The sequence below is a fragment of the Hemiscyllium ocellatum genome, chromosome 22 (assembly GCF_020745735.1).
Source record: "Hemiscyllium ocellatum isolate sHemOce1 chromosome 22, sHemOce1.pat.X.cur, whole genome shotgun sequence".
Classification (NCBI taxonomy): Eukaryota; Metazoa; Chordata; class Chondrichthyes; order Orectolobiformes; family Hemiscylliidae; genus Hemiscyllium; species Hemiscyllium ocellatum.
In genome coordinates this window covers 56,231,356-56,375,534 of record NC_083422.1, presented here as the reverse complement: position 1 = coordinate 56,375,534, position 144,179 = coordinate 56,231,356, and the positions used below count along the sequence as shown (strand labels likewise).

General features: G+C 40.6%; 1 protein-coding gene across 3 annotated transcripts; it reads left to right on the top strand.

The window, feature by feature from the left end:
• The first annotated feature begins 38,436 nt into the window (after positions 1-38,436).
• On the top strand, positions 38,437-129,066 carry trim8b (tripartite motif containing 8b). Of its 3 annotated transcripts, none has more exons than XM_060842250.1 (7): positions 38,437-38,585; positions 40,419-41,066; positions 107,683-107,778; positions 112,224-112,457; positions 117,708-117,739; positions 119,956-120,071; positions 126,649-129,066. In XM_060842250.1, the coding sequence occupies exons 2-7, from the start codon at positions 40,419-40,421 to the stop codon at positions 127,317-127,319; spliced, it is 1,797 nt and encodes a 598-aa protein (XP_060698233.1). In that variant the 5' UTR covers positions 38,437-38,585; the 3' UTR covers positions 127,320-129,066. The 3 variants fall into 3 exon arrangements, with proteins under 3 accessions (XP_060698233.1, XP_060698231.1, XP_060698230.1); XM_060842248.1 differs by lacking the exon at positions 38,437-38,585 and adding an exon at positions 39,521-39,881; XM_060842247.1 differs by lacking the exon at positions 38,437-38,585 and having other exon boundaries at positions 39,906-41,066.
• Positions 129,067-144,179: the final 15,113 nt, after the last annotated feature.

Here is a 144,179-nt window from a genome sequence, read left to right as displayed (position 1 = left end):
ACACAATACTCCAAGTGCTATTGCACCAGAACTTTGTAGAGCCGCCGCATGACCTTGTGGCTCTGAAACTCAGTCCCTCTACCAATAATATCCAACACATTGTATGCTTTCTTAACAACCTTATCAACCTGGGAGGCAACTTCAGGGATCTATGTACATGGACACTGAGATCTCTCTATTCATCCACACTACCAAGAATCTAACTCTGTATTCCTGTTGCTCCTTCCAAAGTGAATCACCTCACTCTTTTTGGCATTAAACTCCATTTGCCACCTCTCAGCCCAGCTCTGCAGTTTATCTATGTACCTCTGTAACCTGCAACATCCTTCCACACTATCCACAACTCCACCAACCTTAGTGTCATCTGCAAATTTACTAACCCATCCTTCTACACCCTCATCCAGGTCAATTATAAAAATGACAAACTGCAATGGCCCCAAAACAGATCCTTGCGGTACACCATTATTAACTGAACTCCAGGATGAACATTTCCCATCAACCACCACCCTCCGTCTTCTTTCAGCTGGCCAATTTCTGATTCAAACCACTAAATCACCCTCAATCCCATGCCTCCATATTTTGTGCAATAGCCTACTGTAGGGAACCTTATCAAACGCCTGACTGAAATCCATATACACCACATCAACCACTTTACCCTCATCCACCTGTTTGGTCACCAGCTCAAAGAACTCACTAGGGTTTGTGAAGCACAATCTACCCTTCACAAAACCGTGTTGACTATTCCTAATCAGCTTATTCCTCTCCTGATGATTATACATCCTATCTCTTATAACCCTTTCCAACACTTTACCCACAACTGTCGGTATCTTAGTAACAAGAATAGGCCATTTGGCACTTGAACATGTTCCGTGATTCAATAATGTCATAACTGACAGAACCCCTGATAACCTTTCAGCCTCCTTGCTTATCAAGAATCTATCCACCTTTGCTTTAAAAATATTCAAAGACTCCAGGGCCCTATTCTCTCCCTAGTTACCCTTTTGTCCTTAATATATTTGTAAAAACCCTTTGGATTCTTCTTAATTCTATTTGCCAAAGCTATCTCATGTCCCCTTTTTGCTCTCCTGATTTCCCTCTTAAGTATACTCCTACTTCCTTTATACTCTTCTAAGGATTCACTCGATCTATCCTGTCTATACCCGACATATGCTTCCTTCTTTTTCTTAACCAAACCCTCAATTTCTTTAATCATCCAGCATTCCCTATACCTACCAGCCTTTCCTTTCACCCTGACAGGAATATACTTTCTCTGGATTCTTGTTATCTCATTTCTGAAGGCTTTCCATTTTCCAGCCGTCCCTTTACCTACGAACATCTGCCTCCAGTCAGCTTTCAAAAGTTTAGATTAGATTACTTAGTGTGGAAACAGGCCCTTCAGCCCAACAAGTCCACACCGACCCGCCGAAGCGCAACCCACCCATACCCCTACATTTACCCCTTACCTAACACTACGGGCAATTTAGCATGGCCAATTCACCTGACCCGCACATCTTTGGACTGTGGGAGGAAGCCGGAGCACCCAGAGGAAACCCACGCAGACATGGGGAGAACGTGCAAACTCCACACAGTCAGTCGCCTGAGTCGGGAATTGAACCCGGGTCTCAGGCGCTGTGAGGCAGGAGTGCTAACCACTGTGCCACCGTGCCGCCCACTTTCTTGCCTAATACCGTCAAAATTGGCCTTTCTCCAATTTAGAACTTTAACTTTTAGATCTGGTCTATCCGTTTCCATCACTATTTTAAACGAATAGAATTATGGTCACTGGCCCCAAAGTGCTCCCCCAATGACACCTCAGTCACCTGCCCTGCCTTATTTTCCAAGAGTAGGTCAAGTTTTGCACCTTCTCCAGTAGGTACGTCCACATACTGAATCAGAAAATTGTCTTGTGCGCATTTAAAGCTTCAACACTATGGCAGTCCCAGTTGATGTTTGGAAAGTAAAAATCCCCTACCATAACCACCCTATTATTCTTACAGATAGCTGAGATCTCCTTACAAGTTTGTTTCTCAATTTTCCTCTGACTATTAGGGGGTCTATAATACAATCCCAGTAAGGTGATCATCCCTTTCTTATTTCTCAGTTCCACCCAAATAACTTCCCTGGATGTATTTAAGGATATATCCACCCTCAGCCGAAAAGGCTCCCCATGGGAGACTGATTAGCAAGGTTAGATATCATAGAATACAGGGAGAACTAGCCATTTGGATACAGAAATGGCTCAAAGGTAAAAGACGGAGGGTGGTGGTGGAGGTTGTTTTTCAGACTGGAGGCCTGTGACCAGTGGATCGGTGCTGGGTTCTCTACTTTTTGTCATTTACATAAATGGTCTGGATGCGAAAATAAGAGGTACAGTTAGTAAATTTGCAGATGACACTAAAATTGGAGGTGTAGTGGACAGCGAAGAGAGTTACTTCACATTACAACAAGATCTGGACCAGATGGGCCAATGGGCTGAGAAGTGGCAGATGGAGTTTAATTCAGATAAATGCGAGGTACTGCATTTTGGGAAAGCAAATCCTAGTAGGACCTATACACTTAATGGTAAGGTCCTAGGGAGTGTTTCTGAAAAAACGAGACCTGGGAGTGCTCCTTGAAAGTGGAGTCACAGGTAGATAGGATAGTGAAGAAGGCGTTTGGTATGCTTACCTTATTGGTCAGAATATTGAGTACAGGAGTTGGGAGGTCATGTTGCGGCTGTACAGGACATTGGTTAGGCCACTGTTGGAATATTGCATGCAATTCTGGTCTCCTTCCTATGGGAAAGATGTTGTGAAACTTGAAAGGATTCAGAAAAGATTTACAAGGATGTTGCCAGGGTTGGAGGATTTGGGCTATAGGGAGAGGCTGAACAGGCTGGGGCTGTTTTCCCTGGAGCATCGGAGGCTGAGGAGTGACCTTATAGAGGTTTACAAAATTATGAGGGGCATGGATAGGAAAAATAGACAAAGTCTTTTGCCTGGGGTCGGGGAGTCCAGAACTAGAGGGCATACATTTAGGGTGAGAGGGGAAAGATATAAAAGAGACCTAAGGGGCAACTTTTTCATGCAGAGAGTGGTATGTGTATGGAATGAGCTGCCAGAGGATGTGGTGGAGACTGGTACAATTACAACATTTAAGAGGCATTATTGGGTATATGAATAGGAAGGGTTTGGAGGGATATGGCCGGGTGCTGGTAAGTGGGACTAGATTGGGTTGGGATATCTGGTCGGCGTGGACAGGTTGGACTGAACCGTCTGTTTCCATGCTGCAAATGTGTTGCTGGTCACAGCACAGCAGGCCAGGCAGCATCTCAGGAATAGAGAATTCGACGTTTCGAGCATAAGCCCTTCATCAGGAATAAGAGAGAGAGAGCCAAGCAGGCTAAGATAAAAGGTAGGGAGGAGGGACTAGGGGGAGGGGCGATGGAGGTGGGATAGGTGGAAGGAGGTCAAGGTGAGGGTGATAGGCCGGAGTGGGGTGGGGGCGGAGAGGTCAGGAAGAGGATTGCAGGTTAGGAGGGCGGTGCTGAGTTGAGGGAACCGACTGAGACAAGGTGGGGGGAGGGGAGATGAGGAAACTGGAGAAATCTGAATTCATACCTTGTGGTTGGAGGGTTCCCAGGCGGAAGATGAGGCGCTCCTCCTCCAGCCGTCGTGTAGTTGTGTTCTGCCGGTGGAGGAGTCCAAGGACCTGCATGTCCTCAGTGGAGTGGGAGGGAGAGTTAAAGTGTTGAGCCAGGTCCTTGGACTCCTCCACCGGCAGACCCCGTGGCTCAACACTTTAACTCTCCCTCCCACTCCACCGAGGACATGCAGGTCCTTGGACTCCTCCACCGGCAGAACACAACTACACGACGGCTGGAGGAGGAGCGCCTCATCTTCCGCCTGGGAACCCTCCAACCACAAGGTATGAATTCAGATTTCTCCAGTTTCCTCATCTCCCCTCCCCCCACCTTGTCTCAGTCGGTTTCCTCTAACTCAGCACCGCCCTCCTAAACTGCAATCCTCTTCCTGACCTCTCCGCCCCCACCCCACTCCGGCCTATCACCCTCACCTTGACCTCCTTCCACCTATCCCACCTCCATCGCCCCTCCCCCTAGTCCCTCCTCCCTACCTTTTATCTTAGCCTGCTTGGCTCTCTCTCTCTTATTCCTGATGAAGGGCTTATGCTCGAAACGTCGAATTCTCTATTCCTGAGATGCTGCCTGGCCTGCTGTGCTTTGACCAGCAACACATTTGCAGCTGTGATCTCCAGCATCTGCAGACCTCATTTTTTACTCGTCTGTTTCCATGCTCTACATCTCTATGACTCAATGACTCTGCTTCCAGTTTGACTAATTGAAAACTCTTTCAAAGAGTCAGCACAGACCCCATTGAGACTCCTGTGACTGTAACTAAAGGTGCCTTTAGCACTCACTCATTCAATATTGGTATTAAGTATTGGGTGGCAAAGTGGCTCAGTAGTTAGCATTGCTGCCTCACAGCACCAGAGACCTGGGTTCAATTCCCGCCTCAGGCAGCTGTCTGTGTGGAGTTTGCACATTTTCCATGGGTTTCCTCCGGGTGCTCCAGTTTCATCCCACAGTCCAAAAATGTGCAGGTTAGGTGAATTGGCCATGTTAAATTGCCCGTAGTGTTAGGTGGAGGGGTAAATGTGGGGGAATGGATCTGGGTGGGTTGCTCTTCATCAGGTCGGTGTGGACTTGTTGGGGTGAAGGGCCTGTTTCCACACTGTCAGTAATCTAATCTAAACTCATCCTCTCAGTGCATTTTAACCAGGAAATTTTATTTTCCCCACCATTCCTCCCAGCATCTCAGATCAACAAATTGCCTTAGTCATTGTTTTCTTTCGACAATCTACAAACTTCTGAGGTACACATCAGTCTCATTTGATCCCTGCCTCTTGATTCACTTTGTGTTTCCTCCTTAAAGGCCTTAGCTTCGCAGATTTCTCAATAAGGTAAGCACAAATTTAAAATGTATCAAAAGTTATTTTAATCTGTACTTTTAATGTTATCAGTGTTCTGCGATAGAATATAGTTTGATTTTGTGTTTATGGTAGGAATAAGGAGGACAGTGATGTTTTTAAATCATTTTTCTGCAGTGATGAGACTTGAGCCAGTGTTGCTTGGTAGACAGAGTCTAGGGGGCATTGACAGGACAGTTTGATTTATCATGAGAATCTATCACCTCTATGTGCAGAAGCACTCCCTTCTCTTCACCACTGATGCAGCTGAGATTATGAACACACCATTTTATTTTCCTTTACTGTATGCACTATTTTTATCCATCCATTAACATAAATCCTCTCTGTACTACTTTAATATTGTTAACCCATTTAAATGTTATAAGAATACCTGTGTACACATGAACAGGCTCAGTAGGAGCACAGAGATAGAAATTGGCCACTTACCTTCTTGAGCTTTACTGCTTATTAGAGTTCACCAAGCCTTTTATCTTTAGTGTAAAGACAATGTGCTAAAGGTGCTCTTAGTCCCAATTTTTCACACAAGGTAGTAAAAAGAGTTACGTTCTATAGAATATTCAGCAGAGAAACAGGCTATTAAACCTGAATAGTCCATTCCAGTGTTTATGCTTCACTCAAGCCTCATCCTTCAACAACAACTTCTATTTATAAATTATATTAGCATCATTAACGTTAGAAATCACCCCCAGCATTTCACAAGAGCATTGTAAAGAGATTAGCAGCTGGACCTCAAAGAATATGAGTTCCCTGATTTAGGTTGTTAAGCTAGTCCAATAAGGGAGCCCTGGTTGGCATATAAAAAGGGGAGTGTAAGACAGACTGACACTCTGGTGTCTGGTTCTGTCTGAGGCAATACTAAAGTCACAAACTATTCTTGTGTAAATAAAGGATGACGATGATAGATAATGAGCCTCTGTGGAGCTATTTCACACTCATCCAGACAAGTGGGGACTTTTCCATCACACTACTGGCTTGTGCCTTGTATACAGTGGACAGGCTTTGGGGAGTCAGGAGTTGATTATTCAGCCTGGCCTCTGGCCTGGACTTGTAGCCATAGTACTCATATAACTTATTGGAGGTAGTCATTGATTAATATTTGTATGGTACAAATGTAACTTGCTGCTGTTCAGCTTCAGGTTCTTCCTACTGTGTGTGTGTGTGTGTGTGTGTGTGTGTGTGTGTGTGTGTATTTGCTTGTGTGGGCATGTAGTGTTTGTGTGTTCAGTTGTCAGCCACGCCTATTTGGGATCCCAAATGATTTTCTACCTGTCCTATTGATACATCGTAGTATTAGTTAAAGTAAAATAAAGCTCTCATAAATTTAATGGGCATTAGGCCTTTGCCTGAAGTCAATGTTCCACTATCTTTGCACATATTTGGGTCGAAGTTGACTTTCTCAGCCTTGATTTTTAGCATTGTGCTTTTTTTTTGGATTTCTTGATGGTGTTATTTCGAGAATGTACAAAAGTCTGCAGCAAATTCAGGGAGGGTGGAACTGACTTTTGATTGAAGAAATGTCTCAATATATCTGTGCAAAAAGTCATCCTGGAGCCTGAGGCAGAGATTTCAAAGTACCATTCATTTCAATAGAATTTGACTGTGTTTTGCCAAATCCAATTGGAATAGTTGCAGCTTGACGTGAAGCCCACAGGAAAACGTCAAAGACATTAAGCAAACCTGACTCATTTCCTGTACACAACCTGTCTTAGTTTCTGAATTTGAACTGTCACAGAACTGGAAATGAAGCAAAGCAGAAGAAAAGACACAAATAATCCTTTGTCCTCCTTAGATATAAAATAGCCCAAAATTCATTTAAACAAAAGTGATCAGATCAACTGATACAAAGAGATACTTGAATAAACTGGGGACTTCAGCTCAGAAAGGTCATAAAAGATTTCGCTAAGATCCTCCTGATACATGACAATAGTTTTTCAACCACAAAGGCGTGAGACTCATCATTCCAAGGGACAGGCAGTAGCTCAGTTGGATTATCCAGTTTATGTTGAATTCTCATGGATAAACAATGGGGTACAGCATACAGGCAGGCCATTCACCTCAATGTGTCTGTATTGCCAGTTAATCTTGTTCACTCTTTCTTTCCATGTAACCCTGTTGCTTTTTTCTATTCCAAATATAATTCAATTCCTTGTCAAAAGCTATAATTGAGTCTGTTTCTGCCACCCCATCAGGCAGTGCATTCCAAATTCTAACCACTTTATGTGCAATAAAAATTGACCTCATGTTCCCTCAGGTTAATTTTTCAAGTACCTTTAATCTGTGGCCTCTGATGCTTGACTCTTCAACCATCGTAAATAATTTCTTGTTATTTACTCTGTCCAAATCCATCATGACTTTAAACCTCTTTAATCCTCTTTGTCCTTTCTGCACTAAATACACCAACTCCCATATTCTTCGGTCAATTTCTGGGCTCTCAGAATATATCGTACAAACTGAGACGATTTCTGCTTAATTTCTAGATGAGCACTTAGTTAACTCAATACCAAAGGCGACAGGAGAATCCAGTTAGGGACTGGGATGAGGGGAGAAAAATCACTGTTCTCACTAAGGTTTTTTAAGAAATCATTCATGAGATGTGGGCATTGCTGGGTGGACCATCATGTATTGTTAATCCCTAGTTGAGGAGGTGGAACTGAGTTGCCTTCTTGAACAGCTGAAGTCCAGGGGGTTTAGGGACACCCATAATACTGACAAGGAGCAAGTTCCAAGATTTTGACTCAGTGACAGTAAAAAAAAGTAATGTATGCCCAGGTCAGGGTGGTGCATGGCTTGGAGAGGAACTTGCAATTGCTCAGCCTGATTGGCTGGTTTGCAATACAGAATGATGCTAACAGTGTGGGTTCAATTCCTGCACCGGCTAAGGTTAGCATGAAGGAATCTCCTTCCCAACCTCTCCCCTTACCTGACATATGGCAACCTATTGCTTAAGGTCAGCATAGACAGGCTGGACGGAAGGGTCTGTTTTCGTGCTGTATGATTTGGAGATGCCGGTGTTGGACTGGGCTGTACAAAGTTAAATATCACACAACACCAGGTTATAGTCCAACAGGTTTAATTGGACACACACTAGCTTTCGGAGCGACGCTCCTTCATCAGGTGATTGTGGAGGACTTGATCGTAACACAGAATTTATAGCAAAAATTTGCAGTGTGATGTAACTGAAGTTATACATTGAAAAATTATAATTCCAGCAGATTCTAACAGATGAAAGGCTTAACAGCCAATCAATTTTCCAATAGCAAAGTTTAATGATGAATTATCTTCCCTCACAATTAAACCTTACATACTGGGCCTGAAGCATTGCAGCTGGTCGTGGCAGGTAAGATCTGTTGAACACGTATAAAATTATGGTAAAATTGTTTTGTTTTTCAGAGCACTCAATAGATGATAGTAAATCCACAGCGTCTTTTACATTCTGCTTGATTTTCGAAAGGAAACTGGCTCTATGGTGAAGAAATTATGCATATCAAGAATTATTGATAAACATCAAAACTTGCAAGGAGTCAAAAAAGACAGAATAGTCAACCAATATAAATTATGCTTTTTACTTATTTTGCATGCCAAACAACTGAATTAGCCATTGTTTGAAGTCAGGAATTTATGTTAAGAGACATGTCCCTGAGTTAGTACAATAAATACATGTAACATTTGAGCCCAGAGGTTGCACCAGACAATTCAATATAGAGGCCACTATTTTTTATTCATTCATGGGATAATGGCAGAGAAGGCTAGGCCAGCATTTACTGCCCATCCCTAATTTCTCCATGATCTGAGTGGCTTTCTAAGACCATTTCAGAGGGCAATTAAGTCAACAACATTTCCTGTTAATCTGGAATAACAGACATTCGTGAACCAAATGGATTTTTATGACAACTAACCGAGCTTTTGTACTATTAGGCTTGCTTTCAATTCCAAATTTTTATTGAATTCACATTTCACCATTTGCTGTGATATGATTCGAACTCACGTCCTCGGAGCATTAGCCTGGGGTTTTGGATTACTGGTCTAGTGGCAATACCACTGTGCCACTGGCACACATGACTACTGCTCTATCTGACAATATCTAATCCAGAACAAGCTTTCAGTAGGACATGTGACTTTTCTGTACAGGTTTGTGGACTACAATGACTCATTAAGTTGAATGGAGGGAGTTTAGCTGCATAACAACCTGCTAACTCTACATCTTGAGTCGTAAGCAAGGTGACCAGAGTAGGTAGCTTCTCTCATTTAAGGAAATAGCAAGCCATGTTCTGCAGTCAGGGTCAAAAGGGGAATTGCTCTTAGATGATTCATCTGCACTGGTCATCTTACAGCTCATAATCGCTCATACAGTATTTTCAGGAATCATGTTTTTCCCATCCTGTCTTTCAGGAAGGGAAAAAATAACACGAGTCAGTTCATGCATGTCCATGTCCAATAGTTTAACAAGTCATGACTTACCCGACAAGTTCACTGGATAATTGTGGCGGCTTCCACAAACTTTAAATTCAAATTCATTTCAATTAGCATTGTATAAGAATGAATCAGGCCAGCAGTATGAAGTAAACCTTCCATAAGATATCTGAGCAGAATAAGGACATTCAGCCTATCAAGTCTGCTACGCTTCACGATCATGGCTGATATATTTCTCAATACCATTTTCCCGCCTTCTCCCTGTAACCAATGATCCCTTTACCAATCAGAAACCTATCTATCTATCTCTTTCTTACAGATACTCGGTGATTTGGCTTTGATTGTTCTCTGCAACAATGCGTTCCAAAGATTCACCACATTTTGGCTATGGAAATTCCTTCTCATTTCAGTTCTAAAGGGTTGTTGCTTCACTCTGAGGGGTGTGCTATTAGCAGAAACATCTTCTCCACAAGCACTCTGTCCAGGCCTCTCAATATTCTGTAAACGTCAATCAGGTTCCCTTACATCCCTCTAAACTCTGATTACAGACCCAGAGTCCTCAATCACTCCTCAAATGACAAGCCCTTCATCCTCTACATAATTTTTTCAACCTCCTCTGGACTCAGTCCAATGCCAACACATCCTTTCTTAGGTACGGGGCCCAAAACTACTCTCAACGTTCCAACTGCGGTCTGACCAGAGATTTATACATACTCAGCAGTTCATCTCTGCTTTTGTATTCCAGCCCTTTCAAATGAATGCTAACATTACATTAGCCTTCCTAACTGCCAACTGAACCTGCATGTTAACCTGATGAGAATGCTTAATGAAGATTCCTAACTCCTGTTGAGCTTCAGATTTTCAAAGCCTTTCCCATTTAGAAAATTGTCTAAGCCTCCTATTCTTCTAACCTCATACGTTCCCACTTTGTTCCATCTGCTGCGCTTTCTCTGAGCATGTCCAAATCCTTCTGCAGCCTCCCCACATCCTCAATACTATCTGTCTTCCATCTAATTTTGTGTCATCTGCAAACTTAGCAACAAAGCCCTCAGTTCTTTTGTCCAGATGGTTAATATGAATAGTTGTGGTGCCACCACTGACACCTGAAAACTGCACTAATCACTGCCCTGTGCCAGCCAGACAATTTTCTACCCATGCCTAGTACCTTTCCTCTACCACCATGGGCTGTTATCTTATTTAGCAGCCTCCTGTACAGCAACTTATCAAAAGTTTTCTGGAAATCCAAATAAATGACATTCACCTCCTCAAAGAATTCAAAAAGATTTGTCTGATAAGACCTCCCCTTGATAAAGCCATGGTGACTCAGCCTTATTTTACCATGCACTTCCAAATACTCTGCAATTTCATTCTTAATAATGAACCTTAAATCTTACCAATGACCTAGGTCAGGCTAACTCGCCTATAGCTTCCTGTCTTTTGCTTCCCTCCATTCTTAAATAACCATTTTCCAGTTCTCTAAGACCCTCCCTGACTCCAATGATTCCTAAAAGACCACCATCATTGCTTCCACTATTTCTTCAGCTGTCTCTTTCGGTGTAGTCCATCTGGTCCAGGTGAATTGTTCACCTCCTCCTTAGTGATAGTCACTACACTCACCTCTGTCCTCTGACTCTTGAAGTTCAGGGAGAGGTGATGGCCAATTATCACTGCACTGTTAATTCAGAGACCCAGTTAATGTTCTGGGGACTTGGGTTTGACTCCTGCCACAGCAGATGGCGGAATTTGAGTTCAGCAAAAACTGGAATTAAGGGTCTAATGATGACGATGAATCCATTGTCGATTGTTGGAAAAACTCATCTGGTTCACTAATGTTCTTTAGGGAAGGAAACTGCCATCCTTACCTGGTCTGGCCTACATGTAACTCCAGTCCCACAGCAATGCGGTTGATTCATAACTGCCCTCTGGCCTAGCCAGCGACATCCTCATCCCATGAATGAATTTTTTAAAATGTTGCTGGTGTACCCGTTGATGCAAAGTACCTGTTCAGTTCCTCTACCGTTTATTTATTCCCATTACTACTTCTCCAGCCTCATTTTCCAAAGGTCTAAGCTCTTGCCTCTCTCTACCTTTTATTTATCTAAAAAAACTTTTAAATTTTTAAAAATATTTCTTGATAGCTTACACTCATATTTCATCTTCTCCCTCCTAATTGCTTTTTGAGTTGTCCTCTGCTGGTTTTTAAACCCTTACCAATCTTCTGACTTCCCAATAATGTTCATTCACATTGTATGTCCTTTCTTTTGCTTTTATGCTGTCCCTGACCTCCCTTGTCACCCATAGTTTCCTCATCCTCCCCTTAATATGTTTCTTCTGCCCTGGGATGAATTTCTATTCTGCCTCCCAAATTAGCCCGAGAAGCTTCTGCCATCGCTGCTCCACCATCTTCCCTGCTAGGCTACCCTTCCAATCAACTCTGACCAGCTCCTCCCTCACATCTTTGTAGTTAGCTTTACTCAATTGTATTACCATTACATCTGATTCCAGCTTGTCCCTCTCAAACTAAGGGGCGAATTCTATTATATTGTGGTTACTGACTCCGAGGGGTTCCTTTAACTTAAGCTCTTTCACAAAATCTGCTTCATTACACATCACCAAATCTAGAAATGCCCTTGCCAAGTGGGCTCTACCATAAGCTATCTCAAAAAGCAACCTTGTAGACGTTCCACAAATTCCTTTTCTTGAGATCCTCTACCAACCTGACTTTCCTAGGCCAGTCTGCATATTGTAATAGTACCTTTCCGACGTGCGTTTTCTACCTCCTGATTTATTTTCTGCTCCCCATCCCGGTTATTACTAACTGAACTTTACATAATTCCCATCAGGATCTTTTTCTCCTTTGTGCTTCCCCAACTCCACCCACACAGATTGTACACTGATTCTATTTCACTTCTTGCTATAATTTAATTTCACTACTTACTAACAGGAAACTCTGCCTGCATGGTCCATCTGCCCGTTTTTTTGATAGGATGTGAGTTCTTTGATATTTATGGGGCGGCACAGTGGTTATCACTGCTGCCTCATAGTGCCAGGGACCTGGGTTCAATTCCCACCTTGGGTGACTGTCTGTGTGGAGTTTGCACATTCTCCCAGTGTCTGCATGGGTTTCCTCCAAGTGCTCCAGTTTCCTCCCACAGTCCAAAGATGTGCAGGTCAGGTGAATTGCCATGCTAAATTGTCCATAGTGTTAGGTGCATTAGTCAGAAGGAGATGGATCTGGGTGGGTTACTCTTCAGAGGGTCGGTGTGGACTTGTTGGGCTGAAGGGCCTGTTTCCACACTGTAGGGAATCTAATCTAATTTAGTTCTCAACATTGATCCTCTTGCACAAAAAAATGCAAAGATACTAGCATAGATAGAAGCTGGGCTGTCTGGCAGAAAGCAGAAAGTGGGGACAAAAGGGTCCTTCTCAGGATGCTGTGTCCAACACCGCCCATGTCCACCTCCATCCAACACCGCTGTCCCCCCGCCCCCATCCAACACCACCCTCCCGCCCCCTGCCCCATCCAACACCACCCCCCCCACCCGCACCCCCAAACCTGTTCAACACCACCTGCCCTATCCAACACTGCCCCCCCCACCCACCCTTCCAAACCCATACAACACCGCCTGCTCCCCCACTCCATCCAACACCAATCCTGCCTGCACCCTGCCACTGTCCAACACTGAACCCCCATCCTGCCTCTGCCCAACACTGCTCCCCCACCCCCATCCAACACCGCCGGCCAACTCCGCTCCCCACCCGCCCTCCCCCCCCGGCCCCATCCAACAGTGACCCCCCCCCTCCTGTGCACACCCCTGTCCACCCCCGCCCCTTCGCCAGGGCAGCTGGACTGGACAACAATAAGTCTGCTGCTGCTACAGCAGCTGCCTTTGTGGGGTAAGTCCTCGCGTGCGCGCACACACACACACACACAATCAACTTTTTACTGTAACTTTTTGACAGGTTCCACGTTTGCCCTGTACAGGACCATATTGGAGAGATTATCTGGGGTGGGGGGGTGGTTTAGGGTACACCCCTCTGTAGAACTCCAGGGAAAGTGTGGGGAGAGAGAAAGGGTGGGAGGTCAGTGATTTGTAGACAATTCCTGTTTAATCACTCTAAGCAACAGACACGATCACTGTTGGAAACAGTGTTTGATGCAATGTTTCTATCGGGACTTCAAGATCTCCTTCGGATAATCCAATTTTTGGATAATTGATATTCGGATAATAAAGTTCCTCTGTATTGGCCCTGGAGTAAGTCCAGAGGAGTTGAGAAGAATAATCCCAGGAATTAAAGGCTTAAAATATGAGGAATGTTTGAGGATTCTGGAACAATACTCGATGGAGTTTAGAAGGATGAGGTGGTATCTTATAAAACTTTCAGGAAACTGAATGGCCTGGACATAGTGGATGTTGGGAAGATGTTTCCAATGACAGGAGAGATGAAGACCTGAGGTCTAACGGAGTAAAGAGAGATAAGGAGAAACGTCTTTAGCCAGAGACTAATGGATCTGTGGAATTCAGAAGGCTGTGGAGGCCAGGTCATTGAGCATATTTAAACCAGAGATAGATAAGTTCTTGATTGCCAAGGGGATAAAGGATTATGGGGAGAAAGTGGAAAAATGGGTTTGGAAAATCTATTAGCTATGATTAAATAGCGGAGCAGACGTAAAGGGCTGAATGGCCTAATTTCTGCTCCTATGTCTTATGGTCTTAAAGACTTGATGGGCTGAAAGGCCTCTATCTGCACCATAGGAGTTCTGTGATAAGCCCAGCAATTGCAGACCAGTCAATTTAACTTCAATGTGAGGAAGATTCTATAGTCAATTATTTGAGGTAGAATTAGTAATTACATTGAAAAGGGTGCGTCGATTAGGAAGACTCAGCATGCATTTCTGAAGGGGAAATTGTGTGTGTCTAACCTGCTGTAATTTTTCAAGAGGTAACAAAAGCTTGATGAAGCTAACACTGTCGATGCGGTGTATATGGACATTCAGAAGGTGTTAAGATACAGTGCCACTCAACAGACGTCTGAGGAAGGTTTCAGCTCACGGAATAAAAGGATAAGTTGCAAACTTGATTGAGTGATAGTAAGGAGAAAATGAGGACTGCAGATGCTGGAGATCAGAGTCATAAAGTGTAGTGCTGGAAAAGCACAACCAGTCAGGCAGCACCCGAGAAGGAGAGTTGACGTTTCGCGCATAAGATCTTCATCAGGAATGTGGGGGAGGCCCAAGGGAGCTGGGAAATAAAAGGTGAGTGGGGTGGGGGGAGGATTTGGCTGGAAATGCAATAGGTAGATGGACGTGGGGCATGATGGTGATAGGTCAAAGCAGAGGGTGGAGCAGATAGGTGAGAAAGAAGATGGACAGGTAGGACAGATCAAGAGGTCGATACCAAGTTGGAGGGTTGGATCTGGGATAAGGTGGGGGAAGGGGAGATGAGGAAACTGGTGAAATTAACATTGACCCCATGTTGGAGGATCCTAAGGCAGAAGATGAGGTGTTTTGGTGGATAATAAACAGACATTAATGGTGAATGGATATTTTCAAACTGGAGGAAGAATTGTAGCAGAGTTCTCCAAGGGTCAGCACTGAGACCTTGCTTTTTCTGACACTTATTAATGATCTGGATCTTGGCGTTTAGGATGCAATTTCAAAGTGTGCAAATGACAAGAAATTTAGAATTGTAAACGGAGTATAGTGTAGCACTGTAGAAGGACAGACGGGTTAGTGGAGGGAACAGACAGGTGGCAGATGAGTTACAATACAGACAAATGTTGGGTGATGAATTTTGACAAGAAGAACATTGAAAGACAATATAAAATAGAGGCTACAATTCTGGGGGTGGGGGGGGTGCTGAAGGCAATGTTGACAACAGTGAAATAATAAAATTAGGGATGCTCAAGAAACAACAATCAGAAATGCACATATAATTCAAAAGACTGAGGGGCTTTAAGAGATTAGAGAGCTTGGAAGAGGCCAAGGTCAGTGAGAAATTCAAACACAAGAAAAAAAATTTTACAACTGGGGAATTGCTTAACCAGGAGCCAAATTGACCCCCCGTACAGAGTGATGGATGAACAGGAATTAAGACAAGTTAGGACATGGGCAGCACGGTTTTGGATAAATTGAAGTCTATGGAATTAGATTAGATTAGATTACTTACAGTGTGGAAACAGGCCCTTCGGCCCAACAAGTCCACACCGACCCGCCGAAACGCAACCCACCCATACCCCTACATATACCCCTTACCTAATACTACGGGCAATTTAGCATGGCCAATTCACCTGACCCGCACATCTTTGGACTGTGGGAGGAAACCGGAGCACCCGGAGGAAACCCACGCAGACACGGGGAGAACGTGCAAACTCCACACAGTCAGTCGCCTGAGGCGGGAATTGAACCCAGGTCCCTGGCGCTGTGAGGCAGCAGTGCTAACCACTGTGCCACCGTGCCGCCCACCAATGTAGAATGTTGGAGGCCACACAGGATTGCAGTGAAAATAGTCGAATCTTGAGGTAACAAATGAGGGTTTCAGCAGATGAGTTAGGCAGCATGCTAATTTGTACTAGGCCAAATGACCGACATTGTGGTTCTTAGACAGGAACATATGCTGGCTGCTCCAAAGGTCAAAAGCATCTTTGCTATAAATATTATTGGAGGGTAGAAGGAACATTCCATAAAAGTATTGTGTCCTGCCTTTGTTCAGTTCTCATTGCCTGACGTAACACTTGGTTTGTTGCTGAGGGAATATGGCCAAGCCAAAATCTGCCAATCAGCTCAGCCTGAAAGTGGGCTAACTTTTCCAGTCTCCCAGCGAGTTACAGTAGAGCCAACTACATTCAATTGATGCCTGTGAATGGTTTTGGACCTCCAGACACTGCTTTTGGTTGGGAATCATGACTGTTCTGCAATTTCAGCCTCTTTTATGGGTTGAAGTCAAGAACGTGCTCTGACCAGTTTTATAACACATCTCTAAATAGTCGATAGCCTAAACTCCACCTGCACAATCCATAATTACTGATTTTTTTTTAAATGTGAGGCTTTTCCAAAATCTGTAACTCAAAGATTTTTAAATTATGTGTTGATTTGTTCCAAGGTACAATATAGAAACAGTTTCTAAAAAGATTCACTTTGCTTACATTAATAGATGAATCTCCTCGTCAGCTAATAGGAAGGAAACTTTATATTTCTGCCCACAAGCACCATTAGGTAGGTAGTATTAAATCATTCTACTTACAGAAGCAGGAAGTTTAAATCATGCAAAAATGAACTGTGCCCTTTTAAGGTTTCCTCTGGCAGATGCTGGTTTCATTTCCCCTTACGACTGACTATTAAAAGGCTTCCATTACCCAGGAATTGATAGTACTCTGCTACATCATGCAGAGTAAAGGTATTTATCAAGTTAAATCTAACCTGCCAACCCATAGTAGAAGTGTAAGCATTGACATGAGCAATGGCCCAACCTAATCATAGCCAGGAATTTTTAAAACTCATGCAGCTGTATCGGAATCACTAGCAAGGCCAGTAATTATTGCACCTCCCTATTTACCCATGCGTTGGTGATACTGAGTTGCCTTCTTGAATACAACTGAACAGTTTGCAATGCCATTTCAGAGGAGAGTAGACCAGACTGGGTAAGGCTGGTCTTTCTTTCCCTAAACAACATTAGTAAATGTTGCTTCATGGACACCAGCATTGATGTTAGCATTTTATTCCAGATAATATGGGACCTTTTGCGCTATATGATCCGGCTATACATTGACTCAACATTTCATGAGGAGCCTTGCATTAATGAATCATGAGCTGTTTAGATTAGAGTGGTGCTGGAAAAGCACAGCGGGTCAGGCAGTATCCGTGGAGCAGGAAAATCGACATTTCAGGCAAAAGCCCTTCATCGGAGCTGTGTCTGTCAATATCCGATATCCACTAGAATTTTGAAGGCTCCTTGATCGTAAATCTATGGGAGGGTCGATTGGTTTTTCAAAAGAAAAGAAGCAAAGATTTGAGGTGCCCCAAGATCAGAGTGCATTTTTTTAAGAAGCTAACTCTGACTCAAAATTGCAGCAACTGTAAGAAGGACCACATGGAACGTCCCAGTTTCAAGTTCTGGCCTGTGCTGAGTCAGCTACTCCTGACTTGAATAAAGATAACTGCTACAGTTGGCCCAAATTGGCACAACTAGGTTAGGAAGAAAAACAAAACTGCCAGAGTTTCTGCTCTTATTTGTTTTGCAGTGAGTCCTGCAGAAGAGGAGGTATGTAGGAATGGTGGTGAATATGGATCAACATGTACTATTCTAGGTTTATGCATGGCGTGGCCTCATTAGTGCCACAGTGGATCATGTGTGGTTACAATGCATCCCAACATCCCAGAAACAAGGGCACTATATTTGAGAGAAAGCATTTTTTACATATTAATTGGGTTTGGTGCAGTGACAGGATAGTTATGTTATTGCGCTCGTAATCTAAAGGCATAGTCAATAGAGTCAGTCCATGAGTTCAATTACAACCACAGCAGCTGGGAATTTTAACTTTGGATCTCAAATTTCACTGTCAGCTCACTTCTCTAAGGCAGAATTGTCTAAAAACGAGAGCCAGAACTTTGAATGAAATTGTGAAACGTCCACAAGCAAAAAAGAATGGTAGATGTTTAGAATTCTCTTCTGCAAACAACAATTGATACTACATCAGTTATTAGAGTTAAAGCACATCAGTAGATTGCCACATATCCTTTAACACATTTGGGTAGCAATGTTGGGTAAATGGAGTTCAGTTGCAGATCAGTTATGATCTCATGAATGGCACAACGTGCTTAAGTGGATAAATAAGCCACTCCCCTTCCTATGCATTGGATTATATGCTTTGGTACAATTAACAAGAATGCCTATTCAGTACAAAAGGTATTGTTTGAACTCTTGCATCAATAAAGATGGGATTTTTAAACTTATCACTGGATCCAGAGTGGTTACAATTGCACATGTTGCCTGGCCCTATCACTGCTTCAGGGAAAATCTGAGATAGACAAACACGAAAAGGACCAGATAGCACCTGTCAGTTTACTGTGCCTAACTTTTAAACCCTCTCTTGAGGAGACATAGCACAAGACACCAGAGAAAGATTTGAGTCCTGCTTTGGAGGAAAGCTCAAAAGAAATGATCTGCCTCATGGAAGGAAATGTCAATTGTGTGGAATACCAACTGTTTCATTCCCCACAGATCAAATGCCACAAGAAATTGAATGACCTGACAATGCCCTCTGGGGTACATCTACCCCATTAATACACTGGAGCATCTTCACAGCGAATGAAGTGCAGCAACATTAGCTGGAAATTTGTGTCTAGTTTCAGCAAATTTATTTTGCCACCCTGAGCATACTGGAGACAAGTAAACTATTCACCCCTTTAGAACTAACACAGAGGAAGGTTGGTAATCAGAGATCACAGATTTAAGGTAATTGGCAAAGTAACCAGAGGGGAAATTGGGATTGCTTTTACATGTAGTGCACTATGAGACAGTAGTGGATGCTATATCAGAGGTAAGTGTCAAAAGAAATTGGATATATACTTGAAAGGGGAAAAGAAATACAGAGCTATGCAGAAAAAGGTGATAGCTCTTTTCCAGAACTGCCATAGGCACGATAGGCTGGATGGCATCCTTTTGTATTTTAAAGTTCTATGTTTTTTATTATTCCTGAAAGGGTTATTTACCATGGTTACACATGCTGTCACTTCCAACTCACCCTCAATTTCTCTAGTTCATCAGATAAATCTATTATTTAGGTTGCTGATATGGTTGAAGAAAAAAAAGTGCTTGTATTTGTATGGAATGGTTTCATGTTTCCAGAAACATCTAAAAGTGTTCCACATACAATGAAGTGCAGTTATTGTTGAGTACTGCTTGCTAATGTTAAATATATTTCATACACATTAGTCATATCTTGCTTTCAAAAATGAAGTTGCAGTAGGCCTCTGCTCACCATTAGTAAGGGTCTGGCTTCCATCCATTTTTTTTAAAGCTTCCTGTATATCATTGCCTGTATTGTCAGTCTTGGCTCAGTGACAGAATCGTTTGCCTGAGTCAAAAATTTGTATGTTCAAGCCTCATACCAGAAAATGGAGTAGATCACTTAGGCCAGGGATGTCAGTTTATGTGGTTAGCTTGCTCCAACATCCTGATATTTGATCTCTAGGGGCCATGTCAAGCAAGTCTTATTTAGACACAATGGGGGTGGTATTAGTATGCAATTCGCTCATTTTCCTTGGCTGTAGCAGTCACAGTCTGTACCAGTTTGTGTGTCTAATCTATGCTAGCTGGTGGCAAGACTGTTGCTATTTTAGTCTTCATGTTTATAATGGTCCCTCATCCTTGCAATCAGCTTGGAATCAAATTGATCATGTAAGGAGGGTCCTGTTTTTATTTCTATATCCTTCTACTAATTGCATGAAATTCTAAGACATAGCATTTGCTTGTAAGCTCCAACTAGTTATTCCAGTTCTACAGCTTAAGGATGCTGAAAAAAATGATAGGGGAAGTTTTTAAAACAAAAAATCCCCTTCCTACTTTCCAAACTGCTAGTAAGCCTATTTTCTAACTCCTGGAAGTCCCTTGTAATAATTTCCCAGAAACAGGAGAAATAATTCATCAATGTTTTCATTCACCTAGCACTGTCACGCTGGCTTGAGAGAAAACACAAGTTATTTAGGTCGAGGAGGCTTATGGAGAGGGAATGTTGGACACTGATGGCCTCCATTTGTACTTGGTCCACCCTGAAAAACTGTTTATTCTGCTGGTCTCCACTAGCATCGAGAATGACTGCTCCTGACTTGGTGTTTGCTCTACCTTCTGGAAAATGTTTTTTTACTTCAGTTGATGTGTAATGTATCAGTAGAATTTAAAGTGGTTATAATTGTGCACAACATAGATACTTTTAAATCATCTTATTCAGACACATTTTTACACAACTTTGAAGCAGGTGGGACAACAGCCCTCACACTACATGCTGCGAAAAGTCTATTATTTTGCTATGATCTCTCTGTTTTGTCTCCTCTCTTATGATGCTTCTTGAAGCTTCCTTCTTCAAATAAAATTGGTGGTCATCTATCCTATTAACTCTCAAATGTGACTCATTGTCAGCATTCATTTGAAAATTGTCCTGTTAAAAATATTGGAACGCTTTACTTCAATAAAAGTGCCAAATAAATGCATGTGTTTATATGAATGATTCTCTCCAAAAATAAAGATCAAACCAGTACTGCACAGCTTTCAAAAAATATGTGGGTTGGATTCTGACTTTACATAATCATTTAAAGTGAGTAATAGCACAATCAACATCTCGAATATTATTTATATGGACCTCCAAAACGTCAAGATCAAGAGATATATGAAAATGGCCTCTATTTCTGTTTTGTTTGTCAGAATCAGGGACTATCATCGCTATTATGTAATTTATTGATCTGCAATCACCTATTTCATACTATCACACAATGTCAGAATCTACCAAAATGAACATACCCCCAAGGCTTTTTTTTCTATCAACTCTCAATGATCTACAATTTCTTTTATCTAATTTCTGCAAATCAGAGTTGTTTTATGGACTTGCTCATTACACAAAAATCACAAGCTAATTTCAAATGAGGCAGACCATTTGATTCGTATTATTTCAACTATCTGCGAAAGATCTTAATGTTCTCCTTCCTACTTTTTAAGCTATTACTTGCTTCTTAAAATGAGTCCAGTACTTTGTCTGGATGTCAACTCCACAAATTGATATTTTTTTCTCATTATTCACAGAATATGGGCATTGTTGTCAAGGCCACCATTTACTACCCATTACTAACTGTCCTTGAGAAGATGATGGTTTACCGTTTTCTTGACGACTGAGTGACTTGCTAGGTATTTCAAAGAGTAGTCAAAGGCAATTTTAAAACAAATCCATCTCTAGATGCAGCCTTCATTTCCTGCAAGGAATGAATCAAAACATTGTATTCATTTGGGTAAAAAATGTTTGCAAGATTCAGTTTTTCTCTTGAATTGACATGGTGTCTGGAATTACAGTCAGATGGCAGGTTTTGGTTTTTAAAAAAGGACATTAGTAAATCAGATGCGGTTTTACAAAACGTCAACTGGTCAGCATTACTGATACTGTTTTTTTTGTGAATGCAAGATTCATTTAAATTCGCTGCTACCCATGTTGGATTTGAATTAATACTTCCAGTTGATTTGTTCAAGCCTCCAGAATGACAGTCCAGGAAGTAAAGGCCTGGAATTCTGAGGTAAAAGAGTCAGCAGTATGCACATGTGGAAATTGTGAAGTTGCTGTCACTTGTTCTTCAAGCAGTTACCCAAGTGTGTGGTACTGAGCCTCCCAGAAAACAATAAATTAGAATTTTTGAAGAACTCACTAATTTCCTTAGGGGCCCTGTTAAATCCCTTAAAAATGCTACGCTTTATTGAATAAGATATAATTGGGTTTAACAGCATACGAAGTTCGTACTTCTAAGAAGGAACACTGGCTTTGAAAGAATAAATTTCATATATGTTGTCCATGATTTAAAATTCCACATATTTTAAAATTTGATTCAATTTCTGATATTTTGCTTTTGCCTTAATCCTATGTATATTCCCCTAGAATTTATTTGGTGTTTGTAAAATTCAAAACTAATCAAATAGCTCCAGTGAATTTTATGTTTTGATTTGCTGTCTGGGTGAATGTGATTAGTTGTTTACCTGTTTGAAGACATTGCACTTACTGGGCACCTAGAGGTACCCTCAAATGGCACCAGAATCAAGCGGACATTAGAAGAAGGAAATTTACACCACTGAGATCAGGAGACCACTCTAGGTAGTTTCAAAGTCAGTGGTGACTTGTACCATTGCTGAATTGCAAAATTACTCTGCCAGTGAATACAGAATCTAGCCCAGTCCTATACTAGCATTCTCAACAGTGCTCAACATATCTCTATTCCAATCCTACTTGACATTCTCTAATAAGTCCTTATTTATCTGCATTCAGATGTATATCTAGATCCACCATAACTTGGAGACAAATGTGTCGTACAAGAAAAATCAATTAATATTTATATTTCTCTCCAAACCATTTGCAGTAGGTTATTTTCAAACCTACATTATTTTTTGGATCCCAAATTCATATGAAAAGGTCTGCTTCTGTTCTCAGCTGTCTGCAATGTTCCCTCCTTTAGAATAAATAGATAGAAAACTATGGGATGGCATGTTCAGAAGCAGAAATGTTTATCTTATCTATTAAGTGTATATTTGAAAATGGAAGTTCTTTACATTGTTCCCCAATGCACCAATAACATAAAGTGGTTCTCTAATAGTCACATTGTGAAACTCTTCTGCTCAATTTTCTCTTTCATTCCCATCTCATGATGTCAATTGAAAATGGCAAAAATTTTAACCAATACTTTGAGGCAAGAACCTTATCAACTACAAGATGTTCTGTATCATAATGTAGCAATTCTTTCCCACACTCTCCCATAACTCAGCCATAACTCCACATAGCTCAGCCACTACATTCTGCACAGGTTTCTTTTTCCCTCCATCCTCCACTGCCTCCAGCACACCCAAATGCATTGTTTTCACCCCTCTTCTGAAACCACTGATTAATTTTGGGTATAGTTTTGTGAACAGCAATTTATATAGTTTTGTCAACAACAATTACTTCAGCACGTGATGCCATATCTTTGGGCAAGTTTATATCTATTCAGGTCTTGGTATATGTGTTTACCTTGTACCATTCAGACATGAAATGCTGTATTTGGGGCCAAACAAATCCTGATCCTTTGCTTTTGATAGAATCCTGGAGAGGTACAGGTCTTTGTGGTTTATATTTAAATATCTTGTCACTTGGAACTTTTCTTAAAGTGTGTGTTGTGGGAGCTCCTTTTACACAAACGTTTACAGCTCTTCAGTTCTATGGAAATTTTGCAATATTTCAATTACTGGTCACTTCTGAGAAGTAGAAGATAATACGTGTTGAACTATTCTAGATTCCACATACACGATCAACTGTTTGAAGTCAAAAATCATCCATGTGCTTATCTAAGGATTGTTTAACTCTCCCTAATGTGGCGGAGTTGACTACGTTGGCAGCTAGAGCATTCCACACCTTTACCACAGAGTAAAGAGCCTGCCTCTGATATCTGTCTTAAATCTATCACCCCTGGTTCCACTAATCCCTGCTCAGAATAGACATTTTAATAAAAAGGAGGTTTTGCCTAGTTATGGATATGGTCAATTATATATGATTATCTAACAATTTCCCAAGAAATAAATCTGACAATCAAGCTCTTTGCACTATTTATTGATTATTCAATAAAGATTCAAAGTTCAGTAAGAGTTTGGGATAAGACAGTATAAATGCATACTCTTCTAAATAACCTAAGGTGCACACACACACACACACTAAACTCCCCTCTGCAGAGATTAGCAATAAATAATTGGGTGGCACGGTGACACAGTGGTTAGCACTGCTGCCTCACAGCGCCTGAGACCCGGGTTCAATTCCCGACTCAGGCGACTGTGTGGAGTTTGCACGTTCTCCCCGTGTCTGCGTGGGTTTCCTCCCACAGTCCAAAGATGTGTGGGTCAGGTGAATTGGCCATGATAAATTGCCCGTAGTGTTAGGTAAGGGGTAAATGTAGGGGTATGGGTGGGTTGCGCTTCGGCGGGTCGGTGTGGACTTGTTGGGCCGAAGGGCCTGTTTCCACACTGTAAGTAATCTAATCTAATTTCAGTCTGGGCGTTTGGCACACAGACCAGTGCTATTAAACACATGCAGTTGTCTCTAGGATCTGAACAAACTGAAAAGAAGTTGAGAGGTGGTGCTGTTGAAGCTCCTCAGGAGGTAACTGTATAGTTTTCAGCTTGTGCATTGGAACCTCAAGATTCATCAAGGCAGTTGGAAGAGATGAGTTACATAATTTCTCTCAGCAGTCAGCCATAAACTCAGACATGTGATTTAGAGAGGTGGATAGAGCAGATGAACGCATGGCTGAGGAACTGGCACATGGGAGAAAGATTCACATTTTTGGATCATTGGAATCTCTTTTGGGGTAGATGTGACCTGTACAAGGAGGACAGATTGCATCTGAATTGGAAGGGGATTAATGTACTGGCAGGGAGATTTGCTAGAGCTTGTAGGGTGCGTGAGTGGGACCAAGGAAGATAGTGAGGAAAGAGATCAATCTGAAACTGGTACAATTAAGAAAAGTAGTGAGTGAAACAGTCAGGGCAGGCAGGTACAACACGGAGAGCAAAGTGGGACTGATAAACTATTTATTTCAATGCAAGAGGCCTAACAGGGAAGGCAGATGAACTCAGGGAGTGGTTAGGAACATGGGATGGGATATCATAGCAATTATAGAAACGTGGCTCAGGGATGGATAGGACTGGCAGCTTAATGTTCCAGGATACAAATGCTACAGGAAGGACAGAAAGGGAGGCAAGGAGGGAGAGTGGCATTTTTGATAAGGGATAGCATTCCAGCTGTACTGAGAGAGGTTATTCCTAGAAATATATCCAGGGAAGTTATTTGGGTAGAACAGAGAAATAAGAAAGGGATGGTCACCTTATTGGGATTGTATTATAGACTCCCCAATAGTCAGAGGGAAATTGAGAAATAAACTTGTAAGAAGATCGCAGATCTGTAAGAATAATTGGGTAGTTATGGTATGGGATTTTAACTTTCCAAACATAGACTTGAGACTGCCATAGTGTTAAAGGTTTAGACAGGAGAGGAACTTGTGTGTACAAGAAACTTTTCTGATTCAGTATGTGGATGTACCTACTCGAGGAGGTGCAAAACTTGACCTACTCTTGGGAAATAAGGCAAGATAGGTGACAGAGGTGTCAGCAGGGGAGCACTTTGGGGCCAGCAATCATAATTCTATTAGTTTTAAAATAGTGATGGAAATGGATAGACCAGATATAAAAGCTGAAGTTCAAAATTGGAGGAAGGCTAATTTTGATGGTATTAGGCAAGAACTTTCAAAACCAGTTTAGGGGCAGATGTTCACAGGTAAAAGGACACTGGAAAATGGGAAGCCTTCAGAAATGAGATAACGAGAGTCCAGAGCCAATATATTCTTGTCAGGGTGAAAGAGAAGGCTGGAAGGTGTAGAGAATGCCGGATGCCTAGAGAAATTGAGGATTTAGTTAAGAAAAAGAAGGAAGCATATGTCAGGTATAGACAGGATAGACTGGATCATCTCTGACACCTCCCCTCCCCTTCCTGAACCTCTCCATCTCCATCAACGATGACTGACTCAATATTGACATTTTTTACAAACCCATGGACTTCCACAGTTACCTAGATTACACCTCCTCTCACCCTACCTCCTGTATTCCCAATTCCTCCGCCTCCACCAGGAGGACCAGTACCACCACAGATAGCCTCCTTCTTTAAAGACCGTAACTTCCCCTTCCATGTGGTTGAAGATGCCCTCCAATACATCTAATCCACGTCCTGCACCTCCACCCTCGAACCCCACCCCTCCAACGGCAACAAGGACAGAACCCTCCTGGTCCTCACCTTCCACCCCACCAACCTCTGCATAAATCACATCATCCGCTGACATTTCTGCCATCTCCAAAAGGACCCTACCACTAGGGATATATTTCCCTCCCCACTGCATCCACTTTTTCAAAGACCGGTCCCTCCATGACTACCTAGTCGAGGACATGTGCCACAACAATCCACCCTCCCTCCCCTCTTAGCACCTTCTGCTGCCACCACAAGAATTACAAAAACTGCGCCCATACCTCCCCCCCCTCACCTCTGTCCAAGGCCCCAAAAGAGCCTTCCACACCCTTCAAGGTTTCACCTGCACTTCCACGTCATTTATTGTATCCATTGCTGCCGATACAGTTTCCTCTACATTGGAGAGACCGGATGCCTTCTCATAGAGTACTTCAGAGAACATCTCTGGGACACCTGCACCAATCAAACCCACCGCTCCGTGGCTGAACATTTCAATTCCTCTTCCCACTCTGCCAAGGACATGCAGGTCCTAGGCCGCCTCCACCACCACCCGACGCCTGGAGGAAGAATGCCTCATCTTCCGCCTCAGGACCCTTCAACCCCAGGGCATCAATGTGGATTTCAGCAGTTTCCTCATTTCCCCTCCCCCCACCTTACCCCTGTTCCAACCTACCAGCTCAGCACCATCCTCCTGACCTGACCCACCTGTCAATCTTCAATTCCTGAAGAAAGGCTTATGCCCGAAACGTCGAATCTCCTGCTCCCTGGATGCTGCCTGACCTGCTGCGCTTTTTCAGCAACACATTTTCACCACTTATCAATCTTCCTTCCCACCTACCCACTCCACCCTCCTCTCCGACCTATCACCTTCACCCCCAAATCCATTCACCTATTCCACTCTCAGCAACTTTCTCCCCAGCTCCCCCCTCCCATTTATCTCTCCACCTCTGAGGCTTCCAGCCTCATTCCCGATGGGCTTTTGCCCAATATGTCAAATTTTCCTGTTCCTCGGATGCTGCCTGACCTGCTGTGCTTTTCCAGCACCACTCTAATCTTGACTCTGAACTCCAGCATCTGCAGTACCCACTTCCATCTATAGACAGGATAGATAAAGTGAATCTTTAGAAGAGTATAAAAGTTTGCAGCAGAGAGCGGTGGGAGCTGGGCAGAAATGAAGTCGGAGTGCAAAGCCGGTCAGGAAGGTAAGTGATTGTTATTCGAGTGGGGGTGTTCTAGACCCCAGGTCCTACAAAGTAGGGCCTCCCTCCCACCCTCCTCCTCTAAACTAAATTAAAAGTCCACAGACTTGCCCCAAAAAAGAGCATCCAAGGAAGTTCCTGTGGATTGAAGAGTAAGGCTTTAGCTCAGAAGTCTTTGACAAGGACAGTTGAAGAGGGTGAAGACATGACTGCCAAGCTGGTTCAGTGTGCTACGTGCTTGATGTGGGAGGTCAACGACTCAGGTGTATCTGGCTCGTATAAGTGTGGAAAGTGTGTGCACGTTCAGCTACTGACAGAGCATATTGCAGCACTGCTGAAAGAACTCGAGGACGTTAGGCTCATCCGAGAGCATGAGATCTTTCTACGAGGTAATTACATCAACCATACCAGAAAAGAGCAAACGATGAGAAAGGCAGAGAGGAGACGGGTGCAAGAGACCCCGAGGGAAGTACCTGTCAGGAACAAGTTGAATCTTTTGAAACAGTAGAGACAGATGACACTGCCCGTCTGCGAGGCGGCCAGGCCTGTCAAAGATTGGCGTGGCGGCAGAGCGGAAGAGTCGGACATCGCACAGAGCCATGGTAATAGGGGACTCCATAGTGAGAGGAACTGACCGGGGTTTTTGTGGCAGCAGGCGGGACTTAAGGATGGTGTGTTGCCTTCCTGGTGCCAGGGTGAAAGACATCACAGACAGAATGCAGGACATCCTCGAGGACGAAGGTGAAGAGCTAGAGGTGGTGGTACACGTCGGCACAAATGATGTCGGGAAGAAGGAGGAGGAACATACTACAGCGGGACTTCGGAGAACTAGGAAGAAGGCTGAAAAGTAGGACATCCAGGGTGGTCATCTCCAGTTTGCTTCCAGTTCCTCAGGCTGTTGAGGCCAGAAACAGGGAGATAGTGGACTTGAACGTGTTGCTGGGGAACTGGTGCAGGAAGCAAGGATTTAAATTCTTGGATCACTGGGGTATGTTTTATGGTCAGCATAAATTATACAAGAGAGACGTTTTGCACCTTAATAGGTTAGGGACCAGCATTCTGGCAGGCAGGTTTGCTACTGCTACACAGTTACATTTAAACTAAGTAGCGGGGGAGGGGGGGGGGGGGCGTGGAAAAGAGGGGGGGACAAACTGGATGTTTAAGAAGGAGATTGAAGGGAAAAAGTTAGAACAAGGGAAGTCAAGAAAGACAACTGTATCAGTGAGGCAGAAAACTCAGATAGGGATCATGCTGGAAGGTTGAGTGAAATAGGAGTTGATGGGAAGGGTGAGGGCAGTAATAAATTAGAAATACTATACATGAATGCACAAAGCATTAGAAATAAGATGGATAAGCTTGAGGCTCTTTTGGAAATTGGCAGATACAATATTGTGGGGATAACTGAGACGTGGCTTCAAGTGGACAGGGCCTGGGAAATGAATATTCAAGGCTACATGTGCTATCGTAAGGACGGACTGATGGGCAGAGGGGGTGGGGTGGCCATGTAAGGAAGGGATGATATTCAGTCCCTTGCGCGGGGGGCGGGACCTAGAATCAGGGGATGTAGAGTCAGTGTGGATAGAGCTGAGAAATTCTCAGGGTAAAAAGACCCTCTTGGGAGTTATCTACAGGCCATCAAACAGTAGTCTGGATGTCGGATGTAAGTTGAATCAGGAGCTGAAATTGGCCTGTCGCAAAGATGTTACTACAGTTGTTATGGGGGAATTTCAACATGCAGGTAAACTGGGAGAATCAGGATGGTATTGGATCCTTAGAAAGACACTTTGTGGAGTGCCTCAGAGATGGATTCTTAGAACAGCTGGTGCTGGAGCCGAACAGGGAGAAGGCAATTCTGGATCTGGTATTGTGCAACGAACCAGAATTGATCAGGGACCTCGAAGTGAAGGAGCCATTGGGAAGTAGTGACCATAATACAATAAGCTTCAATCTGCAATTTGAGACGGAGAGGGTACAATCTGAAGTGACAATATTTCTGTTGAATAAAAAGGGAACTAGGGAGCTATGAGGGAGGAGCTGGCCAAAGTTCAATGGTGCATTACCTTAGCAGGGATGACAGTGGAGGAACAATGGCGGATATTTCTGTGGATAATGCAGAAGATGCAGGATCAGTTCATTCCAAAAAAGGAAGAAAGATCCTAGGAGGAGGCATGGGATGTCATGGCTGACGAGGGAAGTTAAGAAAAATATAAAGTTAAAAGAGAAAAAAGTATAACATAGCAAAGATAAGTGGGAAAACGAATGACTGGGAAGCTTTTAAAGAACAGAGGATTACTAAGAAGGAAATACGCAGAGAAAAAATGAGGTACAAAGGTAAACTGGCCAAAAATATAAAGGAGGATAGTAAAAGCTTTTTTAGGTATGTGAAAGGCAAAAAAAATGGTTAGGACTAAAATTGGGCCCTTGAAGACAGAAACAGGGGAATATATTACAGGGAACAAAGAAATGGCAGAAGAATTGAATTGTTACTTTAGATCGGTGTTCACTGGGGAAGACACGAGCAATCTCCCTGAGGTAACAGTGGCTGAAGGACCTAAATGTAAGGGAATTTATATTTGCCAGGAATTAGTGTTGGAGAGACTGTTAGGTATGAAGGTTAATAAGTCCCCGGGGCCTGATAGTCTACATCCCAGGGTACTGAAGGAGGTGGCTTGAAAAATCGTGGATGCGTTGGTGATTATTTTCCAGAGTTCGATAGATTCTGGATCAATTCCTGTGGATTGGAGGGTGGCTAGTGTTGTACCACTTTTTAAGAAAGGTGGGAGAGAGAAAGCAGGAAATTATAGACCAGTTAGTCTGACCTCAGTGGTGGGAAAGATGCTGGACTCTATAAAGGATGAAATTACAACACATCTGGATAGTAGTAACAGGCTAGGTCAGAGTCAGCATGGATTTATGAAGGGGAAATTATGCTTGACTAATCTGGAATTTTTTGAGGATGTAACTCTGAAGATGGACGAAGGAGATCCAGTAGATGTAGTGTACCTGGACTTTCAGAAAGCTTTTGATAAAGTCCCACATAGGAGATTAGTGTACATGGTATTGGGGGCAAAGTACTAACTTGGATTGAAAATTGGTTGGCTGATAGGAAACAAAGGGTAGTGATAAACGGCTCCATTTCAGAATGGCAGGCAGTGACCAGTGGGGTTCCGCAGAGATCAGTGCTGGGACCACAGCTTTTTACAATATATGTTAATGATATAGAAGATGGTATTAGTGATAACATTAGCAAATTTGCTAATGATACTAAGCTGGTTGGCAGGGTGAAATGCGAGGAGGATGTTCGGAGATTACAGGGTGACCTAGGCTGAAAATGTGTTGCTGGAAAAGCGCAGGTCAGGCAGCATCCAAGGAACAGGAGAATCGACATTTCAGGCATAAGCCCTTCTTCAGGACTTCTACAGGGTGACCTAGACAGTTTAGGTAAGTGGTCAGATGCATGGCAGATGCAGTTTAATGTGGATAAGTGTATGGTTATCCACTTTGGTAGCAAGAACAGGAAGGCAGATTACTACCTAAATGGAATCAATTTAGGTAAAGGGGTAGTACAAAGAGATCTGGGTGTTCTTGTACACCAGTCAATGAAGGTAAGCATACAGGTACAGCAGGTAGTGAAGGTGGCTAATAGCATGCTGGCCTTCATAACAAGAGGGATTGAGTATAGAAGCGAAGAGGTTCTTCTTTAGCTGTACAGGGCCCTGGTGAGACCACACCTGGAGTACTGTGTGCAGTTCTGGTCTCCAAATTTGAGGAAAGACATTCTGGCTATTGAGGGAGTGCAGCGTAGGTTCACGCGGTCAATTCCTGGAATGGCAGGACTACTTTATGCTGAAAGACTGGAGCGACTGGGCTTGTATACCCTTGAGTTTAGAAGACTGAGAGGGGATTTGATTGAGACATAAAGATTATTAAAGGATTGGACACTCGAGGCAGGAAACATGTTTCTACTGATGGGTGAGTGCCGAACCAGAGGACACAGCTTAAAAATATAGGGTAGACCATTTAGGATAGAGATGAGGAGAAACTTCTTCACCCAGAGAGTGGTGGTTGTGTGGAATGCTCTGCCCCAGGAGGGCAGTGGAGGCCCAGTCTCTGGATTCATTTAAGAAAGAGTTGGAGAGAGCTCTCAAGGATAGTGGAATCAAGGGTTATGGAGATAAGGCAGGTACAGGATACTGATTAAGGATGATCAGCCATGATCATATTGAATGGTGGTGCAGGCTCGAAGGGCAAATATTGTCTATACTTAAGAGGGAAATCAAGAAGGCAAAAAGGGGACATGAGATAGCTTTGGCAAATAGGGTTAAAGGATAATCCAAAGGGATTTTACAAATACATTAAGAACAAAAAGGGCAATTAGGGAAATAATAGGGCCCCTCAAAGATCAGCAAAGTATTCTTCGTGTGGAGCCACAGGAGGTGGGGGAGATACTAAAATGAGCATTTTGCATTAGTGTTTACTGTGGAGAAGGACATGGAAGATATAGAGTGTAGGGAAATAAGTAGTGACATCTTGAAAAATGTCCAGATTACAAAAGGAGGAAGTGCTGGAGGTCTTGAGATGCATAAAACATGGATAAATCCCCAGACCTGATCAGGTGTAACCTAGAACTCTGTGGGAAGCTTGGGAAGTGATTGCTGGGCCCCTTGCTGAGATATTTGTGTCATTGATAGTCAGAGGTGTCAAAAGACTGGAAGTTGGCTAACGTGGTGCCACTATTTAACAAAGGTGGTAAAGACAAGCCAGGAAACTATAGACCGGTGAGCCTGACATTGGTGGTGGGCAAGTTGTGGGAGGGATTCTATACTGAAGGATAGGATGTACATATATTTGGAAAGGCAAGGATTGATTAGGGATAGTCAACATGGCTTTGTGCGTGGGAAATCATGTCTCACAAACCTGATTGAGTTTTTTGAAGAAGTAACAAAGAGATTTGATAAGGGCAGAGTGGTAGATGTGATCTATATGGACTTCAGCAAGGTGTTCGACATGGATCCCCATGGGAGACTGATTAGCAAGGTTAGATCTCATGGAATACAGGGAGAACTCGCCATTTGGATACAGAACTGGTTCAAAGGTAGAAGACAGAGGGTGATGGTGGATGGTTGTTTTTCAGTCAGGAGGCCTGTGACCAGTGGAGTGCCACAAGGATTGGTGCTGGGTCCACTTCTTTTTGTCATGTAAATAAATGATTTGGATGTGAGCATGAGGTATAAGTTAGCAAGTTTGCAGATGATACCAAAATTGCAGGTATAGTGGACAGCAAAGAAGATTACCTCAGATTACAATGGGATCTTGATCAGATGGGCGAATGGGCTGAGAAGTGGCAGATGGGAGTTTAATTTAGACAAATGTGAGGTGCTGCATTTTGGGAAAGCAAATCTTGGCAGCACTTAATGGTAAGGTCCGAGGGAGTGTTGCTGAACAAAGAGACCTTGGAGTGCAGGTTCATAGTTCCTTGAAAGTAGAGTCACAGATAGATAGGATAGTGAAGGCGGCATTTGCTATGCTTTCCTTTATTGGTCAGATTGAGTAGCGAAGTTAGGACTTCCTGTTGCTGCTGCACAGAACATGGTTAAGCACTTTTGGAATATTGTGTGCAATTCTGGTCTCCTTCTGAAAAGGTTCAGAAAACATTTACAAGGACGTTGCCAGGATTGGAGGATTTGAGCTATAGGGAGAGGCTGAACAGGCTGGGGCTGTTTTCCTGGACCGTTGGAGGCTGAGGGGTGACCTTATAGAGGTTTATGAAATCATGAGGGGCAATGGATAGGATAAATAAACAAAGTCTTTTCTCTGGGTGGGGGGTGGGAGTTCAGAACTAGATGGCATAGGGTGAGAGGGGAAAGATATAAAAGAGACCTAAGGGGCAACTTTTTCATGCAGAGGGTGTATATGTACGGAATGAGCTGCCTCAGGAAGTGGTGGTAGCTAGTACAATTGTAACATTTGGATAGGTATATAAATAGAAAGGGTTTGGAGGGATATGGGGTGGGTGCTGGCAGGTGGAACCAGATTAGGTTGGCATTATGGTCAGCATGGATGAGTTGGACCAAAGGGTCTGTTTCCATGGTGTACATCTGTATCTCGATCCCTATCTCAGTCCTAAAAGGTTTACACTCCTATCCTCAAACTACAACCGCTAGTTTTAGCTCCTCTACCATTGGGATCCTTCCTGCATCTAACCAGTCTCGTCCGGTGAGAATTTTATAGGTTTCTATGAGATTTCCCCCTCATTTCTCTAAACTCAGTAAATACAGTTCTAACTGATTTAACCTAAGGAGTTTAACACCTAGCATGGCCAGTGATTGAGTGATTAAAATTAGGAATTCACAAGAGGTAAAGAAATGGGAATTTAAAAAAAATAAATTTACTGGATGCGGACATTTCTGGCTAGGCCAACACTTATAGAATCCAAGGAGCAGGAGAATCGACATTTCAGGCATAAGCCCTTCAGGAGTGAGGAAGGTGTGCCAAGCAGGCTAAGATAAAAGGTATGGAGGAGGGACTTGGGGGAGGGGCGTTGGGAATGCAATAGGTAGAAGGAGGTTAAGGTGAGGGTGATAGGCCGGAGAGGGGGTGGGGGCGGAGAGGTCGGGAAGAAGATTGCAGGTCAAGAAGGTGGTGCTAAGTCTGAGGGTTGGGACTGGGAATAAAGGTGGGGGGAGGGGAAATGAGGAAGCTGGAGAAATCTGCATTCATCCCTTGTGGTTGGAGAGTTCCTAGGCGGAAGATGAGGCCCTCTTCATCCAGGCATCGTATTGCCATGGTCTGGCGATGGAGGAGGCCAAGGACCTGCATGTCCTTGGCAGAGGGGGAGTTAAAGTGTTCCACCACGGGGTGGTTGGCTTGGTTGGTGCGAATGTCCCAGAGATATTCTCTGAAATGTTCTGCAAGTAGGTGGCCTGTCTCCCCAATGTAGAGGAGGCCACATCGGGTGCAGTAAATGATGTGTGTTGAGGTACAGGTGAATTTGTGATGGATATGGAAGGACTCCTTGGGGCCTTGGAGGGAAGTGGTGGGGGGGGGGGGGGGGAAAAAGAGGTGCAGGCGCAAGTTTTGCTTTTCTTGCAAAATATATTTCCCTCCCCTCTCAGCGTTCCGGAAAGACCACTCCCACTGCAACTCCCTCATCAGGTCCACACCCCTCACCAACCCAACCTCCACTCCCGGCACCTTCCCCTGCAACTGCAAGAAATGCAAAACTTGTGCCCACCCTTTCCCCCTCGCTTCCCTCCAAGGCCCCAAGGGATTATGCCCGAAACGTCGATTCTCCTGCTCCTTGAATGCTTCTGACCTGTTGTGCTTTTCCAGCAACACATTTTTCAGCTCTGATCCCCAGCATCTGCAGTCCTCACTTTCTCCAACATTTATAGAATCCCTAATTGCCTTTGTGAAGGTGGTGGTAAGAGGTCTTCTTGAACCACTGCAGACTACGTGATATTTGAACACTCAAAATGCTGTTTGAAAATCTAAGAGCTTCCTTTCAGTGACAATGATAGAGTGGCAACTTGGATCCAAATCAGAATGTGTGGTTTGAAGGAGAACATGCGGGTGGTAGTGTTCCCAGGAAGCTTTGTCCTTCTATGTAGTAATGATCATGGGATTGGAAGATACTTTCAAAGGGCCTTGGGGAATTTCTGTAGTGCACACTGTAGGTGGGCACATACTGCTGCAACTGTAGGGGGGAGCAAATGTTAAAAGGTGTTAGCTGGGATGCCAAATAAAAGAGTCAATTTGTCAAGCTTGAGTTTTGTTTGCGATGTATTGATTCAGGCAAGGACTCCTGACTTATATGTGGTCGATGCTGGATAAGCTTTGATGAGTCAGAAGGTGATTTACTTGCTGCAGAATTCCCAGCCTCTGACCTGTTCCTGTAGCCAAAATTTTACATGGCTGGTTCTGGTCAAAGGTAACTTCCAAAACATTGATAGTGGGGGATTCAGCAATTCAATGCCATTGAATGTCAAAAGAACAATGGTTAGATTCTCTCTTGTTGCCAAGCACTGATGTAGTATGAATGTCACTTGATATATTTCAGTTCAAGTCAGAATGTTTTGCTGCATTTGGGCATGGACTGCTGCAGTATCTGAGGAGAGACAAGTGGGACTGAACGTTGTGCAATCATTGACAAAAATCCCATTTCTGTCCTTCAGATAGAGTGATGTTCGTTGATGAAGCAGCTGAAGATGGTTGGACCTTGGTCACTACCCTTAGGAACACTAGCAATGATGCCTATTAGCTGAGAGATTGACAACTTCAATCTTTTCCCTTTGTGCTAGGGATGACCCCAACCAGTGGGCACTTTTCCTCCCGATTCCTATCGAATTTTGCAGCATTGGGTCAAATATTGCTTTGAAGTCTCAGGTAGTCAATCTCATTTCCTCTCTTTGGTCAACATTTGGCCCAAGGTTGAATGAGGTCAGGAGCTGAGTGGCCTGGTAATACACAAACAGAGTGTCAGTAAACAAGTTATTATTGAATAAGTGCTGCTTGATAAAACTGTTGATCACTGTTTCCATATGTAAATTGCAAAACTTTTATTTGGGTTACATTCTCAAGTGAATTTTAACAATTGGTGTCTGTCAGTCCAGATAATGTATTGAAGGTGAGAGTTCCCCTGTGTGATACACAGTCTGTGCCACAATGTTTCGACAGATTCTAAATCTAAAAAAAATGAATTTAGAAAATCTTACATTGATTCACACAGTTTGAGTGAAATGTAAATCTGCAAGTACGAATTCACCCCACAAACTTATAGATGGGTGCGCGCATGTGGGACGATAACCTAGTGTTGTGTGATTTTTAACTTTGTACACCCCAGTCTAACACTGGCATCTCTAAAATCAAAGATAAAAGGATCCTACCAATTAAGCCATTGTGGACAGATAGGGAGTGGAACAGTGAACTAAAATGAGAAGCAACCAAAAGCTCAGTCAGCTTCCGAGACTGAGCAAAAGTCACCAATGATCAATTGGTTTATTAAAATTTAGGAGAGACTGCATCATGAGCAGCGACTATACTAAATACTAATATGAATCGTTGTTTCATTTGGACAGAGTTTGGAACCTTGGATGTTGAGAAGGGAGGAAGAAAAGAACAGGTTTTTCTCATCCATTCACAAGATGTGGCTATTGTTGGCATTTATTGCCCATCTCCAACCATCCTCAGAAAAGATAGCAGTCAGTTGCCTTCTCAAACTGCTGCAATCCACATTTAGGCACACCCACCATGCTGGTGAAGGAGCAAGTTTCAGGATTTTGAACTAGAGAAAGTGAAGAAACAGTACCTCTCAGAATTAACAGGATAGAAGAAGAGTACAAGCACAGGAACACGCCCTTTAGCCCACCACATCTATGACAACTCATACCATTCTAAACTAATCCCATTTGCCTGCACATGATTTGTTCTCTCTATTCCCTGCCTATTCATGTGTCTATCTAAATACCTCAATCATATCTGTTTCTCCCTCCCCTGGCAACACATTCCAGACAACTACCACCTTAAGTGTAAAATCTGCCTCATATTTCTATATAAAAAAAACACTTTCCCTTCTCGCCTTAAACCTTTGGCCCCAAGTCTTTTTCTTTCTCACTTTAAACCTATGTCCCTCCTATTTGACATTTGCACACTGGGAATGTTACAAAGTACTTTACAATGCATTGACTATTGCAACACAGGCAGCCATTGGGCTCAGTAAGTTCTCTCAAAGCAATGTGAGAAGAAACAAAAAAAAACGTGTTTGTCATGCCAGTTTAGATATAAATATTGACCAAGACACCATGACATCTTCCTCATTCATTGAAGATCTTATGGAACTATTATATCCACCAAAAGAGGGAAAGATAGGACCTCAGCTTCACTTTTGAAAGACATCATCCAACAGTGGAACACTTTCTGTACTGTACTAAAATGTCAGCCTTGATTGAGAGTTTAAATTCTGGAATCAGACTTGAACCTACAATTTTTTGATAAAGCCTCAGATTACCACAACAGCCTCACCAATTAATCTTGCACTTGTGTGTGAATCCCAGGTCTGTTTTTACACTCCCATTAAACATCAACACTAAAACAGAACATTAAAATGCTTCACCCTTTTTACTGTGCATTTGGTGTATACCTACAAGTATTATTGGAGGTGAAATGAGTAACCAAGGTGTACCACCTTAGATAGGAAAACAAAAGCACCATGATATATTGTATGTTTTATTCCAATTAAACTTCTGAAATTAGGGGGAAGCCACCTTATGCCAACTAGAATATTGCACACAGACAAAACCAGTGCAGACCTGATTGTAAATATATGTGTATAACTCTGTTACATAACACCCTATTCCACTCTAAACCATGGTGACCTAGGAAAAACCCTACAAAAACATAACTGGTAGAAATCAGATGACACTTTTGGGCACCCCATTCCCCTCAAACACACACCACACCACTTACCAGCTGTGCTGAGAAGCTTCCCCTTAAAAGATCCCAAAACCCCATTCAAACCTCTGTGCTCCTCCTAAAATTCCAACTAAAAACTCTTCCACTATTGGTCTAAAATCTATACAATTGTATAAAAACAAGTAACTGCACAGACCTGAAACAAAAAGATGATAATTGCTGAAGAAAATATGTAGATTCAATGGAGCATCTTAAGAGAGAAAAGTATTAGAAAAACATCTTAAGACCCAAACCATTGGGGACATAACAGCAAACTGTCAAGGGGTGGGCAAGACGTCAGAATTCGAAGCACAAAGAGTGGCGTGTATGAAGGAAGATATAGAAAGAAAGAGAGAGGAGTAAAGCCATGGAGTGATTTTAAAATAAGAATTTTGAAAAATCACATTACTTGACTAGAAATCAGGAATTAACTCTGGCGATGTGCCTGCTGAATTCAAAAAAGCCGAGTTGTGAAGACACTAGGAACCCAAGACGGAGAATTTAAAAAAAACGACAATGCAGGGAAGTGATGTCGATTTATAGGAAAAAGGTGACCAAATGTTTCCGATAAGAAATGAGAGCAGCGGTGTCTCACTGACTATTTTAACAGCATAGTCCGCCTGGAATTGCACAGTAGGCTGGATGAAATTTTGCAACAAACTTCAGTGAGCTTTGGGTTCGATAGAGTTAGATTTAAAAAAAGTTCACTCATTCTGACAAATCTTTTAAAAATTGCCAAGGAGAGGAAAAAACAGATGAGAACTTCATTATCCTCCCAATAAAACTTGTCAGGCGAAAACTGGCGTTTCTGAACAGGAAATGAGTCACAATCTTTTTCTGTGTGTGTGCGTTTGCTAATATCCGCCTCGTCATTTTCACGAGCGATTGGAAGCAGCCGGTCCCCTCAGCCCGAAATAGAGAAATGATCAATCCTGTATATAGCAGGGAGAGATTGCCTCATTTCGCACTGACTTAAAAGTATTTTCTTTTACAGTTACGTACTCTGCAATTTGATCGCACGGCTGTTTCTTAAGGGTCAGTGAATTGCGTCCGTTATTTCATATCAGTCTTAATGTAACTGTTACAAATGTTAAGTGGAGGGCTTTTGGTGGACGAACACTGAGCCTTATGTCCATCTCAATAACCACGACCTAGATAAAACAAGAGGAGCTTAAACTGCATACATAAGGACATGTCAGTTACCAATTTAATGTCGGGGGGATGGGTCAAATAAGTCTGCGAACAGCGGAGAATGATAATTTTTTTATATAAAAAAGGGGAAAATGAGATTGGGATTTTGAATCATAGGGACAGTAATAGGGAATGGCGAGATGTCCATCATACTGACTGTGATGGGTCCCTTAAATATCAGTCTTTGCGGCAGACTCAATAAATACATTTACACTTTTAGGATTATAGCTCCATTTTATTTTGAAAAGATCTTTATTCTTTAAAATGGTTAGCAATTAGTAGTGAATAGTTTTAAATTAGATTTTAAAATTTCCTGGGTTTCCTAGAGCCAAATTTGTGACAAAATTTAAGCAGCATGTAAATTTTAAGTTTTCATTCTCGTGGGGACCACTAAATGTGCAAACATAAATGCACACTAGTTGTAGTAAGGTGCAACAATAATAAAAAGGAATAGTTTGATTTTTGGAATAAATAATTTTAAAACGTTATTATACATTTCATTAGACATTAAAATTAATAATTTAATGTATAATTGACTTCAAATTTGGTTTGAGAAATGTAATTTTGAAAACAACTTTTGGCAGGCATTTCCTATTTAATTACATATGGCTCTTCCTACTATATATAAAAAAAAGTGAATTATCACATGATGAACAGAACAGGGGGGAGCTAAACTCGATTTGGGCAGTACGTTGTATATTTATTCTAATGATAAGGCCAGACCATTTTTTCCATATCCTCCTCCTTTTTAGCTCCCCCTCCCTACATCTTTGCCTGCGTATGTTTGAGGAAGCTTGTGGTCCATTACTGAAGGATCAATGCCTTATTTCTGATTGTGCATGTTTTTAAAAAGAATTAGATATGTACATATAAGGAAACCTTTAACATAAATGCACACTTTTCAAAATACGAAGGTGGAGAGGAAAAAAAAACAGACGAAGGAAGCAAGATGGCTGCAAACTGATTTGTGTCTGTTAGATTTGGATTTAATGGTGATGAAAGCGAGCAGCAGATTGGATTTTCGCCTCTTCTAAGCCTTTTTAGATTTATCTAAAGATTTGGGGAGGAGTGTCGAATCGTTTGGAGTTGACAGAAGAGGGTGGTGTTCGGCTGCGGGAAAAAAAGCTGAAGAGGAAGAAGGTGGGGGAAGAGAAGAAAAAAAAATGTGCCATAAATATAAATGATTTAAAATTCTTGGAGGAGGAGGAGGGGAGAAGGGGAAAAAAATAAAACAAGCACCTAGTTTAAACGAGACTCACTGAAGATGGCTGTAAATGAGCGGCTTTGAAACCCAAAGAGCATTTTTTTGAAGTTCTGCTTCTTCGCAACCAACCCCTAAAAGCATTTTGCAATCAAAGGATGCCAAGACAATTGGAATTTCCCTTTTAAATCTCTTTTGGAAGAGAGCGAGAGAGAAAGAAGCGAGAGGCTTTTTTTGAGCTGGATGGCAGTGAGGAAGTCAGACAGTTGAGGCTGTGAAGAAGAAAGGGACAGAGAGGGGAAGGGTCGATTGATTAAAGCTTTTTTTTGGAGGATTTAGTCTTTCAAATGGGGGAAATCTTACCTGATATTTGTTGAAAAGGGTGGAAGAAGCTGGGAGTTTGGCCGTTGGCGGCGGCGGCGGTCGGGGTCTCTTTTTTGAATTTTTGAAAATAACGACTTTTTTCCCAATCCAAGATGGCTGAAAACTGGAAGAGCTGCTTCGAGGAGGAACTTCTGTGCCCCATCTGCCTGCAGGTCTTCGTGGAGCCGGTGCAGCTGCCGTGCAAGCACAACTTCTGCCGGGCTTGCATCGGCGAGGCCTGGGGCAAGGAGTCGGTGAGCCGTTGCCCCGAGTGTAACAACGTCTACCCGCAGAAACCGGCGCTGGAGAAGAACCTCAAGCTCAGCAACATCGTGGAAAAATTCAACTCCTTCACGGCCGATGCCGCCGCCGTGGCCGCTGCCGCTTCGTCCTCGTCCTCCGCCGGCGGCGGCAGCAACAACAACAACGCCGCCACCAACCCAGCGGCCTCGTCCGCCGCCTACAGCCCGCTCTGCTGCCGCTATTGCCGCAACTCGCCCGCTCAGAAGGTCTGCCTCCGCTGCGACACCGGCTGCTGCCAGGCCCATGTCGGCGCGCACCTGCAGGCCGCCTCGGTCAGCGGCAGCCACTTGCTAATCGAGGCCGGGGATGCGCGGGCCTGGAGCTGCGCTCAGCACGACGCCTACCGGCTGCTGCACTGCGAGACGGACCAGGTGGCCGTCTGCCGCTACTGTTACTACATGGGCAGCCACCATGGCCACAGTATCTGCGACCTGGAGGTCAGGAGGAATGAGATTCGGGTAAGACCCCCATCTCGATAGAACATGTTCATCTTTATTTGCTTATGTCTTTTAATGTTAGCCCGCCCCCCTAGACCCTCACTATCCCCCGCAGCCGCCCCCAACACCCTCCCATTACTTCAAACACCTTCCCCACAACCATCACCCCCAATTTGCCATTTCCTATCCCCCTCTACCACTCACACCCCACCACGCCCTTTTCTTCCCTTACCACGACTCCTCACTACATCACCATTTCATACCCATCGCTAACTATCTTCCTCTTCTCCCCCACACACACATCAGCGCCACCTTTCCTCTCCCATCCCCTCCTTCCTCACAGCACCATGCCCTCTCACTTACCCTCCATTACCCCCACCCCCTCTTCTCCAACCCCTTTACCGCCTACACCCCTTCTCTCCATTCCCCACATTCTTCTACTGCCCACGCCCCTCCCTCCACAGACCCTCTCCTCTCTACTCCTCCTTTCCACCCCTCCCCACAACTTCCTCCCACAACCTGCATAACACCCCTTTCTCCTCAACCCCCTTCTTCCTGCACCCATTAACTCCCAACACAAACTTCAGTTGTTCTGAAGAATATGCATTCCTTCAAATTTCAAAATTTTCCTTTTTCCTGAAAAGGATATAGAAGCTAAGATATGTACACTTTTATATCCAATATTTCTAATTGGATTTGATGTACAGATCACCCATTGATTCTAATTGAACATTCCCCATCATCCCATGTTTCTGTCTTAAATGCTAGTTGACTTGTATAGTTTCAGAATTTTCTTCCCTCTTGATAGCTTTTAAATTATAATTTTCTCCATATTTGTATTTGCACATCTAATTTATTTAATGATTTTTCTATTTTTTTTAACTCAAAAAACATAGTTGTTTAGGACATAAAGTTGATTTATACACAAGCTATGCTATTTGTAAAACGAACTTCAGTACCTTTGCAGGAAAGTGAGTTTGGGGTCCTAAAACTAGATTAATAGAGTAGATTCCTGGCTTCTTTATCGGTTCTTTTCTCTGTTATAAAATTGAGGTCTAAAGCTAAGATGGGCAATAGTGTGAGGGAATAAGTGATGCATTTGGCTATAAAGTTGAAAAATGTTGTTGTCATCAGCAGATGTATTCTTCAGACTTTGCCTCAACTCTTGTTCCATGGATTAGGATTTAGGGGCTACATCTCCCATAAGAACAGCTGGCCTTTTCCCTTGCAAATACGGTATCTTTGGTTGGACAAAGGGAATGGCAATATAAACTTTTGTTTTGTCTGGCATTAATTGAGAATTCCCACATCTGGAATGAGCCAGGTTTGTGTTTTTCTGTAGGGTGGGAGCATCAGTGAAGGAGGTTGCTGGTTATCCACATGGGTACACCATTTGTGTGTTTTCTCTACGGTATCTTCATTCCTGACCCTTTTTTTCTTACAAAATAGGACATTAAGAACACTTTACAGTGGACTTTTTTTTCTATAGATGAATTATATATCTATTTTATTAGTGGTCAGATTGTAAGTAAAATATTAGCATGGTTGTGAAAACTATCTTTCGGCAGCTGTGTGTCTGACTGACCAACAGCCAAATATACCGAGATTTTTTTATTTCAGGCACTGGAATGTTTTAAAGGGAGATTCAGTATGAATAAGATATGTTTCTTGTGGTATGTATATGTTTTGACAGAAAAGTCCTGGTTAGCTGAACCTTTTTGTAACTAAGGTTTTTTTTCCATATGACTTTGAATTGCTGGATTAAGTATAATTACAAACTGCTTAAGTGGAATCCTTACATTTTATTTTAGTTTTGTCACTACATTCAACATTTTCATTATTTTTGTAAATATTCATTCTTTCTGCCTTCACTGCCCACAATAAATATTCTCAAAAGTTTGACAATTGATTCTGGAGAAGTGAGTTTCAAATCTAGAAGCTCAAAATGAGTATTGTTTTGCCTGTGGTTTCATCTGCTATGCTTGTCTGTTGTAATCTTAGCAACTGTTTGAGAGCCAGCTTTTCCTGCAAGCATTAAAGTGAAGTTAGGAATGACATTTAAGGTTTAGGGGCCTGTACTTATGTTCATCAGTGTTAATTTGTTAGACAGCTTAGTTTGGAGGTCACAAAATGTGCTACAGTAACAAATGTTTCCAATTTTCAAAATGAGCTACTTACTATTGCCTGAATTTTGGACAGATAGAGTGCAGGTGTAGAAGGGAGGAGAGGTTAAGTTAAGTTCACATGCAGAATTACTGCTGCAGATTTCATGAATTTAAGCTAGCAACACATCAAAAGCTTACTGGTGGAAGTCATGAGAATAGTTTGAGAAGTGACTTTATTCTCATTCAACTTGCGCTTTGTGGGATTACATAATTAGTTAAATACTTTTAAGGGGACAGGGTCTTTTGAACTTGATTGCGAGTTCTTTTTTTAAAAATTTGCAATTGGAAATGCTTTTATATTTAAATAATATAGTTACTTTGCAATAATCATGAATTTATTTTCAATTGCTTTAAAGGGCCCACCCTTGAGAACTGTAGGTGGTGAGGGTTTGGGAGGTATATGTCTTCTGCTGTTTGTACTTGCACTGTGGAGGCTCTTTGCAGGCATTTCACAATTGTGACGGATTGAATTTCCATGATTTCTCTAACTGTAAATAAGGTCAAGTGGCCATTTTGAAGACAAACTGAGTTTGTTGCTCCAAGGAGCCACAAAGAGGACAATGATCAAATTAAGAAGCCTACATGCAAACCAGCTTAAGTTATTGAACGAAGACTTTATTCTGTAGCCAGTTTCAATTGAAGCAAATGTGAGATGGCCATAGCTACATTGTTGACCTCATGATTTCCTATGTTTCCTCAAATTGTTCTTTCAGGAACCAGTGTAACTTGTTTATTTTTAGGCCCATCAATTATGTGTGTCCCTGGACCAAACAATTTAAGGAAACTAGGCTGAATTACTTACCAGAAGAAGAAAATATTGAATGTCTAAGGCTGTTATCAAACCATGTGCCAAAGTGAATCAAGTCTAGCTAGATCCTAAAAGTTTGTTAACCTAAATTTTCATCATCTTGGATAGGAAGGCCAAGAGGGAAAGTGATAGGAAATTTATTCACCAAATAGCAATTTTATTGGTACTTTTCATAAGTGGCTTTAAGCATTCCTAGCTTTACACAAGCTGGGTTAGTCATAGCCTTAAATTCTTAAAATCACTTGTCAAATTTGAAGTGACTGGAATATAATTGATTAATCTTAGACCTCGTCACTGTGGCTATGATTCTCTCGGCATGGTTTGATGTGATCATTCAGCTCCTGTGCTGCAGAGTAGCAGAGCCTTTGTTTCTATAATGAATATCATTCTTGTTGAGCAAGATGGGCTGCCAGAATTCATACTGTCTAGAGCTGCAGCTTGGCTGGGCTTGGCTTTGCAAGATGTGTTGTTAACCAGGTAACTGCTACCAAGGCCTGTGCAGACATGCTTCTGTAAATGGCTGTAGTTTTTGATCTGTCTTTTGTCTAGAATTGACACTGGAATCCACCTGTATCTCTTGGCCAAGTGAGATTTGGTGAAGTGCATAAAATAGAAATTTGAGGCAGCTAGTTCACATGTGGAAACTTCTAACAAAGTAAATCTTTTGGTTTGGGTTTCTTTCATTCACCTCCAGTCTGACAGCCTGAGGTCCTTGCCACACCCGCATGATTAAAGGAATGCCTCACTGTGAAGGTTATTCTTTGGACTGTATCAACTTTGTTATCTCAACAAATAAAACATGGATCAGGCCTGCAGAGTCAATATTTCAGAAATAAATTCAGAGCTGTGCATCCAGTTTTTAGGGAGGAGGTCCATGTTTCATTTTATTGGTGCTGACAGCTCTAAACAACTAGCACAATCTATTCACAGTGAATAGGGTTCATGACCAAGGCCAAGTTAATCTTCTCTTCGCATTCATACTTTTCGCTGAAGCTTACGGGATATCGAAGGGAACAGGTATTTTGACTTCTTTCCTTGTACCGCAGCTGAGATTGCTTGGTGATTTCCACTATCCCTCTGTATAGGCCAGGATTTTAAATCAAGATTTGGATCTTTTTGATTTATTCAAGATCTGTGGGACTTTGCTGGCTAAGCCAGTATTTATAACCCATCTTTAATCAAGAAGATGATGGTAGTGAGTTGCTTTCTTGAACTGCTGGAACCTTTTTTGTTTATGTACATGAACTGCAGTGAGCAGTCCAGGGTTTTGACCCAATTACAATGAAAGAAATATATTGGCGTTTCAATTCAGGATGGTCAGTGCCTTGGATAGGTACTTGCAGTTGGTGGTGTTTCCATGTTTCTACAGCTTGTGTGTTCCTTCACTGCATCTCTGCTACAGTCCATTCTGTTAAGCTCTAATTTCTCTGTTTTGGACAGAGAAGGGCCAGGGTAGGAGAAATGGAACTCAGAACTTGTTTTCTGAAGCATTTTTTTTCTATTTTATGGTATCTCCAAGTGAGTTTCCAGGAAGGACTTGTTTAATTATCTCTGCTCTGCAGTATGTAGTTATGACTGATCTCTCCTGGATTAGACAGCATCCCACTGAAACATCAGTCCCGGGTGCCTTGGCTGCTTTGAACTGCTTTCATCTGAATAAATATAAAGGCTATCGGAAGTGGTATAGCAGCTGATGTTTAGAGTGCTTTGCTATCTGAATTCGACTGCAGTGCCAACAAAAATGCATCAAAAATGAAAGATGACTACTTGCATCCATCTGACTAATGGATTAAGGTTGCTTGGCTAGAAGATCAAGAGAAGTGTAAGCCAACCAGCAATGTTGTCCATATTTTGTTTAATTGCTGAGTGAAAAGGAGCCAGACTGAAGCTGCTTGCGGTGCCAAAGTCAATACTTCCCAATCCAATTAGTTACCAATGGGAGGGTCTCGAAGTTTGCCATCTGTGACCACGGCAGTGATTTTCAGCTGTGCTCATGCATCTCTGTTATTCATTATGACTGTGATATATTGTTTAACCAGGTAGAAGAAAGTCAGAGCTTGTAGTGCTGTTTTCTCTTGAAGGTATGGGGTTTATCCATGATTACATGGAAAGTTGGATATTTGGGAGAGAAATTGTTACTTTTACTCCCACAAAACTCTTTTTATTTTTCTTTACAGTTCCTTTTAATTTTGGCACAGGAGTTGGGCATCATTGGCAAGGCCAACATTCATTACCATTCCTAATTACCCTGTGGGTATGCAGTGGTAGCTGCTGATTTGAAGAAACATGTACAATGCTGTTGGTTTTGGAGTTTGAGGATATTGTATCAGAGATAAAGAAAGAGCAATTTATGTTTGAAAATGAAGATAGTGTGTCATTTCCAGGTGAATGTTTTGCCATACTTGTTCTTCCAGAGGTGGTAGAGTTTGTAGGTTTGAAAGGTTGCTGCTGTGCATTTTGCTCCCACTGTCCCTTTGTATTGCATGGAATGAATGATAAGATGGTGAATGGGGTGCTGAAGAAATGGCTGGTTTTGTCCTGGATGATGTCAGACTCTTGTCAAAGCTGCACTTGTTCAGGTAAGTGGAGCATGACCTTGCAGTGTTGAAGTATCTTGTGGATGGCAGATCAGTTTTGGGGAGTCTGGAGGTCAATTGCTACAGAGTACCAAATCGCTGACCTGCTCAGTGGTTAGCACTGCTGCCTCACAGGACCAGGGAACAGTGTTCGATTCCACCCTCGGGTAACTATCTGTGTGGAGTTTGCATATTTTCCCTGTGCCTCAATGGGTTTCCTCCAGGTGCTCTGGTTTCCTTCCACAGTCCAAACACGTGCAGGTATGTGGATTGGGCTATGTTAAATTGCCCCATAGTCCAGGGATGTATAGATGGATCAGCCATGGCAAATGCAGAGTCACAGGGAAAGTGTGGTGGAGAAGTGTGTCTGGGTTTGGGTGGGATCCTCATCAGAGAGTGGGTATGGACTTGATGGGCTGAATGGCCTGCTTTCACATTTTGGGATTCTTTGTAAAGCTGCTCCAGTTAATAAATAAAGCAAACAACTGTGAATGTTGGAGACCTGAAACAGCAGAAATTACTGAGAAACTCAGCAGATCAGGCAGCATCTGGGAAGAAAGCAGAATTAATGTTTTGAGTCTGGCAACTCATCAGGTCCAGTTAGTTGCTGGTCAGTGAAGTCCCTAAGCCATTGGTAGAAGATTCAATGATAGTAATACCATTATTTGAATGGCAAGGTAGTAAGATTCTCTTAGTGGTGATCATGAGCTTTTCCTGTAGAACCTAGCTTATACAGCAATTTACCATTTTCTTACTCACCTTTTTCTCATTTGCATTCATTGAGAGTTTCCTTCTCCAGATGGGGTAAGATGGATTGCAACAACACTTATAAACATTTCTCGTGCACTTAAACATTGACTACATTATTTTCTGCACTCTTAGCAATATCTCACTATTTGTCTGTTTGTGGGCTCCCAGGAATAGAAGGCTAATGTTCCCTCCTGTCTCGATGGTTTGTTTATGATTTATTTTAACTATTAATCTATATTTGTTGATGGAAGAAATAGCAAGCTAACATGTTAAAATGTTAAAACACATGGCTATGTTGAATTAAGAGTTTGTTTTATATTTATCTGATAATATTGGAAGGAAACAGAAATTAGTTTTATCTTTCTGTTCTGTATGTTCCTCTGGGACAAATTCTAGGTGTTCCATTCACCTTGTTAGAGGCTAAAGCAGACAATGTCACTGAATCTGTTTTGAAGAAGGAGAATGGCCTTGTTGCTATTTTGCTTTGCTGTGTAAATACTAGTTTCTCATTTCTTGGTTATCTCTTCTTTTTTATCTGAGTTTACACCTAAGAGCAAACTGGTTTAAAATCAGGAATTTCCAGCTTTGATTACAAGCCTTTGTCGAGGTTGCACATTTCCCTCCCTGCATTCTTAATCAGTAGGCAAAGGTTGAGGAAGGGAGAAAAGTTTGTTTTTTTTAAAATCAAAACTGGATTTGTGCTAGGCCATGTTGTGGGTTTTGTGATAGTGCTGTGGCAGCCCTCAACTTTACAGGTTATGTGTGTGCCTTGTACTTGTGCAAACACCCTACCCAGTTGATTGTTTCCATTGTGTAAATGTTACTTTCAGTATTGCTGTTGCTAGAATAATAGGAATCATTGCTTTTAATTCCTTCCTACTGCCACCTGATTCTGAATATTTGATTAGTTTATTAACAGACAAGACATTTTAACTGATCAATTACAATGTAAAGAAAGACCTGCATTTACATAGTGCATTTGGTAATTGCTAAATGTCATCTTGGGGTGCTTTTTAGCCTTTTTTACTTTTGAGTGTTTCATTGTAGGCAACCAATTTTCACACAAGTTCCCTTAAATAACCATATGACAATGACCAAAAGAATCTGTTTTTGAGATGTTGATTGGGAGGCCAATATTGGCCCGGACAATGGGACAATTCTGGTCAAATTGAGCACTATGGGATCTTCTTACATTTGAAAAGGCAGGCCGGGCCTTGCTTTAATTTTTCAGTCAGAAGACCGCACCTCCAATATTGCAGTGCTCTGTTGCACACTGGAGTGCCGTTTATGCTCCAGCCTTTGGCATGACTTGGAGTGATCTTGGACACCTCACTGAGCATGTGATGGTTGTCATTCAACCTTTGTTTTCGAAAATAATTTGAGTGAGTTGATTTTAAAGTTGGGTTGTAGAAGGTAAACGTGATTGGAAAGAAATTTTGTGACATCTACTGTATTCCTCATTTTCTGTGAATTTGACAGCTTAATTTCTATTTCCCACTTGATAGCAGTTTTCCTGTTTTTGATCAATGACATTAACAAAAACTGTATCTTCCTTGTGCTTGCTCTCTGTCATGATTTGGAGGTGTCGGTGATGGACTGGTGTGGACAAAATTAAAGACCACACAACACCAGGTTATCGTTCAATAGGTTTATTTGGAAGCACTCGCTTTCGGAGCGCTGCTCCTTCCTTCATCAGCTTGTGAACCAGCTGATGAAGAAGCAGCACTCCAAAAGCTAGTGTTTCCAAATAAACCTGTTGGACTATAACCTGGTGTTGTGATTTTTTAAAACTCTTTATTTGTAGTTCCTGTATTGAGAATACATTGTCTTGGATGAAATGAATCACCTGGTCAAGATACTAAAGTACAAAATAAACTGTCTCCTTAAAAATGTTGACAGATTCAAGTTTGTAAACTTGAGATTAATTAAATTTTTGGACCAAAAATACTTAAAGAAAATCTGAAAATTGAACCCATCCATGTATCCCCCCAGCAGAGGAGTTAGTTTATAGCAAAATAGTGATAGCGATAGCTAGGGGCCATACTGACATGTATAGCTGGGAACAGTATCCAATTATAATTCTGAACAACAATGACCTAATCAAATCACATACCACAAGGGTGAAAAGCTAAAGCTGCTTATCTGGACATTGGATGTCCAAAATTGAATTGTAGTCTTATAATTCTCTCCTGGCACATATAGTTTCCTCAATGTTTGCAACAAGTTTAAATTAAAATGAAGTGCTCTCTGATCTTTTGTGGCAGGTTTCTTCCGGCTAGTTTTACCAGTGGTGTCAAAGGTCATAGTGCCTAGTGACACGAGTGCAAGGATTCCACAAAATGTAGAGGTATTTGTCCTCTGGGATAATCCTGATCACATGGAAGGTGCTGCAGTCTAAATCACTTTTTTTTTGCAGCAGTTTACTGCTTTATTTCTCTGCACAATGTATTGAACGACAATGTTTAAGACTGGTGATTGTTGCACCACTAGTAAATGAATGGCTATTTACTTGTGATCAGGTATGGATGATTGATATCTTCTAGTTTGTCACAAAAATATAATAATAGTGCGATTTTGAAGTTCTTAACGAGAGGAATAAAGTGATTAAAGGTTGTGTTGGAACCTCACTCAACTTACCCCCTTCTAAAACTATTTCAAAAAGTAGGACTTTGGCATCCAATATTCCTAACTTCCATGTCAATCTAGTCAGAAATAATTTTTCTACCACTCTTGCTTGTGGGAAGTGATTGCTGGGCCCCTTACTGAGATTCTTTATTGTATCATCAATAGTCACAGGTGAGATGCCGAAAGACTGGAGGTTGGCTTATGTGGTGCCACTATTTAAGAAAGGTGGCAAGGACAAGCCAGGATTATAGACCGGTGAGCCTGATGTTGGGGGTGGGCAAGCTATTGGAGAGAATCCTGAAGGACAGGATGTACATGTATTTGGAAAGGCAAGGACTGATTAGTTATCGTCAACCTGGCTTTGTGCGTGGGAAATCATGTCTCACAAACTTGAGTATTTTGAAGTAACAAGAAGGATTGATGAGGGCAGAGTGGTAGACTTGATCTATATGGACTTCAGTAAGGCATGTGACAAGGTTTCTCCACAGGAGATTGGTTAGCAAGATTAGATCTCATGGAATACAGGGAGTACTAGCTATTTGGATACAGAACTGGCTGAAAGATGGGAGACAGAGGGTGGTGGTTGGGGGTTGTTTTTCAGACTGGAGCCCTGTGACCAGTGGAGTGCCACAAGGATCGTTGCTGGGTCCACTGCTTTTCATCATTCATATAAATGATTTGGATGTTAGCATAATAGGTAGACTTAGTAAATTTGCAGATGACACCGAAATTGGAGGTGTAGTGGACAGCGAAGAAAGTTACCTCAGATTGCAACGGGATCTTGTTCAGATGGGCCAATGGGCTGAGGAGTGGCAGATGGAAGTAACGTAGATAATGTGGGGTGCTGAATTTTGGGAAAGCAAATCTTAGCACGACTTATACACTTAATGGTAAGGTCCTAGGGAGTGCTGCTGAACAAAGAGACCTTGGAGTGCAGGTTCATTGCTCCTTTGAAAGTAGAATCACAGATAGATAGGATAGGGAAGAAAGCATTTAGTATGCTTTCCTTTATTGGTCAGAGTATTGAGTATCGGAGTTGGGAGGTCATGTTGCGGCTATACAAGACATTGGTTAGGCCACTTTTGGAATATTGCACGCAATTCTAGTCTTCTTATCAGAAGGATGTAGTGAAACTTGAAAGGGCTCAGAAACTATTTACAAATATATTGCCAGGGTTGGAGGATTTGAGCTATAGGGAGAGGTTGAATAGGCTAGAGTTTTTTTCCCCTGGAGTGTCGGAGGCTAAGGGGTGACTTTATAGAGGTTTATAAAATCATGAGGGGCACAGATAGGATAAATAGACCAAGTATTTTAGTTGTGCGGGGGAAAGTCCAGAACTAGAGGGCATAGGTTTAGGGTGAAAGGGGGAAAATATAAAAGACCAAAGGGGCAACTCATTCATGCAGAGAGTGGTCCATGTATGGAATAAGCTGCCAGACAAAGTGTTGGAGGCTGGTACAATTACAACATTTTAAAAGGCATCTGGATGGGTATATGAATCGGAAGGGTTTGGAGAGATGTGGGGCTAGATTAGGTTAGGATATCTGGTCAGCATGGACGGGTTTGACCGAAGGGTCTGTTTCCATGCCGTACATCTCTCTGACTCTTAAGGACCTTGGGTACATGAGACAAAATTAAAAACAGGAAATACTGGGAGCCTTCAGTGAGTCTGATGAACAAGTCTTCAATCTGAAACATTAACACTGTTTCCCTCTCCTCAGATGCAGTGTGACCTGCTAAATATTCCCATTATTTTCTTCTTTACCACAGACCAAAACTTTGGTGTATAGATTTTTTTTTCTTTTCTTTCTTTGTGCATTCTCACCACTGCACAGAGGATTATATTCTAACAATTATTCCAGGAATAATTAGGCCTGTGGTCCATGATGGCTAACAAATTTAATTTTTATTTTGTAGAATAAGTTCTGAATTGAATTTTGAAAATTGGTCATTTCTATCTTTTTTTGAGAGAAACACAATTCACTGGCTTTGATTAAAGTGTGATGCTTTGATTTTTTTAAAAAATGCAAATTGAGTTTTGCACATTGAAAGCTACAATGCAGGTAGCAGGATAGTCTTCTAAATATACCAGAATGTTCATTTAATTAAAACTGTCAAGCTCTTGAGTGGAAGGGAACACCAAACACTGGGAATACACAACTGATTGGCTAGTATCAGTAAAAAGAAAAATCTGGTTTTTAGGCTGAAGGTATGGATGTAAAAAATGATGGCGAGAACCAGTGAATGCAGCAATTATAATGATTTAGATACCCTACAGTGTGGAAACAGGCCCTTCAGCCCAACAAGTCCACACCGACCCTCCTGGATAATAGGAATTTATTTTTTCCCTCTGTAGTGATTGGAGTAAGGGCCAGATGGATCTCATGGAGTATGATGCAGTTGATGTTTGAAATAACTTTCAAACTTCTTAAAGCGAGGATAACAGACTTCTAAGAAAAAATGAAAAAAATTCACATGTTTAGAGAATAGGTAAATAATGGTGGGGAAGGACAATATGCAATATAAATATAAAGAAAGAAACCAGAAAGTAGAAATGCTGGTAATGCAGTAATGAAAGTAAAACAGAAAATGCAATAGAGCTGTGGTGAACCTGCCAGCCATAAGAATAGTACAAAATTCACCCTGATGAAAGGAACATATCACAACCTCTTTAACTCTCTTTAGTTGATGCTGACCAATCAGGTATAGGCAGATCTCAACCAGATCTGAATCTTAACCAAGGATTCTTGGCCCAAAAATGATGCATTTTTCTCTTCCCTGGGCATCAAACTAGCCTTCTCCACATTCTCGCACTCTTTTGCTATAAAGCATGTTATGAATTCCAGTAGCTCTGGCTAACCATTTATGTGATCAGCTAAGGCTAATCTTTACAAGAAGAAAGTGAGGACTGCCGTTGCTGAGTTCAGAGTTGAGAGTGTGGTGTTGAAAAAGCACAGCAGGTCAGGCAGGCAGCATCCGAGGAGCAGGAGAATCAACGTTGAGCATAAGCTCTTCATCAGGAATTCCAGCACCTCACTCCTGATGCTTATCTTTGAAAACCAGCTATTCCTAATAAGGTGTGTATTTAATGCTCTTAAATCAGCTAGAGTTGTTTGTTTTAGTGCAAAAATACTCAAACAATCATGTTGCTGATTTCATGAAAATAGTGATTTTTGCATATAAAGTAAATTAGTTCATTTACTAAAAGATTTAATCACTTTTTTTTAGCTTTTCCAATAAGTCAGAAATGCAACTGCAGAGAACTTCGTGCTTTTTAACCTGTCTGCCCATCTCTTAGAAAGAAGCCAGTTGTGATGTAGCATTGTGGGAGTTACTGGCACTCAAATGCTGTTTGTTTTATTTTCATCCTAAATCTTTTTTAAACAAATAAAATGATGAGCACTGTACTTTCCGAGTGTCAAAAGAAGCTTTGGTCCTTATGATACAATGGTTAAATTAATCCTTGTTCTAAGGTGCTTTGGACCTTCACTTTGCATTCTGTCTCCAACATGATTGTTTCATGCTTTCCAGTACATGAAATAAATGCTGCTGTGATTCTTACTATTTCATCTGTAGGTTCTGTGGTTCATCTATGACTAGTTATTCAATGATCGAGAGGTTTTACTCCCATCTAATATAGAATAATTATTTGATTCTCTTTCATGGATTATTGGTAACCCTGGAAGAAGATTGTAGATTGGAGATTTAATGGTTTTGAAATTGTTTCCCAGCAATGAATAGAGATTAGTTGATATTGAACATTCATAACCAAACTGAAATATCATATGCTTGCCTTTTTATAAACACTCAAAGTTTCATCACAATTTGTTCCATTTGGGACAATCAAGAATATAAAAGTGGTGCTACAAGTGCACTTGTATAAGTGTGCATGCCATGATCATCAGTTAGTATTACAGGAATCAGTTACTTCATCTAGAAGGTCAAGGGCTTTTTAATTCTTCAATTTCAATCTTGCAACATCCATGTTACACACAGTATTTTGAAGTTGTACTTGGCACCATGGATTTCCTAGCTAAGATTCCTAAATAGAAAATAATGGACTAGTTGGCTCAATGTGTTCCATGACTAATGCAGTGTGTTGCAGGAGAGAGAAAATCTAATTGAGGATTAAACTAAACTTGACTATTCATGAACACTACACCCCAACAAATATTTGGAGATTAGCAAGGACTTGTGAATGGGTTGTCTGTTTTTATCATAAGGTTGGAAAGAGAGTTAACATATTTGTAGAATAAGGTCACTTCTTAATCTTAAAATCCGTATTGTGTGGAAAGCGGCCATTCGGCCCATCAAGTCTGCACTGACTCTCCAAAGACCATCCCAAACTGACCCAGCCCTTCACCCTATCCCTGTAACCCTGCATTTACCATGGCTAACCCATTTAGCCTGCACCTCACTTAACACTGTGGGGCAATTTAGTATGGCCTATCAACCTAAACTGAGCATCTTTGGACGGAGGGGGGGGAAACTAGATCACTCAGCAGAAATGGGAAGAATATGCAAATTCCATACAGACAGTTACCCAAGGCTGGAATGGAACCTGGGTCCCTGGCACAGTGAGGCAGCAGTGCAGACCACTGAGCCACCATACTGCCCCCAGTAGCTGGTGACATTGTAGCCCATTATTTTCCTTGCAGTGTTAATGTAGCCACAAAATATATGTAAGTATTGCAACCTCCTTATTTTAAGTAGAACTAATATTTTGTGTTACTAGGTGCTGGCCTGGTTTTATCACAATTCACATAAGGAATTGGAGTTGCGACACCTGGTTGGAGGAACCATTTTCCATCCAGCTGTGGATTTATTGCAGTTTATGCGGGCGGCATGGTGGTTCAGAGGTTAGCATTGCTGCCTCACAGCATCAGGGTCCTAGGTTCAATTCCAGCCTTGGGTGACTGTGTGGAGTTTGCATATTCTCCCCGTGTCTGTGTGGGTTTCCTCCAGGTGCTCCGGTTTTCTCTCACAGACCAAAGATGTACAGGGCAGGTGAATTGGCCATGTTAAATTGCCCAAGGTGTTAGATGCATTAGTCAGAGAGGGTCGGTGTGAACTTGATGGGCTGAAGGCCCTGTTTCCACACTGTAGGGATTCTAATCTTGAATTGTTGGGACGGTAGAATTTTAATAAACTGTTACGTTGTTATAGACTTCAAGTGTACTTGAAGTGAATACTGGAATTTACTTTTAATATGTGGTTAATTTTGTGGAATTCATGCTAACACAACTTAAAAGTGTGACTACTGAAACATGAAGCATCGTTTCTTAATTGAAGCAGGCTAATTATTTCAAGCTACAAGTTTTTCAGATGTATGGTCAAACTTAAACCCAAAACTTGCCTCACATCGAAGCCTGTAGTGACCTGTGATAGAGTAGCCAGCGTAAGCTTCTATTGGAAGATCTAGTTAAGGAAAAAGCACTCTGATAGAAGTCCTAGCAGTAAATTCCTTCAGTGTAGGCTGCTATTTTTTAAAAAAATGGCTTTTGTTTTGCTAGGCTGTACAGACTGGAATAAGTATCAACCTCATGTCTTATGCACTGTATTTCTTTCTGCTACTTTAGAACTAGCTGCTGTGCTGAGAGCATTTTGAGATTCAGTTTTTGTTTTTGTTTGTTTGTTCTTGAAGTTCCTTCAGGAAAGAACCTGACCCCTGCTCTGTGCCCTTAGAAGTGCACAGCTGAAGTTGGAAAACAGACTACTTGAGTAACTGTGGCCTCAAACTTTGTGCTTGGCACAGTGCAAAATTCAAATGAGTAGCACTCTGAAGGGTTTGTTTAAACATTTAATCGAGTTAGGTACATGTTTGTACATTTCTATTTTTTAGGAAAGAGTAGAAGATAAGATAAGTCAAAGTTGTCACAGGATGATGCCAATCTTTTTAGTATTAAAAGACACCAGAGATTGTAAGGAAGAGTGAAATCTGTGGGAGATAAGGAGCTGTGCTCTGTTCTGATATCGTGGGAAAGGACAAGAAACAGAGGAGGCCATCAATCAGGCTTGATTTCAGCATTGGAAATGTAGGGAGGAGAACGGACATGTTGGACAGTGTATTTATGTATGGTTGGAAGAAGATAGGAAAATAAGATGTCCAGCACTGCCTTTAAAAGGAAGAATTACAGAAAGAGGTTTTGAGAGAGAACTTGCTTTCTGGAAGTGTGTCACTACTTGAGCATTTATGTGTAATCTGTGCTACAGTACCAGATTTTGTCCAGAACAGCACTGAAGTCATAGCTATTAATTGTGTATTAATTTATATTTAAATTGATGCAGGTGGAGGGCTTTAATTGGATTTTCACTTGAGCACATTTAAAGACAATGGTATGATTGAGTTAGGTAGTGTAGATTTATAATGCTTCAATCTAAATATAATGCTGGCTTCAGTTTCATCTTTTACCCGCTGGCTTCCTGGATTAGAAGAATAGACAGAATTTTTGAGATTTGAGAGGAGAACATGATACATTGGTCATGAGAAAGGAAATTGAACACTTCTTTTGAGGCAGTTTATCTGACAAGAATTATGCATTGGCCAGAAGGAGATGGAGGGCATGGAATCTTTTTCAGTTTAAAAATGGCAAGAGGTGGATGTAATGGAAGTCAGAGGTGGTAATTTTGGTTAAAACTAATTTCAAATTTCAGGAGCAAGCTTCAGATTTCAGATTTGGAAAAGAGCTGAATAGGTACTTAAAGAATTTACGGGGTTATGGATTTTTTAAAAGTGGAGAGTACGGGCAAAGCATTTTTGAAAGAGTACGCTCTTTTTAAAAAGTAATTGCAGAAACAAATAGCTACCTATGCTGTACACACAAAGCTAGCACCCAGGTGCAGCAGATAATCAGAAAGGCAAATGGAAAGTTGGCCTTTATTTCAAAGGAGTTGGATCATAAGAGTAAGGAAGTCCTACTGCAACTGATCAAGGTGCTGGTGAGACCACGTGGAGTACTGTGAGCAGTTCTGGTCCCTTAATTAAAGATATGGTTAACTCTAACTTTGTTTCTGTCTCTTACTAATTTGTATCTAAGTACCTTTGCACTTCAGATGGTGCTGTGTGTGGTGATATTGTATGCTTTTCACTGTACTTCTGTATTCCTGTACTTGAGTACACGGGATAGTAAAATCTGAAGCTAAAATTCATTGGAGACAGTTCACAGAAGGTTCAGTAAGATGATCCCTGGTTCAGAAGAATTATCTTAAGAGTAAAGATTAAACAGGTTGGGACTCACTGGAGTTTAGAAGAATGAGATGTGATCTCATTGAGTCATATAGGATTCTTCAGGGGCTTAACAGGATAAATACTGAGAGGATGTTTCCCCTCATTGGATGACAGGGTACAGTCTCAAAATGTAAGTCTGATCATTTCTTCTCTGAAGGTTGAGAGTCTTTGGAACTCCTTGTCACAGAAAGCTATGGGGACAGAATCCTTGTCTGTTTAAGGCTAAGACTGACTTTCAATCAGTAGGAGACTCGGAGGTTCTGAGGAAAGGGCAGGAAAGTGAATGTGGGGGACGTTCAATCAGCCATGGTCCAATTGAATGATGAAGTAGGCTTGAGGGGCTGAAGGGCCTACTCCTGTTTTTTTATGGTAATGGAAAGTATACTTCAGTTGCACTGTGTAAAACCAGAGGATCAGTGTGGTGAGCAAATGGGATCTTGGATATAGAATCGAAATATCAGCAAAATAATGAATGTAGAGTTCTGATGGGTGAAGGTTTTAAATGTGAATCAGAAACCAACACTATGGGAGTGGGGGGAGGGTTGGAGGGGGAGGGTGTTTGGTTAATAGACAAGTCAGAGTATGAATTATTTAATTAAAGGGCAGCACTTTGAGAAATCAGGTATATTTAATCAGAGCTTTGTTGTGGGTACTTTTAAGTAACAAATACCAGATTTTGTCTAAGGACTTAGATGTCTAGGAAAGTGAGACCAAATGTTGGTAAATTTATTGCTTCCAAGTGCATGGTACCAGATTCTGTCAAAGGTATTGATTATCTCTCAAGATAAAACTTGATTAACAGTGGTAAGTGGTTTGTCTATATTATAGTCAGCAAGACTTCAAACTGAGCCGAAGTGTCAGGTGTGAAGGTAAAAATGTTTAAGAGCTGGTAGAATACAACCATCATTGAACTGAGATGTAGTGCCAGAGCTGACACTGTCTGCAGCTGATTTAACATGACCTGTGCCACTGAAGTAATCAAACAGTACAAAAGAATGAAATCAATAGTCGAACCCAATAATAAAATCCAGATTTTGATTGCTTCATTTTGCTGACTTCAAACCAAGCAAGGCAAAGCCAGTTCTCACAATTACTGGAGGCTGCTATGAGGTGATTTTTGTTAAAACAAAAAGGAGACAGGTACAGGATTCACTTGCTGCAAAATAATACTATATTCAGGCAGTCAAGTCTTTTGTTTTCTGTTTATCCCCTACCTGACTGCAGTCTTTCACTTTCAAGCAGACTGTTATGAGAATAATCCCAAGACAATTCTTAGTGAGTCTGGGAATGTACAGATGTTTATTCTTACAGTGGCATGATATATTGAACCCAAATAGAAATGTTTCTGTAATGTCACATTACTTTCTTTCCTTACTTTCCTCCTTTACTTTCCTTCCATTCCTTCATCTCCACCTACTTTTATTGATTTCCACTCTCTCCCTTCTCCTTTGCTTCTTGCCTGTTCAACTCCTCCTCTTCCCCCTCTCCATTCCCTCTGAAAGAGTGCTGCACTGTTTTGTAAGATACAACCTTAAATTGAGCCCTTGTTTACACAGGATAGTGAAGAAGGCATTTGGTATGCTTACCTTTATTGTTCAGTGTGTTGAGTGCAGGAATTGGGATGTCACGCTGTGGCTGTACAGGACATTGGGGATAGGCCACTTTTGAAATACTGAATTCAGTTCTGGTCTCCCTACTTTAGGAAAGATCTTGTTAAACTTGTAACTCTTTTCTGGACCCTTTCAAGGATGTTGCCGGGCTTGGAGGGTTTGAGCTATAGGAGGAGTTGTAGAAATGTACAGCATGGAAACACACCCTTTGGTCCAACTCATCCATGTCAACCAGAGATCCCAAATTAATCTAGCCCCATTTGTCAGCATTTGACCCATATCCCTCTAAACCCTTCCTATTCATATAACCATCCAAATGCCTTTTAAGTGTTGTAATTGTATCAGCCTCCATCACTTCCTCTGGCAGCTCATTCCATGCACGTACCACTCTCTGCATGAAAAAGTTGCCCCTTAGGTTCCTTTTAAATCTTTCCCCTCTCATCTTAAACCTATGCCCTCTAGTTCTGCACTCCACCAGCTCAGGGAAAAGACCATGTCTGTTTACCCTATCCAGCTCCTCATGAGTTTATAAACCTCTATAAAGTCACCCCTCAGCTTACAATTCTCGAGTGAAAACAACCCCAGCATATTCAGCCTCTCCCTATAGCTCAAATTGTCCAATCCTGGCAACATCCTTGTAAAGTTTTTCTGAATATGGGCCAAGTGCTGGCAAATGTGACTAGATTAATTTAGGATAGCTGGTCGACATGGACGTGCTGGACTGAAGGGCCTGTTTCATTGCTGTACAACTCCTGTGACTCTATAAAATCATACCATTCAGCTTCATGTTTTGTCCGCCCCAAAATTTCCTAAATATAACAGAATAGCATCAAATATATTTAGATAGTTTCTTAGAACAGAATGCTCTGAAACTGACCAGTGAGTAGGCAAAACTATACCTGGTATTGTGCAATATGATGAGATAAATTACTGATCTCCTAATGAAGGTGCTCCTGGGTAGCAGCAACAGTAATATGATGAAATTTTACTTTTGAGGAATAGGGGAGTAGACCTGAAGTTATTCATAAAATATTAAACAAGGACTATTGTGAGGACATGAAAATAACTGGCTAAAGTGAATTGGCAAATTAGATTGAAGGATCGGTCAATAGAGATGTAGAAGGAGACATTTTAAATTATTCTAGAAAATGTAGAAGATATATTTTAATGAGTAGGGAAAAAAAAGTTGCAAGGGATACTACCTGGTCAACCAGAAATGTGAGATATCAGATTTAGGAAAAGCATTTGATTGTGCAAAGACAGGTGGTAGGTCAGAGATTGGAAGGAACACAGAACATACCCGCACAGTAAATGCCCTTTTGGTGCTTGATGTTGTGCTGACCTTTTATCCTACCCCAAGATCAAACTAACCTACATAGCCTTCATTTTACTACATGTGTAAAAAAATCAAAGTATGATGAAAAATTTAATGATGAGAGAAAAATTAAGGCAAAAGAGATGGCTAGCCAAAAACAACTTCTTTCTATAAATATTTTAAAACTAAAAGTGTTAATCTGAGAATTAGTCCTATGGAAAGTAAATTTGCGGAATGAATTTCCATACAAAAAATGGCAGGTGACTTGAATAGGTATTTATGGAGGATACAAGTACCCTCCCAAAAACAGCAATAAATTGGAAATGAAAGGAACTCTGGAGAAATTGGAAACACCAGAGAAGTGGTGTTGAGAAAAATGTTGGAACAATGGGCTGCCAAGACCCCAGATAATGGATTTCACCATAGGGTCTTAAAAAGCATACTAATGAGATTGTTGATTCATTTGTTTTAATTTACCAAAGCTGCCTAGAATTGAGGATAGTTTGGTTAAATTGGAAGGTAGCAAATTTAACTCCTTTATTCAAATGGAAACGAGATGGGAAAAATCAGACACTACAGGCCAGCTTGCCCAACATCTGTCATAGGAAATATTTGGAAACTATTGTTCAAGTAATGGGGCAACATCACGATTTGGTGAAAGGGAAATCCTGTTTAACCAATCTGTCGGAGTTTTTAAGGAAATAATATGGACTATGGGTAAAGGGGAATATACTGTACTTTTATCTCCAGAAAGCATTCAATAAAGGTGAAACATCAATGATTGTTGAGGAAAATAAGGACTTGTGATGTGGGATGACTTATTGGGCTGGATAGAAGATTGGCTGGCTAAAAGGAAGGCAAGACATAAATATATATTTTTCCGATTGGCAAGAAGTAATGAGGGATGAGCCATATGGATGAGTGCTGGGGCCTCAACTGTTTCATATTATAGAGATGACTTGGATGAAGGGAACGGAAGATTTGATTGCCAGATTTGGCAATGAATAGGAAGGTAAGTTGTGAAGATAACCTAAGGAACTTGCAAAAATATTTAGACAATTTAAGTGAATGTATGAATATCTAGCTAATGGATTATAACGTGAGAAGTTGGTAATTTTAGTATGAAGAATAAGAAAGGACCACTGTATAAAGCAATGAGAAATTCGAAATCTGAGATGTAGAGGCTTATGGGTTCCCTAAGCAGGAGTAACAGGTACAATATTGATTAGGAAAGCCAGTAGAATGTTAACGCACTTGTAATACACTCATGTTTTACTTCAAGTCATAGAGATGTATAGCACAGAAACTGACTCTTTGGTCCACCTCGTCCATGCCAATCCTAAAGTAATCCAGTCCCATTTGCCAGCACTTGGCCCATATCCCTCTAAACCCTTCCTATTCATATACCCATCCAGATGCCTGTTAAATGTTGTAATTGTACCAGCCTCCACCACTTCTTCTGGCAGCTCATTCCAAACAGGCATCACTCCGCGCGTGAAAAAGTTGCCCCTTAAGTCCCTTTTAAATTTTTCCCCTCTCACCCTAAACCTATGCCCTCTAGTTCTGGGCGTCCCCACCCCAGGGAAAAGACTTTGTCTATTTATCCTATCCATGCTCCTCATGATTTTATAAACCTCTATAAGGTCACCCCTCAGCCTCTGACGCTCAAGGAAAACAGCCCCAGCCTATTCAGCCTGTCTCTTTAGTTCCAACCCTCCAACCCTGGCAACATCCCTGAAAGTCAGTAAGACCACATCTGGTGTAGTACTGGTCATCTTATCATAGGGGTGATGTAAATGCATTGGATCCAATATGGAGAAGTCTTGCTAGTCTAATATATAGGTTCTGCTGTAACGTGGTAGGTTCATTCTTGTGAAACCTCTTTTTAAGAAAATCGCATAAACAAACACAATTCAAACTAATGGGCCGGAGTCGCGTTATAACAAACTTTATACTTTAAAAGTTTGTGCTTTTAAAAACTGGTCCCTCATTCATCAGTCATGCAATAGCAAATTCACATTAACGAAACGTGTGTTACAGCAGAACATCTACCCCTGTAATGGGCAGGTTGCTTCTAAGGAAAGGTGGGATAGGCTAGGCCTTTATCTGTTGGAGCTTAGAAGAGGAAGGGGCAACTTGATTGAAACAAAAGTTCTCAATAGAGAGGATGTTTCCACTTGTGGAAGATTCAAGAACCTTTGTTTTTTTAAAAAAATCCGAATCACCCATTTAGAATACAGATGAGGCAAAAATATTTGAGGGTCATGAGACTTTGGAGCTCTGCTTTCATTTCAGGAAGAGGGTGTAGAGCAGATGTGGATTAGCAAAGGGCTGAAAAGTCATCAGAGAAGCAGAAAGGAATGAATATTTGAGGTAACAGTCAGATCAGCTAGAGTCTTATTGAATGACAAGAGTAAGTTCAAGAAGATGAGTGGCCTATTCCTGTTTTATGTCCTTATGTAGATTTTTCTTGTTTGATTTTGTAATAGTTTGTATTTTTTACTCTGTGTTGTGATTAAAGCACTCTGATTTAGCTCAAGCATTCTTATTAAAATGTGTATGAGCAGTGCATGTGGAATTTGAAATGATCTAGCTAAAGGTATGCAAGATAGGCGTGAAGAATGAGATCTTTGTAAACCGGTAAGAATTTTTATAGATCCTTGTGATCTTAACCTTTGCTGTTTCAAATTGTTGACATTTAAAGGGTAATTATGTCAATCAAATTTGGCATTTGATTTGAAATTCTCCCTGGCTTTTTCTTAAATTCTTGTTGTTTTACAAAATATATAGTTCTGTTTAAATGAGGTTTGGTTCAGAGGCTCATCTGAAGCATAAACTCCAGCATTGATCAGTTGGGCCAAAAGGCCAGTTTCTACACTGTAATCTTTTTTAAAAAGTCTTTAAAGTAGAGGTGAAATTCTGCTTGGGGAATCAAATGCACTGCCTTGTATTTCCACATTATATTTGAAAAACTGATCAGATTTGATGGGACTGGAAGGTAGATGAAGAGATGCTTCACTGGTTCAGTGATTTAAAAGTCAAAGACATTTAATGTTGTTTAAAATCCATTTCTGCTTTTACCTCATAGTATTTGTGCTTTGGTTATTTTTCCGGTTCTTTTGTCTGGTGCTTGTCTTTCAGCTCTTCCTCTTATTTCTTTTTAATCTGTAGTTTGATTTGGAAATTTTCCTCATTACAGTTAATGGTTATAAATTAGGCTTGAATAATTCTTAACAATCCTGATGTGCATTTACTTCAAAAGAAACTAGTTTCAAAAATAACTTTTCTGTAAAGTTTTTAACTCTTCAACCAGGTGTTGAAGAATAGAAGGTGCAGATTCAAAGGGAAACCTCTCCGCTTGTAAATTAATAGGATACCAGTATTCTGTTCAATAGCAAACCAAAGTTACTGAAATAATTTTCTAAAATGCTAATTCTTAAATATTATTATAGATAAGATATTGTCTCCCATCTTGAAATCAGAGCTGACCTGATGTAATGAAGTCTTGATGTAGATATTGCTTCCTGAAATGAATCAGGATTTTCCATTGGGAGTGATTGATAAAGTGAGATTTTCTGCTTGTCAAAATGCAGTGTGGAGTATGTTTGCATGTACATGATTCAGTTGCATTAACCACCTTTTTAAAGAAGATGTTAGAACTGATCCTAAGAAAGTAATCATGTGCTCTGAAGAAATCTCATCAGGAAAGCAGTTAAAGGGAGAACAAAGTACTTAAAATGTTAATTGGAAGACCCAAATTCAACCCAGATTTGGGTAAGATGCATTTAATAAGGTTCTGCACAAAAGGTTAATACACAAGGTAAGATCACATGGGGTGAAGAGTAATTTTATTAGCTTGGTTAGTGGATTGGCTAACCAGCAGAAGCCGAGAGGCAGGATAAATTGATATTTTTCTTATGGGCAAGCTGTAACTCATGGAGGCTGATGGGTGACCATATAGAGGTCTATAAAATCATGAGTGGCATGGCTAGGATAAATAGACAAGATCTTTTCCCTGGGTTGGGAGAGTCCAGAACTAGAGGACACCGGTTTAGAGTGAGAGGGGAAAGATTTAAAAGGAAAATACTGGGCAACTTTTTCATGCTAAAGGTGGTGCATGTATGGAATGAGCTACCAGAGGAAATGGTGGAGACTGGTGCAATTACAACATTTAAAAGGCATTTGGATGGGTATATGAATAGGAAGGGTTTGGAGGGACATGGGCTAAATGCTGGCAAATGGAACTAGATTACTTCAGGATACCTGGTCGACATGGACAAGTTGGACCAAAGAGTCTCTTTCCATGCTCTACATCACTATGACTCTGACTCGGGGCCCAAACTATTTGCAATCTATATTAATGACTTTGCAGGGATGGAAAGTGCTATAACCCAGTGTGCAGGTAGCACCACGATAGGTGGGAAAGTAAGCTCAAATAAAGAAATTACAAATGGATAAGTGAAGAGAATAGGCTGAAATTTGGCAGATGGAGTTTAATATGGGTAAGTGTAAGATTATCTGTTTTGGTCAGAAGAATAAAAAGACAACTTATTATCGAAATGGAGAGAAAATTCAAAGTGCTTCAATGCAGAGGGATCTAGGTGTCCTCATGCATTAGTTGTAGCAAGCTGGTATGCAGGTGCAGCAGGTAATAGGAGGCAAATTGAATTTTGGCACTTATTGCTAAAGAAATGGAGTATAAAAGCAGGAAAGTGTTTGTTACATTTATACAAGACAGTGGTGAAACTGCACTGGAGTACTGCTTACAGTTCTCGTCCCCTTGAAGGATGTTGTGCATTGGAGGCAATTTAGAGAAGGTTCATTAGGTTATTTCCAGAAATGAGAGGCTTAAGAGGAGAGTTTGAGCAGTTTAGGCTTAGACTCATTAGGTTTTAGAAGGATGATAAGAGATCAAAATACTAAAGGGGATTGATGAAGCAGCTATAGAGCAGATGTTTCCTTTGTAAAGCAACCTAGAATTAGAAGTCACATTTTTAGGGCAAGGGGAGCAGATTTCAAATCAAGAGAAGGAGGAATCACTGTGCTGGTGAATTTATGGAGTCCACTTCCACATTGTGGTTGATACTGGGAGACTACATTTTAAGGAGATGAACAGATTTTGAGGTTACTGAGGTTGACGGTTAGGTTTTCCATTTAATATTTTGTGTACTTTGTTTTTCCTTTAATTGCCTTCCTGATTAGACTGCTAAGCTACATTTTGTTTTCTTATGTTCTACATAGCATGTGATTACTTTCTTAGGGTTTGTTTCATTCATTTTTTTTTGTACTTTTTAAACATCTGTTAAAATGTAGTCAGTGAATGCTAATGCTAGTGACCAGAAATTAGTTTCCAATAGTTTTTTAGTCTCCTGGAAGAACTGAGTGTAAAAACGTCATTGGAACATGATGCATGGTACAATGAGACATACCAACACCCAGTTGAATTGCTTTCATTCTGTGCTGCTGACTGCCAAGAGAAATTTTCAGATGTTTGGCCCAGCTTTTCAGATGTGCAAGACAGCCCAAGTGGGAGATTCAGTAAAATGTAGAGAGAGAGAGAGATAAATGTAAAATCCAGCCTTTGTTTTATTGTGACATTCTATATCCTTGCATTAATAAATTCTTGCATTTATATTGCTGACTTTTATTTTCAGCCATATTTTATATTGCTATAGTGTCACTGGCTCCAGTCATGCCAGTAATCCCAACATAAGCGTGTTGGATTTTGCTGCAGCCTGAAAGACCCAGTTTTAGTTAAAAATAACACATGTAAAAACTGCATGTCAGTAGATTAAATGTCAAAGCAGCTTCTGGAGATGGCTTAGTTTTGTTCAATGATAAGGCAAAGATCCCTGGCTGGCATACAGATTATTTTGTGTGGCCCACATAACTGCCATAAAGAAGGCAAAGTGACTTTCACTTAAAGCTGAAATGACTTCATTTGCAGTGTTTTGTTTTTCCACTGCAGTGTTTTTGACAATAAAATCTTGGTGAGATCTCCCACTCCCGCCTACCAATATTTGATCTATAGCTAAGATACCAAGCACTGTGACGATAGATGACCTATTCCCAGGCCTTTGACGATGTCTTTCTTGCACCAGATGCTAGGAGGTGAGTGAGAGCATTCTGGGTGACTTGCTAGCTTTTGTCCTTCTATCATGACAGCATGGGAACTAGTGACTGAGACTCCATCTCCATGGCCAAGAGCCACCCACCAACCTTTTTGTTTTGTTGTTTTAAAGTCAGCAGTCCATTCAAAACTGGAATGACCTTAAAACTATCTGTAGCCCACCTTTCAAACATTTCCTTTCAACTGTGCAGTTGAGCATGGGGAGAATGCAAGAATGACAGTAGATCTATTTCTGATTAAATGTTCACATTTGTGCATGGTTTAGTCCTTTTTTATGTGCTCCTGTTTAGAGTTCCAAATCTACATTGCAAGAATTACTTATCACTTCTGGTTTTTGCTTCAAGCTGCTCCAATTACCCTTGAGTGGAGGGGGAGGGGTGGAGCAACAGGCCACAGATGTCTGTGACCACCATCAGTGTTGCTTTGTGATATGTGTGCAAAGCTGGAATAGAATCAGCAATACCAAGCCGAAAGCACACACTTTCTTTCTCTTGATATCTAAAAAGAAATATATTTTTACAGCTAACCTCTCTAACTTTAGGAATATGTAAATAACTAATAATTTTGTCAAAACTGGGCGAATAAAATTGCAAGTGCATTTTTTAATTTTACAACATAGGGTTATAGTCTGGCACCTCCAAAGCATTTTTTATTTTAGGTATGTCATATATTGGGTTAATTAGAAATCAATAACCTCATAACAATAGTGATTAGACTTCTGTCAAATCACGACGGGCACATTTTCAGTAACCATGCTACTGTGCCTTGCTTACTGTTGTAGGCCTATTAAATGAAGCCAAGTTATCGCCGCCTTGGAGTTCATCATGATCCCTACAAATGGTTCTGCTAGTTAATACAGGAAATTGAAGAGTTTTTTTGGTCTTGACCTGTCACACCTGCCCATCTTTATTCCCACCTGCTCTACCTTCCCCACCTACTTATCACAATTAATGCCCACCTGCATCCTCCTATTGCCTTCCCAGCTACCTTCTCCCTGCCCCCAGTTGTCTCTCATCCCCCTTCCCACTCCTGATGAAAGGCTTATGTCTGAAACGTCGACTCTCGTGCTTGGATGCTGCCTGACTTGCTGTGCTTTTTCCAGCGCCATCCTTTTCGACTTCTCTTTCATTGTAGTTAGTCTCAGCCTGTATTTCTGGGTAGTTGCTTGCACAATGGTGTTGTAAAGCTCTTGTACTTCAGCCTGCAGTAATGCTGTCCCACAATATTTAAGCTCCTAACATGTTGAACGCTGAGAATTCGGTCATGTATAATTCCATTTGATTAATTGATTAGATTCTCTACAGTGTGGAAACAGGCCCTTTGGCCCAACAAGTCCACACTGATCCTCAGAAGAGTAACCCAACCAGACCCATTTTCCTCTGAGTAATGATAATTTAGCATGGCCAATTCGCTTGACCTGCACATGTTTGGACTGTGGGAGGAAACCGGAGGAAACCCATGCAGACACAGGGAAAATGTGCAAACTTCACACAGACAGTCGCCCGAGGCTGGAATCGAACCTGGAACCCTGGTACTGTGAGGCGGCAGTGCTAACCACTGAGCCACCATGCCACCCTATTAACTTGGGGAATGTGATTATGATACTCAGTGTTGCATATTTAACATCCTATGCTTCTGTGGATAATATGGAAATACAGAAAGTAAAGTGTGCAAGTTTTTTTTTACATTTGAATGCTTTACTTCCATGGTTACTGAAATGTGGTGGATGTTGAATAACTACACACATTTGCAATACATTTAGCTACATTATATTAAGTACAGCCATTTGCTACTAAAAGTCTCAGTACAGTGTTCCCATAGACATCTAAAACTGGATAGTCAGCATTATCTCTTTATGGCACAATGCTAAGCCTGTCTATATGCCAGTTATGGCGTTGATACTGGCAACAAAAGATATCAATTTACAGGTAACATTTGCTGATTCTGATTCTGAACCTGTTGGCCTATAAAACGTTGAAGATGAAACATGGTTCATTCATGTCTCTGTTCTTTCTGTCTTATTGTTTTCAATGTAGGTAATACTTATTGATCCAATGCTTTTGCTTTACATTTTTAATCTATTTAATTTAAATCTGAACTCTGACTCCAAATTAAATCTAGTTTGAATTGAATATCTGCAGTTACATCATTCTCCCCTCAATTTAGGCAATACTGTTTTAGGTACTAATATGATGGATGGCAGATTGGTCAAATATGATCTGTGTGGTGAAGCATTTTATTTTGCAGTTTACTTGCAAAATATTGCCTTAAGACTACAAGTTGAGGCTTGTGGTTCTACTTTGCAGCTGAAAAGCCATTTAATTTGGAAACTGGCCAGCAACGCTAATGACTTCACTGGCAAATCTGATGTTGAATATTTTTAAACGTGGAAGTACTATATTTGGTCCTGAGTTTGTGTTGAGTTAACAGATTTTTTACCAGGGTGGTGAGCATGTAGAATCCAAATTTGCTCCAGTTGTGATGCACCTGATGGAGAAACTAGTGCCTCTGTCTTGAGGAACAAATGTTCATCTTGGTATCAAGGCCATCAAGATAATTGATTAAACTATAGCTGTGACCTTTACTGGAACATGGTTTGTTTTCTCAGCTTACTTTAAATGACTGTTTGCCATTAAACATTTTCAGCCTGCCTTTCTTTCATTCTTTCTGACATGAAGTCAAACCTGCACCCTGATTAGTTGTTTCCCAGTGATTTCTTGATAATGGGTTAACTGCCAAAAAAAACTAATCAATGAGCTGTTACTGCTAAGAACGTTTTTGCAATGTGGCAGCTTAATGCTTGCGAACATTGGCTCATGTATAGAGAGCCAAGCCAGTTCAAAAATGATGATTGTAATGGTCAGGCTGAATTTTAGGACAGATTCTATTGAATTTTGAATGTTGGCATGATTTGAAAGGTGCATTACAATTGCTGCAGTATAATCTTTATCCATAACACCTATTTCAAAAAGTAACTCTTCTTTATGAAATGTTAGGATAATGAAAAGGTTATATAGTTTGTAAACTCCATATAACTGCTACAGTGAAACAGGCTTCGCCCGATGTTCACTTTATTGAGTAATGGATGAAAAAAAACTAGCTATTGGATGACAGGGACTTCTACTTCTTTTTGGCAGCAAAGTTCTTCTCCGAAGCCAGACATTATCTATCTCTCAAACAACATAATTAAAACACAATATCTGGTCACTATCACATTGTGGGACCATGTACTGTGCAAGTTTGCTGCTCTTTTTCCTATGCTGCAAAATACTGTATTTGCTGTAAAGCGCCTTAGGACTTCCTCACTCATGAAATATGGAAGTGAGATGCAAGCCTGCCATATGCCTCGATGGCCAATCAGCAATTAACCAGAGTGATTTTCTTTCATTGTGTTTGCCTTCCTGTTTGACCTTTTCTTTATCCTGCTACTCCCCACTTACCCCCCTCACCCCCACCCAAGTCAAAAAGATGTGCAGCTGACCCCTTAAAGGTGTTTAGTGTTTGAATTATATTTCTATCGATCTTAATTTTTAAAAATTTTAAGTCAATCCACAAATAATGAGAGAACTTCTCAATGTTTTTTAAAAAATTCTATAAAGGGTTTAGAAAATCATATTAATCATTAGTTTTGCTCAATATTTCATGCTCATAGGTTTATGCACAAGAAAAGTTTTATAATGTGCGCATTTGCGACAAAAGCAAAATGGAGCATTTGTTTTGAGTGCTGCGCAGTGTTTGCTGGGAGAGGTAACATGAATTAAAAGATATTTCAAAGAATGCCATAATAGCAGAAAACAGGGTTTTATTTGGATTATTTTGCTTTGTACATTGCAAGAGTCCTGCAATTATACATTTTAAATGTTGAATAATCTCTCAATTGCATATTTATACTGTTTTTTCCCTTAAAGGTACACATGCGAGCTTTAGTGAACTACTTTAATCTTGTATTTTAAATGGTTGACTTTTTAAGATATTTATATTCTTTGCATTTCTTTTTTTCAAATAATGTATGAGTGTGTCAAGGTGAATTGAGGGAAAAGCAAAGGTTTAACTCTTAATCCTCTGGAGTACTGTGTCCAGTTCTGGCCTCCCGTTGTAGGAAGGACATTGTTAAACTTCATAGAAGAGATTTATCAGGATGTTGCTGGAAATGGCGGGTTTGAATTATAAGGGCAAGCTGGTTAGGTTGGGACTTTTTTTCAATAGAACGTCAGAGGTTGAATCATGAGGGATATAGATAAAGTGAATGGCAGGTGTCTTTTCCCCAGGGTGGGGGATTTGAAGGGTAGAAAGCATATTTATGACATGAGAGGAGAAAGATTTAAAAAAGACATGAGGATCAATTTCTTATTACACAGTGATTCGTGTGGAACTTCTAGAGGAGGTGGTGGATATGTTTACAGTGACAACGTTTAAAAGATGCTTAGGTAAGTACAGGAATAAGAAATGTTTGAAGGGGTATGGGTCAAGCGCAGGCAGGTGGAACTAGTTTAGTGTGGGATTGTGGTCAGTATAAACTGTTGGATTGAAGGGTCTTTTTCTGTGTTGTATGACTCTGACAACATTACATTTTTTAGTAGCTATTTTTAAATGCCTAGATGATAAATTATATTTTCTTTTAAAAGCATAGTTTTTGTAATTTTTGCAGAACTCCCATCTACAGTTTTTCTTCTCCAATTGTACTTGGGCCACGAAAGGTCATTTGATCTGGATCAATGTAACTTGACCTCGATCTGTGGTACTTGCTGAAGGAGGCATACCGTTTCATCCTGGATAGTTGATTCTAAGGAGAAATGACTTAATGCTACTGTTATGCCTGAAAAGTTAAACAAGTTCTATAATTTGAGATGCAGTAATATGGAGAGTTGTAGGTGGAGTATTTTGTATTATATAATTTTACTTACACGCACCCCCCCCCCCCCCCCCCACTACACCATCTTCACTGACATCTTGTACCTGCTCTGTGATTGTTTTGCCTTATATAATTGCAGGATCCTTGAAATGTGTGTATGAATGTTGAATAATCTCATCTTATTTGCATACTTATATTGGCAGTTCCCTTAAAGGTACACAGGCAAGCTTTCTTCTCTCTTATTTTGCTGCCTTGGCAGTTTCTCCTTGACAAATCTCCTTATTAGCTCTGTAACAGCAGTCTTTCCTCTGACTCACTTTGCTGTGTAATTGGGAAGGTGTTGGCCTAATGTTGTTATCACTAAACTATTCATCCAGAGACCCAGGTAATGTTCTTGGGGCTAGTTTTGCATCCTATCATTGCAGGTGATGGAATTCCAGAAAAAAAAATGATGACCATGAAACAGATTGAACTAGATGGGCTTTTCCAACACTCATGTCCTTTAGGGATGTAAACTGCTGTCCTTACCTGGTCTGGTTTAGGTGTAACTCTCAACCCACAGCAATGTGGTTAACTGCCTTCTGGGAAATTAGAGATAGGTAATTGCCACCCAATTCTTGAGTGAATAAATAAAAAAAGTGGTTTTCTTTTACCTTTTTTTGTTTTTGAAAAATAATGCCCTGCATTTCAGAAATTAATTTTCACTTTACATTTTCTATTTTGAACTGGAGTTCTTGCCATTCAGTACTCCAAGTATTTTTAAAACATATATATTCTTTTCAAACTTGATCTATCGCAATCCAGTTCAAAGGTTTGCTTTGATGGCACAGTGGTTTCAGGGTCAGGTTCTGGGACTACTTAACTAGGTCACCTGTTCCACCTAAGGTTTGCCAACTTTTAATGGGACTCACTATATGGAAATTATGCCAAGGTGAATGACTGACTGCATATGCAGTAGACTGAAGAACCAAGTGATAAAAGCCACATGATGATTGAAGCTGCTTTCACTTTCCCCTGAAGCTGGGTGTATGGACAGAGACAGGAGAAAATTTGCATGACAGGGAAGTTTTTGAATGTAAATTTTAAAACAAAGGCTATGTTTTTCAGTAAAACCACAATGTATTGGGAAGTGCAAGCCCTCTTGTGCAAAGCCCAGCATGGAGCATCTGCAGACCCCTGGCTAAAGAAGGACTGAAATGCTGAACTTATAACTTATTTATTTTTCTACTTTGTACCTAAGCTTTTGTACCTAGCCTCTGTACCTGAGACGGTACTGTGAATGTTGACTTTGTACATTTTTCACCGTAATCCTGGTTTCCTGTACTTGAGTACACATGTTGATAAAACCTTATTCTAATTTGTATAAAACAGCTTTTTTGTGTACTCCGTAACCAGGGAAATTATACTTGAGGGTTAGTATTTAGAAAGAGGCATTTAAAATGTAAAGTTGAGCATGCACAATTCTTAGATCTTCACTTTTTCAAATTTAAATGGAAAATAAAGGGGTTTTCTTTTTTTTTAGAAAAGGTATCAAATGGACTCTCACCCAGTATACTGCCAGTTGATGAATTGGAAATCCAGCCATTTTTATTCACTGATTAATATGCTTAGATGTATTAGCTCTCTCTCATTCACAGAACTATAATAGGTGATTTTTTTCACCAAGCCGCTTCTAGTTAGACATTACAATATTTGTGTCTGATTTGTATCCAAACTTGTTGCTTCAATAATTTAATGATTTGTAGAATTTTTCATCAGACTTAATAAACAATTCTTTTACCAGACTTTGGTTCTTCTGAAATTGGTGAATGAGGAAAGGGGGTGCTTGGGAAGTATCCATCTGTGAACCTGAGCTGGAAATCTCATTATATTGCACAGTTGCTAAATGATTTCCTTTGATCAAGCCCTGGGATCCCTAAAGAAATGCTGGTCCTTCTCTGTTTTTCTTAGTAACATTAGGAATTTCCAAAATAATGCCATACATTTCTTAAATCGTATGACAGCTTTTATTTCATGTCTTTGTCATGTTTCTCATGTTTTTGTCCATTGCACTCTTTTCGGTCCACATGTTTTTTATTTCCTCAGCCTCCTGACTAAAGCAAACCTTGTCACCCGAGGGCTTTGCTTTCTTAAGGGGTTCGTGCTTTGGGCAGTTAAACACTGCTTCCCCTTTGTGACCCAGGTAACTTAGGCTTCCCATAACAAGACAAAGAGATGGCACTATCAGGCAACTCAGTCCTGCAATAGTTATCTGCATAAACACAATTTTTTTCAAAATAGAATTTGCTTGACATTGATCAGAAACACAAATTCAGCCAGCCAACACTCCCTTAATCTAGAGCACAGCTAACAAAAGCATTCAGGCTGAGTTCAGAATTGTCTGCTTGGTTCTCCATTTTTTAAATGGCTCAGCTCAGCTACAGCCTTCAGTTTCACTTATTTGGTTTTGCACTTTTATAGAATGTGAGGGCTGATAATAGTTTTGCAATATGTACTGTTTTAAGGTAAAAGTACCTTGCTATCTGCCACTTTGATTCTAGCACTAGCTTAGAATCCTAAAACATGTATCTGCATGTCCATGAATCCAATTGGTGTACCAGTGATACTTAACTAGAGGTATAATTCCTGTTCTTTGGATGCTGCCTAACCTGCTGTGCTTTAACCAGCAACACATTTTCAGCTATAATTCCTAAGTAGACAAGCAGGATGCTGGAAGAACACAGCAAGCCAGGCAGCATCAGGAGGTTTAGAAGTTATGTTTCGGATTTAACCCTTCTTCAGGACTGTAGGTGGGTGTAGGGGAAGCTGCAGATAAAGGGGGTATCAAGGACAGAGTAGTGAAGTGGGGATAGGTGAAGACAGGTAGAGGGTACAACCTGGTTGGTCAATGGGAGGAATGAATCTGGTTAATGGCAAGGAGTAGTGGAAGGGAGGGGCTGGGAAGGGTGTCAGTGGATGGAAGGGAAGGTTATTTTGAAATTGGAGAACTCATTGTTGAATCCTACAGGCTGTAGGCTGCCTAGGTGGAAGATGAGGTGTTATTCCTCCAATTTGCAGTTTGGTTCATTGTAGCAATGGAGGAGGCCAAGCATGGTCATGCCGGAAAGGGAGTGGGAAGGGGAATAAAATGATTGGACCGGAGGTCCGGTTGGCCACTCCAGGCCTGGCTGAGATGCTCGGTGAACTGTTTCCATTTGGTCTCCCTGATGTAGAGAAGACCACATCAGGAGCATGTGATGCAGTAAACTAAGTTGGAAGAGAGGCAGGTGAACTTTTCTGTCTCACCTGGAAGGACTGTTTGGTGCCCTTGTGGTGCAGTGGCAGACTCGCTACCTTTGAATCATAAGACCTGGGTTCAGGTCTCAGCATCTCCAGAGGTGTCTAATAACATCTCTGAGCAGGTTGATTAAGAGAGATAATTCCGAAAACAGCCAACAGAAAATGTGTGTGTTTTTGTTTTTAAACAACATTTATAGGTTAGGATGTAAGCTGCATCTGCTCTTGCTCCAAAAAGCAACAAGCTTGCTTACACCACCACCACATTTACAGGTTACTGAATTGCAATTTCAGCTGTTCTTATTGGAATAAAATCACCAATTTTTAGGAATGCGTTCAAGGTTCTAATGCTCATGGTGTTGACATCATTAGAACTGTGATGCTGAGACCTTGTAACACACTGGTTCTTGCATCTGTGTGATGTACACTTCCTGCTTTCGAGTGTTTTCCAATACCACGTCAGTTGGCCTTTTTTAATTTTTCCACTTGTCTTCTATATTGGATAATGTTATACAGTCAGCAAAATCCATTATTTCTAATAACGTCACAAAAAATTGGTTCACAAAAGCTCGTGGAGCATTTTGCATTTTAAATACTGTGTAGAATAAAATTTACTGTTTACAAGTATACTGTAGAATTCAGTGGGCACGGTGGCTCAGTGGCGAGTATTGTTGCCTTGCAGCGCCAGGGATCCAGGTTTGATTCCTGCCTCGGCGACGGTCTGTGTGGAGTTTGCACATTCTCCCAGTGTCTGCGTGGGTTTCCTCCAGGTGCACCAGTTTCCTCCCACAATCCAAAGATGTGCTGGTCAGGTGAATTGGTCATGCTAAATTTCCCATAGTGTTAGGTGCATTAGTCAGAGGTAAATGTAGGGTAGAGGAATGGGCCTGGGTGGGTTACTCTTCTGAGGGTCAGTGTGGACTTGGGTTGAAGGGTCTGTTTCTGTACTGTAGGGAATCTCGTCTTAAAAAAAATTGTATAAAATGAATATTATTTTCAAAACTGACGCTGTCACTACAATTTGAAACGTAGTTCTTCCCTTGCCCAAGAATTTTGCACACGTGAAAGTTGCCTGTGGACTTTCTTTCTTGACTGCACAAATGCTTTTTAGTGGGCTGTTGGGAGGCTTTGGTGGATTTGTAGTTGAGACTTCAAATCTTGCTCAAACCCTTGCTTAGGTTTGACTGTGCCTCTTGAGAAGTTTATCTGTATTAAAAAATGCAGTAGTTGGGTGATGCATACTTGTGGGATATAAACAATGCTTGTGCTTGCTCTTGATAGTACTGGTTGAGCCACACTTTGGACTTTGTAGCAGAGTTTCTTCCTATGAAAGACAATAATGGGCTGGATGCGTTTTTTCCAACAGCCTGGTAGTTTTGTGATAGCAATGACTGATATTAGCACATTTTTGAAATTCCATTTTTATATAAATGAATTTAAATTCCACAGAGTATCATGATGTGATTTGAACTCCATTCTTTGGATTTTTGGTCCAGACCTCTGGATTGATAGTCCAGGACCGTAGGTAACCACTACATTATTGTACCTCATTGGTGCTTTCGCAAAGCAATGATATCATGTAAATTAAATAAATGTGAAATCTTCTATAGAGTAAAAAGTTAGCTTAGTCTTCAAAGAGTGAACATATCCTCGTGTTCCTGTTTCTGAAATGGGCTTTGCTGGCTACTTGAATGCAGGAAGCTAAAGAAAACATTTCTAAATTTTGTTATTACAATCCCGACTCCTAGGTTACCTTCCAAGTTTGCTCCGTTTGAGCACCAAATACATCCCCAATTCAGATTGCTTCTTATCTTATCCAGCACCCATTAACAAAGTTGGAGTGTTCAGTGTACTTTAAAACACTCAAACTTGCCCTGTGAAAGAGTTACTACTTGAGTAATCTTGCACTAGGCAGCCTGAAACCTTTCTTAAAAGAATGTAGATTGGATTTTTGAGATGGTTTTAAAATAGATTCTGCCACCTACTTCATCAGCCTACAGAATGTATACCTTTAAAGTTTTTCTTAGCTACAAAGATTAGTTTTTTTTGCCAATCTGACCACTGGAAATATGAAACCTTACTGCTTTGCATAGGATGTGATTTATTTGACGTTTGGAATCAAGCATAAAGGCCCATCACCTTTTATTATGAGTTTTACATTTGATGGAGATAGGAATTTTACTATTGTGATCAAAGTTGGGTTATCCCTGTTGCTTGAGATCAAATATCTAGTTCAGTGACGTTTAACTTTTGAATTGTAAATGCACTAAGCCTAGGTTTACTGGACAGAAGAAAGGAAACATATGGATCTTTACAGTTAATGGAGTCATTGTGGCATAGAATGAGGTCATTTAGTCCATCAAGTCCTTGGCAGCTCTTTGGGAATAATCCAGTTAGTCCCATGTGTTCGAGTTGTGGTACAGCTCTCAGTTGGAATTTGAGTTGTGTTGAATAGTCACTTCACAAAACTGATGAGGAATGTGGGCAGCACGGTGGCACAGTGGTTAGCCTCACAGTGCCAGCGCTCCGGGTTCAATTCCCGCCTCAGGCGACTGACTGTGTGGAGTTTGCACATTCTCCCCGTGTCTGCGTGGGTTTCCTCCGGGTGCTCTGATTTCCTCCCACTGTCTAAAAAAAATGTGCAGGTTAGGTGAATTGAACCCTAATGTTAGGTGTAGGGGTAAATGTAGGGGAATGGGTCTGGGTGGGTTGCGCTTTGATGGTTCAGTGTGAACTTGAAGGGCCTGTTTCAACACTGTAAGTAATCTTAAAAAAAATGTCGAACATTTGAGAAGTGCAAGAATTTCCAAAAGCTGAATTTACTTCTGCTAGTGATATTTCGCAATTACGTTGCTGCAGGGCTGTCTGTAGTAGCATACTGACAACCTGAGAAATTAGTGATGGGATGTTGGGAAGCAAGAAGTCTAGATATTGAATCATAATGACACATAGTGTTTTAAACGTGGTGCATTTTTAATATACTGCTTCATGAACTGGTCCTTTATTGAATGGTGTATGCAAGTCTTTGTGAAATTGTTAAAGGTAAGCTGAAAATCTAAAAATTGCTTTTTGGCTGCACAACAGTAGTGTGGACAAAACAAAATCACTGCTTCCTTCTTTTAAAAAAAGGTAGATTCACTAAATCTTGTCATTTTTCTGGTGTTGGATTTTAAGCATTATTTAATTAACCATATTATCCAGAAGTTTATATTAATGTACAATTATTGTTTTATATTTAATATCTAAATTGTAATTTCATTGAAAACATTTAAGTCCAGATATGTTTATTTTCTTCTTGAATATTTCAGGTTTTCATCCATTCTTGTTGAAGCCATTTGGCATTCCTCAAATTAAAAGGATTAGTCTTCCAGTGCATTGCTTGCAGTAGGATGCCATGTCATTTTTTATAATGGCAGTTATGGGGAGAAGAATTGGAAGTAACTATGATACAGGCAGGAAGTGAGCTTACATGCAACATTATAAAATTAATCTTTCATTTGGCTTAGACTTCCTTTGAATGCCACACTACTATAATCATCTGTTGGTCTTGACCTTTATTTTTTTGTAGGTGGGAATCGCTGGCCACTTATTGGTGGTCCCTATGCAACTCGAAAAGGTGGTAATTATAACTAAGTGGTTTACCACGTCATTTCTGAGGGTGGTTTTGCCAAGTTTTTGAGATTGGTGTTGCACATGCATTAGGTAAGGAAAGTGGTATCTTTGATGTGTTTGGTGTTTTATTCATAAAGTTGGCAAATCATCTAGTTTCTGGAAAAAGAATACATGGAATATATGCTGTGGGATTTGCCCACCAGTTCAGTTTTTATTGTGGTGAAAGCTTGCATGTATACTTGCCTCTCAATTTATGGTCATCTTAAATATTTTTATGGGTCACTTTGAGCAATATCCATTTGATAACATTTCTTGTAGATGATTGATATCACATTCTTATCAAAACCACATTTGCGACTGTTTTGCAATCTGGTGAACCTTATTTGAGAAGAGCAAAACTGTGAAAACCTGCGAAACAACATTTTTTTTGCATTTCTATCTCAACACCTTTTAAAGTTTTTTTGTGTTAAATTGAGTTAGTGGTTTATACAAATTCAAAAATTTATCTCACCGTACATTCCATGACCCATACAATTTTGTGACTATGTTTTAATGTTGCTTTATCCTTTTTGTGTATACCTGTCCTCTTTATGCTGGAGGAAGACTACCTTTTGTACAAAAATGGCAAATTAATTTTTTGGGAGCTTGTAGATTTAAGGTTTGTTCTTTGAAACTGCTTATTTATGAGCAATTCCATTCTAAAAGCCCCATCATTCATATTTTTAACTATTTAAACAATGCAACTCTGTTTCATTTTGCTTAACTCCCAATTGTTGAAGGTTCATTCCCAATTAATAATACTAAAAATAGAAGTGGAACCTTTATTCATGTGTGGCTTCCTTCAAGCTCAGGTGACCTTTGTCTCATTCCCTTGGAGTGGAATAGATCATTATTTTCTTTTTTGACATGAAGCACACTGTCACACAAATTTCTCATTTCTAATCTTCAATTTAGTCAATTCAGTACATCCTTCGCATTGACAGACTGCAAATCCACTTGAGTAGCCAACACTCAATATCCTAAAATTTTGCTTTTGAAAATTTAAAAAACAGAGGGATAGTAAGTTTTTTAAATTGTTTCCCCATTCGTATGCTGAATTGCACCAGGTTTGTCAATTAATAAAGAAAAGTCATCTTGCATTTATGTGCTGCTTTTCATATAGATAGAACAACTCAAAGTGCTTCAGCATCAATAATTTGTGTTAAAATACTATATAAACAAGAAGTTCAAAGGCTCTTCATAGAGTTATAAAACAAAATTTAGCATCAAGTTACATCAAGCAATATTGGGGTAGATGGACAGTGTTGTATTAAGAGGAGATATTAAGGAAGAAAAATCTAAAGGAGCAGTTTAGGTGTTGGATTTGGAATATATGGCCCAGGCAACTCCATGCACAGCTATTGTGGAGCCATTAAGATTAGATGCTCGAGTTCAGAATCAGAAGGCTGCAGGTATCTCCTGAGGGTTGTGCAGCTTGAGGAGCTTTGAGACAGCAAATCAGTTACTCTTCAAAGTCTAGCCACTGTTGCTTGCTAATTTATCTACATAACAAATTTCTATTGAAAGTGAGAGCATTTTCCATTCTCCTGTTTTACATTAACTGAGGGCATATGTTAGCCAAGATGCTGGCAAACACTACCTGTTTTTGTTGATGGCATCCCCTGTATATCTCTTGTCTTTGCCCCTTGCAGAAGTAGCTGTTGGTCACAGGGAAAGCTCTGCCATGCATCCCCAATGGAAAAATATACAAAAATAATTTGTGAAATTGGAAGGACATCATTGATTTTTGGCTTGTTTTAGTATTGTTACCAGAGTTAAATTAGCATAAGCACTGTTGCATATTTCCTTAACGAAGAGTTCCTGTAGCTCACTAGTGCTTAGGTTGCTGTGCAAGCAGCTTTAGTGGATTAGACCAGATATTGTAAAAGTGATTTATATTTGCAGTTCCTTGTGACTCGGAACAGGCTGTCTTGTGTGAAATGGGCGCAGGCTTCAGGTTTGCGTGCTTACGTAATAATATCAAAAGTATTGTGAGATTCCAGTGCCTCAGCTACCAAACCTTAAGAACTGGCAAAAAAGCGTCCTTTCTGCATCTTTTTCAAAACATTTCTTTGAGAGGTCATTTTAGCTGATCTGTTGGTATTATTTCCTACTTTTCTCCTGATGACCTAACAGATGGGAATTATGTATGCACTCAATGTTGTCTTTTAGCCATCAAATCCTTTTCAGTGGAGCTAATTTTATGTTATCCAATTTTTTTTTGTTCAGCATAACATAAATTTCATTGAAAAGGAGATAATTTGGTGTGTTGTTGAAGTCTTTATTTTGTGGTTTTCTAGTTTATAATGGCTATATTCGGTTTTAATGAGGTCAAAGGGAGAAGATCAAGTAATTGATTTTAAGAGCCCCTTTAAAGATTTAATCCAAAAGGGTAAGTAATGGCAGGAGAGCTCAAAGTCTTGTTTGCTTCTCCTGCCTGGGGCCAGCATGTTTGCAAGGAAGTGTCTCCAGCTGCAGTTCTTGGAACCTCCTGAGTTTTGGAGCTGGCGTAATGACTAGGAACACTGTGGAGCATCTGCGAAGCTGAGTGTATCATGGATAGTACATACCAAAGAAGTGGTCATGCTGCAGGCTAAGGTTTCATAGTCAGAAAGGCAATGGGTGACCATCAGGCAGTGTAGGAAGCCCCTGTGGCTATTCTGCTAACCAACAGATATGCCAGTTTGAATACTTTTAAAGGGGGGAATGACCTCTCCAGAAACCAATAACAGCTAGGTTCGTTGCATCACAGTTGGCTGTGCTGCGTGACAGAAGAGGAGAACGTGTGGGAATGAAGTAATTGTAGGGGATTCTGTGGAAAAGGGAGATAGGAGTTTCTGTGGCTGCAAATGAGATTCCAGGATAGTATGTTGCCTCTTTGCTGCTAGAATCAAGGATGTTTCAGAGCAGCTACAGGACATTCTGGAGGGGCTGTTATACACATTGGTACCAATTACACAGGTTTTTGAAAACAAAGGTCCTAAAAGCTGAGTTGGGAGTTAGGAAGTAAAAAGTAGATCTCAAAGGCAATGATCTCAGGGTTACTCCAACTCCACACTTTATCAACTATTGACTTGCCAGCATCTGTAGTCCTCAATATCTCCAACCTCCCCAAATGTTACATCCAGCGCAATTTTGTGTCCCCCATAATTTGCAGCCATCCAAAATATTTTGCAAACCTCAAGTTCCCCTTTCATCGTATCCTAAATTTTGCACCTCCCCACAGATTTGGCACTCGTCACCCCCCTCCAAATGTTTGACCTACCTCCCATCTACCTCGCTTTTCCCCCAAACAAGTTTCCGTGCCAATATATGTGCCCATTCCCAATTTACACCCACCCCATGTTGCGTGCTACTACTCTCTCCATTGCATACCCTCTCATTTTTGTCCCATTCTAACCACACACCATCCCCCCCCCGCAAATTACACACCTCAAGTTTGCACTGAATTTTTAAATGACCCAAACCCTTCAGTTAGATTCCAGTCTTTAACTTACTCTAGAGTATCTGTTGTTCCACATTAAAAACCACCTCAATAAGAGTCCAACCCGTAACCCGCTCCTGTGTACCTGTGATTCTGTACAGAAACCACGCTGAGTTCTTCAATTAGATTCCAGCCTTTAACTCACTACTGGGTATCTGTTATTCCATATAACAACTATCCTGAACCTCTTGATTGGTTTCTAGCTCTATAACTCACTCATGTTTCTGTTGTTTATTAATCACCCTGAATCCCTCAATTAGATTTCAGTCCGTTCATCACTCCTGTGTATCTGGTATTCTGTGACTCTACTACCGGTGCCACATGTTGATCAGAGTAGAAATAGAAGGATATATCTATTGAATATGTATCTGGAAAGGAAAGAGTTTCATATTTACGGAATACAAGGACTGGTTCTCAGGATGGTGGATCCAGTTCAAACTGGAAGCGAGACATCTGGGCAGGGCCAGGACTGAATGCCCTAGGGCAAGAATTTGCTCATGCGGTTGAGGTGGGTTTAAAGTAGAATGCCAGAGGATGAGAACTTAAGCAGGGTGACTAGGGAATGAGAAACAAGGACAGTAATAAAAGAAAGAACAGTAAAATACAAAAAGGTAGATAGAGGAATCAAGGGCAAGAGGCAAGTAAGACCACAGTACAAGGAAAAAGTTAGGATGATTTAAAATGGTAAGAAGGCAAGCCTAAAGCCTTTGTACCTCAGTGCATGAAGCGTTTGGAATAAGGTAGGTGAACTGAGGGTGCAGCTTGAGATAAATGGGTATGGTCTTGTATTCAGTGCAGAGACATGGTTGCAGGGAAATCAGAACAGCAAACTTAACATAGAGAGATAATTGACTTTTCACAAAGACAGGAGGGAAGATAGAGGTACACTGTTAATAAGAGATAAAATAGGGACAGTTGAGTAATGATCTCTGCTCAGATGATAGACTCCATTTGGTTGGAAGTAAGTTCCAGCAAGGGAAAAAAAGACACTGGTAGGAGTAGGGTGTCCACCTCCAGACAGTTGCCACACTGTAGGAAAGGGTATAAATCAACAAGTAATAGGAGCTTGAAAAAAAGATAGATCAATAATTGCTGATTAATTTGACCCAATCAGCTTGAAGATTACTCAAGTTGGAAAGGGTAGCTAAAACAATGAATTAATAGAATGCATTAGGGACAGTTTTCTCGAGCAGTATGTCATGGAGTCCACCAGGGAAAGCTCTCCTGGATCTGGTAATGGGTAATGAGGTAGGTTTAATAAATGACCTCAGAGTAAAACATCCCCTAGGAAGTAATGACCTTAACATGATAGAGTTTAATATTCAGTTTGTGTGAGAAACTTGTGTCAGAAACAACTGTGTTTAACTTAAAGGGAATTTCAATGAAATTAGGATAGAGTTAGCTAAAGAGGACTAGGCATATAGATTGCAAGAAAGACAGTAAGCAGACAGTGATGAATGTTTGAGGAAGGTAATTCATGACTCTCAGTAAAAATATGTCTCCGTAAGGAGGGAAGATTGAGAGGAATAAATCAACTATTGTGCACCAAGGAAATTTGAGTGATAGAAGTTGAAAGCAAAACCATGCATGGATTCTAAAGTCTGTGATAGCCCCAACTACTAGGATAAGTTCAAAATCAACAAAGGAGGACGAGAAAGATAATAAAGAGAGGAAAAAAAACAAATTGCAAGGGCAAACTACCAAAAAACAAAAAAGTGGCCCACAGAGTTTCTTTAAATAAATAAAAGGAAGGTGAGAGGTCACAGTGAATATAGGCCCCTTTAAAAAATGAAACTGGGGAAATAATTAAGGAAAACAAGATAGCAGAGGAAGAAAACAGAAATCTTTTGCATCAATCTCTTGACAATGGAAGTTAGAGTGACCATCCCATTAATACGAAAGTACACGAAGGGGGAAATTAAGGACCACCATCACTAGAAAAGTAACAGTAAACCAACTAATGGAACCAAAGGCAGCAAAGTACCTTGGCCCTGATGGCTTGCATCCTAGAATCCCAAAAGAAATAGCTGCAGTGTCATTATTTTGGATGCATTGGTCATTATTTTCCAAACATTCTTGAATTCTGAAGTAGAACTAGAGAATTGGAAAGGGAGGGAGGAAAGCAAACAGGTTACTCTCGACCGTCAATTAGTCCAAACACCTTTGGTGGAAAAATGTTGGAATCTATCATTAAGGAAGTCTTAGCAAGTTTGGAAAATCTAAATCTAATCAAGCAGAGTCAGCATAGCTTCATGAAAGGGAAATTGACTAAATTAGAGTTTTTCGAGGGTCTTAACAAAGTGGATAGAGGGGAATCAGTAGATGCGTTGTATTTAGACTTCAAGAAGATGTTCATAAAGGCCAAGTAATAAGCTGAGAATCCATGGTGTTAGAAGTAGTATATTGGCATGGATAGAGAATTAGCTCATTGGCAGGCAACACTGAGTAGGGATAAGAAGTTCTTTTTCAGGCTGGCAATTCATGACTAGTGGGGTTCCGCAGGGATTAGAGCTGGGACTGCAACTGTTTACAATATATATTAATCACTTGGAGGAAGGAAGTGACTGTATTGCAGCCAAATTTTCAGGCGACTTTAAATAGGTGGCAAGGCAGATTGTGAGAGGGATGTAAACAGTTTAGAGTTTATTAATAGGTTCAATAAGTGGGCAAGAAGTTGGCAAATAGAGTATAATGTGGGAAAATGTGAACTTGTTCCTTCTCTAAAGGGTATTTATTGAATCAGATGGATTTTTAAGACAGTGTATGATAGATTTGTGGCCTAGATTTCAACACTAGATTTTTTAAAAACTGAATCTAAATTCTATCAGTTGTCATGATGGAATTTTTAACTCCTTATCCCCAGAACATTAATATGGGGTTCTGGATATCATCTCCCCCTTGTTTTGAATTTTGGTTTCTGCTTCATTAGACTTGTAAAGTAAAATATTCCATATTTTCTCTGGGTCACAGAAAATTATTCTTCAGATATCCTTCTATGTTAATCAGAATCTGTGACCCCTTGTTGATGTTGGCAACCAATAGGAATGGCTTTAACTAATTATTTTTAAACTATTCATATTTTAAGATATTGTATCCTTTTAATCTACATGCCGTCTTAAAGCTCCAGTGTTTGAGCCTTCTTTTTGTAGTTAGGGCCTGTTGTTCCTCACATCAAATGATTATTACTTTCCTAGTAATTATGATTATATTATAATGATTATTCTATCCTAGTGAAGACTTCAATTTTCAGGAAGGAAGTGGAGAAAGTCTCACAATAGAGTGTTTGGTTGCAGACTGATCCATTGATTTCAATTTGACAATCTGAAGTGAACAATTAAAAAGAACTTTCAGATTAGGCAGTAACTAGAGATTCTGCAAAACACTTGGCTACAATTATCCCAAAGCAAAACTGGGGAAATGGACAGGAGGGACATGTTGTCTGAGCAGTCTGTGATGGAATTTAACTTGATTGTAAAAGGTGATGCAACTACAAGCATCCCTACCTCTGTGGGTTTCAAAATTGCTGTAGAATACCAGCTTAAAAACATTGACTGCCAGTTAGTAAATATAGCCATTGTCTTAAAATAAATGATTGGCAAGGAGCTTTATACAGCTATTGTTAAACACCAACCTCTACCACCAACTGAAGACCTTTGCAATCTGTAATTCACCACAGTTGCAAACTTCAAAGATCACATTGTCGTAGCAGTTCCAGAAAATTTCTGTAAAAATTAATGCCTTACAAATGTACAATGCAACTAAATGCTGACGTTTGCTTAAGGGTCAGCAATTTTTGGTAATGATTCACGGATTCTCGTTATGAGCATTCACATCTATTGAAAGTCTCAGGGTATCTGGAGAATGTTTTAAGATCTGAACAAAAGAGCCATTGGTTATTCTGATGTAAATACAATCACTAATCTCTGTGCTTTGAGAAAAGAACATTGCCATCTTCCATACGTGTCTAAAAACATATATGATTCAGCCTAAATGCCCTGTTAAAGAGCACCCTTTTGGACAAAGTACAGCTGCAGAAGGCAAGTGGGCAGAACATTTCAGTGGGGAGTGGGTGAACAAAAGAATGACTGATTTGTCATTTTTGGTCCAAAATTACAAAGCAGCAAACAATAGCTATACATTTTTAATTAAAGTAGTCAAATTGATGTCTGATTTCAGCTTGATATTTGGCATGCTGTTATGAAATTACATTGCTGAAACAGTTTCCATAATTGCAAACATGGATTTTCAAAAACTTCGATCATATGAACATGTGCTTAAATGGCTGTATCAAATCTGTTTCGAGCATAAGGACCTCAGCTGGTACGCCTTGCATCTGTATGCACAGCACAGTCTCCATTTTGGTCTTGAGTTGTGCATTAATTATGTATGTTCTAGTTAATGATTCTTTTGGTCGAAATTTGAGGATTTGTGCAATATTCTACTAAATGGCAGTAATGTTATACACCAAAGGTTAGCAGAAAAGAGTGTTCTGCTGATAATAGTTGCAAGTATTCAAGCAAATAGAATCTGCATCAGAAATGGATTAGAGACACTTGGACTAAACAGCTGTGGTGCATATAATATACATGCTGTCAGTAGATAACATGTTTAGAACATGAAGTAAAAGGTGCTGTCCAAGTTGTTGCATTGCAGTCAATATTAAGACTTCTGCAGGGCCATTGTAAGCTAATTACTCATCATGTTGTGGGTGGTGTTATTGTGGGCGGGCTGATTCTGCTGTGTTACAGCATGCAGTCTATCATGCTTTTATGCAGTAAGACTAACAAAATTGCTTTGTTTTGGGGAAATTCCAAAATTTGCCATGATTTGATGCACAAATTTGACTTGTTAATTCATCAAATCTTTATATTTTGGGCAGTAGAAAAGTGCATGTATATTTTTATGCAAAATTTCACAAATAGTAGAGATGCAGAATGTTCTGTAAATGTGTGTAGTACTGGAGATGGTGTCAAACAAGAAATGGCTCTGAAAGTCATCCTTGCATAATGATGAGCAAGCCAGATACTGAAAACTCAGAATCCCATTTTTAGTAACATTCTGCGGATGGCAAGAATATTGAAATAGTGTATTCCTCTTTGAGTACTGAATCTATTCAAGAACAGCAAAATGAAAATCAGCCTCTTTCTCTCTTCCATTTGGATAGGAGTCTCTGTGCAAGACTGTTAGAAATTTTGGCACCCACAACAGTGCATTTGGAGATGTCATACTGCTGCAGTAGAATATGTTCGAGGTGACCAGAATGATTTATTAGGATACGTCCGTACTGTGAAGGCAGTTTATCTTTCATCAATTTAGTTTCTGGCTTAGAAGTAACAGATATTAGCATAAATATGTGAAAATGAACCCTTTCCATATCTCCCCTAATGATTATAAACATCCAGTGTAACATTTGGAAAACAAAACTGTGGAGAGAAAGATACTATAATTGAAACAAAAAATGACTACAAATAGTTAGGACAACATGCCAATTTAAGGTCAAAATGCAGGTTTTAACACATTTAGCAGCAGTAGCCGGATATATAGAAAGTTAGACATTTTAAAAGCACTGACTGCAAGGTACAACTCTTTACCATTGTTTATCTTTTTTTTAATATAGTAACTCACTGTAGATTATTTAACTGAAACCAGTTCCCTATAGAAATCGTGGCGGCTTATGCACTCCTTTTTCCAAAACCTCACATTTCAACACTGCTGGATTGTACTTGGTGATGCAAAATATTATGATCGGATTGCACAATGCTATTTAAAGAGGAACCTTGTTTCTTTTTGGACAAGGGTATTTCTGTGCTCTACTCCGATAGGTTCTCTGTCAAGTCTAAGCTTATCTAGATATGATGATGTCCATTAGGGTTTTATAAAATACTTGTCAAAAGAGCTGCTATTAACTATTAACTTCTTTATGCAGTTTTTTTTCATGTCAGCTGCACAGTAAAGCTTTTTTTTCGGATGAAGCGTGTGTTCAGCAAAGCAATTTATTGCCTGTGCTGAGAATAGAGCAATTTTCCTATGTTACACCTACTCCCACCCTGGAGCAGAATAGATTGCAGAGCAAGGCTTCATGTGTTCTGTTCTAGTAGTTGGTTGATTCTCATGCTGTTTTCTGGGACTTTTCTGTGTCCCTTTTTGTTTCTTTCTCATGTACATTCCCATGCCATCATTGCTTTTGAATTATTTGAATGCTTGGGCACCATTAAACCAACGTTCCTCCAGAACTTAGGTGGAGTTGAACAAATCTTATTGCAACTAACAGAAGGGACATATACACTTCTGAACTCAATGCCTAGAAATTGTTTTTCTTTTGAGTCTGAGAAATGCTCTTCATCTGTTTCTTCCTCCTTCAATTAGTTGTTTTGTTAGCATGAGTAGAAACATACTTTCCTGGTCTAGTTTTTCAGTTGACAGCATTGTCAGTAGGAAATCCACAAGTCTCTTGCTATTCTGTGTTCTGTAAATAAGTTGTGGAGAGTGACAGTTCTTGTGGTGCACTGCATTTGCAGTGAAATTTGGAAACCTCTGTTATGTTGGTTATTTAAAGGATATTGGAAAGGATACTTGCAAGTTGGCAAAATAGGTGCCTTGGTTGGGTGTAGCAATATCTCAGGCATGCACTTCTGCTCTGCCCCAAAGAATACCCAGCCACATCTCCAAATATAGTGTCGCTCTCTCTCCGATCTCTTGGATAAACCATGGGTGGATTTCTTGTCATCCTAGTTTTATAAGGTTAAGTGTAGGTACATGTATTGCTTTGTGGAACTAGTAAATCTGTATGTCGGTGTGAATTCTTCTACTATTAATGAGGTTGACTGCTCCATTGTTTTTGAGTGAATGTGTACATTTTCACCTGTGCCTGAGAGGAAGATGGGCCAGCATGCTGTCATTCAGCAGGAACCCAGCTTTCTGGCAAATTGACAAATATTTGAAAACTGCTTATCCTCTAAGATGCATTACTTCTATGAATTGAATTACAAATATTAAACAGAAATAGTATGAAGAGAGTCTTCTAAATTTTGATGTTCAGTGGTTTAATTTTGACCATGAAGAGAGAGGTTTGCATTCTAGCTTTCTGTAGCTTATGCAAAAATATTTTAAAGAAGTTTAAAATGCTTGTTAAACTCTCTGCTAGTTTGAACTTTTTTTTGAAATATAGTATCCTGATAAGTCTTAAAAAAATTATATACATAGTTAGCCTTTTTTACATCCCCATGTTGATTCGAATCTCCATTTCATATATCAGTTATGATTTTTTTAAAGATTAACTTCTCAAGCTTTCAACTTGATCAAGAATCTGAATAAAGAATAGAGAGGCCCAATGCCTGTCTCAAGTTTTTTTTTGTTTTAACAATAGTTTTCTGAATCCTATATTGGTTAGTGAGGGTCGGGCACCTAGCAGTGAGGTCTAGATTTCCTAGAAGACCTTTACATTAGGAAGATACTATGCCACAGATTACCAAATGTGTTCAACTGTCTCAAACCCTCCTTTCAACAGCCTGGGATTGTTTTTTTTTTTGATTTTTAGAAAAATTTATATCTGAGAAAGTCTTTTGCTTCTCATTATCAAAATTATTATTAAGTAAAAGCAGTTCCAATTATCTCTATCATTGGAGAGTTGCAGGAGGTAAACTTTCATCAGACATGAGCTAAACTCATAAATGTTCTTTAATGTCTTTTTATCTCTTGCCCCCTCCTGCCAAAAAAAAAGTTTGAGTTGTAAATGCACCTTGTGCTGGAGTCAAATTTAGTTCAGAGCTAAGCGCTCTGAATTCGTCCTGGAGTAATCCATAAACTGGAATCTTTGAGTTGTTTTAATAAAATGAGAGCCTGATTTATTCCTGATCTGAATTATGTACGTGACTAATACTGTTTAACATTGCAGTGTTGTTTCCTGAGCCAGTATTTCAATACAAACAGCAGTGTGTGTGAGAGTCCCGAAGCACAGAGCACCATCTTGTGAAGCGGTTGAGCTTTGTGTCTTCAGAGGTGAAACGGAAGCCAGCAGTTTAAGTAATTGGTTTGGTGCTGGTTGCTGCAGCTGCCATTTTATTGTAGCCTCTGCAGACTGAGCTCTTAGCTAGTCAATACATGTAGTTTTCACACTACTGGCCTACTTAACCTTCACAAAATATATATAGATTGTCTACATCTGGAAATATTACATTCTTGCTTTGATTCCATCCTCAGCCATCAAATTGTTTGATCAAATTCAGGAACTGCTTTCATAATAAAAACGGAATATCAGCTGCCATTTAGTATTGGCATCTGGGTTAGAATCTAGTATTTCATCTTTAGTTTCTAACATAAAATCATTTTTTGCTTAAAATATTGGCCTCTCCATCTATACATCCATTCTTCTCATTTGGAGATGCTGCAGAAGATCCACATTGTATCATGACTGTTTACTTCATAAATGGACTAAACAAAATTAAATCTATTGAGATGGATTAAGTGTTGGTTAATGGAAAGAAAACAGTGGGAATAAATGGTTAATTCTCAGGTTGGCAGACTGTGTCTAGTGGGACACCACAACAATCAGAGCTTGGGGCCCAGCTATTTCACAATATATACCAATGGCTTGGTTGTGGTGACCAAATGATATAGTTACAGTATTAGTAAGTAAAATGTGTTAAACACTTGATTTCTCACTAAATTCATGGAAGGCCCTAAGGATGCTTGGTCAGTTAAAGTGTGCCCAGTTTACTTCAGGTTGCTGCTATTGTAGTAGCAACATAAGCGGTCTTGATGACTAACAGGATGCCACTATCAAGCAAAAAGATGTTATGACTATCATAGAAAGGAGTAATATGGTATAGGAATTTTAATGTTGGTGTGATGTGAGATATGTAGGATATGCATCCCAAAGTCTGGCAATCATAGCAAACAGCACATCCCTTTGGCTGTTTGCAATAAGCAAGGTAGTGACCAGCAAAGGACTCAGCTTTGTACCCTTATGTCCTCACCTCAATGAATTCTGGGCTCGACATGATGCTGAGCTCTTCTTCCGTAGCCTTCGCCTTCATGCTCACTTCTTTGGGCAAGAGTCCTTCCCCCACTCCACATCCCTCCAACATTCCACCTCTAATTGGACACCCCCGCCAGGACAATTTCCTGCCCTCGACCTTTTCCAGATGCCTCCCCCCAGCTTCCAACCTCAGTCTCCCAACCCCAGACAGCCTGTTTCTACTTACTCCCCAAAATCCACAAGAAGGACTGTCGCAGCAGGCCCATTGTGTCAGAATGCTTTTGCCCCACTGAACTTATTTCTTCCTACCTTGACTCCATCCTTACTCCTCTCGTTCACTTCCTCCCCACCTACATCCGGGATTCCTCTGATGCCCTGCGACACATTGACAGCTTTCAGTCCGCAGGCCCTAGCTACCTTCTATTCACCATGGATGTGCAATCTCTTTACACCTCCATCCCACACCAAGAAGGCTTGAAAGCTCTTTGCTTCTTTCTCAAAAAGAGGCCCAAACAATCTCCATCCACCACCACTCTCCTCTGCCTGGCTGAACTTGTTCTGTCTCTCAACAACTTCTCCTTCAACTCCTCCCATTTTCTCCAAATCAAAGGTGTAGCAATGAGTACCCGCATGGGTCCTAGCCATGCCTGCCTTTTCATGGGGTATGTGGAACATTTCTTGTTCCAGGCCTACCCAGGTCCCCTCCCACAACTGCTTTATTGGTACATCGATGACTATTTCGGTGCGGTTTCATGCTGTCGTCCTGACCTGGAAAAATTCATAAACTTCACTTCCAGTTTCCATCCCTACATCACCTTCACCTGGTCTATCTTCGACACTTGCCTTTCTTTCCTTCACCTTTCTGTCTCCATTTCCAGCAATAGTCTATACACTAATATCCATTACAAGCCCACTGACTTCCACCGCTATCTGGACTACAGCTGTCCTCACTCTACGTCCTGTAAGGACTCTATCCCTTTCTGTCAGCTCCTTTGCCTCCGCCATATTTATTCTGTTGAGGTCACTTTCCAAAGTGGTGCTCTTAATATGTGCTCCTTCTTCTCCAACCGTGGCTTCCCACCTACAGTTGATAACAGGGCTCTCGACAGCGTGCGGTTCATTGCCCGCGCCACGACCCTCACCCACTCCCTCCCCTCCCAGAACAAGGATAGGGTCTCTCTTGTTTTCACCTTTCACCCCAACAGCCTTCACATGCAAAGAATAATCCTCCGCCATTTTCACCAACTCCAACACAGCGCCACTATTAAACACATCTTCCCTTCCCTCCCCCTGTCTGCATTCCGCAGAGATCGTTCCCTCCGGGACAACCTAGTCCATTCCTCCATCACACCTAACACCTCTTCCATCACACCCGGCACCTTCCCATGCAATCACAGAAGGTGCAACACCTGCCCCTTTACCTCTTCCATGCTCACCATCCAAGGCCCCAGACACTCATTTCGGATTAAGCAGCGTTTCACTTGTACCTTTTTCAATTTGGTCTGTTGCATTCGTTGCTCCCAATGTGGTCTCCTCTATATTGGAGAGACAAAACGCCGACTGGTTGATCGCTTTGCTGAGCATCTTCGGTCTGTACGCAATCGTGTCCCAGACCTTCCCGTGGTTTGCCACTTCAACACATAATCCTGCTCCCATGCCCACACGTCTGTCCTTGGCCTGCTGCAGTGTTCCAGTGAAGCTCAACGCAAACTGAAGGAACAGCATCTCATCTTCCAACTAGGCACGTTACAGCCTGCCGGTCTCAACATTGAATTCAACAACTTCAGATGATTATCCCATTCACTTTGCTCTGTAATTTTATTTCATTTATTTTATTTACCTTTTTAAAAATTTTTTTCACTGTTCTGTACCTCCTATTTCTTGTCTGTCTGTCTGTCTGTCTGTCTGTCTCTCTCTCTCTCTCTCCCCACTCTCTTATCACCTTTTTCTTCTCCTCTTCCCCCTTTGCTACCCTTCTCCCCTGTTTTCTATTTTGTCTCTGCTTCACCCATCCCCCATATTTTTTGTCACATAGCACTGGCTTCAGCCTTGGTCATTCACAGCTTCTAATCTCCCTATAATCTCTCCATGCACTGTCATTATCACCTTTATTGCTACCTTTGCTTCTGGAGCCATGGCTCACCTTCTCTCAGCCTAGTATAAATACCTCCCTATTTCTCTTTTTTCAGCTTTGACAAAGGGTCAGTTAGACTCGAAATGTCAGCTCTTTTCTCTCCTTACAGATGCTGCCATACCTGATGAGATTTTCCAGCATTTTCTCTTTTGGTTCAGATTCCAGCATCCGCAGTAATTTGCTTTTATAAGGTAGTGACCATGCCCAACAAGTTTTGTTTGTAAAATTCTCAATACAGCATCTAACATTTAATTATGGTTCTGCTTTTGGATAACGGTTTGCTGGATAATCCTGAAATTGTAAAGAATTGTGCTGACAACCAATTTACAATCAGTTCAGGAATTTATAGGAAATGAGGTATTGAAGTGTAGTCAGTTTGTTTTGATGAAGGAAACAAACAGAACAAACCTGCGTAGATAGTGCCTTTCACATCTTGACCAAATGCCCCAAAACATTCAATGGTCGATTGTTTTGCAATAATAAGATAAACGACACCACAGCTGCTTCAGTGGCATTGGTCAAAACTAACAAAAGCCAACAATACAAAAAAGTGACAAAAATAAAGTGCTGGAGAAACTCAGCAGATCAGGGAGCATCTGCAGTGACAAAAAACAAGTTAACACTTTGACTCCATACCGGACTCAAAACATCAACTCTTTTTTTTCCCACCTCATAAATGCCATAGACTTGCTGAGTTTCTCCAATACTTTGTTTCAGATCTCAAGCATTCACAGTTCTTGTTTTATTTTAATAAAATATGTACCAACCCCAAATATTGGAATATTGTATCAAGAATGGCACTAAGCAGTGTCTGTTTTTGAAAGTAGCTTAATGGATATGGCAGTTACTCAGGAAAAAAATATATTTGAAATGACCAGGCAAAGTCACTTTGGGGAAACAAGTGAGTTCAGTCAGAAGCACATAAAGCAGTCAGATTGCACTCAATGGCTTCTGTCTTCCTAATTTTCGTAAGCTTCTCTCACATATCGTAGTCTCAAGGTTCAAAGCTTCTGGAACCAGTGAGAAAGCACTAGGGAAAACAGATTCATTATTCCACTCACTGAAATGGAATATTTTACATCCCTCTAAATAGATATGCACCTGACAGCTTAAGAATTCATCTAAAAGCAGCAGAATCAACAAATCAGCATTCTCGTAATACCATATTGAAGGCAAATATAGATTTGTTTAATAATTCCTTGTTTTCCAAGCTGAGTATGGCAAAGTATAATTGATTACTTGAATGAGAGAAAGGTTTCAATGATGTGGAAGTCCTCCAAATGATGAATGCTCTACAGCACAAATGCTGACTACAGTATGGGACATAGGTCAAATACAAATTCTCACTTTCATAGCCCAAGTAGATGACAGCCAAATATTTCACAAGTAAACAGAGTTTCTGAATAATTCAACAGAGCGAGATGATCAAAAGAAATAGTTACCGAGATACACTTAAATTTCTACAGGCCTCAGGCAATGTTAAAAGAACCAAGATATTTCACTTCTCTTTTTCCACAGAATGCACAGATTCTGGAGTGTCATTGTTTTTCAATTCCAAAGTTTTGTTTTGGCCCACTTTCATGGATAATTAAATATCAAATTTTAAAGCAAGGCAGTGGACCCCTCTTGGAGTTTAGAAGAAGAATGAGGTGCTCGTGGAAGCATACAAAATTCTTACATAACTGGACAGGACAGTTGCAAGAATGAGATTTCCCACAACAACAGTTCCAGAACCAAGGAGGACAATCTCATAATAAGAGGTATGCCTATTAGGGCTGAGATAAGGATAGATATCTTCACTCTTTGCAATTCTCTGCCCAGAGTAATGTAGAAGTTCAGTCATTTAAATGTATTGAAGACAAAGATTGATAGATTCTAGATATTAAGGATACCAAGAACTGTGGGGATGATGTGGGGAAATTACATTGCATCACACTCCACCCGACGCCTGGAGGAAGAACGCCTCATCTTCCACCTCTGAACACTTCAAACCCCAGGGCATCAATACGAACTTCACCAGTTTCCTCATTTCCCCTCTCCCCACCTTACCCCAGTTCCAACCTTCCAGCTCTGCACCATCATAATGACCTGTCCCACTTGCCAATCTTCCTTCCCACCTATCCGCTCCACCCTCTCTCTGACCTATCTCCTTCATCCCCACCCCCATTCACCTATAGTACTCTTTGCTACCTTCTATCCAGTCCCACCTTTCTCCTCTCGCCCTCCCCCCACCCCCCAACAAGTCCTTGACCACTTTCATCTCGAAGGATAAGGGTACCAGATACATGGGAAGCCACCACCTCCAAGCTACTCACCATTCTTCCTTGGAGATATATCTGTTTCTTCAGTGTCATTGGTCAGAATCCTGGAATTCCCTCCCTAACAGTTCAAGGCGACCGTTCACTATCACCTTTTTGAGGGAAAGTAGAGCGTGTAGAATAAATGCTGGCCAGTCAGCGACATTCTCATACCACAAGCAAAGGATGGTTAAAATCTGTCTTGTTGAAAGTTTTCATTGTCTGGCATATGTATATGACATGCATGTGTGGCTATCCATCTGAGAGTATTAAATATTGGCAAGATGGAAAATAACTTCAGTTACCAGCTTGTGAGAACTGAACTGACCACCATTGACATTTTTGTTCTTCAGTTTATGGATAACTGCAGCGTGCCTTGCCACTCTGCATTGTATTTGTAAGCCATTCTCTCAGTCTCTTCAATTTTGCTTACATGAAATTTAGCCTGTCCTTGAATGTTCACAGAAAAATGCACATATCAGGCAAATATGCCACCCCCCCCCAAAAAAACCCTGGTATACTTTTGAACACTTTCCATACCTTGAAGCCACCTCGCTCTCAAAAGGATCGCAAAGAAATCCAACACCAGATAGCTGTGTCAGTTCAACCTTGTACAAAATATATCAGTACATGTTTGGTAAAAGTCTTTGTATGTGTTGAGCGGTTGTTGTCACCAAACCTGGACTGTTTTCAAGTGACCCAAAAAAGCATTAGAGAAATTCATCAACACTGCCTTCACCACATCCTTTGTATTCAGTAGGAGGGCTGTTGGATACTGGTGTTCTTCCTGAAGCTGAGCAAAATGCCTACAAAATCAACTTAAGTGAACTGCAAGTTATGTCAAGATGGCTAAAAACTGCCTCCCCTACAAGGTCCTGTTTTCTCAACTTTCAAATGGCCATTGTTCCAGGAGGACAAAAAAGAATTCAAAGGCATTCTATCTTTCCTCAGTGTGTCAACCTTGGCATTTAATGGTGACTAGGAGCTTGCTACCACTTGTTCAAAATGGCGACAACTTGTTCATCAAGCTGTATCGTGCTTTGAGTCACAATATCTTAATGATGATGTAGAGCAGTGGCAGACAGAGGAAGGAAACAAAACAGATTCTGTACTCTGAAGACTACTACTTTGTGGGAAATCCTGCCACATTTGCCCAAAGAAATGTGGTTGTAAATCAGCCTATTCAGTCATTTAGAAACCCCAAACTGAAATATACACCCCCAGGCTCTTTATTTAAGGTACAAACTTGATCATGCACTCATCAGCAGACATCCCCGTTTTTGACCTTTTCATCAATGACTTGTTTTCCAACATAAAGTAGACTCTCTATGCTTAGATCTAGGCCTGAGGAAATCCTGCAGTCTCTTTGTGGAAGAGGTACTTAGCCTTTACATGATCACAGTCATCATCCTTTTGAATGAAGTATGGCTCCAACCATTTAGTGTTCCTGGTATAAACTTAAATGGAAACTAAAATAACTTCCTTAATGCCAAATATGCCTCAAAGCTTGTGATTTTCTCTGTGCCAAATGCTACTTTTCTCTGAACCTTTCACCTCCCACAGGCTAAATCAGTCAGTACATGAATATTATTCCAATTACTGCTGATGGCCTAATGTTATTATTGCTAGCTTATTAATCCAGCAACTCAAGTAATATCTGAGGAACCCTGGTTCAAATTCTGCAGAGCAAATGGTGGAATTTGAATTAAATAATAATTTGGAGTTAAGAATCTAATGTTGATCATGAATTGTTGGAGAAGCCCATATGAATCACTTTTTTTAGAGAAGGTTCAGCCTACATGTGACTCCAGATCCACAGTAATGTGGTTGACTGTTACATTGCCAAATGGGCAACAAATTCTGGGTAATCCAAGATGGAGGATGGGAAAAATTTCTGGCTGTAAGAGCTGCTCCTTTTTTTTTGAGGTATTTTAGGTGGTGGAGGTGATTTCCTCGAATTCCAGGAACAACAATTCCTGTTTTATATGCTGTTGCATTGTTTTGGAACTTTGGGAAAAAAAGTCAAAAGAACAGCAGTTTAAAAGGGAGAAGAGCAGACAAAGGAAGCACATGGTGAGGACAGTGCAGGAGAGAGAGAGAGAACCTGCACAGTTACTGCCTTTGCTGTTTGAATTCGTGTGTCGCTGGACATCAGAGTGCATCTGGGAAAATTAACAAACAGTGAAATTCACAACTAATCTTGGAGGAACTGTTGGGCAAAGTTCACAGCACAGGATCAGATAAGTTAATTGTTTTAAGTCTGTCTAAGAGAGAGACTGCAGTAGTGAGTATAGTGGATTCTTTCTTGATTATGTTTTTGGAGATAGGTCTCTTGATTAAACTAGTCCACATTGAGAGGCCTCCAAGCCCTCCGTTTTTTCCTCTCCTGACATCCCAAAATTACCCCTCCACTGACACACACATTCGTTTGGCCGAACTGGTCCTCACCCTTAACAGTTTCTCCTTTGAATCCTCCCACTTCCTCCAGACCGAAGGGGTAGCCATGGGCACATGTATGGGCTCCAGCTATGACTGTCTCTTTGTTGGCTACCTAGAATAGTCGATCTTCCGTAATTACACCGGCACCACTCCCCACCTCTTCCTCCGCTACATTGATGACTGCATTGACGCTACCTCGTGCTCCCGCGAGGAGGTTGAGCAATCCGTCAACTTCACCAACAAATTCCACTCTGACCTTAAATTCACCTGGACCATCTCTGACACCTCCCTCCCCTTCCTGGACCTCTCCATCTCCATTAATGACGACCGACTTGACACTGACATTTTTTACAAACCCATCGATTCCCACAGCTACCTGGATTACACCTCTCCCCACCCTACCTCTTGCAAAAATGCCATCCCATATTCCCAATTCCTCCGCCTTCGCTGTATCTGCTCCCAGGAAGACAAGTTCCACCACAGAACACACCAGATGGCCTCCTTCTTTACAGACCGTAATTTCCCTTCCCTTAAAGATGCCCTCCAACGCATCTCATCCACATCCTGCACCTCCACCCTCAGACCCCACCCCTCCAACCGTAACAAGGACAGAACGCTGCTGGTGCTCACCTTCCACCCTACTAACCTTTGCATAAACCAAATCATCCTCCGACATTTCCGCCACTTCCAAAAAGACCCCACCACCAGGGATATATTTCCCTCCCCACCCCTTTCCGCCTTCCGCAAAGACCGTTCCCTCCGTGACTACGTGGTCAGGTCCACACCCCTCTACAACCCACCCTCCCATCCTGGCACCTTCCCCTGCCACTGCAGGAATTGCAAAACCTGCAACCACTCCTCCTCCCTCACCTCTATCCAAGGCCCTAAAGGAGCCTTCCATGTCCATCAAAGTTTTACCTGCACATCCACTAATACCATTTATTGTATCCGTTGCTCCCGATGCGGTCTCCTCTACATTGGAGAGACTGGACGCCTTCTAGCAGAGCGCTTTAGGGAACATCTCCGGGACACCCGCACCAATCAACCACACCGCCCTGTGGCCAGATATTTCAACTCCCCCTCCCACTCTGCCGAGGACATGGAGGTCCTGGGCCGCCTCCACCACCGCTCCCTCACCATCAGACGCCTGGAGGAAGAACGCCTCATCTTCCGCCTCGGAACACTTCAACCCAAGGGCATCAATGTGGACTTCAACTGTTCCCTCATTTCCCCTTCCCCCACCTCACCCTAGTTCCAAACTTCCAGTTCAGCACTGTCCCCATGACTTGTCCTACCTGCCTATCTTCTTTTCCACCTATCCGCTCCATTCTCCTCCCTGACCTATCACCTTCATCTCCTCCCCCACTCTATGCGAGTACTAAATGCTACTTTCTCCCCACCCCCACCCTCCTCTAGCTTATCTCTCCACGCTCCAGGCTCTCTGCCTTTATTCCTGATGGGACTGGGACATTATAGCAATTACAGAAACATGGCTCAGGGATGGGCAGGCCTGGCAGCTTAATGTTCCAACATACAAATGCCTCAGGAGGAATAGAAAGGGAGGCAAGAGAGAAGGGGGAGTGGCATTTTTATAAGGGATAGCATTACAATTGTGCTGAGGGAGAATATTCCCAGAAATATATCAGGGAAGCTATCTGGGTAGAACTGAGAAATAAGAAAGGGATGATCACCTTATTGGGATTGTATTATAGACCCCCCAATAGTCAGAGGGAAATTGAGAAACAAACTTGTAAGGAGATCTCCGCTATCTGTAAGAATACCCATCCAAACATCGACTGGAACTACCATAGTGTTAAAGGTTTAGATGGAGAGGAATTTCTTCAGTGTGTACAAGACAATTTTCTGATTCAGTATGTGGGAAATTTCTTGGGAAATAAGACAGGGCAGGTGACTGAGGTGTCAGTGGGGGAGCACTTTGGGGCCAGCTACCATAATTGTATTCGTTTTAAAATAGTGATGGAAATGGATAGACCAGATCTAAAAGTTGAAGTTCTAAATTGGAGAAAGGCCAATTTTGATGGTATTGAGCAAGATCTTTCGAAAGCTGATCGGGGTCAAATGTTCGCAGGTAAAGGGACGGCTAGAAAATGGGAAGCCTTCAGAAATGAGATAACAAGAATCCAGAGAAAGTATATTCCTGTCAGGGTGAAAGGGAAGGCTGGTAGGTATAGGGAATGCTGGATGACTAAAGAAATTGAGGGTTTGGTTAAGAAAAAGAAGGAAGCATATGTCAGGTCCAGACAGGATAGATCGAGTGAATCCTTAGAAGAGTATAAAGGAAGTAGGAGTATACTTAAGATGGAAATCAGGAGGGCAAAATGGGGACATGAGATAGCTTTGGCAAATAGAATTACGGAGAATCCAAAGGATTTTTGCAAATCTATAAAAGGACAAAAGGGTAACTAGGGAGAGAATAGGACCCCTCAAAGATCAGCAAGACGGCCTTTGTGTGGAGCCACAGAAAATAGGGGTGATGCTAAATAAATATTTTGCCTCAGTATTTACTGTGGAAAAGGATATGGAAGATATAGACTGTAGGGAAATAGGTGGTGACATCTTGCAAAATGTCCAGATTACAGAGGAGGAAGTGCTGGATGTCTTGAAACGCATAAAGGTGGATAAATCCCCAGGACCTGATCAGGTATACCCAAGAACTTTGTGGGAAGCTAGAGAAGTGATTGCTGGGCCTCTTGCTGAGACATTTGTATCATCGATAGTCACAGGTGAGGTGCCGGAAGACTGGAGGCTGGCAAACGTGTGCCACTGTTTATGAAGGGCGGTAAAGACAAGCCAGGGAACTATAGACCAGAGGTGATCCTGACCTCAGTGGTGGGCAAGTTGTTGGAGGGAATCCTGAGGGACAGGATGTACATGTATTTGGAAAGGCAAGGACTGATTTGGGATAGTCGACATGACTTTATGCATGGGAAATCATGTCTCACAAACCTGATTGAGTTTTTTGAAGAAGTAACAAAGACGATTGATGAGGGCAGAGCAGTAGATGTGATCTATATGGACTTCAGTAAGGCGTTCGACAAGGTTCCCCATGGGAGACTGATTGATTAGCAAGGTTAGATCTCTCAGAATACAGGGGGAACTAGCCATTTGGATACAGAACTGGCTCAAAGGTAGAAGACAGAGGGTGGTGGTGGAGGGTTGTTTTTCAGACTGGAGGCCTGTGACTGTTGGAGTGCCACTAGGATCGGTGCTGGTCCTCTACTTGTTGTCATTTACATAAATGATTTGGATGTGAGCATAAGAGGTACAGTTAGCAAGTTTGCAGATGACACCAAAATTGGAGGTGTAGTGGACAGCAATGAGGGTTACCTCCGATTACAACAGGATCTTGACCAGATGGGCCAATGGGCTGTGAAATGGCAGATGGAGTTTAATTCAGATAAATGCGAGGTGCTGCATTTTGGGAAAGCAAATCTTAGCAGGACTTATACACTTAATGGTAAGGTCCTAGGGAGTGTTGCTGAACAAAGAGACCTTGGAATGCAGGTTCATAGCTCCTTGAAAGTGGAGTCGCAGGTAGATAGGATAATGAAGAAGGTGTTTGGTATTCTTTCCTTTATTGGTCAGAGTATTGAGTACAGGAGTTGGGAGGTCATGTTGCAGCTGTACAGGACATTGGTTAGGCCACTGTTGGAATACAGCATGCAATTCTGGTCTCCTTCCTATCGAAAAGATGTTGTGAAACTTAAAAGCGTTCAGAAAAGATTTACAAGGATGTTGCCAGGGTTGGAGGATCTGATCTGCAGGCCAGGGCTGCTTTCCCTGGAGCTGAGGGGTGACTTTATAGAGGTTTACAAAATCATGGGCATGGATGAGATAAATAGACAAAGTCTTTTCCCTGGGCCGGGGAGTCCAGAACTAGAAGGCATAGGTTGAGGGTGAGAGGGAAAAGATATAAAAGAGACCTAAGGGGTAACTTTTTCACACAGAGGGTGGTACGTGTATGGAATGAGCTGCCAGAGGATGTGGTGGAGGCTGGTACAATTGCAACATTTAAGAGGCATTTGGATGGGTATATGAATAGGAAGGGTTTGGAGGGATATGGGCCGGGTGCTGGCAGGTGGGACTAGATTGGGTTGGGATATCTGGTCGGCATGGACGGGTTGGACCGAAGGGTCTGTTTCCATGCTGCACATCTCTATGACTCTAAACACTGGCACGTTTTTCATCAATACACCAAGATCATTGCCTACATTTCAATTCTAGTTTCCTGTGCGCTTTTTCTTTTTTATTGCTTTTATCAATGCAACTGTTGTTACTATTGCTCCTGAAATCCAAATTCTCTCATGTTCTTTTCTGTTTATCACTACTTCTGTTCTCCCCCAGCCTCGTCTCATTTGGTGTGGAGTTGGAACCTCCTGTTAAAAACTGTAAACGTTTATAACTCATTGCTTTCTTCTGTTCCTTGCTCTGATAATCTTCAGATTTTAAAATTTCCTTCATGATAAAAAGACTTTTTGTTTCTCAATTAATTATGCTTTACTTTATGCTTTGTGATGTTTCGAACCATTAAGAACGTTGTTGTAGGTTTTCTGCAGAACATTATTTGCTACATTCCTGGATGTGTCTGTATAATTGAGTAGTGGAGGTGATGAGTTAACCCATGGTATAATTATAATGATCATCTAAATCTCAATATTGGGATCTTTTCTAGTATGTGATAACTTAAAAAGTCTGCAATATAGATAATGTACTGATCCTGACCTAATGAGCCGTTAATTGTGCCCAATACATGATGAATCATCCTTCTGTGTACACTATTATGAAATTTCATTGTCTGTGCTGGCTTTGTGTATCACTGTTTTTATCTGTTGGATATGGATTTGAAATCAGCATGACTACCATTCAACGTTTCTATAGATTAAGGCGAAGAGAGTCTAGTGTATGTGTATTCACAGCATAAAACTGCGTGTATTGGCCTTAGTGTTACAAATGTAACTAGAGGATTGCACTGATAATTGAATCAAACACTTCACTGTTTGCACCATTCACATTAATATGTAGATTCAAATACCAAAATGATCAATTTTTTTTATTAGAACTACTATCCAGAATTAAACATGCATTCACCAGGATCTTTAATTAATTCAAAATAAAATGTTTATTGGAACACAAATTTTATTCCTAAAAGCAAATTCAAACAGCTGGTTTGAAGATATAATTTAAGATATTTCCTGATTTAAGATATAATCAGGAAATAAAACTGTATCCATTTAATCCCAAACAGACACACTTGCACAACAGACAAGGATGGCGAAATGATTCTTTTCTTTTAAAAACGAGAATACAAGCCTAATGACAGAGAATCCGGAAACAAAAGTTAGTATGTGGTGACTCCTCATCCACTGGGTTTCCTGTTGACAAAATCAAATTGCTGACAACTGTTGAGTGATAGAAGATGTTCAGTCCAGATTGCAATCATCTGGATCAGAGTATTTGGAAATTGGTCACAGCCCAACTTTCCAGATTTTGAAAGAAAGATTTTTTAAAAAAGACATAAGTGGCATTTTTTTTCTTACACAGAGTAGTTTGTGTGTGGAATGAATTTTCAGAAGAAGTGGTGGAGGTGGGTATAGTTATAATGTTTAAAAGATACTTAGATAAATACATGAATAAGAAATGCTTGGAGGAATTTGGGCCAAGTTTAAGCAGGTGAAGCTAGTTTAGTTTGGAATTATGGTCAGCATAGACTAGTTGTACCAAAGGATCTGTTTCTGTGCTGTATGATTTTGCAAGATAGTTAGAAATACTGACGTTTGCAAACTTTATCAGCTTCTGAGAAGCTCCTAGGAAATTAATTTCAGGAGAGAGACTTTCAGAATTTGGGATATCTTCGTTGCTGGCTCTTGGGTTTGCAAGAACAGAAAACAAAGGCAAGAAATGGCTGTTAACCAACAATTAACATGCTCTTCTTTTCCCAAAAATCAGGTCTTCCAGTAGTTTGCAGCCATAAATCTCTTATTCGTTTGAAAGTCCTTGACTGTCCTGTTGTAGCATGCATTAAGCTGTTGACTTCATTCCTTGCTTTAAAAAAGTCAGGGTTCTGGTAAAGTTAACATTTAGGTTCAGTTGGCTGTTAAGAAGGCAAATGCAATGTTAGCATTCATTTTCAATAGATCTAGAATACAAGAGCAGGGGTGTATTGCTGAGGTTATGTAAATGCTCTGATCAGACCACACTTGGAATATTGTAAGCTGTCTTGGATCACATATCTAGGGAAGGATTTACCGGCCTTGGAGGGATTCCAAAGGAGGTTTACCAAAATGATCCCAGGGGTTGAGGATTCTGGGTCTGTACTCTGGAGTTTAGAAGAATGGGGTGGTGGGGAATCTCATTGAACCTTCCGCAGGACTGAGAGGCCTGGATAGAGTGAATGTGGAGAAGATACTTCCACTAGTAGGAGAGACTATGACCTGAGGACACTGTCTTAGTGAAGAGGTAGGTCCTTGTAACTGGGATGAGGCATTTCTTCACCTAGAGTGTGGTGAACCTGTGGAATTCATTACCAACGAGGACTGTGGAGGCCAAGTCATTGAGTGTGTTTAAGACAGAGGTAGGATTTTGATTAGTAAGGGGATCAAAGGTTATGGGGAGAAGGCAGGAGAATGAAGTTGAAACATATTAGTCATGATTGAATGGCAGAGCAGACTTGATGAGCCGAATTTGCTGTTTTATCTTGTGCCCTTATCTCTATCATTTGGAATCTTTTACATTTGTTTATATTCTTTGGTCTAACCGAAAGCACCCTTCCCTCCTTGTATTGCTTTATTTGGTGGGTTCAAATGTACCCACGCTTATAGTTCAAAGTGTGTCTGCTTCATCTACATTCTTTACACATGCAAGATACTTTGTGAATAAGTCGAGGTAGTTGTTTTTTAATGTGAAATTCAATTTTTAGTTCTGCCTTTTCAAGTGCCTAGCAAAACCAGGACTTAAAAATGTGCATACAGGCAAAAAAGAAAATCTGGACCAAATTACAATTGCAAATATAAATTGACGTGTGCTATCTGTTGATCAATTGCCTTGTAATTACACTTCTGTATTAGAAAGAAAGGACCTTTTGGTGTCTCAACTTAAAGCCCCAGCACACATTATGTGAAGTCATTGCATGGTGTTTATAAAAGGAGTGCACTCATCCAACCACGTTACTTAGAAAGTGTGCAACATGGGCCAGAGTCGATATTGTTTATTTCGGCCTTGGTTTCTGGGGATCTGTAAAGAGTTCTGTGGCCAGGTCTATTATTGACGTGCCCTTCATGGTCATTTGATAAGTTACAGTGCAAAGTAAACCATTATCAACAGATCGCAGCTTAAGTAGTAATATGGAGACTGACCATTCCTTGGTGTGATTGGGTTTGCTGCTCACTTCCAGCAATGCTGCAAAAATTAAATTTGGATATATTGGCATTCAATATTGATGCTAATCACAAAATCTAGAAAACATTGACCTAATTTATTCTATGCCATTCATAAACGTAATCAGAAAATATATTTCTCATAATGGCACATATTTTTAGAGGTAGAGCATGTTGCAAGGTTCTGATAAATGCTGCACCTCACTAAAGTCAATACAACAGAGTTTGTTTTCAGCATTTGCAGAAGTATTATGCTCTAGTTTATTTTATATTGGGACTTTCCCAGAAAATGTTTTTCTGCCTAAGTACATGCTCCAAATTAAAGCTTGAGTTGTTTGTACAAAGGGCTTGTCACACGTCCACAGGCCTTCTCTCCTACTAAAGGTTTTCCAGTGCCATTACTTCTCCTGTGCTGGGTTCCCTCACCCATGACTCTGACTCCATTCTTTGGTGTACTGCATTCCAGACACATTTTGTTGACCTGCCTTTTTGTTCAGGAAAGCCAGCCTGAATTTGGAACTCTGAGAAGAGGTTGTTCTTTGGTACATCCAAAAATAGTAAAGAATTCTTACCAAATTAAAGGGTCATCAGTTTTCAGAGAGATGTATTCTGTTTAATTTGCTTAGACTCGAGAAGAATTTGCCCATGCCCTAAATCTTATATTTTTCCCCAAAGCCTCTTAACTTTTTTCCTGTAATCTGTTTATCGCATTCAGTTACTTGTGATCAAACAACTAGAAATTGAAGATTCCATTGATGTTCAGTTTACTTGTAGTATCCTCTGCTTACCTCTGGATTTTGTTTACAGCATTACGCTAAGGGTGGGATTTGTCCTCACCATCAACCTCACTCCGTTGTAAAGGGAAACCTTTATTGTAGTGATCATTGAAAATCTGCTATAAGTCTGGCTCTACGGTTCTTCAGTTTGCTTTAAATAGTTTTTGTGTTTTCTGTATTGAATAGTGATTTGTATTTCATATCTGTGAAGGTTCAAATAAGGTCCGGATAAAATCTACGCCTAGGGAGATTTGCTGGCTAACATGGATGTAAACATGTAGGCCCAGAGAGGCATGGTTCCACTCCAAATAAGAGCTACGTATTTGAAAATATCCATTATTGGTGAATTTAGTCACTATTAAGGCATCTGGATGGTCAAGAAATAATTCTGGTCATGTGCAGAGACCTGTGGTGAATTTTGAGGTACTGCTGTTTGTAGATTCATAATTTAAAAATAATGTTCTGTTATGGAAGTACAGCTGGTGCATTTGCCTGCCTTGGGAAGTTGAAAGGCTGTTTCCTGTGAAGAAATATATCTTACTTCTTCCATCAGATTGTGTCTCTCTGTGTTCATTGTCCTGGTCTTTTTGGCTGTTTTCTGATTTTTTTTTACAAATTCACAAGCATATGAACAAACTTTAGAGGAAAAAGAAAACTTGGACTGAGGACTGCAAAGTAATTTGAGGAAAGTGAGAGAGAAATAGAGAAAATAAATTAAACCAAGATTGAATTGTTTGTCCATTGTATGTTTTTTTTAAATTCCCCAATGCTGTGTACCATTCATGACCAAGTTTAGATATTGTAGTTGCCAGCTTCAGCCACTCTTGAACTTGATATGTTGTGCCACCAATTTGTGTTTTTTTGTTTTCTCATACCAGAGATCAGGCGCTCTGCTGGTGAGGATTTGGGAACTTCAATCTGAAACTAATATTGAGAAATCCAGTGAAAGGTCAAAGCCTGCACATGTTAGATTCTCTCTTTGGAGAAGTTGCCTAACTATTGTCACTGGTCATTCAATGACATGATCGTTACTGAATCCCTCACTAAAAATATCCTGAGGGTTACCATTAATCAGAAACTCAACTGGATTCACCATATAAATACAATAGCTACAAGATCTGTTCAGAGGCTAGGAATGCTGCCGTGAGTAACTTACCTCCTGACTACTCAAAGCCTGAACACTATCTACAAGGCACAGTAGGAGGAATATGTTGGAATACTCCCCACTTTATTGGATGAGTCTAAATCTAACAATTAAGAAACTTGATACCATTCGGGACATATGGTGTATGTATCATATACAAAAAACACTAAAAAAAATTCAGTAAGGCTCCATAGACAGCACTTTCCAAATGGGCAACTGCTAATATCTCAAATAACAACGGCAGCAGATAAGTGGGAACACACCATCTGCAAGTTCCCTCCAAGCCACTCACCATCCTGACTTGGAAATATATCATTGTTCCTTCAATATCACAGTCAAATTCTTGGCCACTCCCTTCCTTACACTATTGTGGGCTTACTTATACCATATGGATTGCAGTTCAAGGAGGGCAACCTGTCACCATCTTCTCAAGGGCAAGTAGGCATAGGCAGCAAATGCTGGCCCAATCAGTGATGCCCATATCCAATAAATACATTTTAAAAATGACAAGCCAATTTTAGTCAGATTAGGGGTATGGAAATCAAATAGTGACTTGGAAATATCAGATTGCTGATGTCAGGTCGAAAAGGCGATAAATATTTCTCTAGTTATGATGTACACTTAACATTTGCAAAATTACTCCTACTGGTCCATTCAAACCTGTAGGTCATTTTCATAATGGATAATATGCAATTGGCTCCCAATGTGAAAACTAGCAGTGATCCTTGTCCACTTGCTAGGCTATTGAAGCTAGTGGAGAAAATTGATCTTCCTCATAGCCAGAATTAGTAAATGCACAAGTTTCTTAGAGGTTGCAGCTATAGTATGAGATTGCTACAACTCATGATGTAGTGCTGTTGTGGTTCTAGTGCAATATGGAGTGGCTAGTAAAATTCTTGATGTGGCGTGAAACAAATTTGCTGTTAGAAGCAATTTATTTTTCTGTATGATGTGTTTTCTTTGAATTTAGTGAGCATTTTTAACAGTAATTCTTTTTCTTTTAAAGCAAATCTTGATGAAACAACAAGAGAGACTATCAGAAAGAGAACAGGATATTGAAGAACAAATCTACAAACTGAAAACTGATAAAAGTGTAATTGAGGTGAGTAGAATCAATGTTTCAACCTGAGTCGTGTGACTCAGTCCCTTTTGTGGTCGCATCAATATTAAATGGAGACAGTTTAATGTAGTTTATTGAAACCTTGACATTTACTCTTGGACTTAATTTGGAGGAATGTTGTCATCAAGCTGATGAATGGTGTTATTAAGGAAGCAGGTCGTTGTTTGCCATATCAGTTAGGTATAATGTTGGAATTCTCATGTTTTAAATTCACCCCTACACCTCCAGATTCTATTGCCTGTCAAATTCTGTACACACTTTGTATCCTAGTGTAACCAGTGGTTACACAAGTATCTGTTAGGTCCTCAATTAGTCACATGATTATTAACAGCTTGGATAATAGAATGGTAAGTTGTAATCCATTGTATGGGCACTGTGGATGATAGCATAAAATTACAAAGGGATTTTGAGAGACTCAGTGAATAGGCAAAAGTGTGGCAGTTGGAGTACAAGTAAGTATGACATTATCCATTTTGGACCGAGAAAGAATAGATCAGGTTACTTTCTAGATAGTTAAATACAATGGATGCCCAAAGGAACTGGGTGGGAGTTCAGGGGCATTGATCTTTAAAATATCTCAAATGGATTCAGAAGATGAGAAATATAAGGTTGCAGAAATTATGCTGCAGTTTTACAAAACCTTGGTTAGACCCCACTTGGAATACCGTGAACAGATCTGTGAACCACACCATAGGACGATATATTGGCCTTTGAGATAGGTTAGCTAGGATGTTACCTGGACTTCAGGAATTAAGTTATGTGGAGAGATTACAAAAATTATGCATATTTTCTTTAGCGTTGAGATGGTTAAGGAGTAATCTGCCAAAAGTTTTCAAGATATTAACAGGAAAAGACAGGAGGTAAATTAGTTTCACTGGATGGGGATTCTACCACTAGGGGGCGTATGCAAGAAACCATACAAAAATTCAGCGAGGCTCCTTAGTGCTTCCAAATACACAACCACTAACATCTCGAAGAATAAAGGCAGCAAATACATGGGAGCACCACCACCTGCAAGTTCCCTTCAAGCTGCTCACATCCTGACTTGGAAATATGTCGCTATTCCTTCAGTGTCATTGAAATTTGGTCCAGACCATTCAGGAAAGATGTTAGGAGCATTTCTGCATACAAAGGGTGGTAGAGGTTTGGAACTCTTCCACAAACAGCAATGGATGCATGATCAGTTGTTAATTTTAAATCTGAGATAGATACATGTTTATTAAGGGATATGGACCAAAGGCAGGTGCATGCAGTTAGGCCACAGATCAGCCATGATCTCACTGAATGACAGAACAGGTTTGAGGGGCTGAATAGCCTACTACTGTTCCTGTGTTCCTAATTTACTGATTTTTGGGAGGGAGTGTCAAACTGGGTACTACCTTTCCCTCAACTACTATTTAAATCAGATTATTGATTCATGCTCAATTTCAATATTTAATATTATCTACTCTGACATTTGTGCAGTTCTGAAGGAGTGCTTTAATCTTGGATATATCCATTTGGATAAGACATAAAACCAAGTTGTGAACATAAAAGGTTGCAATAGTCCAAAAATTTCTGAGGATACTATGGTACTTAAAACAAACTTACCCTAACTCAACATCACTAAAACTGATTGACCAGTGTTGCTTTGGTACATTGCTTGAAATAAGTGAATAAGAGGAAACAGGTGGATAGTGGACATCAAGAGAAAAGTAGGCAGAAAGTTTGATATGGGGATGGGTGGGAAATGAGGGAAGGCGCAACTACGTGTGGGCTGCATGATGAGATGATGAGGGAGGAATATAGGATACCAGAGAGGGCGTGTGCTTTCTCATAGTAACTCAGCTTTTAGTAGGTACTTAAGTTCTGTACGTTCCACTATTTATGACTGTTGATGTTCAGTCATGTCCTCCTGCTGGAAGTATGTCTGTTATCTAATGTGGGAAAGATGTTAGTAATGTTACAATTGATAGATATTCAGTCTATTTACCTCCTTCAGCAAAGAATTGCAAACTGAAGTGCATATCTGTAATTGTTAGCTATGACCACCTTGTAGCAAATCATACACGTACAAATTATTAGTGTTCTGTTGGTACCCTAATGCATTATTGTAAAACTAAATTTTCAATTTGTTATCTGGAGAGTGTGGATGGGAGAGAGGGGGTAGAAATTGTATATTTATGAATGAGCAAGGTCATATAGTCAATTTGACCATCTTCCAGGTTGTGAAGTCTTTAGCCTATATAGCCTTCCCTTACAATTCATTCTCTGACTGAGAATTAGCCCTGAAGTTGTTAGTTGTCCTGCCTCCAGTGCTTGAAATACTTAGAATCTCTCTCTTGCGCAGTCTGAATATAATGTGAAAAGGTGTAGGTTTGCTCGCCAAGCTGTAGGCTTGGGGATATCCAGACGTTTCATTACCTGGCTAGGTAACATCATCAGTGGCAACCTCCAAGTGAAGCGAAGCAAAGCTGTTGTCTCCTGCTTTCTATTTAAATATTTGTCCTGGATGGGGTTCCTGAAGTTTGTGGTGATGTCATTTCCTGTTTGTTTTCTGAGGGGTTGAAAGATGGTATCTAGATCTATATGTTTGTTTATGGCGTTGTGGTTGGTGTGCCAGGCCTCTAGGAATTCTCTGGCATGTCTTTGCTTAGCCCGCAGATTCCGCAAGAACAAACCACGACAAGCAGACTAGACACAACCAGAAACCCTGACCACCTTACAATACATCAAACAAGTTTCAGAAATGACAGCCAGACTATTAAGACCCCTCGGAATCCTAGTAGCACACAAACCCAACAACACTCTCAAACAAAAACTAACAAACTTAAAAGACCCAGTACAACCCATGCACAAAACCAACGTCATCTACAAAATTCCATACAAGGACTGCCACAAACATTACGTAGGACAAACAGGAAGAAAGTTAGCCACCAGGATACACAAACACCAGCTAGCCACAAAAAGACACGACCCTCTCTCCCACGTAGCCCTACACATGGAGGGAAAAACCCACCATTTCGACTGGGACAGGCTAAGCAAAGACATGCCAGAGAATTCCTAGAGGCCTGGCACTCCAACCACAACGCCATAAACAAACACACAGATCTAGATACCATCTATCAACCCCTCAGAAAACGAACAGGAAATGACATCACCACAAACCCCAGGAACCCCATCCAGGACAAACATATAAATAGAAAGCAGGAGACAACAGCTTTGTTTCGCTTCACTTGGAGGTCGCCACTGATGATGTTACCTAGCCAGGTAATGAACCGTCTGGATATCAAACCTACAGCTCAGCGAGCAAACCTACACCCTAAACCTCAACCTGAGGTACAAACTTTCACAAACCTTGCACAATGTGATAAGTTTTCAGCATTGCTTCTGATTTATAATACAATATTTAACTATACAGTTTTAGTATAACTTTTTTTATATATTGTATTTAACAGAATCTTCAAAGACTCTTGGTTGTGTTTGGAATTATCCCTAGTTTCCTTTCTTAAAAAAAGCTATTACACTGCCTTTGGGAGTGTATGGGGCATCTTTTATTTCCTGTGCATTCTTGATGCCCTCAGAAATGGTGTCTGTCAGATTTCTGACAGTTTAAAAGAATGTTCCAATGTTTCTTTAATTGTTTATATCCTTTTGTTTACACCCAAGGGAAGTTTTCCCATTGTAAATATTATGAATTGACTTGACTAAAGTTCAGTGGCCTTCAAGTATTGATAAATGCACTTACATTAGGACTTCAAAACCTGACATTAGGAAGGGAAAACATCTGATATATTGGCTGCTGTTTGAACATTTTATAAGTGCTTCGTATAAAATAATTCATAACAATGCGATGTCCAAGGTGGCTGCAGTCATGGTTACACATCAAGCCAAGGCAAAAACATACAGCTGGGGCCAAATGTAAGTTTTGGTCAATGAGAAATGTGTAGTGCACACATTGCTGAGATCAAGAATATTGAAAAAAATTGTTGTTTGCTCTTTCTGATGAAAGAAGGAAACTATTGACATGTTGTGGGTTTTCAATTTTTTTTCAATTCTGTCTGCATTTAGTGAATTGGGGAATCCAGTAGATAGACAGATGGCTAAGGTGTGGTATTTCCATATTTAAAAAAAAGGTTCTGCACTGTCCTCCTACTGGCAATGACATGAGAGTGTGCACAATTTCTAGGATAGCGATATCCATAGATAAGACTAAATGGCATTGGTTTCAGACAGTGAGGCCTGCTGAGAGAGAAGTTGGGCTAGATTTACTTAAGGCTTTTATGATTTTTCTTTCTAATCATTTTCCTAGAATAGTCTCTAAATTCTCTCCTCCACTTCTCCTGCTTTCATCCCCTTTCCCCTCCACTCTCCCTGTTTCCAATAGCTAGTTGCTGTTCTCCAGCTGGTGTGCATTGGATAATTTTCTGCCACTGCCTTCTTTTTAGGAAAAAGTCCAGCAATTAAAAGAAGAAGTACGCCTGCAGTATGAGAAAATGCGTCAGATCTTGGAAGAGGATCTGGGGAAGACTTTGGAACTCATTGATAAAACACGAACAAAATTCTGTGACGAAAATGCATCGCAAGTACATCAGCTAAATGAGCGACTAGAGGAGGCTAAAAAATTACTCAACTCTGTCCAAAAAATGTGGGACAGAACAGAGGATATTTCCTTTATGAAGGTAAGTTTTAAATGTTTATATTCAGTGATGTTGTCAATTAAAGTCTCGTTCAGTTATTAAAATGCAGTTAGAGAGTGGTAGATTATTGGACTAGGGCATACAGGCATAATTTAATATCCATGTTGAAATCCTGCAGTCAGTCTTTTATTTTAATCCACTTTGATTTAAATAACTTTATAATTAAATAACAAAAATGTTTTGGCAAGTTTTGAAGCAAGAAACTTTTCCCTGCAACATAGGCGAAAGAGTTGTGGGACAAGCCAAACTGAGGAGCTGTAATAGCACTTCCTGTGGGGTGTGTTCGTTATTCTGTGACTCATTTACATTGATGTTTTCCAATATAAATATGGACATAGAAGTTCATAATGGTAAGAGCTAGTGGGATGGTTTTAAATATTACATTGCACATCTTTCCACTTGACAATGTTTGAAGGTGTTTATCTAGGCCAGACCATATCAATCTGTGGCTGAAACAAACATTGAGAAGTATGCCACAGTGGATGTGTATATGTCTTCCCCTCCCTTTGCTTTATTTCTGCCAGGCCACTTGGCCGATATCAATGAGGTGACTATATGAACACATCCCTTGGTGTCTTTGGGTATACCAAATTTATAAGATGATTGCAGTGTAATGCTACTTTTTCAAAGCTGCCACCTTTTGAATATAATTGGTGTCTTTATTGAAACTATTTTAGCGAACACACTTTCTGCTTTAAAAGGAGAATTGCGGGTTACTGAAAGATATAATAGCAAAGAGATGGGTGCACCCTATAATATATTGTATAAGCTGTTTGACTGAGAGCTCTGGAGAGCGGATGTATGAAATGAAAAGGAAGATTTAAACAAGTATGTTTACTCATAAATTCATTCTATGCTAATAGGTTCCTTTTTTCAAAATGCTGTTCAGTCAAACAAAACATTGATTTGTAACTTTGTATCCTTAACTGAGAGTACCTAAAATGAGCATTGGTCATCCAGAAAGAAAGTCTGGAAAATTAATGGTAAATGAAGAAACAGTCAATGTGTGTGCACTGTAAAGACCGATAACTAGCAAAGATAATGGTACATCAAGAGGTAAAAAGGAAGAAGTAGGAAAAAGTTACTGAAAGTATTATGAAATCTAAACGCTCATAAATCCCCTGGTCCTGATAGACTTAATTCTAGGGTCTTGAAAGAAGTGGTTGTTAAAACAGCAGATGCATTAGTTTTAATTTTCTAAAATGATTTAGCTTCTGGAAAGGTCCCATCAGATTGGAAAATAGTGAACATTCAATTTGAGAAAGGAGGAATTAGACAGCTGAACATCTGTCATAAGGAAAATCTATTAGAATCTATTAACATGGATGCTATAGCAGGGCAGTTGGAAAATCTTAACGCAGTTGGGGCAAAGTCAGTGTGGTTTTGCGATGGGGAAAGTGTTTACCTAAATTATTACAGTTCTTTGAGGAGGGGATGTTTCTATCAGAAGGGTGTTGTGAAACTTGGAGAGGTTCAGAAAAAATTTACAAGGATGTTGCCAGGGTTGAAGGAGTTGAGCTATAGGGAGAGGTTGAATAGATTGGGGCTGTTTTCCCTGGAGCATCAAAGGAGGCTGAGGGATGATCTTTATAAGAGATTTATAAAATCATGAGGCGTGGTTAAGATAAATAGACAAGGTCTTTTCCCTGGGGTCGGGGAGTCCAGAACTAGAGGGTCTAGGTTCAGGGTGAGAAGGGAAAGATATAAAAGAGACCTAATGGGCAACTTTTTCATGCAGAGGGTGGTGCATGAATGAAATGAGCTGCCAGAAGAAGTGGTGGAGGCTGGTTCAATTTTAACATTTAAAAGGCATCTGGATAGGTACATGAATAGGAAGGGTTTGGAGGGATATGGGCTGGGTGCTGGCAGTTGGGACTAGATTGGGTTGGGATATCTGGTCGGCATGGATGAGTTGGACCAAAGGGTCTGCTTCCATGCTGTACATCTCTATGACTCTAAAACCTTTCAGCCAGAAGTGCACAGTAGGTGTTTTGTCTCTGCCTGTTTCAGAATTCCCAGCATCACTGATGCCTGTCTTCTGCCAATTTAATTTTTTCCACATATCAAGCAACTCCTGAAAGCACTGGATATTCCAAAGGCAATAGTCCACTGGATACTCCTGACCAGACTTGAACTTCAAAACTTGCTGCACTCGTCACCAAGCTATTTCCAGGCAGCTTCATCTCTCCAATAATGTAGGTCCTCTTTATGCAAAGCAGGACAAATCTGGCCCATTAAGTGCCTTCACATCAGTCTGGTCTCGATCATCAACACTATCAAGCAGCACTTACTTTACATTCACCTGCTCAGTGACGCTCTGTTTGGGTTCTGCTAGAGCCACTGGCTCCTGTCTTCATTTAAAGCCTTGATGCAAACATGGACAAGCCATGTTTCACAGGGGAGGTGAGAAAAACTGCCCTTGGCTTCAAGGCTGCATTTGACCCAAGTATAGCATCAATGAGCTCCACATCATCTCTCCAGAAGTTCCTCAGAGTGGTATCCTTGGCCCAACTATATTCAGCTGCTTCATCAATGGCCTTGTGTCCATCATGTAGTCAAGGAGCGAGAATGTGCAATCATCATCAAACAATTAGCAGTTTTCAGCATCTTTTGTGGCACTTCTGTATCCAAATCTACCAAGAAGTCAACAATATCTGTCTTGGGGTGACTAGTGGAAAGTAATATTTGTGCTGGCAATGACTACCTCCAACACATGAGGGTCTAACCATTGCCCTTTGATATTCAATGGCATTACCAATACTGAATCCTTTGCAGTCAACCATTTTAGGTGTTGCCATTGACCTGAAATTGAACTGGGCTAGCCATATAAATACTGTTAACTATGAGCCAGTCAGAGGCTAAGAATCTTGTGGTAAATAATCCACCTCCTGTCTCCCCAACCTGCCTCCTGACTGCTCCCGTAGCCTGTCTGCCACCTACAAGGTACAATTCAAGAGTGTGATGAAATTCACCCCACTTAGTTGGACGAGTGCAGCTCCAACAAAACACAAGCTTGTTACTATCCAGGACAAAGCAGCCTACTTGGTTGTCATTACATTCTCAACGATTCACTCCCTCCACCACAGGTGCACAGTAGCCAGCAGTGTGCATTATTTACAAATTGCACTGCGGAAGTTCAATGAGATTCCTTAGACAGCACCTTTTGAAATGCACAAGCACCACCATCTACATGGACAAAGGCATCAGATACGTGGGAATGCTACTTGCTGCCAGTTCCCCTCCAGGCCATTTACCATCCTGACATGGAAATATTTCACCCTTCTTTCACTGTCACTGGTTCAAAATCCTGGAACTCCCTCTCTAACAGCACTTTGATGTACCTACACTGAATGGACTTCAGTAGTTCAAGAAGGCAGCTCACCACCATTTTCTCAAGGGCAATCAGTGATTGGCATCAAATGCTGGCCACATGGTAAAAGGTGACCTGTAGATGTAGTTTAATTGATTTCAAAAGGCATTTGACCAGGTGTTGCTACAGTTTTTATTTGCATAGTAATAGGTTATAGTGTCATAGCAACATATAGTCATCAAGTGAGTGGGCAAAAAAATTGCAAATGGAATAGAATGTAGGAAAATGTTAACTTGTCCCCTTGGCAAGAAGAATAGTAAAACAGCATTGGCGTACTTGTTAAAGTGAAGAGAGCTTGTAGAATGCTGCATTACAGATGGATCTTTGATTCCTGATACATGGATCACAAAAAGTTAGGATGTAGGTAGAGCAAGGGATCAGGAAGGGAAATCAATTATTGTTGTGTATTGCAAGTGGAATGGAACTCATCTCCATTTTCCCAGTTGCGCACTTTTTTTCCAAGGTCAGTTGTCATGTGAATTGTTATTGTTTGATGGGATTTCATTCCAATGGAAGGGTCATTCTTGTCTGTATCAGTGGTGTTGAGGTGGAGGTGGTTGAGAGCTTCAAGGTCCTGGGAGTGATGATCACCAACTATCTGTTCTGGCCTGCCCAAGTTGGCGCAACAGTCAAGAAAGTACAACATAAAGACACTTAACAATTTTTATAGATGCACCATAGAAAGCATCCTATTTAGATGCATGGCAATATGGTCTGGCAACTGCTCTTCCCAAGAAACTATAGAGAGTCGTGACTCCATCTATACTTCTCACTGCCTCAGGAAATAAATAACATCATCAAAGACCCCTCTAACCCTGATTATACTCTCTTCCAACCACTTTCATCGGGCAGAACATAAAGTTTGAATATGCATACGATTAGATTCTAGAACAGCTTCTTCCCCACTGTTATCAGACTTTTGTACGGATCTCTCAAATGTTAATGTTGATTGCTTTCATTCTCCCCATCTGTACTCTTGTATTCTGCACTGTGTTCTGTGATCCTGATACACTTCGCGTGGTATGAACTGTCTATATAGCTCGCAAAACAACACTTTTCACTATCTCGGTACATGTGATAACAAAGCAAGCTCTAAAACTCCAGATAAAAATTATGCATTTTTCAATTTGTGACTTTCAAACGGTAATGCTTTGACTGCTTCTGAAACACTTAATTTAGATGTTTCTATTCCCAGTTTCACACATGCAGTAGCAATTGCTGAGCACTCTTCCCTAGTCACAAAATCCATTATCATAATTATCTGAGGATACTTGCAACATCTTACAGCAGGAGTTGAACCTGCAAAATGGATAATCTATTTGAAAGGAGTGAAAAAAAATCAACTACAATGACTTCAGACCCCTCTATCACAATTAGTTCTGGATAATGAATTAGTTGACTGAAAAAACCCAATAGGTGCTCTGTTCTGAAAATTGCAGATAATGCACTATTCAGTTGTGATTACTGTCATGTGATTCCTTTGAAAAGTGCCCATGTTGAAATGTTGGCCAGGGGCATGAGAGACTCGATTTGAGCTTCATTTGCAAAGTTTTCTCCTCATCTGTCCAGGCTTTTGCATTATTTAATAGCATCTTGTATACATTACCAGAAAGCTGTTAGTAAACTATCAAGACTGAGCACATAGAATTATTTGAGAAGAATCTATTGATCACAGAACATTCAGTTATATTCATTCAGTTTTAACTGTGGAGTGTTAATGTTTTAAAGATTTTATCAGGAAATGTTCAAATTCTCACCTTGCTTCTCTCATTTTAAACATAGGTGTTTAATGTGAAAAATGACTAAAAAGACTACTTAATGTGTCGTTTAATTGTAACTTTACATTTTATGTTTTTCCCCAGAATACCAAATCTGTAAAGATTTTACTGGAAAGGTAAGCATCAATATTTTGCTAGATTTTCTGGTCATCTACATGTGGGATAAAATGTTGAAAGCAGCCCTATTGTGTCTTTTTGTGGGATGCTATACATGCTGGAACTAGTTGAACTGTGAATCCACTTGGATTATTACTGATAGCAGCAGTAATTTTATGAATTGATCTGGATTACAAGTTGTATTGAAGTATAGGCTTGCCCTACAAATCAGACCATCTGTCTTAGCACCAAATTTAGATTATATAAATTAAGCCACTACAGATTCTTCAAAGTAAACTGATCTATGTTTCTGCATGGTCTGTTCAGACTTCATATGTTGGTCCTGTAAAATACTGTCATCATCTTCCATTGTGTTACACACAGGAAGTGATCAAGACCAAGTCTTCAGGTGAGATTGGAGGCAGGGAATAATTGGAGTTGACTACCATAGAATGTGGTGGGTGCTGGGGCCACAATAAATTTGAGGAGTAGACAGACAGATTTTTAATTGGTAATGGGTTGAAGGTGATGGAGAGTGGGCAGGAAATTGGAGTTGAGGCTGGGATGAAATTAGCCATGATCGTATCAAATGACGGAGCAGGCTCGAGGCGTTGAATTGCCTCCTTCTCCTCCTAATTTTTACATTGTTAAGTCAGTATTTTAAAATATTGTTGTTGGTTTTATATTACTTGAAAAATCTGTCAAATCGCAAATCTTTGAATATTTTGGGAGGTAGAAATGTTCAGTTGCTCAGCAAAGCTCCTGTAAACTATTGATGAACTGGGAGCTTTGTAAAATGGTTGTGCTACATTGCTAGTGGGAGGGTGCAATTACACTGTGGATTGTCACAAGTGTGAAGGCAATAAATGCAAAAGTGTGACACTGACTGGAAGTAGTAAAATTCTATACTATCTATTGTTTAGTAGAAAGTGTGCATTTGCACAGAATTTTTAATGATATGCATGAGTTCTGATTTTGACCAACCTCCCATTCATTGCTTCAAATCCTTCATAAAGGAATTGAAACTATAAAAGACCAGATAAAAGGCTGTGACAACTATCTAGTGACAATGAATTTTCCAAAACTCTTTGGGGAACTAAACATTCTGTCTTCCATTTTTGTGATAAAACAAGCTAACTCCATTTAACAACAAAGTACTCAGCAGTCAGCCAGCACCTCTAACAAAAGAAAATGAGTTGATATTTCAGGTTGATGACCTTTCACCAGAGCCTTAAATTTTATTTATGTAAAAGAAAATCTTGCAAGTGCCAGCCTCCTTTAAAAATGCTCATTTGTGTGAAGTGTTGATTCTGCTATGAACATTCCAGGAGAATTGGGCTGATTTAAAGTACTGTAATTTTGTTTCCCATAGTTTTTGCATTGTGTTGTAGCTACTGCCTTGATTATCTCTAATGTGTTTCTTTACATGGCAATCCTACAGTTTATTCCATGGTACTAGATCATTGATTATAACTGCAGCAAATGAGTGATTGCATGTGTGTGGACACCACCCAATAACTAGTTGTTGTCTTTGATCATCTTGGAGCTGTGAGTTTTAGTTGGTTGATTCCATTTTGCCCCATTTGCACCATTTGAGTTTAAAATTAGATTACCCTAAATAGTGTTCTGTGCTAGTTATGTCTGATTTGACAAGCTGAACATATTTCCTGTACAATATTGTAAATATTCTTCATTCTCAATTACAATAACTAATTCTGAGATTTGAGAGAGGAAAGATTAGTACCAGATCAGAGAACTCTGACTTTTAGAATTAATTGCTTGTGTAGTATTCACTGTAGTCGAGAATGCAAATGCCACGATCTTAAACCGACTTCTACGAATGCTTTTTTTTTTGCAAAGAAGCTCCACATAAATGAAAACTTGCTTTTCAGTAGCAATATAATTGTGTTTAACAGTTTGCAGCTTTTTGGCTGGTAAGCAAACATTTTCTGCAGATAATCATTCTATTAATTTTCAATGTGTTCTTCATAAAATAATTTTTTTAAACCTAATTGGTGAAAATATTACTGGTTAAACTAGCAGTTTACTTGCAAGGAATATTTTTGTCTTTTTTCAATGTAGTACAATGCTAGGTTATAACATTATCATTGCAATTGTGTATAATGCACGTATTGCCTATAAGCTGTACAATGCGTAGGAGATTGCCACAAAATTATGTCATAAAACTGGATTTGCATATTACAAACTGGAAATTTTTTTATTTCTTTTTATTAAGGACTCAAGCTTGTACTGGAAATGGATTGCCACCTCCCAAATTTGGTCACCTCCAGCCAAAACCTTTCTTGAGTGAGATTGGGAAAAAGGAAAAACACATCAGAAAGTTGCTTGAAGGTAAAGCATCCATTTTGTTTTAAAAAGTACTCTCACGGACACAAAAGCTAGCGTCTTCTTCAGTTGAAGTGGAGTTAGAGGGTGCAGTATAATGAAATCTAAAATAACTAGTCTTGTAGCTATATATTAATCTTAGTTTTAGCAAAAATTAGTATAAATTCTAGATATTCTGTGTGGAAACTGGGGGTGTTTTGGAGCAGCAGAGTTGGATGGAGGGTAGGAATTTCTCTGCAGGCACAGGCTGGAGAATTGGGAGCTGCATAAATGCTCTTAGGACAGAATGGTACATTTACAGTGGGTTTGTTTATTATTTGCATTGGAATTTATTATGGGAAAGGATGACAGGAATTGTCTGTATATGTCTCCAGATTTTAATGTCTGTCTCCTCTCTCTGGCTCTCTGGCTCTCTGGCTCTCTGGCTCTCTGGCTCTCTGGCTCTCTGGCTCTCTGGCTCTCTGGCTCTCTGGCTCTCTGGCTCTCTGGCTCTCTGGCTCTCTGGCTCTCTGGCTCTCTGGCTCTCTGGCTCTCTGGCTCTCTGGCTCTCTGGCTCTCTCGCTCTCTCGCTCTCTCGCTCTCTCGCTCTCTGGCTCTCTCGCTCTCTGGCTCTCTGGCTCTCTGGCTCTCTGGCTCTCTGGCTCTCTGGCTCTCTGGCTCTCTGGCTCTCTGGCTCTCTGGCTCTCTGGCTCTCTCGCTCTCTGGCTCTCTGGCTCTCTCGCTCTCTGTCTCTCTCTCTCTCTGTCTCTCTCGCTCTCTGTCTCTCTCGCTCTCTCTCGCTCTCTCTCTCTCTCCTCCTTATATGCGTCTACCCAAAAATGTGTGTCACCATATAATCAGTGTATGTCTCCATCTGTTCATGAGGCAGGACTATACCATTCATCTCTCAGCTCAGTTATGCTTCAGAGGTTATTCAGTCAGATTACAGAACTGTATCCTAACCCCATCCACCCACATTGACTCCATATCTGTTAATCTCCCAGTATAGAAAAGATTATTTATCTCTGCATCAGAGCTATTAATCAAGCTCGCATTTAGGGAAGGTCCTGGGTGCAATGGACAAATCAGACCGGGAGTTCCGCACATCTCACTCTCCTGTTTGTGTGAAGAAGTGTTTCCTACCACTTTTCTCCTGAGTTGGGCAGCTCTGATTTTAAGAATATATTCTGTTCTTTTACACTTTATTTCACAAGTGGGAAGAAGACTTCCCAGCCCATTCCAAATCCTGAAACTTCAAACAACTTGCCCATTCACCTTGTAAGATTTAAAATCTCCCCAAAACCTAACTCTTGCAATTCTGATAATATTGCATTTCTCTCAAGACTCAAATAATAATTCACATGTTGTCAAGTCAGATCTGGAACAAAGCTCCCTCCCCTCTTTATGTTCTGCCTCTTTTTGATTATCTTTTGAGCCTGTCCTCTATATTTAAGTGGTTGTGTAGGAGGACTCTTTAAACTGTTCCTACCTTTCGATTGACTTAAAAATAATACAACCCTTTTCTTTTTGATCCAGAAATAATGACTTCAACCTTAACCTTTACTGAAATCTATCTGCTGCTATTTTGCTCACTTATTTAGATTATTGATATCTCTTATACTTTGATACTCCCAGTTACACTTCTCACCAACATCAATCTTTTTTTGTGTCCTTGGTAAATCTGGAAATATTTTCTATTGCGTTACTTAAGTGACAGATAAAGATAGTGAATATTTGAAGCTGCACATATCCTTGTGGGGACTATCGTGTTTTCCTTCCAAATTGAGTATACGCCTGTCCATCCCCTTCTTTCACCTCTTCATCCCCACAACAGCCCCCCCCACCCCACTTCTCATCTTCCCATCTTCCTCTGCCTCCATTTCTCTCTCTCCATTTATATATATTTGTGTGTTATATGGATTTTTAAAATACAGGTCAGTAATCTGTCTGCATGTCATGAGCTTTAATTTTAACTAACAACCTCTTCTGTGGAACCTGATCAGAATACTTCTAAACGTCCATCTGAACCATATCTGTAGGCATTTTTTTGTCTGCTTTTAGTTAGTTCCCCATAAAATTGAATTAATTTTGTTTAAAATGAGGCTCCCTTTATCATTCCATCTGGACACTCTAATAGTCTCTCAATTTTTTTTCTAAATGCTTTATTATGGATTCCAATAACTTCACCAAATCAAATGTTAGATTAGCAGGTTTATAATTTCCTGCTTTCTTTATGTACATTTCCAAAGAACAGAGATTTTTGCAATTTTGTCACCTAAAGGAAAGGGGCTCTTGTGGTGTAGAAGATCTGGCTTCAAATTCCACCTGCCCTGAGGTGCATTACAATGTGGTCAATCTAAAGGGAACGTTGGATGAATTAGTGTTTAGCTTTGTAAAACTGTGTTAAAACTTCTGCAATTTCCTCACACACTTCCATAGTTTTAATCAGTTTCTGAGTATTTATCCGACATTGGTATCATTTTCTTTTCCAATATTGGCTTCTTGATCAAAGTTTGTGAGAAGATTTGTAGCTCGGGTGCTCGTTGTTGTCGTTCTGTTCGCCGAGCTGGGAATTTGTGTTGCAGACGTTCCGTCCCCTGTCTAGGTGACATCCTCAGTGCTTGGGAGCCTCCCTTGAAGCACTTCTGTGATTTCCTCTGGCATTTGTAGTGGTTTGAATCTGCTGCTTCCAGTTGTCAGTTCTAGCTGTCCGTTGCAGAGGTCGGTATATTGGGTCCAGGTCGATGTGCTTATTGATTTGAATCTGTGGATGAGTGCCATGCCTCTAGGAATTCCCTGGCTGTTCTCTGTTTGGCTTGTCCTATAATAGTAGTAACTAATTGGGGAACAGAACCACAACATTGGCTTCTTGACTTTGTTTGTTTCAGAGATTACCGATCTTTGATTTGCTTAGTTTATCGGGAGTATTAGACATATTTGTAGACAAAGGCTCTTATATTATTTGGTTGTAGCCTTTTCCCCTGAATCAACCTTTTGAGCTATGGGTCTTGAATCTGGACCCCTTGGATAGAGATAGGGACACTTACACTGTGCAACAAGAGACCCTATATTGTTAATCAACCTGCTTTGTTATAACACATTTGAGGTGGGTCTTGAATCTGGGTCTTTCGGCTCCAGAGCTGCACCACCTCTTTAAAGATGCCCTGAATGGTATACGTTGTCACTAAACTACATTCTCTTTTGAACACTCACTGTTCATATGTAGTTTCCATAGACCATAGAACAATACAGCGTAGAACCGGCCCTTCAACCCTCGATGTTGCACCGAACTGTGAACTAATCTAAGCCCATCCCCCTACAATATTCCATCATCCATATTCTTATCCAAGGACTGTTTAAATGCCCCTAATGTGGCTGAGTTAACTACATGAGCAGGCAGAGTATTCCATTCCCTTACCACTCTGAGTAAAGAACCTGCCTCTGACACTTGTCTTAAATCTATCACCCCTCAATTTGCAGCTATGCTCCCTCATACAAACCGACATCATCATCCTAGGAAAAAGACTCTCACTGTCCCGCCTATGTAATCCTCTGATCATCTTGTATGTCGCAATTAAATCTCCTGATAGCCGATAGTCGTCTTCTCTCCAATGAGAGCAGACCCAAGTCCCTCAGCCTTTCCTCCAGACCAGGCAACATCCTGGCAAATCTCCTCTGCACCTTATCCGATGCTTCCACATCCTTCCTGTAATGGGGTGACCAGAACTGTACACAATATTCCAAGTGAGGCCGCACTAGCGTTTTGTACAGTTGCAGCATGACATCACGGCTCCGGAACTCAATCCCTCTACCGATAAAACCCTAAAATAATGTATTGCCTTCTTAACAGCACTATCAACCTGGGTGGCAACTTTCAGGGATCTATGTACATGGACTCCAAGATCCCTCTGCACATCCACACTACCAAGAACCTTTCCATTGACCCAGTATTCTGCCTTCCTGTTGTTCTTCCCAAAGTGAATCACCTCATATTTATCTGGATTGAACTCCATTTGCCACCTCTCAGCCCAATTCTGCAGTTATCCAAGGCCCCCTGCAACATTCTTCCACCGACGACTACCGACTTTAGATTAGATTAGATTAGATTACTTACAGTGTGGAAACAGGCCCTTCGGCCCAGCAAGTCCACACCGACACACCAAAGCGCAACCCACCCAGACCCATTCCCCTACAGTTACCCCTTTACCTAACACTATGGGCAATTTAGCATGGTCTAACCTGCACATTTTTAGATTATGGGAGGAAACCGGAGCACCTGGAGGAAACCCATGCAGACACGGGGGAGAATGTGCAAACTCCACACAGTCGCCTGAGGTGGGAATTGAACCCGGCTCTCTGGTGCAGTGAGGCAGCAGTGCTAACCACAGATGTCATCTGCAAACTCACTAACCCATCCACCTATGCCTGCGTCCAAGTCATTTATAAAACTGGCAAACAGCAGTGGTCCCAAAACAGATCCTTGTGGCATACCACAAGTAACTGGACTTCAGGCTGAATCTTTTCCATCAACCACCACTCGCTGCCTTCTTACAGAAAGCCAGTTTCTAATCCAAACTGCTAAATCACCCTCAATCCCATGCCTCTGCATCTTCTCCAAAAGCCTACCATGTAGAGCCTTATCAAAGGCTTTACTGAAGTCCATGTACACCAGGTCAACTGCCCTATGCTCATGCTCATGCACATGCTTGGGTCACCTTCTCAAAAAAACTCAGAGGTTTTGTGAAACATGGCCTGTCCTTGACAAAACCATGTTGACTATCTCCAAGCAAATTCTTGCTTGCTAGATGATTACAAATCCTATCTCTTATAATCCTTTCCAAAACGTTTCCTACAACAGACATAAGGCTGACTGGTCTATCATTACCTGGGTCACCTCTGCTGCCCTTTCCTCCAAGAAGGGTTTGACCCAGTTTACTATCATCTAGAATGTTAGTAAGTTTCTCCTTCTAAAACCTCACATTGATTTTGGTCATGTTATGGCCACTGTTCAATTATTAACCAAGAGTAAGGGAACATTTATCCAAGTTTGGCTCATTGAAAGAAGAAAGCAAGCCAAGTTGAGTTTAGTAGAGTATAGGGCCTCAAAAAACAAGTGTCTTAAGTACACTCATGAAATTCATTAGTTTTCTGATTTGAGTTTCTCAGCTCTTGCTAATTGTGAATATTGTTACTGAAGAGAAGATATAATTACATAATCCTATATTTAAATACTAAAGATCTGCCAAAAATTAGCATTGTCACTACCCAATTATATTGAACCAGCGTTGACCAAATGCACTAGTTAAAGAGAACCTTCATGACAGGACGGTTCCTTTTCCACGGTCCCTCTTCTACAGTCTTTGAAAGGAAGGTGAGGTATCAAAGGGACAATCACTAGGGTATTTTTCAATCCCATTCAAGTGCAAAAGCAGCAACTTTGTGATCATTGTTAAAGGTAGCTATTTTGTGCTGGTGTGTATATTAATATCTTTTGGACTTGTATTTTTATTAGCATTTTTAATGTTTTCACTCGTATCCCATTGTTATCAATATGATGTAGTTAACATAATAATCGGCTGACAACCTACTGGGGTGAGAGTTCGGGTCTCTACATGACACATTGTATCATTTGATTTTCATGTTAATTTCTGATATCATACCCGGAAACCTGAGCATAAAAGTTGTTAGACTGTAAAAGTTAAAATCCAGCTGATTCGCTAATGTTTTTCAACTTCCTTGTCTGACCCACATGCTGACCCAGCCCTAATTATGCATATTAGGGCAAGTAGGGATAAGTATTAAATGATAAGTTCGTATCGTGACAGGGAACAAACAAATGCAAAAAAAAGCTGTAAAATGTGTTACAAAGGGTGTTAGTTTGTCATGTGGTTTTCTTCCCATGAAATCAATGTGGCATTATGGTGAGTGCTGCATGTAAAAATTTTATTAACAGTGGAATGCTCATCTGACTGAAATGCAAAGTTAGTTTTTGGTAGACTCATACTTTAGTAACTGCCTGTACCTTGATTGTGATCCTAGAGACTTCCTCATTCAGTTTCTGTACTTGCTGAACATTTTAAAAGCGTCATTCCTCTGACACCATCTCCACATGCTGAATGGTGATCCTACAGTTTGCATGTGTTCATTGCACACACCTGCCCCATTTAAAATTGAAATCAAATCCAAATGCAGTTGAGTCAGGCAAGTGCTCATTGTAAGCCCAGCTGGTCACTGGTATCTTGCTTCATTTTCAGCCAGAGTTTAAATATTAATTGAAGTGCTGGCAAGTGAAGAAACTGGGAAGTTCCAGTGAGCAGTAACATTCAGATGTTAAATGTAGAGCTTGATAGAATGAGATCCCAACATGCCTATAAAGTCCAAACTCTTGTCTTGCAAAATTTCCGTGATTCTAAATTTATGTGAGCAAGAGCTTGTATAATTTGGACAAAAAACTGTGACTCGCTTTGAAAGGATTTTGCAGGCTTAAACAAACAGTGTTACAATGTTGTAAAACCAGCCACTGAATAACAAGCAACATTACTTGTATGCATATTTTTGCAGTCATTGTAGTAACCATTTTTTTCTTTGTGCTGTACTTCAACAGGGACAATAAGCACTCCTGTTCCGTTTCTGCAGAGCGTTCCTGCTTACACCTGCAACGTTTCCAATGCTGCTGGAGAAAAACGCAAGCACTCCACTGCTTTCCCTATGCCCACAACATCCGCTGTGGATAATGGTTTCCTGGAAGTAACGGCTGGGAATGTTTCCAGCCAGTTCATGGGCCAAAGCGGGTCTGTCGTGGAGGGCCAGTCAGCACAGTCCCTTGTGCCCTGCAGCTCTTCCCCACACATTGTGGGACTGACGAGCGGTCCACAGCCCGTCCACACAGGTCCAGTCTTCAATACAACTCACTATCCCAATGGCACACCACCTCAGCAGTCTGTACTTTCCCAGTCAGTTGGTTATGGTGGGCGCAAAATCCTCGTCTGCTCGGTGGATAACTGTTACTGTTCTGGTGTGCCTTCTGTTTCGAACCACAATGGACACCAGCCGTACAGCAGATCAGGCACTTTCCCATGGTCTGTGACATCGCAGGAATACGCACATGCTCTTCCACCTGCTCCCTCGGTACCTCAGTCCCTCATATCATATGGAATGGGGTCAGCATCTCACAACAATACTGCAGGCAAGATAACTGCAGGCTATATGGCCAATCCTTCACTGAACACTACACCGCAAACTAATCTTCTAAATTCTGTCTACCATACATTTTGAACAGTGTGTGCATTTTCTCATGTTTTATTTTTAATTTTTCTTCTTTCTGTAAATGTTAATTTCAAATCATTTGCTTAAAAAGAAGTTAGAAAATACATTCCGCACATAATGTAACCTTTTTGTGCAATTGAATTCCAGTGCTGGTTTAGTAATCCATTCACAGATGGAGTCATATCTGTATTAAATGACTTCCTTTGGTTGTTTCTGCCATGAGTGCCACAACCATAACAGAATTTTTATATGAAAACTCTTAGCACTTTTTGCAGAGGCATTTAATATTAGTTAATCATAATAGTGCTCTGGTATAATAATAACAGCAATAAACAGAGGTACCATTTGACAGTGAAGCACAAATTACGCTGATGTGCGTTGACACTATTTGTCTGACCTGTTAAATAGGCGGACCTGAGAGGGGAAATGATACCCTAACACTGGAAGTTGTCACAAGGTAATGCAACGTTGAATGGAAGATTGTCTCTGGCAAGTTGTCAGGCAGGACATTCAATCATTGATTGTCATTGTTACCCAATGGTCCTTTACAATAAACCCTTTGAGTATGGACTCCCTTGTGGAACAAGAAATCCAAGAAGAAAATCAATTTGTTTTTGTTTTAAACATTCAAGGTGGGACTCTGGCTTCCTAGAGATGGAAACTGCACCCTAATTGAGCATGGCAGATTTGGCCTGTCACTTTAATCATGTAATTTTTTTAAAAAATAAATCACAGTGGGACTACTATGATGCAAAGTGGAAAAACTGGTCAGGCTGGGTTCCTGGCTAGCTAGAAGAAAGACAGATTATTTTAGGTTTGGCAAATGCTGTCCTGTAAACTATATATTGATAAATAATTGGGAATATGCTTAATGCATAAGATGAACGTTTCTTAATCAGTATTCTGTAGAAAAACTGGAGTATTTGGGAATTCTGTTTTTATTTCAGATAATGGTGGGGGTGGGGGGGCAGTCATGTTACAATAATGCTCAAAGGGTTGAAGATCTGTTTGTCGAACAAACATCTTTTCAGGCCTATTGTGATAAATGGGCTATTACAGTGGAACCTCATTATTACTAACCCGTGGTGGTTTTGTCAGTGGGGGGGGGGGACATGGAATGGGTGCTTCACCTTGCCAAGGTTTGAGCTCTTCAGTTCTGACTTAATTCCTTCACCACCAACTGCTGGAAAAAAATGTTTCACCAATTTATTTTCTTTTGTTTTCAGTTCTGCATCCGAGCAATGAGTGTGGCACTAGGATGTTCTCTGAATGGTAAAAGCAATTACCACAGTGCAGTTTGTTAACACTGGGCAAAAGAATGAAAGATAATTCATTACAAATGGTGCCGATGGATCTGCTGGTCTGCATGTTATAACAAAGTTTGTTTCATCAAGGAATTGAATTCCTTGGACTTTTATTTTAAATTAAAACTGAAATGGAGCTTCAGTTGGGGACCTGGGGAAAGATTGATGTAACAGAAGGTTGTTGTAACAAGGTTTGGCTGTATTTTAACTGTGTGGTGACGGTCCATAGGCATTTGACCACGGGAGCTCTGTTTTGCTTTGTCCCTGCAGAAAAGGGTGAATGTCAGTGTTTGGAAAAACTATTGTAATCAGTAAAATCAAGAACTGTTGGTATTTTGTCTTTCTCAAATACTTATAGTTACCAGGTTATGCAGGGTTTATCTTAACCTCCTATTTCATGTCACTTTATCAATATCTTCTTTTAAGACATTGAATAAACATGTATACATGCAGCATTGAGGATTGTCTTTTTTTGTATAAAAGGACTAATTTAATTTATGGTTCTTAAGTCACATGATAAGAACAAACTGTGATTTAAAGTCTCACAGCATGGCAACAGACTATTGGGCCCATATTCCTCTAAACCCTTCCTACTCATGTATCTATCCAGATGTTTTTTTAAATATTGTAATCGTTCCTGCTTCCATCACTTCCTCTGGCAGCTCGTTCCATAGATGCACCACTCTCTGTGAAAAAATTACCCCGAGGATCTTTTTTTAAATATTTCCCTTCTCAACTTAAACCTATGCTGTCTAGTTTTGGACTCTCCCACTATAGGAAAAGGACCTTGGCTATTCACCCTATCAATGTCCCAATCCAACCTACTCAGCCGCTCCAATCTCACACTGTAGAAAATTGCTATATCCGTTCAGTAAAAGATTTGCATTATCCAAACAGTATTTGCAATTCGTCAATTGTGTTATAGCCAACGTACGTTACACCTGAACGACCTGTAAATCAAACCCTGCAGTCCCAGAAACATCCTTTGAAATCTCTCCTGCACCCTCTCAAGTTTAACAACACCCTTCCAAAGGTGGGTGCTAGAATTGTACACAGTATTCTAAATAGTGGTCTCTCCAATATCCTGTGTAACTGCAATATAAACGTCTCAATTCCTATGCAGATATTTCTGGTATAGCGTGTTTGTCAATGCGAATTGGCTATAATATGGTTGATAACCAGTGGGAGCTGTAGGGATATCACAAACTTTCTACTGCACAGGTAATAGTGATCTCATACAGTGTGATTTTCTATAGCACGAGGTTGCACAGGAATGCAGCCATTGGGTTGTACCAGAAATGCCTGTACCCACTGTCCTGACCAATGAAGGCAAGTATACTAATCTCCTTCCTCACCACCCTGTCTTTCTGCAATTCCACTTTCAAAGAACTGTGCCCCTGCACCCCTAGTTCTCTTTGGCAACTTTCCTCAGGACCCTCCCATTAACTTGATTTGTATTTCTAAAATGCAACACCTAGTATTTATCTAAATTAAACTCTATCTGATCAAGGGCCTGTTTATACTGTGAGGTAACCTTCTTCACTGTCCACTACACCACCTATTTTGATGTCCTTTACAAACTTACTAACCATGGCTCCTATATATAAATGACAAAAAGCAGGGAACTCAGCACTGATCCTGTGGCACAACACTGGTCACGGGCCTCCAGTCTGAAAACAATCTTATGCCACCACCCTTTGTCTCCTATTTTCAAGCCAATTTTGTATCCAATTGGTTAGGTCCCCATGGATCCCATGTGATCTAACTTACTAACCAGCCTACGATATGGAACGTTATTGAATGCTTTAAAGTCCATTGGACAATACCTACTGCTCTGTCGTCTTCAATCGTCTTTATCATCTCTTCAAAAAAGCTCAATGAGACACTATTTCCTATGCTTAAAGCCATATTGACTATCTCTGATCAGTCCTTATCTTACCAAATGCACGTTAATCCTGTCCCTCAGAATCCTTCCAACAGCATCCACCATTGATGTCAGGCTCATCAGTGTATGATTTTCTGGCTTTTCCTTATAGCCTTTCTTAAATAATGGCACCATATTAGCCCCAACCCTCCAGTCTTCCAGCATTTCACCTTTGGATGTCAATGATGCAAATATCTCAGCAATGGGTCCAGCAATCTCTTCCTTAGCTTCTCACAAAGTTCTGGGAAACATACGATCAAGTCCTGAGGATTTATCTATCTTTGTATTTTGAGACCACCAGCAACAACTCTTCTGTAATATGAACTCTTTTCAAGACATCATTGTTTATTTCCCCACGTTTCCTAGCTTCCATGACTTCTCCACACTAAATACTGACATGTAATATTTGTTTAGTATTTCATCCATCTCCTGTGGTTCCACACACAGGGTCCCTTAAAAATCAACATGATTTTCTATTCTCTTCCTAGTTACTGTTTAATGTACTTAGAGGAGAATCCAAAGATTCTCTTAATAACGCTATTTGCCAAAGCTTTTTGATGACCTGATTTCGCTGTTAAATTTGCTCCTCCTGCCCTTGTACTTTAAGGATTGACTCAATCCAGCTGTCCATACCTTTTTTTTTAAGCTTTGACCAGAGCCTCAATTTCTGTGGGCATCAAGCATTCCCCTACACCTACCAGCCTTGCCCTTCACACTAATAGGAACATCCTGTCTTTGAATCCTGTGAGCAGCAAGCTGCTTTTACATGATTAAGTCACTCTGGTACAATGATTGAAGGAAGAGGAGAGTAAAATCAGAAGTCTATTTCTGCCTGCTGTCCATTAATGTCTGCACAACTGTGTGACCACGAGTTCAAACAAGGATCAGATTCGACAGGAAGCCTCACATAGTCAAATAGCTGGACAAAATTCACATCCTAGGTTGGTACATGACTAAATGAAGAATTGAGTAGGATTCTTTTATGCTGTCAAGCCTGGCATAAGTCATTTTTACAGGAGAGGGGGAAAAGTATGAAGCAAGTGACGGGCAAAAGAGGATTGGTGAAATCTGCTGTACAGTCCTTGCACAACAGAAGCAGAAATTTGAATCAAAGATGACAATGTGAAATTCAATCCAAGATTTTTGTAATTTTTGCATTTAGAAGCTTTGATCCGGTTTTTCAAGATTTTGACGACAGCATGATTAGCCACTAACTAGCATATGCTCATAACGTGATTTTTTCACAAATGTAATTCCTGTTGGTGCAGACAATGGTTTTTTTTCCTACATGTCTGAGGTTTAAGACATGTGGGTATTTCTGAAAGTTTTACCTATAAATATAATCTTTGCTATACCTGGTATGGAAGTGCTTGATGCTTTCTTAATCACCTAGGTGATCTTGAAATCACTCCTCTGGAGTGCAAATGTTATTTTTAATAGTAGTCACCTGTTTGTGATGTTCATAACGATTGTCTGATTTTGGCTTACACTGGTCGAGTCGGATTTCCATGTGAACAAGTAGCATAGCTCAGAGCAAAATATAGAAGCTCTTTCTCACAAATGAATTATTGACCAGGTTTGATTACTTACCATAAAATGGCATTTTCTTAGAATAAATGCTCAGAAATTATGTTGTAAGTGTGAACACGCAACATTGATTTCTGAGACTCTGTGGCTATGGAAGTGTCGTGAATAACTTTTAGGGCTACTGAATTATATTCCCAATGGAGAAAAGTTTGCTTTTCTTATTTTGGTTTCCTCCATTTTTGTCCCTCCACTCCTCTGCATTTAAAAAACTCTACGGCCATGAGGGCTGGAGAAACTGTCCATGTAACTTTATGACCTCTGTCCAAAATATTATGGAAAGTACAATTTATTCGGTAAATGCTTAATTATTTAGAAAACCTGACTAAAAGCTGGACAGCATCATGCAAGGAAAGAAAGGTGAGGCTTGTTTCTTAAATGAGAATCCATGTTAAAACTGTGAGCTTTCATGCAACCGGGTAGTGTTTTTTTTAAAAGTCATCTATGCCTGGGATGAGAGCATTGCTGCCAAAGCTCATATTTGTTGTCAGTCTTCAATGCCTTACTGAATCGCTCGTGAGACCCATTCGGAGGACAAGTGAGAGTCAGTCTGTCGGGGGTCTAAGGTTGCTTTTAGACTAAACCAGGTAAGCCCAACAGAAGTATATTCTGCAAGGTGCATTAGTGAACCAGATGGGTTGTTCATGACAATCAGGTAGTTACACAGTCATCATTAACTGATATTAGTTTTTTTAAATTCAAGATTTACTTATTAACAATTTAAATTTCCCACTGGCCACAGTGGAATTTGAACCAATATCACTGGACTAGATCTGTCCTCTAATAATTACAATGTTACCATTCCTTTAAATATACAGGCCTGTTGTATCTGTGCTTTTTCTTTTTTAAAACATTTTCAGCAGCTTGTTATTTTGTTAGTATTTTTTAAAACACACTGGCATCAATCATTTCTTAAGGAATCAAAGATTATACTTGCAATATTAAATAGTTTTCATTTAGATAGGGATAGTGAACTTGTGATTAGTGATGTAATGAAGTCAGATTTCAGCTTCTCCTAGATTATACTGTGCAGTTATGTTGAATAGCTTATCTTCTCTCCAATGCTCAGTCCACAAAATGTTTAACCATACATCACACTAGCACTGCCAGTTTGACTAATGAAGTGTAGGGTTGATCTATAGACTGTGAAAGGTCAAGAAAGCTTGCCTATAACGGTTATGGAGGAGTCTGATTTGTCCCTGTATCCATCACCCCCAGACAAGGGAGAAAATTAAATTGCAGATCTCATTCCTGATACTGATTTCAGGGATTATTGTTTGAAGTAGGCATATAATCCATAGAGTATAGGGGTTACTATGGCACCTCATGGTGATGTTGTTATTGATTTTGCTATTCTGATTCCTTCCAGTGATGTTTGTTTTGGAACTAGTACCTCTGCATGAGTCAACATATTTAAGCCACAAAATTAAAAGGGAGAACGAAGGGGGTTTCATTAAACCAGGTTCCTACATCTGGAAGCCATGTAAATGAAGGAACATGGGACTCATCCAAGTGGACTCTCTGGTTTGGGGAATTTCCAATCTCTTCCCTTCACTAGAATTGTAAGTGGTTTGCTTGAGCTCATTTATGTCAACATCAAATGGTCTTGTAAATTATTCCATGTGTATTATTTATGAGAGAGGAAAGTAAAGGCTAGTCTTATAGTTGGATTTGGATGAGTCAGCACTTAGTACTGTTCACTGAAGAGGTTTTTGATGTGTTTGTGATATCACTTGAGGGTGCAGAAAAATTTGCAGTTGATTCTGAAAATGCAGGTCTTTGATCCAGGCATCTAAAAGATTGCAAAACCAAATTTTCAGGATCTGAAGAAAATCATTCGGGAAAAACATTTTACCTCTAGATGCCTAATGTGCTTTACACATTCTGAACAACTCTGAATGTAGCTAAATGTAGAAAAACGGACTCAATCCAGAATTTTAGTTCATGCTCATTAAATGGGCATAGACTTTAAAAGTAAATCTTGATCCACCATAGGCAGCTTACAAAGTTATCCAGACTGAACAATAAGCAGTCATTGGACTCCAATTTAATCCTTGAATATCCCAAGTACATAAAAGCAGCTTTTAAAAGATGGCATCCATTCAGTGTAGAAAAAAATAAGTGAGAAACACTGACTAAATCCATTGAACTGTGTGACTTTTTTGTTATTTGAAGCAGAATAGTTTCTAAAATTGTTAAAACAGTGCTCAGTAGATTCAAGAACTTTTTTACAGTATCCTTTTGATGCACTTATAAGTTTAGTTCTGATTTATATCTTCAAACTTTTTTGTTAAAAAGATTGAAAGGCTGGTGTGGTAGTATTTTCATAGCTTTAATTTAATGTTCTTGTTCATGAAATCATCATGTCTCTTTGGAATCTTATTGGCGCTCCCTTTTTTGGTTGGAATGATGTGCTCTCTTCCTGCACCGTTCCCATTCTTGAAACTAGAATCACAGTTTCCCATTTAATGAGACTAATGATATGAAATTTAAACCAAATCATGAAGTATTTAAGTGTCTTCTTTCAGAATCTTACACCCACCCCCAAAAAACGCTGGCACATGTGCGCTCATCCATCCTTTCCTTTCACTGTGCATTATAGTGCTTTAAAAGGAATGACAGCAATTTCTAGCATTTGCCTGAGTCCATTCATGATGTGGTTGATGAAATGGCTTTTGCAGGAATGTGAGCAATGTCTTACACTGTTACTATATCTCTAAACATATGGCTTCTTTCAGAACATACCATGAGAGACATTCAATGGCATCAACTCAAATGTTTTGATTCAGTAAGCGTATTATTGGTTATTTGGTACTGTGAGATTTGAGTACTGCTGAAAAACACATTTTGTTGAAGCTTTTCATTTTGCACTCACCAGGATGTTCATAAGAATAAGCAGAAAACATTTTTTACTATACAAAACCAATGCTGACTCATTGACAAGTGGACTCCTATTGGTCGAGGTGTTGTCATGCAGAATATACAAGTTAGATGATGACTGCCAAGTTTTGTATTTTTATGACAACACGAATTGCAAACCTGTGAGGTATTCCATGACAATTCAACAAAAATTTTTTCCTTTACTCTAAAGGCACTTATTGAACCCTTGGAAATGAAATCATGACAATTGTTGATAGATTCTGATAAATAGTATACAAATAACAGAAATAACTCAAGGGAAAATGATGCAGTTACAAGCTTGTTATAATTAAATGGACAATATTTGTCTTTTCCCAGTTTTAAATTGTTTTAGACATTTGGTTTTATTTATAACTGCAAGAACTGGTTCTTGTGATACAATGGGTAGCATACCTACCTCTGAGCTTTCAGCTTCAGACTGGAGTCCCACCTCCGATTTTGATGGCCATGTGTTGATAAGACTGTTAAACAGATTGAGTATCAACATCGTAAATCCTTCAATTAAATGCTAAAGGTAGGCAGTGGAGTGGGAGTGATTTTTGTTCAGTCACCCAAGAAGAAGAAAGTTGGAGCTATCACCATCGCTGTTCATATCGTGAGAAGTATATAAAAATGCATGTTGCTACAGTAATGACATGCCACATTATCTATTAATGCACTAGCCATCACCGTTGAATAGTGCTCCAATTATCTAATTGGGACTAGGCAGCTGAAGTGCAACCTGGAAAGGATGGGATTGAAAACTAAGTGGATTTGGTCGATGCATTAATATATTTTGAACATTTCACCTGCAGTGCCATAGTTTGAGGTGCATTGTTCATCAAATCAGCTGTCTCATTTATATCATGAACAACAATGAGGTCATCCCTCCTGTTTGGTCTAACATACGAGGAACGGCTGAGAATCCTGGGATTGTATTCATCGGAGTTTAGAAGATTAAGGGGAGACTTGATGGAAACTTACAAGATAATACATGGCTTGGAAAGGATGGACAAAGCACAGCAGGCCAGGCAGCATCTCAGGAATAGAGAATTTGACGTTTCGAGCATAAGCCCTTCATCAGGGCTTATGCTCGAAACGTCGAATTCTCTATTCCTGAGATGCTGCCTGGCCTGCTGTGCTTTGACCAGCAACACATTTTCAGCTGTGATCTCCAGCATCTGCAGACCTCATTTTTTACTTGGAAAGGATGGACGCTAGGAAACTTTTTCCCTTAGGCGAGGAGACTAGGACCCGTGGACACAGCCTTAAAATTAGAGGGGGTCAATTCAGAACAGAAATGCGGAGACATTTCTTCAGCCAGAGAGTGGTGGGCCTGTGGAATTCATTGTCACAGAGTGCAGTGGAGGCCGGGACGCTAAATGTCTTCAAGGCAGAGATTGATAGATTCTTGATGCCTCAAGGAATTAAGGGCTATGGGGAGAATGCGGGTAAGTGGAGTTGAAATGCCCATCAGCCATGATTGAATGGCGGAGTGGACCCGATGGGCCGAATGGCCTTCCTTCCACTCCTATGTCTTATGGTCTTAAACATTAAAGGAGGAACATTGACTCTGAGAACTTGTGGTTATTAAGGCCAAAGAATGTGTCTGTTCCCATTTTAGAGCTAGTATCCAGTGATGCCAAATTCCTTAATAAAATTCCTTCACTCTGGCCCAAACAATGTGCCTCAGTCCTAAGTTCTAAAAGGGCTCTCCTGCCTGTACTTGTGGATTTTTTAAAAATTAAAAATCAGTGACCAGATAGGGATATTTTTGATACTACTTATCCATCTTATTCACCCTGAAAGGATAATGGGCTATTTTCAACTGCTGCAGTCAATATTTCATAGATATTGTTGTGATGTAATTAGGCTATCTCTGTCAAGGATCTTAACAAAGCAACAATGCAGGAATGCTGGTAGATGCCCAAGTGAACCTACTACAAGATCGAGTTGAAAATTTGGAGAGAATGATGTTCCCAAGCACCTCCTGGCGTTTCATTCTTCTGGATGACAGTAGTTGTGGCCTTTGATTCATCATCCATTAAGCCCCTGCTTTGGCCTGGATTTCGCTTTCTTGAACATTATTGGCAAGTAGAGAATATTCCATCAACTTCCTGACTTGGACCTTGGAGGTGGGAAACAAATGCTTTGAGGCATATGCTGATGAGTCTCCCATGGAGTGGTGCAGCACAGAATCAGAATCTTCAGTTGACCATATCGGTGATACCATTCTGACCTAATCCCATCTGTGTGCATATGGCCTTTATCCCTCTATCTCCTGCCTGTTCATATCTGTCTAAATGCTTCTTAAACATTGCTGTCGTATCTGCTTCTGTCACCTCCCCTGGCAGCACGTTCCAGGCACCTATCAGCTTTGTGTTTTTACAAAAAGGCTTGCTTCGCATTAAGATCGATAGAGTCATAGAGATATACAGCATGGAAACAGATCCTTTGGTTCAACTTGTCCATGCTGACCAGATATTCTAAGCTAATCTAAGTCATTTGCCAGCATTGGGCCCATATCCCTCCAAACGCCTCCTATTCATGTACCCATCCAGATGCCTTTTAAATGCTGTAATTGTACCAGCCTCCACCACTTCCTCTGACAGTTCATTTCATACACTCATCACCCTCTGTGTGAAAAATTGCCCCTTAGGTCCCTTTTAAACCTTTCCCCTCTCACCTCAAATCTATACGCTCTAGTTTTGGACTCCCCCAACCTGGGGAAAAGACGTTATCTATTTATCCTTTTCAAGTCTCTCTTATTTTGTAAACCTCTATAAGGTCACCCCTCAGCCTCCAACACTCCCAGGAAAATAGCCCCAGCCTATTCAGCTTCTCCATATAGCTCAAACCCTCCAATCCTGGCAACGTACTTGTCAATCTTTTCTGAACCCTTTCACATTTCACAAAATTTTTCCTATAGAAGAGAGATCAGAGTTGCATGAGTTTTCCAAAAGTGCTCTAAACAATGTCCTCTTAAGTTGCAACTCCCATACCTCCCAAATACTATACCAATGCACTGACCAATAAAGGCAAGCTTACCAAATGTTCCTTTAAACATGCCCCCTCTCACTTTCAACCTATGCCCTCTAGTTGTTGACATTTTCATCCTGGGAAGAAGACTGTCTATCCTCCCTATTCATGTCCAAATTATAATTTTATGTACTTCTCTCAGGTCGTCCCTCAGTCTCCGATGTTTTAGCAAAACAAACCAAATTTGTCCAACCTCACCCTATAGCTAATACACTCCAATTCAGGCAACACCCTAATAAACTTCTTTTGTACCCTCTCCAAATCCTCCACATTGGTTCCTATAGTGCAGCAATCCGAACTGCGCACAATACTCTAAATGGGGCTGAACTGAAGTCCTGTACAGCTGTAACATGACTTGCCAACTTTTTATACTCAGTGTCCTGAATGAAGGCAAGTGTGTTGTATGCCTTCTTCACCACTTTATCCACTTGTGTTGCCACTTTCAGGGAGCTATAGACTTGCACCTTCCCCCCCACCCCCACTTATGAATGCTCTAAAGTCTCCTTTTGCATTTGATCTACTACAAATCCATCACCTCACATTTGTCCAGATTAAACTCTATCTGCCATTTCACCACCCAACTTTTCAACTGATTGATATTCTGCTGTATCTTTTGACAACCTTCCTCACTATCCACAACTCCACAAATTTTCATACTACCTACAAACTTACTAATTAGACCACCTAGGTTCTCATCCAAATGCTTTATGTATATATTACAAACAATAGAGGTCCCAGCCCTGATCCTTGCAAAACACCACTGGGCATAGACATCCAGTCAGAAAAACTCCCTTCCACATCTGCTCTCTATCTTCTACCACCAAGCTAATTTTGCATTCAACTTACCAACTCACCATGGATTCCACATGACTTAATCTTCTGGACCAGTCTATTATAAGGGAGCGTGTCAAATGCTTTACGTGTCAAATGCTTTACTAAAAGTCCACTGCTCTACTCTGATCAATCAGCTTCGTCATTTCCTCAAAGTATTCGATCAAATTTGTGAGATAATACCGCTCCTGCATGTTGATTATCCCAAATAAATCTATTGTTTTCCAAAGGTGTCCCTGGGGACATTCTCCAATAATTTCCCTACTATTGATGTAAGTCTTGCCAGCCTATAATTTCCTGGATTATCTCTGTTGCCCTCCTTAGACATAGGAACAACATTTAGCAATTATCCCAATTTAGCACTTTCACCTGAAGATTAGTCTTATCCTTATCCATACTGATCTTAAATATGTAATGAACTTATGATCACTTTTTCCAAATGGCTCTAGTCATCTTCTGTTTGTCATTTATAAATGAAATGGATGAGAATATGGAAGGCATGGTTAGTAGGTTTGCAGATGACACCAAAATTGGTGGCATAGTAGACAGAGAAGAAGGTTTTCTAAGATTGCAAAGAAATCTTGATGAAATGGGTCAATGGGGTGAGAAATGGATGATGGAGTTCAGTCTGGACAAATGTGAGGCATCATATTTTGGAACAACAAACAAGGGAAGGGCTTTTACAATTAACGGTAGGGCCTTGGGTAGTGTGTAGATCAGAAGGACCCAAGGGTTCAGGTATATAATTCTTTGAAGTTTGTGTCACAGATAAACAGGGTGGTTAAAAAGGGGTAAAAACAATGACTGCAGATGCTGGAAACCAGATTCTGGATCAGTGGTGCTGGCTGAACTGCTGTGCTCTTCCAGCACCACTGGGTAAAAAGGCGTTTGACACATTTCTCTTCATTGCTTAGTCCTTTGAGTTTCTGAATTGGGATGTCATGTTGAGGTTGTACAGGACGTTGGTGAGAACCCTTCTGGAATACTGTGTCCAGTTCTGGTCACCCAGTTACAGGAAGGATATTATTAAGCTGGAGAGGGTTCAGGAGAGATTTTCCAGGATGTTGCCAGACATGGAATGTTTGAGTTATAAATAAAGGCTGGGACTTAGGTGACCTTATAGAAATTTACAAAATAATGAGGGCTATTGATAGAGTAAATGGTAGTTGCCATTTCCATAGGATGGAGGATTTCAAGAGTAGGAGGCACATTTTTAAGGGGAGAGGAGAAAGGTTTTAAAAAGACATATGGGGCAAATGTTTTAACACACAGGGTGGTTCATGTGTGGAATGAACTTCTGGAGGAAGTGATGAATGCGAGCACTATTACAACATTTAAAAAGACATCTGAATAAGTACATGAATAGGAAAAGTTTGGAGTGACATGGGCCAGGAGCAGGCAGATAGAACTAGTCTAATTTGGGATTGTGGTCGGCATGGACTAGTTGGACCAAAGGGTCTGTTTCTGTGGTGTATGACTCTGTTCCTCCACTGAAACTTTATCTTTAAGTTGTTATTATGGCCAAAGCATTTATTGCTTTGGGTGAACACTAAATTCCAGGATCGGAGATAGGGAACTTGTCAATTGTATTGTTGTTAAATGCTAAAATGGAGTGTTTGAGCGATCTATCCAGGTGATCATTACCATACACTTACCGCTAATGGAGTCAGGTGTTACTAGGGGACATAGCTTTAAATTAAGGGGTGGTAGGTATAGGACAGATGTTAGGGGTAGATTCTTCACACAGCGGGTTGTGAGTTCATGGAATGCCCTGCCCGTATCAGTGGTGAACTCTCCTTCTTTATGTTCATTTAAGCGGGCATTGGATAGGCATTTGGAAGTTATTGGGCTAGTATAGGTTAGGTAGGACTCGGTCGGCGCAACATCGAGGGCCGAAGGGCCTGTACTGCGCTGTATCCTTCTATGTTCTATGTTCTATGACATGAGTGTTACTTATTGTAAGTCAACATAAGCCCTTTAAGGTTGCTAAATGTGGAGTAGACTGCTTCATTATCTGAGGAATTGCAGAGGGAGCTAAAGATTGCAGTTAACAGGGAATAGCCCCACTTTTGACTCTGTGGTGTGAAAACTAATGTAACTTTATAAGATGTAGGTGCAAAAATAAGCCATTTGGCCAGTTAAATCTATTCATGATTTTGTGAGATCATGGCTGCTCTGATAGTCCTGAATTCCATTTCTCTGCCTTTACTCCATAACACTTCATTCCCTTATTCAGTAAAAATCTGTCTATCTCAGCCTGGAATATACTTTATGATCCAGCCTCTGCAGTAAAAGAATTCCACAGACTCTCTACCCTCAGAAAAATTTTTTAGTCATCTGTGTCTTATATACTATATGGCTAGTCTAGATCAGTTCCTGGTCAATGGTAACCGTGAAGGATGTTGCTAGTGTAGGATTCAGTGATGGTGGTGCCTTAAATGGATGACTCCTTATTCTGAGACAATTCCATCAGTTCTTCACCCATTGACAAAGGGAAAGCGACTGTTCCACATCTACCCTGACAAGCCCTCTCACAATCTTACATTTCAATAAAGTAGCCTCTCACTCTTTTGTAATCATTCTACTGAATTATTCCTCACAAGAAATCATTCCATACCCAGGTTCAATCAAGTGAACCTTCTTTGGACTTGCCCCAATGCCATTACATCTTTCTTGAAATAAGGGGAACAAAATGCTTTCCTGGTGAGTATCGAAATAGTCCATTTCAAAATGAAGCAAGATGTGGAAGTTTTCCAGGTTTGGACTGATGAGGGAGAGGCAAGTAACATTGATGCTGGACAAATGCCAGGCAATGACCATTTCCAACAATAATTAATCTAACTATTGCCTGTTGACACTCACTGGCATCATCATTACTGAATTCCTCCACTATCAACATCCTTGGGGGTTACCAACATAACTGAGCTAGCCATATAATGGCTACAAGAGCAGATCAAAGACTAGGAATCTTGAGGCATATTATTTCCTGACCCTTCAAAGCCTGTTTGCCTGGATGGATGCAGCTCCAACAGGATTCTAGGAGCTTGATGCCATCCAGGACAAAGCACTCCATATAATTGGTGGCGCGTTCACAAATAACCATAACTGATCCTCTTAAGTTGGAGTGTGTACCATCTGCAAGATGCACTACAGAACTTCACCAAGGCTCCTAAGACAGCAGCGTCCAACCCATGACTACTTCCATCTAGGATGTTCAACACACTTGAAATACCACTGCCTGCAAGTTCCCTTCCAATCTACATTCTGTCCTGATGTGAAAATATATTACTGTTGGAAGCATTGGGGGTCTACCTATACCAAATGGACTGTGGCAGTTCAAAAAAACACCTTCCCACCACCTACTCAAGAACAATAAATACGGGCCCAATTAGAGATGCCAATATCCCATGAATAAATAAAACAAAGATGTGGTTTAACCAGTGCCTTGTATGTTTTAGCAAGAATTCTCTATACTTAATTCCTTTCGAAATAAGGACCGATATTGTTGTCCCTAATGCCTGCTCAATTTGGATGTTAGTTTTTGTGATTTATGCATAAGGACTCCATAACCTTGTGTGCTGCTGCTTTCTGCAGTCATTTTCCATTTAAGTAATATTCCATCCCTCTATTCTTCCTGTAAAAGTGTATCACCTCACTTCAGTTATAGCACCAAATGTAATTCCTGTGGCATTCCATGAGTTACAGATTGCCATTCTGAAAATGCGCCTTCACAACTCGGTCATCTTTCAGTGAGCCAATCTTCTATCCATGCTAAATTACTATCCCTAACACTACCCTACTATGGGCTCTTATTAAGTAGTCTCATGTATGGTACCTTAATTAATGCCTTTTAGAAATCCAAATATATTCCATCTACCAGTTCATTATCAATCCTGCTTGTTACCACCTCAAAGAATTCTAATAAACTTACTGGACATGATGTATGCTTCATGCATCCACACTGACTCTGTCAATATTATGTACTTTTAATGCATTGCTTTTTCATCATTTATAGTAGAAACTGTAATATTTAAGAATTCTTGGAAGATTACTAACAGTGCATTCACTATCTCAGCAACTTTAGTAACATCAGATCCAGAGGCCTTTTGGATTTTAGTCCCATTCATTTTCTCTGAGAATTGTGTTAGTTCCTTCTCTCTCCCACCTACCCCTTGATTATTTGGTAATTTTGGAATGCTCCCAACTATGATGCGAAATATTTTGTCAACTCATCTGGCATTTCTTGGTCCCCGTTATTATTTCCTCAGTTTCATTTTGAAAGTGGCTTATGTCAATTTATCCCTTCCTAAAATTTTTCTTTCTGAGAAGCATGAACTGCGTCACAGACTCCCATTTTTGCCAAATCAAGATTTCATCCAAAAAAAACAACTATACTTCTAACCAACCCATATAGATCTGACACAGAGAAGAGGGTGCTTAGTGCTAAGAGCACACTCTCTGTCAGCACCCTTTATCACCTGTTGGGAGGTGGCCCCTCAGATGAGACTGAGCAGCTTTGTAAGGTCTGGGAGAGAGAGCTGCGAGTTGAGATCTCTTCTCAGACATTGGAGGATGTTTGGGAAAACGCAAGAAAGATTTTGATTTGTAACAGGACCCGTGCTCTACAGCTAAAGATTCTCCACAGGGTGCACCTGGCCCCAGATTGCCTTTCCAAATACAAAGTGGGGAGCATCCTCAACATGCCCCAAATGCAAAACGAGTATGGGTACTCTCACTCATTGCCTTTGGCCCTGCCACGGAGCCCAGACATACTGGAACACTGGTGGGTGAAATAGAGAGGATCTTGGGAACAGAATTGGAGCTGGATGCGGTCTCTCTTCTCCTAGGTCTGCCCAGTGTACTTTCTTTTAGATGCGCATAGGAATAAATGTTTCTGCGCAAGGAAAATCATTTTGCTATGTTGGGTGTCTGAAACCGCGCCCCCCCCCCCCCCCCCCCCCCCCCCCCCAGGTCTGTCAGGTTGGCATTTGTTAGTCATGGAGCATATTCTTCTGAATTTTCTTACAAGTATTGTCCACCGAAAAACTGAGAACTTTATATAAGACATGACAGCCCTTGTTGGATTACCTGGACACAGACTCATCAACCACACTAATATATAGCCATGACGGTCAGGTTTAATGAATCTAACACCCTGAGAGGAAGAATTACACACAGATAAATATGGGCAAGTTAACACTTTTGATGATCAAGTTATTGTTTTGTCACACTGAGCCATATTATTTATTCATATGTACATGAGTGTAGTTTTTTTTTGTATTGTTTTGA

Excerpts from the sequence above, each read along its gene's own strand:
- trim8b (XM_060842250.1), top strand. The coding sequence starts at position 40,419 with ATGGCTGAAAACTGGAAGAGCTGCTTCGAGGAGGAACTTCTGTGCCCC. Across the intron at positions 107,779-112,223 it reads CTGATAAAAGTGTAATTGAG|GAAAAAGTCCAGCAATTAAA; the intron begins GTGAGTAGAATC and ends CCTTCTTTTTAG. Across the intron at positions 112,458-117,707 it reads AGGATATTTCCTTTATGAAG|AATACCAAATCTGTAAAGAT; the intron begins GTAAGTTTTAAA and ends GTTTTTCCCCAG.